Source organism: Chenopodium quinoa, unplaced genomic scaffold, assembly GCF_001683475.1.
Source record: "Chenopodium quinoa cultivar QQ74 unplaced genomic scaffold, ASM168347v1, whole genome shotgun sequence".
NCBI lineage: Eukaryota > Viridiplantae > Streptophyta > Magnoliopsida > Caryophyllales > Amaranthaceae > Chenopodium > Chenopodium quinoa.
In genome coordinates, this window is record NW_018745684.1 from 416,121 (window position 1) to 557,565 (window position 141,445).

At 35.0% G+C, this 141,445-nt stretch overlaps 15 protein-coding genes and 2 pseudogenes across 25 annotated transcripts; 10 read left to right on the forward strand and 7 right to left on the reverse strand.

Moving 5' to 3' along the window:
- Positions 1 to 12,932: 12,932 nt before the first annotated feature.
- On the forward strand, positions 12,933 to 16,291 carry LOC110718123 (heat shock factor protein HSF24-like). Its single transcript, XM_021896922.1, has 2 exons — positions 12,933 to 13,557; positions 15,397 to 16,291. The coding sequence occupies exons 1-2, from the start codon at positions 13,354 to 13,356 to the stop codon at positions 16,003 to 16,005; spliced, it is 813 nt and encodes a 270-aa protein (XP_021752614.1). The 5' UTR covers positions 12,933 to 13,353; the 3' UTR covers positions 16,006 to 16,291.
- A 1,283-nt stretch (positions 16,292 to 17,574) lies between these two features.
- Positions 17,575 to 19,290, forward strand: LOC110718122 (red chlorophyll catabolite reductase-like). Of its 2 annotated transcripts, none has more exons than XM_021896921.1 (2): positions 17,575 to 17,945; positions 18,652 to 19,290. In XM_021896921.1, exons 1-2 carry the CDS (start codon positions 17,612 to 17,614, stop codon positions 19,212 to 19,214), a joined length of 897 nt encoding a protein of 298 aa, XP_021752613.1. In that variant the 5' UTR covers positions 17,575 to 17,611; the 3' UTR covers positions 19,215 to 19,290. The 2 variants fall into 2 exon arrangements, with proteins under 2 accessions (XP_021752613.1, XP_021752612.1); XM_021896920.1 differs by having other exon boundaries at positions 17,576 to 17,962; positions 18,606 to 19,290.
- A 71-nt stretch (positions 19,291 to 19,361) lies between these two features.
- On the reverse strand, positions 19,362 to 25,042 carry LOC110718120 (DNA (cytosine-5)-methyltransferase CMT3-like). Of its 2 annotated transcripts, none has more exons than XM_021896919.1 (22): positions 24,699 to 25,042; positions 24,185 to 24,375; positions 24,065 to 24,096; positions 23,879 to 23,978; positions 23,200 to 23,307; positions 22,982 to 23,101; positions 22,808 to 22,892; positions 22,517 to 22,716; positions 22,358 to 22,423; positions 22,049 to 22,282; positions 21,875 to 21,933; positions 21,635 to 21,701; positions 21,207 to 21,536; positions 20,998 to 21,066; positions 20,827 to 20,913; positions 20,639 to 20,726; positions 20,408 to 20,526; positions 20,232 to 20,336; positions 20,102 to 20,145; positions 19,936 to 20,005; positions 19,756 to 19,859; positions 19,362 to 19,631 (listed from the first exon to the last, which is right to left on the reverse strand). In XM_021896919.1, the coding sequence occupies exons 2-22, from the start codon at positions 24,350 to 24,352 to the stop codon at positions 19,481 to 19,483; spliced, it is 2,406 nt and encodes an 801-aa protein (XP_021752611.1). In that variant the 5' UTR covers positions 24,353 to 24,375; positions 24,699 to 25,042; the 3' UTR covers positions 19,362 to 19,480. The 2 variants fall into 2 exon arrangements, with proteins under 2 accessions (XP_021752611.1, XP_021752610.1); XM_021896918.1 differs by having other exon boundaries at positions 24,185 to 24,393; positions 24,699 to 25,041.
- A 5,601-nt stretch (positions 25,043 to 30,643) lies between these two features.
- Positions 30,644 to 36,669, forward strand: LOC110718184 (abscisic acid 8'-hydroxylase 4-like). The gene is made up of 9 exons (XM_021896993.1): positions 30,644 to 31,333; positions 31,650 to 31,971; positions 32,333 to 32,482; positions 33,019 to 33,264; positions 33,383 to 33,472; positions 33,658 to 33,736; positions 34,814 to 34,920; positions 35,056 to 35,183; positions 36,159 to 36,669. The coding sequence occupies exons 1-9, from the start codon at positions 31,119 to 31,121 to the stop codon at positions 36,271 to 36,273; spliced, it is 1,452 nt and encodes a 483-aa protein (XP_021752685.1). The 5' UTR covers positions 30,644 to 31,118; the 3' UTR covers positions 36,274 to 36,669.
- A 3,696-nt stretch (positions 36,670 to 40,365) lies between these two features.
- LOC110718115 lies at positions 40,366 to 44,418 on the forward strand (annotated as a pseudogene).
- A 1,634-nt stretch (positions 44,419 to 46,052) lies between these two features.
- Positions 46,053 to 47,902, forward strand: LOC110718187 (ethylene-responsive transcription factor ERF109-like). The gene has a single exon (XM_021896997.1). It carries the CDS (start codon positions 46,716 to 46,718, stop codon positions 47,451 to 47,453), a length of 738 nt encoding a protein of 245 aa, XP_021752689.1. The 5' UTR covers positions 46,053 to 46,715; the 3' UTR covers positions 47,454 to 47,902.
- A 2,281-nt stretch (positions 47,903 to 50,183) lies between these two features.
- Positions 50,184 to 51,365, forward strand: LOC110718181 (ethylene-responsive transcription factor RAP2-6-like). The gene has a single exon (XM_021896990.1). The coding sequence runs from the start codon at positions 50,274 to 50,276 to the stop codon at positions 51,009 to 51,011; it is 738 nt and encodes a 245-aa protein (XP_021752682.1). The 5' UTR covers positions 50,184 to 50,273; the 3' UTR covers positions 51,012 to 51,365.
- Positions 51,366 to 52,016: 651 nt separating this feature from the next.
- Positions 52,017 to 61,470, reverse strand: LOC110717802. Of its 3 annotated transcripts, none has more exons than XM_021896579.1 (8): positions 61,213 to 61,470; positions 55,823 to 61,007; positions 55,498 to 55,742; positions 55,269 to 55,413; positions 54,613 to 54,796; positions 54,195 to 54,527; positions 53,368 to 54,074; positions 52,017 to 53,066 (listed from the first exon to the last, which is right to left on the reverse strand). In XM_021896579.1, exons 2-8 carry the CDS (start codon positions 60,827 to 60,829, stop codon positions 52,413 to 52,415), a joined length of 7,275 nt encoding a protein of 2,424 aa, XP_021752271.1. In that variant the 5' UTR covers positions 60,830 to 61,007; positions 61,213 to 61,470; the 3' UTR covers positions 52,017 to 52,412. The 3 variants fall into 3 exon arrangements, with proteins under 3 accessions (XP_021752271.1, XP_021752269.1, XP_021752270.1); XM_021896577.1 differs by having other exon boundaries at positions 54,613 to 54,814; positions 61,213 to 61,469; XM_021896578.1 differs by having other exon boundaries at positions 53,368 to 54,065; positions 54,613 to 54,814; positions 61,213 to 61,467.
- A 3,055-nt stretch (positions 61,471 to 64,525) lies between these two features.
- Positions 64,526 to 74,521, forward strand: LOC110717763 (ATP-dependent RNA helicase eIF4A-like). Of its 4 annotated transcripts, none has more exons than XM_021896531.1 (8): positions 64,526 to 64,659; positions 64,742 to 64,790; positions 64,879 to 65,016; positions 67,605 to 67,820; positions 68,319 to 68,358; positions 68,442 to 68,539; positions 73,728 to 73,884; positions 74,169 to 74,521. In XM_021896531.1, exons 1-7 carry the CDS (start codon positions 64,598 to 64,600, stop codon positions 73,839 to 73,841), a joined length of 717 nt encoding a protein of 238 aa, XP_021752223.1. In that variant the 5' UTR covers positions 64,526 to 64,597; the 3' UTR covers positions 73,842 to 73,884; positions 74,169 to 74,521. The 4 variants fall into 4 exon arrangements, with proteins under 4 accessions (XP_021752223.1, XP_021752221.1, XP_021752220.1 ...); XM_021896529.1 differs by having other exon boundaries at positions 74,172 to 74,521; XM_021896528.1 differs by having other exon boundaries at positions 73,728 to 74,521.
- A 5,370-nt stretch (positions 74,522 to 79,891) lies between these two features.
- Positions 79,892 to 81,943, forward strand: LOC110718192 (protein DETOXIFICATION 49-like). Its single transcript, XM_021897003.1, has 2 exons — positions 79,892 to 80,169; positions 80,262 to 81,943. Exons 1-2 carry the CDS (start codon positions 80,083 to 80,085, stop codon positions 81,723 to 81,725), a joined length of 1,551 nt encoding a protein of 516 aa, XP_021752695.1. The 5' UTR covers positions 79,892 to 80,082; the 3' UTR covers positions 81,726 to 81,943.
- A 2,435-nt stretch (positions 81,944 to 84,378) lies between these two features.
- On the reverse strand, positions 84,379 to 93,237 carry LOC110717611 (protein PLANT CADMIUM RESISTANCE 7-like). 3 transcript variants are annotated; one of them, XR_002510761.1, is made up of 5 exons: positions 92,582 to 93,237; positions 92,269 to 92,481; positions 89,990 to 91,644; positions 89,853 to 89,891; positions 84,379 to 85,658 (listed from the first exon to the last, which is right to left on the reverse strand). XR_002510761.1 is itself a non-coding variant. In XM_021896358.1 (3 exons), exons 1-3 carry the CDS (start codon positions 92,841 to 92,843, stop codon positions 91,568 to 91,570), a joined length of 552 nt encoding a protein of 183 aa, XP_021752050.1. In that variant the 5' UTR covers positions 92,844 to 93,237; the 3' UTR covers positions 89,753 to 91,567. The 3 variants fall into 3 exon arrangements, 1 of the variants encoding a protein (XP_021752050.1); XR_002510760.1 differs by lacking the exon at positions 84,379 to 85,658 and having other exon boundaries at positions 89,753 to 89,891; XM_021896358.1 differs by lacking the exon at positions 84,379 to 85,658 and having other exon boundaries at positions 89,753 to 91,644.
- LOC110717610 lies at positions 87,418 to 89,161 on the reverse strand. The gene is made up of 2 exons (XM_021896357.1): positions 87,595 to 89,161; positions 87,418 to 87,458 (listed from the first exon to the last, which is right to left on the reverse strand). The coding sequence occupies exon 1, from the start codon at positions 88,819 to 88,821 to the stop codon at positions 87,757 to 87,759; it is 1,065 nt and encodes a 354-aa protein (XP_021752049.1). The 5' UTR covers positions 88,822 to 89,161; the 3' UTR covers positions 87,418 to 87,458; positions 87,595 to 87,756.
- A 5,844-nt stretch (positions 93,238 to 99,081) lies between the features above and the next one.
- On the forward strand, positions 99,082 to 100,982 carry LOC110717922. Its single transcript, XM_021896718.1, has 2 exons — positions 99,082 to 100,299; positions 100,453 to 100,982. Exons 1-2 carry the CDS (start codon positions 99,811 to 99,813, stop codon positions 100,504 to 100,506), a joined length of 543 nt encoding a protein of 180 aa, XP_021752410.1. The 5' UTR covers positions 99,082 to 99,810; the 3' UTR covers positions 100,507 to 100,982.
- A 2,993-nt stretch (positions 100,983 to 103,975) lies between these two features.
- LOC110717470 (B3 domain-containing protein Os01g0234100-like) lies at positions 103,976 to 108,184 on the reverse strand. The gene is made up of 6 exons (XM_021896184.1): positions 108,125 to 108,184; positions 107,683 to 107,769; positions 106,417 to 106,448; positions 106,170 to 106,320; positions 105,865 to 106,071; positions 103,976 to 105,144 (listed from the first exon to the last, which is right to left on the reverse strand). The coding sequence occupies exons 1-6, from the start codon at positions 108,182 to 108,184 to the stop codon at positions 104,437 to 104,439; spliced, it is 1,245 nt and encodes a 414-aa protein (XP_021751876.1). The 3' UTR covers positions 103,976 to 104,436.
- A 1,026-nt stretch (positions 108,185 to 109,210) lies between these two features.
- LOC110717471 lies at positions 109,211 to 115,071 on the reverse strand (annotated as a pseudogene).
- A 3,396-nt stretch (positions 115,072 to 118,467) lies between these two features.
- LOC110717744 (uncharacterized membrane protein At3g27390-like) lies at positions 118,468 to 123,130 on the forward strand. Its single transcript, XM_021896505.1, has 9 exons — positions 118,468 to 118,786; positions 118,966 to 119,074; positions 119,191 to 119,386; positions 119,486 to 119,619; positions 119,851 to 120,139; positions 120,241 to 120,347; positions 120,487 to 120,646; positions 121,178 to 121,626; positions 122,768 to 123,130. Exons 1-9 carry the CDS (start codon positions 118,696 to 118,698, stop codon positions 122,922 to 122,924), a joined length of 1,692 nt encoding a protein of 563 aa, XP_021752197.1. The 5' UTR covers positions 118,468 to 118,695; the 3' UTR covers positions 122,925 to 123,130.
- An 8,572-nt stretch (positions 123,131 to 131,702) lies between these two features.
- On the reverse strand, positions 131,703 to 137,831 carry LOC110717339 (cyclin-dependent kinase inhibitor 7-like). 2 transcript variants are annotated; one of them, XR_002510740.1, is made up of 5 exons: positions 137,288 to 137,831; positions 136,928 to 136,992; positions 136,534 to 136,668; positions 136,263 to 136,409; positions 131,703 to 132,004 (listed from the first exon to the last, which is right to left on the reverse strand). XR_002510740.1 is itself a non-coding variant. In XM_021895999.1 (4 exons), the coding sequence occupies exons 1-4, from the start codon at positions 137,702 to 137,704 to the stop codon at positions 136,340 to 136,342; spliced, it is 687 nt and encodes a 228-aa protein (XP_021751691.1). In that variant the 5' UTR covers positions 137,705 to 137,831; the 3' UTR covers positions 135,876 to 136,339. The 2 variants fall into 2 exon arrangements, 1 of the variants encoding a protein (XP_021751691.1); XM_021895999.1 differs by lacking the exon at positions 131,703 to 132,004 and having other exon boundaries at positions 135,876 to 136,409.
- Between the last annotated feature and the right edge of the window lie 3,614 nt (positions 137,832 to 141,445).

Sequence of the window (141,445 nt, forward strand, 5' to 3'; positions counted from 1 at the left end):
GTGGTTTGACCAAGTAAACATGATTGTTACCTAGTCGCCAAGTAACTAAGTAGTAGAGGTATCAAGCGGTGGGTACCGGTTGTTCCCCTTTATTCGCCAATGTTTGTTGGCTTTTAACTCATAAGTTGTTAACCTAGCAGGAGTAGTGGTTGAGAGCCCCTGTTTGCTAAAAACAGGCGGACGACTCATACCTTTTAGGCTCCATACTAAGTTTGAGAGAGTGACTATGAGTTAACTTTGGAGTTACCCAGTCGCCGTCACTCCTGCTTGAGTAGTAAAGGTACCAGGCGGCGGAGGCCGGCTGAACCTTTTGATTCGCCAATGTTTGTTGGCTATTAACTCAAGAGGTACCTCCTGCATTTATCCCAAGTAATACAGGCGGTCATCTGACTCAGATTTCAACTGCTACCACTGGTTTGGTTAGTGATAGAGTTATCCTTGTCTCAAAAACGGCTACGTGGTTGCCCTTGGGGACAGTCGTATAGGTGGCGTGTAATTAGTTTACAGAGCAATGTTCCACCCAAAAGGGAGCTGCTCTCTGCGACGAATTTCATCCGGAGGGATGCCGCCGGACGCCTGCTATAATGTTGGGACAGGTCGTATTAGTTTTGAAGATTTGATCAGTTGGCTTGGCGCCTGTCTGATCATTCGGCCTGTGGCCTTGGTTAGTTCTTGGTGAACGTAGGTGTTAAGTAAAAGGAGGGTAGCCGCCTGTTTAGGCACAGGGTCGGCCAGGCCCTGATCATTTTAAGTTAAAGTATAAGGGGGGTGGCTGTGTGTTTGGAACCAGTCGGCCCTCTTCTATGGAGAGTAGCCGACTATATGTCCAGACGGCATGCCCCTATGGTGATAGAGTAAAATATTCAATGGAAAGTAGCCGACTGTAAAGGTACAGGCGGCATGCCCCTTTGAAGATAGAGTAAAATATTCAATGGAGAGTAGCCGACTGTAAAGGTACAGGCGGCATGCCCCTCTGAAGATAAAGAGTAAAATACTCAATGGAGAGTAGCCGACTGTAAAGGTATAGACGGCATGCCCCTCTGAAGATAGAGTAAAATACTCAATGGAGAATAGCCGACTGTAAAGGTACAAACGGCATGCCCCACTTAAGTAAGCATAAAAATTAAACATGGAGAGTAGCCGACTGTTTGTTAGTAGGCGTGCCCCTCTTAGTACAAAATTGAATATTAAGTATGCAAACTTTTATTAAGTAGCCCTTGACTATTTACATCATTCAAAAGAAATATTTCTTAAGATTATCTACATTCCAAGTTCGAGGCAGCGGTTGTCCGTCTGGTGTTCCCAGACGGTAGGTACCGTCCCTGACCTCTTCACAGATTCGGTAGGGTCCTTCCCAGTTGGGAGTTAGTTTTCCAGACTCATTAGCCCTACCAACTGCTTCCATTTTCCTAAGTACAAAGTCCCCCACTTTGAGTGGACGCCTGTGTACTTTTTTGTTGTATGATCTAGTCATTCTCAGGCGGTAAATTTCATGGCGCAAGACAGCATTGCCCCTCCTTTCAGGAAGTGAGTCTAATGCCAGGCGCATGGCTTCCCAGTTTGCCTTTTCGTCATATAGCATTACTCGAAGAGTCGGCTCGTAGTGTTCTATTGGAAGAACAGCTTCCGCACCATAAGTTAGGAGGAATGGAGTTTCTCCAGTCGCCCCTTTTTCAGTCGTCCTAATGGCCCAGAGAGCATGTGGTAATTCATCTGCCCATAGGCCGCCTGCTCGTTCAATCTTTTTCTTGAGACCGTCTGAGTTGATTTTATTAAAGGCTTCTACCTGGCCGTTTGCTTGTGGACGGCCGACAGAAGCAAAGTAGTGTGCAATTCCTTGGTCACCCAACCAGCTTTTGAGAACAGGCGTCTCAAATTGGGGACCATTATCAAAAACCATAGACATGGGAACCCCGAACCGAGTGATGACATTTTTCCAAATGAATGAAATTACATCCTTCGTCTTGATTCCCTTTACAGCCTCCGCCTCTACCCATTTAGTGAAGTAGTCGACGGCAACAAGTATGTACCTCCTTCCGCCTGTAGCAGGCGTATATGGACCTAGAATATCCATGCCCCACTTAGCAAACGGTAGTGGGCTATGAATGGTAGTGAGGTCAGTAGCCGGACGGTGAATTAGCTTGCCAAACCTTTGGCACTTGTCACATTTTTTCACCATCTCTATTGCATCTGCTTCTAAAGTAGGCCAAAAGTAGCCCTGCCGCCTTGCCCGTTGAGCAAGCGTCCTACCGCCTATATGAGAAGCACAGTAACCAGAGTGAAGATCGTCTAGTATCTCTCGTCCCTTTTCTGGAGTAACACACTTTAAGAAGGGTTGAAGGTACCCCCTTTTGTGAAGTTCTCCCTTTATTATTTCAAAACTGGTTGCTCGTTTTTTCAGTGCTGCCGCCTGTTGATGATCATCCGGCAGGGTACCGTTTGTCAGATATGCCCTGGTTGGATCCATCCAGGTTGAGCTTCTTTCTAGGATTGCAATAGGTTCTTCCTCAATGCTTCTCCTAACCATTACTTCCCAAAAAACAGTTCGAGGAGTATCACAGGAGGCGGATGATGCTAATTTTGAAAGTGCATCCGCCTGGTTGTTTTCTGATCTCGGCACTTGGATCATATGGAAATCCTCAAGGGAGCCGACTGCTAGTCGAACCGCCTGTAAATACTTGATCATGGCCGGATGGGTTGCTTCGTATTCGCCATTGTACTGACTCACTATCAATTGTGAATCGGAACAGGCGTCTATTTTTCTTGCCCCTGCCACCTTGCACATGCGGATTCCGGCTAGTAAAGCTTCATATTCTGCCTCATTATTTGAGGCCTGAAAACTGAAGCGTAGAGCATACTCGTACCTGTCGCCCTCTGGCGACTGACATATGACGCCTGCTCCACAACCATTTGAAGTAGAGCTTCCGTCCACATATACCTTCCAGACTTGGTCTGTAACTTGAGAGTCAGGAGGACGAGTCATCTCAACAATAAAGTCAGCAAAGGCTTGCCCCTTCACTGCTTTTCTAGGCTCGAAAGTAACTTCGAGGCTCTGTATTTCTATGGCCCATTTGATCATTCGGCCTGACGACTCCATGATGGTCAGTGGCCGCTTGATAGGTTGGTCTGTATACACGACGACTGCATGTGCCAAAAAGTAGGGCTTCAATTTTTTAACAGCCATGAAGAGTGCAAGACCAAATTTCTCCACTAAGGGATACCTCAACTCGGCATTTTTCAGTACATGACTGACAAAGTAGACCGGGAGCTGACAGTCGTCTCTTTCAGCAAGGAGAACAGCGCTTAACGCATGATCAGAGACAACCAGGTACATGTAGAGTACTTCCTTGGGCAAAGGGCTGACCAGCCTCGGCAAGGAATGTAAGTGAACTTTCAATTTCTGGAAGGCCGACTCAGCATCCGGCCCCCATTCAAACCTTGCCTTTTTCTTAATTGCCTGGAAAAAGTATAAGCATTTGTCGCCTGATCGGCTTAGAAATCTTCCCAAGGTCGCCAGACAACCTGTTAACTTCTGAACCTCTCGGATGGTACGAGGCGACTGCATGTCAATGACCGCCTGCACCTTCTCAGGGTTCGCCTCTATTCCTCTCTGATTGATAAGGAATCCGAGAAATTTCCCAGACTCAACTCCAAAGACACATTTCTTGGGATTGAGCATGACATGGTGCCGCCTGAGTGTGGCGAAAGTTTCTCGGAGGTCCGACAGATGATATTTTTGAAGTTTAGACTTGACAATCATATCATCAATATATGCCTCGACATTTCTCCCAATTCGATCAAAGAACACAGTGTTTATCATTCGCTGGAAAGTGGCCGGGGCATTCTTAAGACCAAACGGCATGACCGTGTAACAGTATAACCCCTGATCAGTGACGAAGGCCGTCTTCTCCTGATCTTTTTTCCACAAAGGAATTTGATGGAAACCAGAGTAGGCGTCCATAAAGCTCATCAAAGCATGGCCGGCTGTTGAGTCGACCAGGTTATCAATTTTAGGCAGAAGGTAACTGTCTTTGGGGCACGCCTTGTTTAAGTCTGTGTAGTCTACACACATTCGCCAGGTGCCATTCGGCTTTTTAACAAGCACCACATTTGCAACCCAGTCTGGGAAGTAACATTGTCGAATGAACCCTGCATCAAGTAATTTTTTAACTTCGGCGGCTGCCGCCTGACTTCTTTCTTCGCCATGGTTCCGCTTCTTCTGCCGTACCGGCTTCTTTTTCGGATCCACGGTCAGTTTATGTACCGCCAGATCAGGACTAATTCCTGGCATTTCATGGACTTCGAATGCAAAGATGTCCTTGTATTCTTTCAATAGTTTGTGACAGTCGTCACCCAGGACTCTCAGAGCAGTCGTCCCAACCTTGACTGTTCGGTCAGGACGCGGGTCGTCTAAGATCAGGTCCGTATGCTCACCAGCCGGCTGAGAGCGGAATTCATCCGACCGCTCCTCTGCCAATGATTGTTATTTTCTGTCTTTTCTTGCGGCCCCTGTCTGGGATGCCTTTCTCTTCTTGCCGCCTGCTTCTTGAACAGGCGCACTCTCCTTGACATTGTCAAGGTCTATTTTTCCACCTCTCGACCCAGTGGCCATAACAGTGGGCTTGACATCCGAGAGATAGCACTCTCGGGCCATCCTCTGATCTCCCCTTAGGGATCCGACTGTTCCATTATCCCTCTCAAAATTGAGCAACATAAGAGATGGGATTATAACAGCCTTGGAATTATTCAGGGTTGGTCGTCCCAGAATCATGTTGTAGGCCGAGAGTTCTTCTACTACCAGGAACCGGACTACCATGTGTCGTCCTTCCCCTTTTTCGCCCAGGCGGATGGGTAAATCCACTCGTCCCACTGGGTGGACGACTCCTCCTCCAAACCCTACTAAAGGGTGGGATGTCGGATGTATGCAATCAGTCTGATATTTTAGTTTCGACAGACATTTGCTACTGATGAGATCTGAGGAGCTTCCGGTATCTATGAGTATTCGGCCAACTCTCTGGTTGGCCACTTTACATTCAATAACGATAGGGTCGTCATGCGGCCCTCTTACCCCTCCTAGATCTTCTTCAGTGATGACAATCTCAGGAAATGAATATTTGGAGGGCCGTTCTTGGTGAACGGAATTTACATCTAACCGCCTGATATTGTCTTTGTTGCCCCTAATAGTGGGGCCGCCTCCTGAGAAGCCGCCTGCAATGGTGTAGACGACTGCATCATCTGTATCGGAGCTGTCGGCCTGTTGATTCTTTTTGGTCGACTGCTTTTTTGAGGAAGTGTTCCCCGTAGATTTCTTGACATAAGTGTCAAGATCACCTTGCTCAGCCAGGCGGTCCAGATACCGCATGAGACTGATACATTCATTGGTGTGATGACCAATATCTTCATGATAATCACAGAATTTTTCTTGGTTCCGATAGTTTGCAGAACCCTTCATGGGGACCGGTTTCTCAATTGAGATCCGTCCCTTGATTTCCTTTAGGATAAATTGGCTATCCTTGTTAAACGCATACTTTGGGGAGTATGGTTTGAATTCTTTTTTCTTTTTCTGGGCCGGCTGCTTAGAGGAATCAGCCGCCCAGACCTCTTTTCTCTTCTCGTCTTTGTTTGACGACTGTTTCTGTCGTCCTTCTCTTTTGTCGGACCTTTTCCCGTCTGACTAAAAAGATCAGTCGCCTGTATATAGGCTTCCGCTTCAATCAAGGCCTCTTGAAGAGTCGCCACCCTCTTTCGGACCAAATCGAATTTGAAGGCCGACCCGTCCTTGAGACCTCTGAAAAAGTCATTATAGGCTACTTCATCCGGTAACCCTTGAATCTGTATTCTCATCAGGTTAAACCGCCTGATGTAAGAACGAAGCCCCTCCTTCTCGCCCTGCTGAATTGTTCCTAAATCAAGGGTCGTCTTCTTCGCAGGGATGTTCATGGCGAAGTTGGAGGTGAATAAGTAAGCAAGCGTCCTGAAGTTATTTACACAACCAGTCGGCAGGTTGCCGAACCATTGTTGTGCGATTCCTTTGAGAGTCGCTGGGAAACACTTGCACCAAGTGGGATCATCCAACCCTTGAAGGTACATCAGGTTGGTGAATGCCATCAGATGGTCTTCTGGGTTAGTAGTGCCGTCATAGGCGCCTACTAATACATTTTTCACTTTGGCCGGCTGAGCGGCTTCAGTAATTTCCTTGGAGAAGGCCGAAGGCTGTTCACCAAGTCTAAGCAACCGAAGCTGCCAGTCCATAGGTTGGACATTTTTTGCTGCATGACCACCAAACGGAGGTGGCTGTAAAAAAATATTGTTGTTGCGGTACAAACGGTAAGTTTGGTACCGCCTGGTCGCTATGAAAGCCGGACTGACGGGAGGTTCCGCCTGACTGACTCTCACGATACGACTGAGTATGCCTCATTGAGGTATTTCGCAGACTGTCTTGGAAGTTTGAAGTAGAGGCCGACTCTGACAATCGGTCACTCTTCTTCTGCTCTAGCAGTAGCCGAGCGTCTGTGTATGATTTCCTCGACCCGTCCGCCTGAATATGACGAACAGGTTTCCTATTTCCTGGAGTAGGAAAACGGTATTTTGTGAAATCAAGGGCAGGTGGCTCCCGCTTCCTGGATTTAGGATGAGGAGTCGCCTCTCGCCCTTAAACCGGTTTCCTCTTCAGTGAAGTGGAAGGTTTCTTAGCCGACTGCTCCTTGTCCAGAGCAGGCGGCTTCTTGTTGATCAACTCTTGAATTTCTCCCTTGAAGTCCCTCATGAAGGTCATGAGTTCGTTCCTTGTGATGGGAGCAGACCCATCAGTCGGGTGCTGCCGAACAGGCGGTGCGCCTGCTGGCTCACTTTCAGTTTGAAGATGTTCCCGTTCTCTCCTTTTAGGGTCCCGTATGAAGCTGTGTGAGCTTCAACTTCAAATTCATTCTCAGTATCGTGGTCCGACTGAACTTGAGGGTCGTCTAGGGGACGCCTCTCTTCAGGAGTCGGTACAGACTTGGATGCCATCTCAGAAGTACTCTCCCCACAGACGGCGCCAAATGTTTCGGGGTTTTCTGATGTCCTGCGGGAGAGTTACAATTCCGAGACTGGAACCGGACGCCTGTACCTGCAAAACAACGGAGACTCCTTGTGGTGGGAGCTCCGCCTCCAACGATCAAGTTAGTACTTGTTTGAGGAGTAATAAATGCGGAAAGTAAAGGTAGGAGATCTGGTTCCTCTAGGGGAGGAGTGATCAATGTGTTTAGACTTCTCTAGGTGAGAGTGTTTAATTGCTGAATTTTAGCGTGTAATTCATGTAATCTCCCTTAATGAGGATTAAGGGAGGTATTTATAACCTTGGGAAACGTGCCAATCCTAGGTTTAGGTTAACCTAGGGCTGATTGGGCTTCCCTCTGAAGTTGGGCCTGGGTGGCCGGTTTCTCCATTAGGCATGGAGTATGCCGCGTGTCATGACATAATAGGTCCAAGGTGGACGAATAAGCGTGTGCCACGTGGCAAGCCCTGACAGTTCCAACTGGGGGACACTTGGCAGGACCTGATTGGCCCACGTGGCGCATTCCGATTGGTGGGAGCAAAATCCCCTAATCACCTCCCATCACGTCACTGGTGATGATTCATGTTTGATGGATGTCCAATGCATTTCTCCTTGCCCTGTTGGTCTTCCGGATGGTGCTCACGCCATGGCTACGAAGGAAGGGCGAGTGTATTTAGATGACGGAATTATTCTTGAGAACGTTTTATTCGTTCCCAAATTAAATTGCAATTTAATTTCCGTGTCTAAAATGATTGATAATTCTCATTGTACTGTAAAATTCACTAACTCTTTATGTGCTATTCAGGACCAACACTCGGGGAGCCTGATTGGAGGCGGTGAACGAATAGAAGGACTCTACTATTTCCAACGAATTCCTAAAGTATGTGCGGTGACTAATCCGAAGGTATCTGCGTTCGAGTTATGGCATCGGCGTATGGGTCATCCGTCGGATAAAATTGTCAAGTTAGTTCCTGCTATTAGTGCTAGTTCTGGTAGCAAATCTTTGAATAAAGCGTGTGAAATTTGTCCGCATGCTAAACAATCACGGGATAGTTTCCCTAATAGTGACAGTAGGGCTAGTCGTATTCTTGAAATAATACATTGTGATTTATGGGGGTCGTATAAAACTCCTTCTACTTGTGGTGCTCATTATTTTTTGACAATTGTTGATGATTTTTCGAGAGGTGTTTGGGTCTATTTATTGAATGACAAAACTGAAGTTTATTCTTCCTTTTTCTCTTTCTTTGCTATGGTTAAATGTCAATTTGATGCTCATGTAAAATGTGTACGGAGTGATAATGGTACGGAGTTCAAACCTATGCTTCCGTATTTTAATGAAAATGGCATTCTCTTTCAAACGTCTTGTGTTGGCACACCACAGCAAAATGATCGTGTTGAGCGTAAGCACCAACATATTTTAAATGTGAGTCGGGCATTAATGTTTCAAGGCCATTTGCCGATTGATTTTTGGGGTGAGTGTGTCCTTGGAGCAGTTTATTTGATTAATCGTACTCCCTCTCATTTACTAGCTAATAAAACTCCATTTGAAATTCTCTTTGGAAAAGAGCCTAATTTCGATGAACTGCGTGTTTTTGGGTGCCTCTGTTTTGCTCACAACCAAAGGGCGAAGGGTGACAAATTTGCCTCTAGGAGTAGGAAGTGCGTGTTTGTGGGTTATCCTAATGGCAAGAAGGGTTGGAAGTTATATGATCTAGACACCGGTGATATATTTGTCTCCCGTGATGTTAAGTTCTATGAGAATGAATTTCCATATGTGCATACGGGTAATTCCATTGATGCTAATGTGGGTATAGACGACATGTCAACCGACAATGTTGGGGTGGATCATGATTTTCTAAACGACTTAGAGCACATTTTGGAGGTCAGTGAAGACTCTCATATGCCTGTAACTCCAACCAGACCTCCTATTTCGGGTGACGAGCTACTAGCTACTGCTGCTCCTCCTGGCAGCCTACACCAAAGCCCCCCTGTGGCGCCTTCCCCTGCCCACAGCCCCCCTGTGGTGCCCTCTGCAGAGTCCTCTACTTCAGCGCCTCTCACGGACAGCAGCCCCATGGCTGGTCAGGCTACATCATCTCCTCAATCCACTGTTATGAGTCGTGGCCAAAGGGAAAGGCACCCACCTAGTTGGCACCGTGATTACGTCGCACATACTATATCTCTTCCGAGTACATCTATTCCTCCCAGTTCACCGTCTACTCCAAGCTCCTCAGGTACTCCTTATCCTTTAGCACACTTTGTGAATTGTAATTATTTTTCCTTGCGACACCGTGTGTTCATTGCAGCCGTTAATACAATGGTTGAGCCTCGAAACTTCAATGAGGCAATGAAACATGAGGGGTGGCGAGAGGCTATGCAAAAAGAAATAACTGCTCTTGAAAATAATGAGACATGGGTGCTCGAAACTTTACCTCCGGGTAAGAAAGCTCTTGGTTGCCGGTGGGTATACAAGGTCAAGCTTAACTCAGATGGTACACTTGAAAGGTTGAAGGTTCGTCTCGTTATATTTGGAAATCATCAGGTTGAAGGTATCGATTATAACGAGAATTTTGCTCCCGTTGCTAAAATGGTCATTGTTCGTGTTTTTCTCGCTGTTGCTGCTGCAAAAAATTGGGAATTACACCAAATGGACGTTCATAATTCTTTCTTGCACGGTGACCTTGATGAGGAGGTTTATATGAAGCCCCCCCTGGATTCCATGGCTCTCAATCTGGTTTGGTATGTCGTCTTCAGAAGTCCCTATATGGTCTACGACAAGCACCTCGATGTTGGTTCTCAAAATTGGCCAATTCTCTTAAAAGGTACGGCTTTCTGCAATCGTACTCTGACTGTTCGTTATTTACTCTAAATAATGGGGCTATTCATCTGAGTGTTTTGGTGTATGTTGATGATTTAATAATTTCGAGCAATGACTCTTCTGCAATTTCGAAATTTAAATCATATTTGAGTGACTGCTTTCATATGAAAGATTTGGGCGTGTTAAAGTACTTTCTTGGTATTGAAGTTACTCGGAGCCTGGAAGGAATATTTTTATGTCAGCGAAAGTACACTCTTGATATCATTGCAGAGTCTGGTTTATTAGGGGCACGTCCGGCAGGTACTCCTATTGAACAAAATCATATTCTGGCGAAATCTGACACTCCTATTATTGCTGATCCGGAAAGGTATCGCCGTCTTGTGGGTTGTCTGATTTACCTGTCTTTTACTAGACTTGATCTTGCTTACACAGTCCATATCTTATCCCAATTTATGCAACAACCTCGCCAAGAGCATTGGGAGGCCGCTATTCGTACGGTTCGTTACTTAAAAAGGTGTCCAGGTCAAGGAATCTTATTAAGCTCAGATTGCAATTTACATGTGACAGGTTGGTGTGACTCGGATTGGGCTAGTTGTCCTTTGACAAGACGCTCGATTTCTGGTTGGTTGGTGTTCCTTGGTAGTTCTCCAATTTCTTGGAAGACTAAGAAGCAACATACTGTTTCTAAGTCTTTTGCAGAGGCAGAGTATCGTTCGATGTCTACTATAACAGATGAGTTAAAATGGTTGAAGGCACTGCTTGACAGTTTGGGAGTTTCGCATCCCCGTGCGATGAGCTTGTTTTGTGATAGTCAATCAGCGCTATATATTGCAAAGAATCCGGTATTCCACGAACGTACTAAGCATATTGAGGTAGACTGTCATTATGTTAGGGATGCAATTCTGGAAGGGGTTATTAGTCCGTCGTACGTCAAGACGACTGAACAACTCGCAGATATATTCACTAAGGCCTTAGGTAAGAGTCAATTTTTGTATTTACTTGGCAAGTTGGGCATCTGTGACTTACATGCTCCAACTTGAGGGGGGGGGTGTTAAGCCCTATATTAGTGTATAGTTATCGGGCCTGTGTGTGAAGCCCTAATCAGAGTTATATATATACTTGTTTATACTCTAATAAAATACACGACACTATTTTCTCTACTCTCTCTCTCTCTAATCTTAACAGCTAAACATATCACTAGTCCCTTTTCTCTCACCACTCTATTTCGCCAGTCAAATTTTGCACTACATATTTTGAGGGGAAAGTTAGCAGGATATTTATTTCAAATCAAGCTCCGTTAAGATTAAAATTTTGCACTACATATGTTGAATGGAATTCATATTTTCCACTTCTAGTTTCTAGAGAGTAGAGATGTAATATTTCCTCTGTATTTTTTTAAGTGTATCAGCTTGATCACATTGTAAAATTTTAGGCGGGCGACTTGATTGGTTAAAAAGTTGTACTTATTTAGAATAAGAGATGTGAAATTAATATGTAATAAACGATAAATAAGGATGGAGAACATGAAAGGAGCAAGACACAACGCAAAGTAATATATTCCAAAAAAAAAAAAAGAAAGAAAGTGCACTTAATAAATGATCAATTATGGAAAATAATGTGCTATAAAGAAAGTAGTTTTATACAAAATATTGTTTCAATTATATGTTTGTTACATGTTAATTCCATTATCTATTGTTTATTTGATGTTTAGAAATATATAATGATGAATTAATATGAATTCATTTTGATTGTAAAATTGAACTTGAAAATTCTTTATCTACTTTTTGATATGAACTTACTCCCTATTCCACAAAAAGTGAGGATAAGATAAAATAAAACAAAACAAAATATAATTCTTTTTCCATATGCTAACAAATTTTTCTCTTGGTGGGATTATTTATTTCCATTTTTCATTAAAAAAAACCTAACATTGATTTAGTGAATGAAAGCATTCTTCATTTGAAAAACACCAAAAATAAATTAATATTCCAAATCAAGAATTTTGATTATACAACCGATTTTACCTTATTATACCGTGCAAAGTATAATTAAGACTATATTTTTATTCTCATGCACAAAATACAAGCATATGAAAAAAAAATTAAAAAAACTTTAGCTATACCACCCTAGAGATGACATATACAATCATTCGTATTTTGCACTATTAAAAACCCTAATAAGAAAATCTACTCGTACATATATCAATTGGTAATATAATTACCCTAATACTCCCTTCGTTCCTTATTTTTTGCCTCATTGTAAATATATGGGTCAAACTTTAAAATGTTTGACCGTGAATTCTCGTTAATTTATAAGTGATAATATATTCAAGTGGGATCTTGTTAAAACCGTCTCATTATATTTTATTAATATCAAGTTTTAATAATTTTTATGCGTATAGAAATGAAAATATATATTTTTGATATTACGTCTTGAAAATCGTAAAAAGACAAATGTGCAAAAAATAAGGGATAAAGGGGATAGTAGTCAACTATACACCACAATGCAACCATGTACACTTTATTTATCAAGAAAATCCCAGCTTCTAACTATTTGCAAATTGCAAGTTGTATAATTTAAAACAAATGAAAAATTGACCATAGCAATTAAAATAAGACAAAAGCTAACGATCTAACGAACGTCCGGGGGCGTTGGATAAGCTAACTAAAAGTAGAAATTAAAATAACATTAATTACACCAATTTATGCTTAATTTGACATGCATTTCCAAGTTAAAACTACTCTAAAAAATATTTTAAATGCTTATCCAAAGGGAGCGACCGGTAGCAATATCATTAAAATAAATTGTAAAGAATAGTGTCTTCTTCCAAGTTCCTTAAAAACGTCAACATGACACGGCTTTATCTAAGAGTATACTCGTAGTAGTTGTTGCCAACTTCAACTTCCCATTAACAAATTTCAAACCCAACGAAAGTGGAGAACTTAATCACTTTAATTATTAATTTTTTATTTCTTATTTTTAATATTCAAACATGACTTTGGAAAATTAAAGAAGAAAAAAGAGTTTAAGAAGCTTTCTAGAACACCCTGTTTTGTCAAGTCACTTTCTATAAATCTCTTACTTTTGAGTTTTGTCTTCGTCTCTATTTCTATTTTTATAAGGACTCTACGTGAAACATCTGCATATTCGCATTTTCTTTCTCTCTCTTTCTTTTATTATGAAAAAAAAATGATCTTGCAAAATCAAGAACCATTTTCTTCTAATTAGCAGAAAAACAGAGGAGCAAAAAAAATTAAGGCAAAATCAAAAGCAAAATCATGTATTCTGGTTCATTTCTTTCTGGGTTTTATTGTTGGGGATGGGAATTTTTAACTGCCCTTTTGCTTTTTAGTTGTTCTTCTTCTTCCTAAATTATAAATCTTCCATTTGTCTAGATTAATTAGCTATTTTTCTTGAGTACATTTTAGGTGAAAAAACAGGGGAAAACAGGGGATTTTTTTTAAATAAATCATATAGTTTATAGAGTAGTTGAATAAAAATGGGGCAAAGGTCAATTCCTGCGCCATTTTTGACGAAGACATACGAGATGGTAGATGATAAAACTTCAGATGATGTCATTTCATGGGGAGAGAATGGGTCAACTTTTGTTGTTTGGAAAACTGCTGAGTTTGCTAAGGATTTGTTGCCCAAATTCTTCAAGCACAACAATTTCTCAAGTTTCGTTCGCCAGCTTAACACCTATGTAAGTTTCCGAAAATTAATTGTCATGTTGATGGTGTAATTTTTATCAAATATGGTCTGGATCGATATTCGATAGAGTTTGATTTCATTTTTTCAACTATATTTGTTATCATATCCTGAGATTGGCTAAAATTTTATGTCAACGTTTACTTATGTATTTATGATCAACTATCTTCAATTGTTAGGAATTTATATATTTTTATTTACTTGTGTTAAAATGAGAACTTCTATGGGTCAAATCCATAATTTGTTGAAATTGTGATTTATGAGGCCTTTTATTATAAATTTTAATTACCACTAGATGATATATAGATTGACTATTATGACGATTTTTTAATACGAGCACAAGTAATTGGATTATAAAAACTACTGTACTTCATTCGAAAACATAATAGTATAATTTTATTTAAATTTAGATGTGCCTACAGCCTAGATACGATAGTGGTTAAAGAGTGGAGGGAAGATAATATGTGGACTTGTGGAGTTGTATAAATTATAAAATGATTCCCATGAGATATTGTCAAAAGTAAACGTGTTCAAATTAATGCGTGAAATTATCGAAATAGATTTAAAAAAAAAACCTTCTTGTGTTGTTATCACGGGGTAGTTGAATTACTTGGTTTTTTTTTTTTATTATTACTATTAAAAATTAAAATAAAAAGTACAGAGTAGAATATTAGAAATAATTATATAGTGTAGGTAAACAATGCAAAAAGTTTAGAACGCTGAAAAATTGATGAATGCTTAAAATGTTCAATTACATATTACATTACATGCATATAATGACTTGAGAAGTTTGTAGAAGTATTTCACTTGACATATTTTCTATCTCTTAAATTATATATTGGTGCTTGTAAAATTTTACAATTAAAGTTTTGTGAGTTAAATAGAAATTAAGATATGGTGCAATAACTTATCACCGTAAATTTTTCAAGCTAACCCGGGAGGAATTTCGAAGATGTTCACTATTGGCCCATAAAATGCTTCATTCTTAGAAAATGGATGATTTTCATACAACAATACATACACTAACACCCTAGAATGTCCTAAAAAAAAAACCTCAATAAGAACTAGAAATGTGTATACACTTGGATGGGGACATTTTTATAGTATGAGTAATTGCATGATGGCAAAGATAAAGAACATATTTGTTAATTAGTTGATAGCTAGTTACATGAATAGGTTTGATTAGTTAGTTGTATGACTTGCATAAGATGCTTTAACTGACTTTTGAAATTATATATATATTATAAAATAGCTTATTTAACAATTTCTCAAAATGCAGGACTCTTACAAAGAGCTGAATAGACTAATTCCAATAACATTTTTGCAATATCTTTTTTCCAAACCTAAGCAACTGTTTTTGTGGTTAAACACTTAAACCCTCTAATTGCTTTATAAAACAAAAATCTCGTCAGTTATCTCTTTTGCTAAACAAGGCCTAAAACTGCAAAGTGTGTGTATAAGTATAGGGACATCTTTGCTTTTATTTTGTTAAAGATGCCTAAAAACTTGCCATTACATAGAAGGTTTTCATAACTCATCTGTCATCTCTTATGTTGCCGGTCAAATGAAAGTATTGTCAAGTATATACTTCTGGACAACATCTTGCTAAGAATTTTCTCCTGCTTTACTTGTTGGGTTGAATATCTCTTAAGAACTATAATAATCAAAACATTCATTAACTTTATTATTGTATTTTATCATAAGACTAACATGGAATTTATGTTATTTTCATAGTAAATTTTTTCTACGTAACATTAATAGTAGTCCATATTTTTTCCAAAGTTACGGCGCACACTTTTGACAAAATGCACATTTTTATTTAAACAAATTTCAGGGATTCCGCAAAATTGTGCCGGACAAGTGGGAATTCGCCAACGACAGATTCAAGAAAGACCAAAAAGATCTCCTTTCCGGAATCCGCCGCCGGAAAGCAACACTCGCCGGAAAAGCCACCGGCGCCGTCACATCACCGTCAATCTCCGGCGACGATGCGGGGTCCACATCCACGTCATCACCAGGTTCCATCGAAATCGCGGATTTATCGGGTGAAAACGAGAAATTGAGACGAGATAACGAGATGCTAAACTCAGAGCTAGCCCAAACCAAGAAACAATGTGAAGAGTTAATGGGCTTTCTTACGGCCCGTTTAAAAGTGGGCCCAGATGAGATAAACCATATCCTAGGGCAGGGGATGGTGGTAGCGTGTGGGGCCCACAAAGATGGGTTTGTTGGAGAAGATGACTTTGGAGGTGTTGATAATAATGAAGAAGAAGATGATGATGATGAAAAAGAAGGTTTGAAATTGTTTGGTGTTTGGTTGAATGAAGTTGGTGGGGTCAAGAAAAGAGGAAGATGTTATGATGAATTTCAAGGGGACAATAATTCTAATTTGGGCTTTAATGGAGCCCAATGTCGTCGAAAGATCATGAAGATTCGTTCATAAATTAATACTACATATACAATAATACTATTGCATAATTTGATCGATTTTATCGTTTTAGAAATGTCTTATGGTTATGGTACTTATGGATTAGTCAATGTGGTAGTTGAAGTTTGAAGATGTATGATGGATAGATGAAACAACGGCGGATTACAATATGCATTTGTAATTTGTTATAGATGTTTTCGTGTGGTTTGGACTATATATTGCTATATGTATTTATGTATGTATTCATTTCCGAATCTTGGCTTGAAAAAATGAAGAGATAATTTTGGGGTTAATCCTCTAATATCTTGTTAAAGTAAGTAGATTATACACTTTGCTTCTCGTACATATTCTATATGTATAATTTAGACAATATAAATATAATAAAGTCTATCAAGAAAGTTTCAAGTGGAATCATCAAATACTCGGTAGTATAGTTTATCTTTTGAACAAGCTTTTATTATGTGTATGAACTTGGAATCCAACTTGCTTGGCAACAATCTTTTAATAAGACAAGTCTTTTTCTTTTTTGGTATAGAAAGATTCTCAAATAAAAATAATGAGGTTTAAAAAAATTAAAGATACAGTACGTAAGATTTTATACTAGGAATCGGGTATATCTCTAATTTTTTACTAACTCAACTGGTTAGATTGTATATGTATCCCTATCTCATGTTAATACTCCTTTTGAGGCTAACTGGATATGTCCTTATATATATGTCCCATTTATTTATTTTACAATCTCCGCAAAACACATTTACACTAATATCTCTCATATAAACTAATGTGTAATTAATGTTGTAGAAAAAGCATAAAAATAAAATAAAATAAAAAGAAGAAGAAATTATAATCCCACGTGATACTACAAACCTAATAAGATTGATAGATATAGATTTTTCATAGAATAATGGAAACATGTGATCAAAGCTCTAAAACTTTGACCATATAACATATGAATGGAGAGATTAGGTATTACAGACTTTACAATATAAAGCAAATGTATGTATTTTATTCATAGAAACAAAGTGACCGTGCATATGACTATATGAGCAAAATTTATTAATTGAGTTGAACCATTAAAAATGGGTACGGCCCGTGACGTGTAGGCCTATATGCTGTGCTTACGTGTTTAGTGGTCAAACAGGTCGTGTCTTGAACAGGCTAAGAAAAAGTCGTATTGTGCTGGGTTTGTGCCAAACTTTCATAAATGTGGCTCATATATAGCTCAGTCCATGTGTCGTCCTAATAGGCTACTTAATAATTTGTACTGGTATATATTTTGTGTAAATTGGTCAAAAATAAGTGTGACAAAATAGGGTCCACTTGTTGTGCTCGTGCCGAGTTCGTGCTACATTTTGAAAATGAAGCCTATGCACAGCCCACCTACTTGCCTCTCGTGCCGTATTATGCTTATGATGGGCTCGTGTCGGATTAGGCCATTTTTGTGCCAGTTCGGCCATTTCTATCTATAAGAACCATCAAGCCCAAGGCATATTGCCAATTTTGTAGCCCAAAACAAGTGATGGATAGCTTACCCACAAATCCTTAGTAGAACTAGCCCATTTGTATATTTATTTTAAAGTTTTATGAAGCCAAATGAAGGTCTAAGAAAGAACAAATTCGTATGGCTCTAATTTTCTCACACTTTCCCTTTTCTCTCCCCTCAAAAACATCACCATTTTGCCAGACTTCTCTTCTATCATTACCCAATTTCAGATTTCCTACATCAACTCTTACTCGTTGTTGTGTAGGATCGTCATCAATGAACAGTGATGGACGGCCAGGATTCAAGGACTTCCCTTACGCATCACCACCTATCAAAGATCTGATGATTGATTTGATATCAACGGTTGAGAATCGCCTTGATTCATTGCTACTACCATGTACACTTCCACAGGATGTTCAGTACTTAGAAAACCAATGTGGGACCGCCCATGCTTCTCTTCTTCTTCGCTCTGGTGCTCCTTCTTCTTCGGTACTCTCAACTTTACAACATAAATTTGTATGAAATTATTTTATTTTAAAATTATTTTAGTTACAAATTATGTTATTATAGTTTTGCTAGTTAAGTAGTTGTGATCATGGTTTGAAATAGGAAATTATTAATTTCTTAGAAGAATTTGTTGTGAATTTGTGATCAATTGGCTTGACTCCGAATACGTGTTGGCGTGTTACTCCGTTGTTGAGATTCGAACACGTGACCTTTGGTTAAAATCGAATAACTTGTTCTTTGATCGACATAAAAAGTTAAATGTTAACTGATTAATCGCAGATTCGCAGGAAATATAGGGGGGATACACCTGCATTGGCTACATAGAAAGTATATTTGGCAATTCCTCCATCTTGTAGAATTGCTGGTACTTTTGGTAGTAGTATTAGTGTTTGTGTGTGAAGACTGTGAACCAAACGACCATTTTATGTGCTACATTAGGCATAATATTGTGTTCCTTTGTTATAGGTAATAGAGATTAGTGAACTACTACTTCATAAAAATATTATTTTGGAATGTCCGAAAAAAGAAACATGAACTTTAATGAAGAGCAAGAGACATAGTGATTATCATGACTATTTTTGTATTTAGTCACAACACCATTAACATTTTGCTGCAACATTTGCAGATTGACTTCATACTAAGTTCTTGGTTACATTGTGAACTACCAACAGGAGCAGCTTTAAACATCACAAGTTTATCATCTTACATGAACAACTCAACCGATGCACCCCACTTGGTGATTGAGTTCATCCAAAGTAGTCCCACATCTTTGGTTCTAATCCTCGATTTACCTCCTCGAAAGGACCTGATCCTTCACCCTGAATACCTGAAGACATTTTATGAAGATACAGAACTAGAGAAGCAAAGGCAGGTCCTTGACAAAATCTCTGAAGCTCAACCTTATGTCTCCCCGTCCCTTTACATTCGTTCCGTCTTCTCTCCTACTGCAGTTGTGCTTCGTGTAGACACTTCCTCAAGTGGAGGAGACAGGTTGGAGCAGATTCTGAGGGACGATGTTAGTAATGTGGCACAAGAGGTGTTGAACATATGGTTAAGCTTATGCGCATTAGACGAAAAACGAGATGTTGGAGATGATGAGAAGGCTTGTTTGAAGAAGAGGGATAGCTTGTTTAAGAGTAAGGGTATTGAGACTGATATTGGATCTAGCTTGCCTAGGATGTTCGGTCAAGAAAAAGCTGACCGTGTTTTAGAAGTTCTACAAGCTGTTTTGTAGTCACCGTAAATCAAGAAAGGTTTGTTTGTAATCAATTGAGCACAGACATTGTATTGATAACTTTTTTCTAGGATTACATTTTCTCCTTTCTGCATATTATTATTGCAGAGTACATTGAATATTCAGCAAAAAACTGTCAATCCAGAGTTTGAAGTTAATGTTAATCTCAAAATTTCCCCCATATAAATCATAAAAGTTGAATCAATATAAATGTTTCCATCACTTTTACACAATTGCTTCTTTACTAAGATTCTAAAAATAACAGCTCAATTTTGCTCACGAGCAAGACATTGAGGGAATCTGAATGGTAGCGTCATCACAGCATTGCCGTCAACATTTCCTTGACTTGCTATGCCGAAAGCATATCCAAGACCAGTAGCTACAGGCACTGCTACTGCATTCCCGATTTGAATGTACCTATCAAACGTGTTACAAAAAAAAAATTACATTTAATTAAACAGTACATAAACAATTCCTCTAAAAGTAATATTAGTGAAAAACAGTTTTTTGTGATAAATAACTTGATCTTCAGAATTCTAACCTCTCCTTAATAGGGCCATAGAGTCGGTAGCAGTCAAGAAAACCTTGTAGCCTTGCATTTTCCCGTATGCTGAGCACTCTATCCTGCTCAGGATGTAGGACAATCTGAAAAAAGATCAAATCGTTAATATGGCAAGTGCCATAAGTGTTCCAATATGCGTTGCAAGCAATGAGAGTTTACCTGGTTGTGAGGTTCAGCTCGGGTAACAACAGTGGCCACTGTCTCATCCCACCACAATCTACCAAATGGCCTGAAAAAAACATTATAGACCATATCTTAGTAAAAAGGAAAAACTATTACTTCGTATAAAACAAGAGTTTAACACCAAAAAAATAAATGCACATACTTGGAAGAGCTGCCCTTGACATATGAAATTGCATAATCAGGAACCTAATCATAAACATTTTAAGGTTACACCATTACAATAACATATTATATAGACGAAGAAAGCATTTGACTATCTGAGTGATACTCACCAATGGTTTCTTTGAGGGAAGAAGTGATCTTTCCACATTAGGATCCAAGGATACCCTGTTTTTAGCATCTACTAGCACCCCAGGCAAGTCTCTAAAGTTTGCTCCCTATATAAAATACAAGGCATAAGAACAAAATCTTATTGAACTAATGTTGCAAAGAAAACAGAATTGCAAACCTTTTTTTTAGGAATCTCACAAACTCTTAAAAAATCGTCATCATTCAATTTCAAGGGGCGGTGGTCAAAAAGCAAATGACTTAATGCAACTTCAGCTGAACCATTGAATGATACCATTTCTGATAAACAAAATTACACAATCAAATATCATATAAGTTATACGAAAAGGTGAAGAATTTAGCAATAAAATGTGCACAAAATTGAAATAAGCTACAATATCCATAAACCCACCCTCTCTCTGTAGTCTGATATACCGCTGGAATTCTGATTGCGGAGCTCCTCCATAAGGCTTTACATCTTCCTCATCATCATTTTTTACCTGAATAGATAAACATAAAATATTTTATACGTAGTAAAACAAACAAAGATTTTCTGCAACAGCTACATTACACCAATTGAAATATCCAACAAACATGTACCTCAGGTAAATCTGAGATAGCATCCCCTAATAATAGAGCCTTCTCTAACTGAACAGAGCTATTTTTGCCATGTGAGACATTAATATCCTGCATGTATTACACAAAACTGTTACAAACATATAGTGTCGTTAACTTAATAGCTTTATTTTTAATGTGCAAAGAATGCCTTACTGAAAACTCAACGGGAACCCCGCCTCTTGTAACAACATCATGAGTAGGGAGAGGAAATTGAGGTAGTTTCTGTCACAAAAGTCAAATCATGAGTACTGATGGAAGATTTTACTTTACAAGGAGGGGGTAAAAACATTTGCATGACTACCTCACAGGGTCTATATGTAAGGATAAGAACAGTCAACCGCAATGACAACTTAGTAATTTACCTGTGAAGTGTGTGCACCCCATAGAAACACTCTCATGCGAAATTGAGGCAGACCATATGATCCAGCTGCCATGATCCCCATCCGCGTTTGGTAGTTCATACCGATAAGTCTTCCAACAGCATAGCGGCCCAAAAATCCTCCAGCAAATTTCAGTAAATCCACCACGTTCTCCATGAGGACATACTTTGGCTTTAAAAATTCAACTATGTTCATGTAAACCACTAGCTGCTGGTTCTTTGAATCGTTTAAAGGATTCTTTGTATCTCGAAATCGGTTGAATCCACTAACCCCTTGACAAGGAGGTCCCCCACATATGAAATCAGCATCTCCCTATACATTGGCATTATATATAAGCATAAATACTTGTATACTAAAAAGAAAAGACACCAGCCACTAGGTAATGTAATTCAAAAGCACAAATTTCTTACAGGAAGAGGCAGTAGTTTTGATTGGTATCCTTTTGTAACGAATTCCTTAATCCTTTCTTCAGAGCCACTGTAATATATGAAAGCAAAGAATTAGAACAAATAAAAAGCAAGCATAGTAAAACAGAAGAATACCAATGACAAAAAAGTTGTCATAATCTAGCCTCTAGTATGCGAAGACTAGGAGGCCTTATTTTATTGCCAAAAAAAAATAAAAAAAAATAAATAAAAGCTGTCATATACCTCAAATCATCTATGGGCTCCCAAGTATCCTCTTCAGGTCCATACCCCTTCCAGTGTACCTTTAATCAATAATTATAGAATTCAAATGTGTTTTTTCCAAAAAATAGATGTTTAATACTACAATAATATTTCATAGATTTCTCGTGTTACGTAAGCTAGGGAGAAAGAAAATACCTTAAAGTAAAGGCCACGTTTTCTCACATTATTGGGATCCCCATAACATATGTCTAGTAAACTCTCAACCTCAAACTCTCCAGGAGATAGTGGATCGTCATCCTCTTCTTCTTCCTCTACATTTTCGGGATTCGCCATCTCCGTGGGGGGTGCAGGTGACAATACTAAATCATTGCAAAGCTTTTCCCATTCTTTCAATAGGGCAAGGAAATCCTCAGCCATCTCATTTCTCACCTGTAAAAATATTTTGTTATACTCTGCCATTACTTCTCCACTGTTGGTAGGGGTAAGCAAGAGTTAGAAAGTCACCTTAGTTTCTGGATGGTTCTTGCTTAAAGATTCACAAGCATAAGGGTTCAAATCTACCGCCCATCGCTAGAAAACAATTATAAACAGAAAATTTTCAATACATGACTCAGTCACTGTATCCAAAGTAAACAATCATAATAAGTTAACAGTTCAGCTTACATTTACAAGTTTTACTCCCGATAAAGTTGCACCTAGACATAAGCCTGTTGACATGGCTCCGCAACCGGAATATAGATCTAATAATGTCATCTCATTGACTGGTTGAGCATTACTAGAAGCATCATCAATGGCTTCATTTGAACTATGATCACTTGAAATAGTTGATGAAGTATCACTACCACTGCCTTGGTTTTTCTCATCTAGATCATTATGAATGTTAAAAGTTACATCAAGAATGCAAGCCAGCTCTAAATTGAAATAAGTAGAGAATGGTGGACAAGGATAACATACCAAGCACCATATTTTCAAACGTCAAATATGGTAATTTATATCGCATATTACAATATAAATAATCATCAGGCTTCTCCACCCCAACCTATCAAAATTCATAGAATTAGATAACTTTTACAAAATTAACATAGCCAACAAAATACAGACTAATTAATGTACTCAAATGTAACATACATCTGAAGGATTATAGTCGATTTTGACTTTTTTAACAATGCATCCCAATGGATTATCATCTTTGATATCTGAAAAGAATACTCTTTTTTTATCAACAAAATTTGCATGATCTTTAATGACCTGAGAAAATACGAGACAAAAATTTCAGTAAACAGTTCTTCCAATGAACAGTTAGTTGACAAATTTGTTTGTTTCAAAAACATAATTTGGAGACTCACAGAATCATCAGCTCTATAGAACCATTGAGCTGTAATGTATTGCTCCTTATCAACAGTCTCAAAAAATTCCACGATTTTGGCAATGTAATCTCTCTGCCCTTCCTCTCCCTGTAGAAAAAAACTCAGACATTTGCTTGACTCGAACAGGACAGTTGGATTAAAGTTGAAGATGTTGATGCTTTTAATTTTCGACAATCATTACCAAAAATAATTTGGTATTGTTTTTTAATCCATATAAGGAATAATAATAACATGAATATACCTATGCTACTAATATTTATTCTCAATTATCAACCCTACAATGTAGGAAAAAATTCAATATGTTGCCACTACCATATATATAAATTTAAGTTGAGCCTTCTAGAGTCCAAATTGACACAACTCATCAATCGAATCGAACTTATATTCTGCAAAGCATAATTAATGTTCTAATTAAGATGATATCGAAAAAAATAACAATGTAAAATTCAGGATACTTCGAATCTGTATATCTCAATTGACTAAATCCATATCTATATCAGTATCACTACAATAAGAACTCGGCTTGTATTCAACGCCAATCAAGTCTACTCTAAACATTGCACAGAAATCACAAATTGAGCAAGCGACGAAATACTAAGAAAGCCGAAGAATTAAATCCACACATATAATAAATTGTCAAAGTAGAAATTATCCCAACCTGAATGTATACATCATCAAGAAGCTTAATTACAACTCCATCAACAACAGCTTGGGTGTAATGGTTTGAGGCTTGCAAAATTTCCTCACTATGCCATTCTCTGAAAAGTAACACAAATAAAATCAACTAAAAAAATACAACCAAACTGATTAATTAAACCGAATTGTAATTTTCCACAATTCTTACATTGAAAACTTTGCTGCATTTACCACTTTACCCTGTAATTTTATACATGAAAAAATTTCAGTTTACGCAAATTTAACCAACATTCAATTTAGAACAAAATTAGGTTTGACAAAATTTTACCCTAGATAAAAAGCGATGAGGCCATCGTGCCTTCGCTTGTTGAATTGGAACAGGTTTACCAATCAATTTACACTCTTCTTCTTCTGACGAAGTTGTTATCTTCTTCTTTGGTTGTACAGATTCTTCCGCAGAACACCTCTTCAGACTCTGCGGCACGCTCTCCTCCATCGAAAATTATATTGGCAAAAAACCTACAGTAATTGTTCAACCTGCTTATAAAAATTACGAGATTCTAATTACAATTTCCGACTATAACTCATAAAAAAAAAAAAAAAAAATCTAAATTTAATTCAATTGTCAAATACACTAAAAAATTTCAGCTTGTTCATCAAAAAATCAAAATTGCCAGTTTTAAACTACAAATCCAGACTATAATTCGTCAAAAAAAAAAAATTGATTCTATTAACACTAATAAAAAAAAATTCAACAGAAATAAAAGCAGAATAGATGAAAAACAAAAATCAATCATAAACCCTAATTCTGATGAAAAAATTGAAGAAAATTAAGAGTTTACCGTAGGATTGATGGCGATGTTTGTGAGGAGGGAGAGAGAAAGAGAGAGCGCAGTTAATACTGTAGAAGCGGTGTATGAAGAGATGTGGGTGAGGAGAGAGAAAGGACTTAAATTGAGCGTGGGTTAAATTGAGGGAAGGTGGAAGAGGTGAATATGGAAATATTTTTGAATGTTTATTTTTTGAATTATGAGCGGGAAAATCGGAATGCTGTAATTTTGTCAAAAAAAATTTCTGATTGCTTATTTTGTGATCTCTTGGATTAGAGTCAAAAGACTAGTAGCCTACTAGCCAGTACTCAGTAACATCTGCTTTCTTTTTTGATCTTTTTCAGAAGAGTAGCCTACTCTTTGTAGATACAATATGATATAGAGTACTCTATATATTTTTTTCGGAGTACTTATTTAAGTTAATAATATGTAGTTTGAGATAGGTTTAAATAATTTAAAATAGGTTTATGCTGTTATGAGCTATTAATTAATGATAAGTTTCACTCTTAGTCATTTATAGTAATTTGCGCAAAATTAATGAAACGTTTGATTGTTTAAATGAGCTAAGACAAGTTAAATAGGTTTGATCAAAGTAAATTAAAGCGGAACACGGGTATAAGATTTGGCAATGTTATAATCCGTTATATTTTCACTTTATTTATATTGTAATTAAATTTTGTGATTAATAAAAATAGTACAGTACAAATATCAAAACATATTATAAAGATATTATCGTTTTTAAAAAAAATAATAACAAGTGTGCAAATGTGTTTGATTTATTTATTTAGTTGAAAAGGCACCAATCACTATTAGTCTAGGTACATATGTATTCTTTCTTTCTAGATTAAGTGTATATTCAATTCATCTAATCTGATATTATTTGTCTTGGTTTGGTATCGTAATTGGTTGATATAGCAAACATTGATCATATTTGTATTGATAATAATGAAATGAGATGTTATTGGATTTGTATTGATGTAGAATTTCCAAAGAATTTTGTATTTAATTGTTAAAAAATGTTTACAAATAGAACAAAAAAAAGGCCTATTTTAATTTAAGCTAGTATATGGCCATTTAGTATGAAATAGGTTGAACTTGTTGAAGTGTTGAACTTAACCTGAGTTCCTCTTCTTTTTTTTTCTTTTTTTTTTTTGGTGGTGTGTGTGTGAGAGAGAGTTTTAAGGGGAACGCTTGAACACTCACCTTCGGATAACACACATAAAATCCCCTCAAAATAAATATTGTGAAAATTGAATCCTAAACAACCTAAGATTCTAATATACTCAAACGATTACACTCAAATTCCCCATAAATCTAAATAGTTCGCTCAAATTCCCCATAAATCTAAATAGTTCGAAATAACTTTATTATAGATAAATTAATAAAAGTAAATACAAATTATGAATTGATTTTTACGAGCAATTGAGCGCTCGATGGATCCTTTGATATAGAGAAAACAATATCATTGTCTTATACGAGGGAATCATACGTACTTAGTTAGATAAACATCTGATAAATCTTCATCTTCCAATCAATATACGGAGTACTTCATACAATCTAGAACTTTATGATTTGAAGGTTATGACATCAAAAATACAAAGATATTGTTTTTAGGCTTGTCTAGATGTCTCATACAATATACTAAATAAAGTATGCAAAAGATAATTGAAGGTGTTACGACACCATTTGTGAGAAGAAACACGGTCGTGCAAAACTTAATTGTATAGTTGTAATGACGTAGACGTCACTAAATCCTGTAAGTGGTCTAACTCTCTTAGCTTTCTCATCAACAAGTGCAACCTAAATTCATTCAACATATAAGATGTGTTTGACAATAACTTTTAAGTAGCTTAGAGTGATTTGATCTGACTTGACTTTAAATAATTGTATTTTTTGTTATGTAGTGCTGGATTAGTGTTTAGAGGTGAAAATAACTTTTATCATTGTCTTTGTAATTTCGTATATAAAATAAATGCATAGTAAACAAAAATACTGAGTATAAGTAGAATAAAAAATTGTGGTTGATGGATTTGGAAGGACTGATTTTATTTTGGATATGGGCAGCCCACTACAAACGTGGGCCTAAAGTGAGCAAAAATTAACCAGTGTTTCAATTAGATATCAACACCTCCCCCCTTGAAGTTGCGTTTGTGTACCATTTAAAATGGTTGCTCCCTCGAGAGGTGCACGATCCCTTTTCATAGGGAGATTGCAAACGATCAATACTACTGCTTTTGACATCAACCTAACTTGTTTTCATTGTTTATGGACGGTATTAACTTCCATTTGGGTATGTTGGTGTTATTTGGACCACCCTAAAGTCCTAAACCCACTACTCTACTACTAAAGTTCGACTAGCTAAATGATTAAGGCTTATCTAACATAATGCTCAGGTGAGATGATAGTGACCAAATTTGGATTCAATATAATATTTTTAATCATGATTTCATTGAGTTTTTCAATATTTTGAGGGATCTATGTTAAATGGGATTGTTAATTTACTATAGAAAGTAAAGGTGGGGGATTGAAGGTAGGAGTGAAGTAGAGGTTTTAAAGTTTAGGGTATTCTGTGTATATAATGAAAAAATAAAACTATCCATACAAAGTATGTTAGGGGATGTAATTCCCTTACCATTTGGGGAGAGCTAAGGTGGGGTTGCAGGATTGTGAGAGGATTACTTTTATTTATTTTAATACGGAGTATATTGAAATTGGCCAATTTATGAATTTAAATAGATGATATCTATGCTTAGGCTTCATTTATTTCGCCTTATTTTTGCTGAACTGAAATTATTTTTACTGAATTTAATTTAATTTTGCTGAACTTAAGTTATTTTACTGAACTGAAATTATTTTTACTAAACTGAAATTATTTTTACCAATTTCTTATTATATTTCTTCTTTGAAATTACTGATTTTTTACCGAACTAAAATTATTTTTATTGAAGAATTGAAATTATTTTTACTGAACTTAAATTTTTTTTTACTGAATATTACTTCCTTCGTTCTTTTATACTTGACTCGCTTTAACTTTTTACACTATTCACCACCCCACCTTTGACCATCTTTTGTGAATTATATATAAAGCAAAACATGTTCATGTGGGATCTTGTTAGAATAGTCTAAATAAGTACTATCACAATATATAACTTTTAAAAATTTTACTTATAGAGAATTAAAGTTATGGATGGTCAAAGTTGTACATCGACAAACGTGATAAAAGAAATAGGTCAGGTAAAAAAAAACTTTTATCATATATATATTTATGATACATTATCATATATGACATATGTATGATACATTATCATATAATGTATCATAAACAAAAAAATCTAATGAATATTTATGATACATTATCATATATGACATATATAGTAGTAAGATATTGTACAGGAAAAACTTGTTTGGTGGGGGGGGGGGGAATTGGTCCTATGCCCTCCCCAAAATTAAAGGGAAAAAACCAATGAAACTTTGGTTGAAAATAATTTATTAATATTATTAAAAATATATACAACTTGATCCTGTTAACGGGATTGTTACAATATATAAGGTCCCTCTCTTAGTGCATTAACCACATAAATAAATTAAGAAAATGACAATAGAAAATTATGAACCACTATTTCTAATTCCAATTTTTCGTATTAGTTATTTTAAAATAAAAATTGCTACAATAACCAGGATACATGTATTCAATAAATTCAGGACAACACCATTACCGACGACAATGCCGCCCCCTTAAATGATGGCATACGATTGATTAGTGAGAGACAGTTATATGGCACTCCTATTGGCTATTACTCAACATAACTAAAATGAATTATTCTCCATTAAAAATGAGAAGTGACATAGAAGTATAGTGACTAAACCAAGAGTCCAATGTCAATGTGCATGAAAGAGGAGCCCCAATAGTTGAGGAAAGGGGCTAAAATCCACGTCAAATGCCAGTGAAGATACAATAAAGGGACCCACCTTCTCGATAGATCGAACGTGATTAGCACCGCCCAAATTGGGTGATGGATTACCGTTGGATCAGGAAAACTTAAGCTGATCATCATCATAAGAAGGTTTGGGACCAATGGCGAAAGATCTTGTACTACAAATCCCTCTTTTTGTGGTCCGTACTTCACATTATTCTGGAACACATAAATTTTTAATGGTCCCACATACAAAGTTTCGAAGCCGACTCAATACAAACTTGCAAACGAGGTATCTTGTGTGTTTTTCATTTTATTATTTTATTATTGTGGAGTAATGGTATTTATGGTAAATAGAATATTTGTAAATTTAAACTTAGATATATTCTTATTAAATCATGCTCGTAATCTACTAATTTATCTGACGTTCATTTAAATTATTGTTGTATGCTTATAATTTATTGTCTCGTAATCACACAAATCTATTTGGAAATGTTTGTATTATTATTATATGTAATCACACTAATTTGGGAACTTGTGCCATTATTGAGATATTGTTTATTAACCTGTTAATGGTTATTTGATCAAAGTGTGAGATCAAAAGGTTAAGAATTTATTATTTTGTTTTTGGTTTGAGGCTCAGCGCTATATACCTTAGTTCTTGGCATGTCGGTAAGGAGATGATAACGATGAGTTAAGAATGAGGTACAATTTTTACTATTTTTTTTATGGTCCCTTATAGTGGGATTTGACCCATACTGATGGTTTAAGGTGTTTTCTGGTTATTGAGAGTATTCAAGTTTTTATACTTGTTGGTTTATTTATTCGAATTACTCGTGTCCAAGGCTATGTATAAAACAAAGAGTGTGGCACACTTATGGGATAAATGAGTTAATTGAGTAAAGTTCTGTATTATTACTCGAGGTTGAGTTTGACAAAGGTTATTTCCAGAGTGCAATGTGTAATGTGGTTTTAAACTATATTGTTTAAGTGAGTTAATTATGTTAATTATTCTATTGTTCTTTGTATTTTGATCAATGGTGATTACTCATCTTTTTGCTGACGTGTGTATTATTTGTTTGCTTTGCTACTTGTGTTTGCGACCATGTTTTTTTTTCTTATGGTGGCCCTGCAACGATCTATTTTGGAATTTGTCCTTAATCGTGAGCAGTCAAGATTGTAACAGGTTAATCAAGTGATCGTAGCTAAAGGAGCTCAAGTGTTTCGATTAGTATTTTATAACGAGTTTGTAAAGGTTTATTAATAGCTCACTTAGATTATTGAGTTGTAATTGTTGGGATTTTGTAAGCCTTAGCACTTGACAAGTTGTTGAGCGTGGCAGTGATACCTTCGATTTAGGTTTATGCTTCCGCAATTTTATTTGAAGGTTGTTTATTTTTCTTTAATTCTCATTTATTATTAGTTAGTAAATCGGGGGTGTTACAAGGATAATTTTCTGTATTATTTCCAATAAAAAAACATAATTAAAGTATTGTACGGAGTATATTACTTGTACTAGGTTAGAACCGGTGCGATGCACAGTTTATATAAAACCTATTTTTGTAATTTGTATATTTAACAAAAAGAATTGGCTATTATACATGAATATAAATAAGAATTATGTACAAAAATATAATGGTAATTTAAAATTTTTATATTTTCATCAAAATTATAATATTATACCTGTTTAGTAATGTATGTCGCCTAACACATATTTCAATGTAGAAGGTCATTTATTAGTGTGTTATTTAAAATTGTTTCAATTTCCTACGATAAAGTGATAGGTTTTAGTTGTAACTTGTAAGGTAAAAGTTTATAATATCTAAATTTCAAAAATGTGAAATATGATACAAGTGGACAGTGCTGACGATAACATACTCTGTTTTAGTAATAGTTAATAGATTAACTAGTTTGTTACTTATAATACAAGTAATCTTGTCATATAAGCTATAATCTGGTTTGGAAACTACTAGTTCCTAATCAATTCAAGTTATGAGTTTGATTACCTAGAACTTTTGTTCATCCCTAATCATAATCATGATACACATGCAAAAATTAGTGAAACAATATAATCATTATTTAGGTCTTTATCTAGCTGAGTTACACGGAAAAAAAGGGCCCTCTAATTAAAAGTGCAACTTAATTAGTGAAAATAAAAACAAAAAGTGAACAAATCAGGAAATTAAAACGTCAAAGAACGTTAATGGCTCTTCTAATAAGCAAACAGCTGGACAAGGGCCAAACCACTTTTAAATAGTAAAGCTTCATGACTTCAAAGTGGGCCTTCCCACTAGATTGGCCCTCTTCACAATCCTTCCTCCATAAGTTGCTATATATAATCCCAATTTATTTCCATTCTCAACATCCTCAAAGTAACACATACACGCCCAAAGTAGCATAATCGCTCATTCTTAGCTTCCACTCATTTTATGCGTGTGTGTGCGTGTGCGTGCGCGTCTTAACTAGAAAAAAAGAAAGAAAGAAAGAACGAGAGATTGAGAGAGAGCGCGATAGCGCAATGTCATCCATTTTTGTTGGTGTAGTGATTTTAACAGTGGCAAGTTTTGTAATTGGATATGGTTTGTTGTTAGTAAGAAAGTTTATTCAATGGAGACTATCTATCAAATATGGAGCAAAGCTTCCCCCTGGTTCTTTGGGCTGGCCATATATTGGTGAAACTCTTGAGCTTTTCTCACAAAGCCCACACGAGTTTTTTACCACTAGGCAAAAAAGGTTATTGTGAACCCCGATTATCCTCCATGAACATTCTATATTGGTTTAAGTTTTACGAATGTGTAGTCGAGGGATTTGCAGCGTCTGATGTTGTTTGATTGGTTGAATAGATGAATTGAAAATTTAGTTACTTAAGATATAAGAAATAGTAATCGAACACTATAATATTATTTAAAAATTCAACTTTTGATTATAAAAGATTACTTTTTGGGATGGAGAAATATAATTTAAAATATATGATCGTGTCAATCAATAAATTTGTACGTGTACTAATTCAATTCTCACATGGGTGTCTTGTTTTGAATATTTTTTTTAGGTATGGGGACATTTTTAAGACCCACATATTAGGGTGCCCATGCATCATGTTAGCAAGTCTGGAAGCCTTAAAGTTTGTTTTGATGACCAAAGCTAACTTGTTCAAGCCTACGTATCCTAAGAGCAAGGAAAAATTGATTGGTTCAATGGCAATTTTCTTTCAACAAGGCACATACCATGCTCAAATAAGAAAATTGGTTCAAGCTTCTCTTTCATTAGATTCCATTAAATCTCGTATTTCCAAGATTGAAGCCATTGCCAAATCTACTTTGGATTCGTGGGCCGACGGTCGGGAAGTTCACGTCTTCCATGAATTAAAGAAGGTAAGACAATAATGTCCAAACTATGTATCTTTTTCTGGTTTCAAAAGTATTACACTTAAATCTACTTTATCACATTTTCATATAAATAGTAGAAATTAATTTATTTTCTTATAAAGAGAACATTTTTTTAACTTGGTGAAACTACTTTTACGTTCACATTAACAATGTCCTGTTGTAATAATAGTAACTCCGTAATATTTTGGATGTAATTTGTAACCTACTTAGTTTCATTATTATTTTTTTTTTCCGGTGACTAATTAACAATTACAATTCATTTGTCGCATGGTTATTAAATGTATATTCTAGATATGATAATGATTGATGAATGATGTGTTGGCTATTAATTTTGATTGGTGTGCAGTTCACTTTCGACATAGCGGTGCTATCGATATTTGGTGAGCTGGACAATTACTATAACGAAGAATTAAAGGAAAATTACATCACGTTGGATAAGGGTTACAACTCTTTTCCTACAATGATCCCTGGCACTTCTTACTTCAAATCTGTTAAGGTATGTTTCTTGATATTCCTACTCAATCTTATGCATTATCTAACATGCCTATATATTCCATTATGCATATACGTAGTATGACTTGCTTTAGAGTCCTGTCGATATTGAATCAAGTATAATTAAAGACATTTGACTGAGAGAATTTCTTACATTTCCGCCCTTCAAGTGCTAGCTTAGGTTTTAATCACCCAAAACTTTAAGTTGGAGAATAAAATTAAAAACAGTGTTAGGAAACTAATTACACTGTGTATTCGTGTTTAACACTTATACTTTGTTTGGATAAAGGAAATCATGAGAAAAAGGAGAAAAATTACTTGATACTAATTGCTAAGCTTGGAGTAACCATGGTTAGTTCATGTAAAATATTGTCATTTCTTGTTCCCGTTAAGAAATAGCTTAGTAACAGTAAGTTCGGAAATTCTGAACCTTGCGTGCATAAATGAACTTCGATCTATCCAAGAGTCGCACTTTTTTTTTTTTTACAGATGCACCGTATTTTCGTTTTCTAATATTGCTCTTGTTTAAAAAAAATATAGGCAAGAAGGAGGCTGGGACAAATCATAAGAGAGATAATGAACGAAAGGAGAGAAAAAAGATTGGCAACAAATGACCTTCTTGGATGTCTATTGAATTTCAATGAAGATAAAAAACCCTTAAGTGATGATCAAATAATTGACAATGTTATTGGTGTTTTATTTGCTGCTCAAGATACAGCTGCTAGTATGATGACATGGATTCTGAAGTACATTACTGATTACCACAATTTACTTCAGGACATACAGGTGATTTATTAATTATGCACTTTGCTGTTTTTGTTGGAATATAAGATGCATGCTTGACATTTAATTACAATGTTGTTTAAGTTTGCTTAACAAAATTCTTTTTCATTAAACGTTTCAGAGTGAGCAAATGGCAATATACAAAGCTAATGACAATGGAAAGCGACCATTGACATGGACACAAATTAAGGAGATGACGGTTACACATAAGGTACCATGTCCAATAAAAAATAACACGTCTGCTAAAGTAACATGTTATGTTCTTTCAAATAAGTGTTTTTTTTTTTTTTTTTAAGTATAATCATGTCAAGTTCTTAATTATAAAAGAATTAAATAAATATTTTACCTAATAATTTGAAATACAGCTTTAGTTAACTGATTGGTGCATAAATTCAGGTTATGTTGGAGAGCTTAAGGATGGCCAGCATTATATCTTTTACCTATCGAGAAGCAGTTGAAGATGTTGTTTATGATGGTAAATAATGTGCTGCTAGTTGTGTTTTATTTTGATCATATTTATTCAAGTCCTATAACCAGTACAAAAATTTTAAGAAGCTTTTAAAACATAAATACTCCGTATTTGAAAATTCTATGTTAGTCATCCTTAAAATGACTACTATTATACTAATTTTTTATTAACTGATTTTTATTTATTTTTTATGTCAAAATTAATTATAAATGTTTCTTCATATTTTTAAAATTTATTTTTTATATTTTAATAATTAATTAATGATTTTTTTTTTAATTTCAATAATAAAAAAACTGAATTAGGAAAATTATAAAAAAAAATCAAAAATTATTTCAAAATTAATAATGAAATTTTAAAAAATAGATAAATGATTAATAATTAATTTTAATATTTAAAAATAAATCAAAATCAGCCAATAAAAAATTAGTATAATAGTGGTCATTTTTAGGTTGACTATCATAGAATCATCCCCGTATTCAGTAGTTTAGTTTGAAAAGGGTTGAGATGTGACATGGGCGATACTCATACTACATACTTCGAGTATGTATTTAGGAACATGCCTCCATCGCGATAAACCAATAATCTTCATGAAATACGTACTATAAAAGTTACACCATAGCAAAACTCTGGAAACCGAAGAAAATCAAACCATATCTAAGCAATCTAGCTAGGTCGGATTTTTGTCCATCCATATTTCGTCATAATTGCTAGACACCGCCTATTCAAACTAGGTAGTCGGCGAGCTTCAACATTACTTTGATGGAATTAAAAAAATAAGACATAAAGTCAAATGCTACAATTTGATGCAGACATATTATTGTTAGTAAAAAGAAAAAAGAAAGAAACACATTCCATTTAAATCAGTTAATCAGACACTAATCAAGTCATTTTCTGCTTTGCTTATGTCAACCTTCTAGCAGCTAAAATGATATGGAATATTCTGATCATAATTCAATGCTATATATGTACAGTTTTCTACTTTTCTATACATCTCTGGAAGAAAACATAACCCTATTTACTTGGATACATTATTTCCAGAAGTGGAATTTAATTTATTTAATTTGTTGATTTGAATTAATGCAGGGTACTTAATACCAAAAGGGTGGAAAGTATTACCATTATTTCGAAACATCCATCATAATCCGGCGTTTTTTCAAGATCCAGAAACATTTGATGTTTCGAGATTTGAGGTATGTTTTTTTCCGTATAAGAAATAAAAAATTTTCTTGCAATAATTCAAGATCGTCACAAATCAATGCTTAGATTAATTCAAGTACGTACTAATGAGTAATAATATGTTGTATGTTGGTGCCGTATAAGTGCAGGCAGCTACAATGAATAATAAGCCCCACACATTTATGCCGTTTGGTTATGGCGCCCATGCATGTCCTGGAAATGAAGTCGCCAAGTTGTTGATGTTCGTTTTTATCCATCATCTCGTCACCCAATTCAGGTATATTTACATGTACTGTCTTTATTGATATATAATGCATCATGCATCCTAAATACGTAGTAACATGTAGAAGAAAACTAGATCGTATATCATCAATTATATAGTTTGATTTGCTTGGATTATACATATTTTTTTATTTTTTGGTTAGTTCTTCTTCAATCCTTGTAATGAAGCTATAAAACTATAATTTAGCACAATACAAAACAATTTACTTTGCCAGGTATTGATCAATAAATAAATTAAATTAAAGACTTTGAGTAAGATTTGCTCTCTTCACTCTAATCTCATTATTATTTATTACTTATTATACGTATTCCTATTAAAATCAAATTAAATTAGAGTAAAAAATAATTATAAAGATAGTAATTCAATTCAGACGATAAATACGTACTAATTTGACTATATATATCAAGTCTTACAAAATTTGAAACCGCACATTGAATAAGGTGAATAATGCCTAGCACAACTGCAGAAGGGATCAAAGTGATAAAAATCGAGTAACTATTTACCGATCAAAACCACAATTTTTTTTTTGGCTCATATAGTCATTTCTGCATATGAGATTCATGCATTTATTCTCATGTGAAGGCAGCAATTCCTCAAAATACAAGCATGATAAATAATTAAACATGATAATCACATCCTCACTTTATAATTTTATGAGGTCGTATTTTCATGTTGCATGGATGCATGCGTTTGGAGGTAAACAAAACAAAAAAGTTGCAATTTTTAAATTTGGTGAAAAAAACTTGATAGTAACCACATTTTTATGTGTTTTTTAACTCAATGTTTTTATTAGTATTTAATTTGTGCTGAATAGATAACATAACTAACTGATCACATAATTAGCTTAGCAAATTGCCAAATTGTGCAAATATGCATACATCAATTTGTACTATTTAGACAAATGAAAGTGATATAAAGTTTGTAATTAAATAAAATGACAAAAAAAATTCTAATTTCTTTTTTTGGCAGGTGGGAAGTGGTGGGACCCCAGGGTGGTGTTGAATATGGCCCATTTCCAATACCGGAACAAGGACTCCCAACGAAGTTCTGGAAATTATCGCAATCAAACTCAACACAACAATAGCACACATGCATAGCACAGTAGTAATAGTAAAAGAAAATGGTCTTAGATAGCAATAGCAAATTAGCATAGTGTATGTTACAATAATGCTAGCTGACTTGGCAGACGATAGGTACACCAAGTCAGCTAATTATTTAAGCTCTTTAATAACATGAGTTTAATTTGGATTGATTAAACAAGCCAACCTTAGTAGTTTTAAATAGTTTGTCTTTAAATAATTTTTTTAAAAATTTATTTTTATGCAACTGTAATAATAAATAATGCAAAACATCTCAAAGAGATGGACAATTTTTCTTATGGAGTATGGAGTAATTGATTTGGTAACGGCCTTAACTTATTTTATTTTACAATAGCATGTTGTAAATGTAAAAGTACTATAAATTATGAATAGAGTTTTATTATTGGGAGCCAATTATGACTAAAATAGTCATTGTATATATTGTGCTGTTTATCTATATAGATTGACAATAATAAATGTCTTAAGTCTAATACACATTATTCTTTCAAACTTTTCTTTACCGGTAAATATCCTTATTGGTTATTGATGTAATGAAGTGCGTAGTAGCTATTTGCAATATAACAAACACTTTTCACTTGCAAATTGATATAATATAAATAAATATTCAGACTAGCTAGATAGCTATATATTACAATTCGCTAACAACTAACATTTATCTAATGCATGCATTTAGTTAGAATTTACGGAATTAACAACTAATCGCTAAATTACAAACATGATTTAATTGCTTTGCTTGGACTTGCTATTATCCAGTATGTTTAATTTATGTGACGCAAGCATGCAACCAATTACTATCTCCGTTTCATATTAGTTGTAATTTTGAGCTATTATTTGTGAGATATAAAATATTATAAAGTTGCAACTAACATGAAACAGAGGTTGTAATACTTTTTTCACCAATTATACACTTGTATGATCTCTAATTCCTCAGCTCAAAATTTCAACATTTTCTATATCTTTATATCTTTAGAAAATGTGAGGCAGCCAACGTGTTATTTAACAATGATTAATTTAATTTATTTCTTATTAATTCTCTTACATGTAGTAATTAAGAATTTTTAAGACGACACGATGAGATAAGGAATTAAAGTGATAAAGATGGTTTTAAACATGCATACTAACATGAAAAGTCGTATATTATTCAGCTAACATTTGACTTATTCTATCTTTTCAAATTGAAGATGTGAAGGAGAGGAAACAAAATTGATGCTATGTGATTTAATTACCTATGTATTATGCATGCATATATAGCCGACCATTAGTATATGCTAGATTTTAATGTTTTTAGATTAGACATTAACATTCAAAATTCAAGGTTAGAAGTTTGCATCCATCCAAAATAAGGAAAAATTAACTAATGGAACTATTTGTCTCTTTCGCCGAATTTTTTTGTCCAACTTAAAACCTACTATTAGGCTGAATCCAAAGATTTGAATCAACGGTCAAATTTTGTTAAAGTTCATCATTTGCAATTAAGGTGAGGTGTAAGCTGACATAAGGTGAGAATGAATAGCCTAATATAGTAATATGTAATTATATTATGTCAATCATAAATTTGTACACGTGCAATTGTTACACCACCCCATAGATTGAAATAGTGCCAATACATACCGTATGAAGATGATGTATAACAACATTAATGGACATTGTGAATTGATTGAATTGTATTGATTACTGATTGGATACAAGATAGTGCTTATTATCTCTTGGCTCAAAAGGGTGTTAACTGCAGTTGGACGGTACCGGGCATAGCTTGGTAGAGTGGTTTTGCATCTCCTAATCTTGAGCTTGTGGTATTAAACTTTATTAGAGGCATTTTAGGATAGGGATTTTCTCACCCCTCCCCCTACTTTTAAAGTGCCTAGCTCACTAACCCGGATCAGGAGGACTTATAAGAGGTTCCGGCCTGGTAGGAACTTTTTCCTTACCAACCAAAAATAATAAAAAAAAAAAAATATAAGGTTGGACGGTGGCGTTGCTTGATGGTCGAATATTCTATTTTAGTATAGTTATCAGAGTACTCCTTAAATCACTAACTTCTCCTGATTGTAACACTTTAACTTTTGTATTGTTATCGAATACTCCATAATTTTAAAAAATATATAAATCAAGTTATTCTTGTTTGTGCATAAGCAAGTATGACAATTAAAATGGTATCATTATTTTAAACAAATGAAGTATTAACAATATATAATTCCCCTACTTATTCGTGCATTTGGCGCATGCAAGGCCACGAAATATGGTCAGAAATCGGAAGTATCTAGTAATATAGCTAGATTGGATCAACAGAAAGTAGTGTACTTGAAGACCATTGACAAATACCGAATGAAAATTTGACAACAAAACAATTAGGTCGTCAATCGTCATCTGATCTCCAATGAAGGGATCAACTGTGGTCTTAAAAGAAGAACGAAGCTTGTTGAAATTGGAGACCACTATTGTAAGGACGTTGACATTTTGACTACATAACAAATTAACACTGTTTTGACTTCAGTTTCTATTAAAAAATAAATTTGGGTTTTAATTGTCTATAAGTCAAATTGTAAGAAGAAAAAAGTGATCATTATGAAAATTTACATTAAGAACAATTGAACAATATTTTTCCATACAGTATTTTGTTGTATTTAATTATATATTACCTCAAACTGGTTAAAGTTTATTAATAGTACATAGTGTAACAAAGTTGAAATATTTAAAAGTCAAAATATTACGATTAGTAATTACAAAGTGTTTAATAATGAAAAAAAAAACGTAAAATCACATACTCCCTTCGTTGCATAATATAGTTCCTATTGTGTTTTTTTCATGATATTTAAGAAATGAGAGGAGAAGTAAAAGAAGTACATTAAAAGTGGAAAAACCTAAACAAAAGTACAAGCCAAGTGGATAATTTAGGGGGAAAAAAGTGAAAAGTACAATTATAGATAAAAGTTAAAGAGAGAAAGTGAAAAAAATACAATGTGGATAATTTAAGGGTAAATTAAGAAATTTAATGAATAAAGTTAAAAATGAGGATATAACGGTCTTGACATACTATCCAAAAATTGAAACAGAAACAACATTTTAAGTCTCCAAAATAAGAAAACAGTGAGACGGAAGGAGTAGTAAGCTTGAATATTTTAGTGCATTATTGTTATTTACTAGCCAAAATTACCACCCCTAGCATAAATTTTGCCCCTCCCACATTTTATGTACTAATCAATATATAAATGATCTTCCTGTCCTCTTCCATCTTCTTGTCCATCTCTCTCCCCTTCCTCTGGCTCCTCATATCCGCCACAATTAGGGCCGTCTAATAAACGACTAACTTCTTTTACACCTTCCATATAAGATTACATTCGCTAATTTAGCCCTAGATTGTGGAAGACACTTTCGCGTAATGATTTTCAAAAACCAATCTTATTGGTACCATTAAACTATACTTTATATCGATCAAAGTTAAAAGGAAAAAAATATACTCCATCCGCCCGAGGTTATCTGCAACATTTGTTAAAAAGGGGTGCTTTGTATTATTTGCAACAAATTTTTTTCTTTCCTTTTTGGGTAATATTTAACTATTAATTACCCACTATTACCCACTTTTGGTTAGTGGTCCCCCCACCACCTATTACCCACTACCTAAAACACACTACAAATATTTGTGTTCACACTACAAATACCAAATATACCCTTATTTTTCAACATTTAAATGTTTAGTTTATATATATCATCATATGGGTAATTTTGTATTTTTACCTTTCTCTCTCATTAATTAAACCCACCAAAACTCAATTAACACTTCCCTAAAAGTTTTTCCTAGGAGTCCGTATTTATGTCCTTTGTTGCACGTAACTACGGGCGGAGGTAGTAATTCATTTAAAAACAAAAGGTACTCGTACTTTGTAGTGTATGAAAGAGAAGCCCACCAAATACCATCAAATAAAAATAGAAAAAAGCCTATTTCAGTCTTTCAAATTGGCCATTGAACTAAGCCCATTTCAAATTCGGATATTGGACATTTGATTCTCCATAACATTTGACATTCTATTATTCACAAAAATAAAATTGAAGCTGACAATCTGACATACCTACAAATTTAACGGTGGATGCGGATTTATCTGAAATCCAATCTTGTATACATTATTACCTTACCGAAAAATTAAGGGAGCACCTCGGTTAAGAATGTAAGATGATGAAGCTGACATGGTTTTGAAAGCTCTAATCCACTTTCTTCCTTTCTCCAACTTATTTCTTGTCAATTGCAGAAAATTTGCAACTTTATCTTCTTCCCAATGCTTTGTTCGATCAAAAATAAAACTCACCAATAAAATTGAGGACTTAAAACCACTCAAATCACTTATAATAGTCACTGGGTTAGCTCATTATAAACGTGTTATTTCTGAGTTTATTGAACGATGTTTCCTTCTGGGTACCCCTGAACTTGGGTTGTCTGCATTTGATGCATCAGATAATCGCAGCTTACTTTTGCAGAATTTGATTATTAAGCATCTTTGTAACTTGGGTTTATACCAAGATGTAATTTCTGTGTATAAAACATGCAAGTTTTTTGGTACTAAAGATGGTGATTACACATTTCCTTATGTAATTAAGGCGTTTTCTGTTCTATGTCATGAAAAATATGGTAAAGAGATTCATGGTGTTGTTATTAGAACTGGGTATGGTAGGAATGTGGTTGTTCAGACTGCTTTTGTTGATTTTTACTCGAAAATTGGGTGTATGGACATTGCACGGTTGGTGTTCGACAAAATGTCTCAATGGGATGTGGTTTCTTGGAATGCTTTGATTTCAGGTTATTCTTTTAATGGCCTTGATTCTGAAGCACTTAAGGTATTGCAAGAGTTGTGGGTGAATGAAGTGAAGCCTGATGTGATAACTTTGGCTAGCATTGTTCCTGTTTGTACCCGTTTAGGATTCCGGTATTCGGGTTGGTCTTTACATGGTTATGCTTTAAAATGTGGGTTTGATCAAGATGAGTTGTTGACACCAGCTTTGATCTCAATGTATGCTAGCGAAGGCGATATTCGAGTTGCTAGATGCTTGTTTGATCTTTCTCCAATAAAAAATGTGGTCATTTGGAACTCTGTGATCTATGCTCATGCACATAACCAAATGCCTGAAGCAGCCTTCGAATTGTTGCAGCAAATGCTCTCTACCGGTTTTCATCCTAATGTAGCCACTTTTGTGTCTGTGATCCCATGCTGTGAAAAGGCAAATCTTTACGGCCATGGCGAAATCCTTCATGGGTATGCTGTAAAACATGGGATGGATAACCAGATATCTGTGGCAACAGCTCTTATATCTATGTATGAGAAGCTAGGAGATGTTCACTCAGCAGCAGATGTTTTCACTTGGATGCCTCAAAAAAACCTTCTTGTTTGGAATTCAATCATTTCAGCATATGTGCATCATGGCCTCTCACAAACGAGTCTAAATGCTGTCCATGAGATGCAAGTTACAGGAATTGAGGCAGATTCAATATCCATTGTCAATATTCTTTCGGCCTGCTCGGAGCTAGTGGCATTGCTTCTTGGTAAGTCTGCTCATGCCATATCTATAAGAAAGGGTTTTGATTCAAATCATAATGTGTTGAATGCTCTCTTGAAATTTTATTCTAGCTGCTGTCAACTCCACTCTTCTTTTAAGCTTTTTGATTTGATGGTCTCAAAAAATACTGTTTCATGGAACACGATGATATCTGGTTGTGCATATAATGGAGAAACGGGAAAGGCTGCAGCCTTATTTTTGAGAATGCAGCTTCAAGGAGTGCAACCGGATGTTGTTAGCCTAATTAGTATCCTTTCTAGTCTGACCGAGAGTGATGATTTGGCACGAGGGATGGCTCTACATGGGTTTGCTCTCAAGTTATGCTTCACTTTTGATGTTACATTAGCTAATGCTTTGATTAGCATGTATTCTAGTTGCGGGGACCTGGATGCTGCTGCAATGCTTTTTCATTCAATGACTGACAGATGTTTGGTTTCTTGGAATTCATTGATCACTAATTACCGACATCACAATTTACACAAAGAGGTCATAATCTTGTTCAAGAATATGATAAAAGATGGTCAAAATCCAAATTACATTACATTGCTAAATGTATTGCCTGGTTGCTCTACACTTTTACAAGGTAAATCAGTTCACTCTTACGCCACCACAACAGGGGCTATGCTGCAAGCTCCTTTTGTGACATCTTTGATCTGTTTGTATTCAAGGTTTAACGATATAGTTTCGTGCTTCTTACTGTTTGAGGCTGGGGATAAATCGGATATTTCTTTGTGGAATGTGATGTTGTCGGTCTTGTTTGAAGCAAGAGAGGTAGAGAAAGCATTTTCTCTTTTTAGTGAATTGCTTCAAACAGAGGTTAAAGTGGACTATATAACCATTCTGAGCTTGGTTTCAGCTTGTATTCAGATAAACAGCAGCTCTGTCGCTAATTCTATATTGACATCTGCGATTAAGAATGGTTTCCTCCGAGAGACAACAGTTAGTAATGCTTTTATTGATTTGTATGGAAAATTTGGAGATATTCTGATGGCTAAGAAAGTATTTGAGGGTGTACCAGAAAAGGACGTTGTCTCTTGGAGTGTCATGATAAATGGGTATGGATTACATGGGGATGGTGAAAGTGCAATTTCTCTTTTGTCGGAAATGGAAGATTCAGGAATAAAGCCTGATAGCATAACATATCTTAGTATCTTATCAGCCTGCAGCCATGCTGGGTTAGCTAATCAAAGCTATGCAATTTTCCATTCAATGCTAAAAAAATGGGCTTCAACCAACAACTGAACATTGTGGTTGTGTAGTGGACCTTCTTGGTAGAAAAGGTTTGCTACTTGAGGCATATGACATTGTTAAGAGAATGCCGGATGGAGCTTCAGCCAATATACTTGAGTCTTTACTGGGTGCTTGTATGGTTCACGGAAATCTTGAAATTGGGGAAAAAGCTGGGGAGTTTTTTATTAATAGGGACCCTGAAAATGTTGGAGCATATGTGATACTTCATAACATCTATGCAGGTGCTGGAAGATGGCAAGACGCAAACAGAATGAGGAGTATAATTTCAGATAGAGAATTGAGAAAAATTTCTGGGTTTAGCATGCTCGAAGGACAGAAACTATGAGGCCACTGAGGTTTCAGTGTGGTTATTATATGGAATCATTGGCTCATTTCAGGTTTTGGATAAAAAAAATTTGGACTATTGGGACTTGGGATAGTGAAGGGTCCTGCTTCCGATATAATAAACCTAAACACTGCAAGATTGGAAGTATTTGGAAGAAAACAAATTCCCTTTTTCCCTTCCCTCTATTTCTTTTCATTCCCCTGCCCTCTGATGGTTAGCTGGACCATTAAAGTGTTTGGTTTCAATAGCATTTCAAACCATTAGGGTGACATAGGCATTAATGCCTCTTTCCGTCTTCTGGATAACCCTGCAAGAAATGAAGAGATATACACACTGTCTCACTCACGCTGAATATCTCCTATACAACATCCTCTCTCCTTCCCACAATTGTTAGAAACCTCCAAAAACTAGGCTTCCTGACAAAAGATTGTTAATCAATGTTGCAAAATCTACAATTTTCGGCATGGTAGCATATACTCCGTAGCCATATAGTGTATAGCTGTTTGTAAAATGTTCTCAGAAACACAGGTGTTTGAAAGAGAAAACACTAGTAAGTAATTTAGACGGAAGAAATGGCTTGGCAGTTGCTGTACTATTACTTGGTAGTTACCAAACTCACTAAAATTCTAAAATAGCCTTTAAATTCAGCAGCTCAGTCACTTTCAGTGTACAGATTGTAATCTAGTTGGAATTAGAGACTTATTCACCAATTTAGTGCAGATTGTACAGATTGTACAGATTGTAATCTAGTTGGAATTAGCCAACAGGTTGTGAGTTGTGGACCTTAATTTAGACTGTTTTGTTGTTTTAGGAATTTTCAAAGAGTGAGTGAGTGAGTGACAAGCATTCATGCAGTGCTTCCAAGTTCCTTCATGGTGTTTGCTGTTAATTTGTCACATCCCGTCTTTAGTCTTCTAAATTGTCTTTTAGGCTACTCAAAGACCAACAATTCTTTACTACTCTACTTCTTATGTAAGTATTCGTATATCTAAAACTCTAAAAGGTGTTTGATTGAAAAGGACAAGAACTATAATCTCAAAGTCTTTTTTTTTTTTTTTTTTTTTTTTTGAGGAAACTACTTTATAAAACACACTTTTTTTTTTTCTTAACATTACTAATTTAAATGAACTTTTTTTTTTGTTTTTGTCAATAAGAATGATAAAATCACTAATTATTTGAACTTTTTTTGGTTGATAAAATTACCTTGAGATAGAATCTGTCAAAAGTTTAGCTTGTGGGGTAAATACTCATTTTACTCTAAATAAAACCATATTGCACACTTTAATGCCATATTTTTATCAACAAAAAAAAAATTGTTTATATAAGGTAGTTAATTAAAAAAATTAAAAATAAAAAATTATACGCTAATCAATTGCGACATGAGTGTTTTATAAGGTACAACGTAATTTCTTACAAATTTTACTATTTATTTTCATGAGTTTATTTGTGCAATTTGGATAGGGATTTGGCTTTGCAAATATAATATTTATCCTAAATGAAAATGAGAAAAGGAGTATATTAGTAGGGAATCTAGGGATAACTTTATATTTTTCTTATTCTCAAAATATTCCCAACACTAACTTAATTTGTACAATTGATTTATTTTGTAAATAAAACTATACTACAATAAGAATAGTGCTTCGTATGTGGGAAGTGTTTACAAAATTTTATCTTTTACTCGATATAAAATTATAAATAAAATTTTTATGAGTACCACTACAATTTTGTTCGTTAGAGCAACTCTAATGGTTGTACCTACGGATTTGCTTGTAATTTTCAAAATTCCCTAGCTATCAGTTTGACCATTGAAGCTAAAAAATAAAATTAGCTTGTCCCAAGCTAATTTAATTTGCTTGAGAAAATAGTTTCCAAAATTTTAGAGATTATATATTAATATAATTAAATTTTTAAAGCTAATTGAGAATATTAAGCTTATTTAAATACCAAGCCATTAGCTAATCATTGGGGCAGAAATAGCTACAAAGAGAGTTCACAAAGTTCCGTATGTGACTGGCCACACCGTGTGGTCGGGGTTACTTATCTAGGGATAACCTCTGAACAATCGAGTAACTCCTAATCTCTGGCCAAACGAGTAGCTCCTGATTGAATAACCCTTGACTGACTGTATAACCCCTAAATAAATAATCTCTGAACAAGTAACCCATGACCGATCGAATAACCCTTGAATAAGTAAACTCGGCCATACGGTGTGGCTTGCAACACAGAAAAGACGTTGAAGAGAGTTAGCTTAAAATTCTATTTAGCATGGCAAACTTATTTGACTATTAGCTTACCATTAAAAATGCTCTTATAGGCCAGAATTTTTTAATTTTAGAAAGTTAAATTCATTAAAATAATTGAACGGTTAACTCTTAAAATACCAATTAGAATTTAGAAAGAATCAAGGGTCCTTACAAATAGAGTTGTTACCATTATAAATTTGGTCATTTGTTTATACAACTTTCTATTTTTAGAAAGTAAATCCTTTATTTAGTCTATTAAATATTTAAAATAATTGGACGGTACACTTAAAATACCAATTAAAACAAATCAAAGTCTAAACTATACGCCTAAGTCGTCTATACCTTATATACAATACTACTCCGTATAACACAAAAGTCAACCCTTTATATACATAGAAAAGGAAATAAAGTACACCTTTTACAACAGTCAGCGCCCTTATACAAAGAAAATTGTGGTAAAATAAAATAAAGTACACCTTTTTCAACAGTCAACGCCCACTACAAATACCTTGTTATCCTAATTTAGATATTTATGTGAGGAACAAAATGACATCCATTCATGCAAAATCGCAGGAAGCTAAAAAAATTTCAAAATTCAGAAAGAAAATGAAGTTGACATCAATAAAGAGCTAATAACACAACATGACGTGGATGGGTCCTTCGCTCCCACCTGGCCCATTTAGTGTCATCCACCTGGCATCCACACATTTTATATTATTATACTACTCCAACGTGACAAAAAACCTGTCACTTTTTCATTTTTTTTTATAGCAACAAAATAATCTACAATTGTTTTGACCACAAATCCACAGTATTGCTCCCGTTAAAAAATAAAAAAATAAAAAAAAAATAAAAAATTCTTTGCTGTCATTATCATTTTGGGCCTCTTTTGTCGTATTTATAACATATCACGTATGTAACCCGTGTGTCAATTGTGTTGACCATTTTCTCTTTTTTCCATTTCTGCCCCTACAATACATATATAAGCGCAGTCACTTGAAAAAATTAATGAATTCAGCGCAAATTTAACAAAATCAAAATTGCAAAAAAAAGAGAAAAAAAAATGGAAGCTACATCAAATCAATACTATGTGTACAATGATAGACCACGAAGTTGGCAGTTGAGTCCAGAGCAAGAGATGAATGTCATGGTTTCGGCTTTGAGGAACGTCATTGCTGGCGGTCGAGGCGGTAGCGTCGGAGGTAGCGGCAGTCAAAACCCATCTGATGATGGGTCCAGATTAGTGCTTGAAGCACTTCAACAGAATCAAAACACCTCCACGTCATCTCCCTCTGCTTCCGCCACGAGTCTGAATTTCCCGCCAAATTCCGAAAATTCAAATAATGGTAGAAATTCTAGTACCAGTGGCGGCAATGGAGGACCGAAGCGGCGGAGGAAGTACAATAGAAACAGGTTTAGAGGTGTACGGCAGAGGCCGTGGGGAAAGTGGGCAGCAGAAATTCGTGACCCGCACCGGGCGGTTCGAGTCTGGCTAGGAACATTTGAGACTGCTGAGGATGCTGCTAGGGAGTATGATCGTGCTGCCGTTCGATTTCGAGGTCCTCGCGCTAAGCTTAACTTTCCACTCACTGATTACCCCCAAGAGCTTGAAGAACAGCAACAACTTCATAACAATAATCAAGAGGTTAACTATAACAATGGTAATCAACAACAACAAATGGTTGTTGCAAGTCCTACCATTCAAGAACCGGAGACGAGTGGTTTCGTGCAGATTGCCGATGGTATGGAAATTTCCAGTTGGGTGGATGACATGATTGATAATAGTCCTCCGTTTGAATGATCGACTTTTAAAATCTACATTATTTATTCTTTGTGGTAATTAAATTAAAAAAAAAAGGGGGTGCGACAACATTTATCATAGTTTTAAAAGGGTAGTATATTAGGCTATTATTCTTTATTTTTTACTTTTTATGTAGCTCCAAAATTCAGGAGTTTCTCTTGTAAGTTCATGCATATGTAGTTAGGGTTGCATATAAAATATTGTGCTTTCTTAACTTTTAGGGGGTTGGGGGAAATTTTTAATTTTTTTTTTTCACCCAAATCATGTTTAGAACTAGTTAGTCTCTGTTTTTTATGTTAGTAAATTTTAAATACATCGAATGAGTTTATAGGCATGGTTTAAAATTTTAAGGAATTAGTCAATTAAGCCATCGTTTTGTATAGTAGAGCACGGCACTATATATATACATACATATATACATACATATATATGTATATTTTATTTATTTAGCCACCGAGGTCTATTTAACACTAGATAGCTTAGTTTGTTTGAATTAGCTGGCTAAATTTTTGTATGGACAGACTAAACTAAATTTGAGAAGGGGAATTATATAAATACAACGTGTAGTTAATTTTATTAATCAGTCTTTTGCCCCTCACTAATATTTACATTTTGGGTGACACCGATATAAATAATATGAGAAGCCATTATGTGGATAACAACAATAGATAAAGATGAGTAAATGAATAAACAAAACAAAAGGAGCGATATGAAGGAAGAAGAAAAAAAGTAAGGAATTTGGGTTGAGTGATGAAAAATCAGCAGATGATAGAACACATGCTGATTGAAATTACCAACTTATAAAATTTCAATATTTTACAAAATACTACTTACAAAGAAGAAATTCTAATATTTATTGATGAAATTAAAGATTAGAGAATGGGTGAGCTTGGATTTTATTTTAATAGATCACTTTCTTAATTTAAGTAGCTAAATGTGAGATAAAAGTTAATTGTGCAATGTATAAACTATATTAAGATAAGTAAAATTAAGAAAAACTAATAATAAAATAGTAAAACCTAAATAAAATGTAAAGCATATAATGCTCCTAAATTTTCTATCACTATTTATTTAGGATGAGTTTTTCCTATATAAACTGTAATTGATATCATTTTCAATATAAGAGAATATAATAAAAGAAAACATATTCTTCGGTATTATTTCATTTTCAAGAATAAATATAAGTAGGTGCGACAGCTCTACTCGTTTCTCATATAGTTTATAAATATTACTTATTAATCTGATCCAATCACCCATTATACTTCTGCTGTCTCCAACACTAAAAACGTGTAAATGTTGCTCTAAATTTAATTAGCAGAGTAGCTAAAACTGTGTCAATGTTGCTCTAAATTAAATGACGTAAACAATTTAAAAGAAATGCTCCGGAGTACATAAATTAGGTGGAGATGTAAAATTTGAAGTAATGAAAAAGGTTTAATAATATACAGACTCAATTATTTCACAATGGCCCCAATCAAATGTTCTTGTTGGACGGGGGTGTAGAGTAGCAATTTTTTTTTATGAAAATTACTTTTTAAGAGACTAATCATCTTGAATTGATGGAAAGGTAGAAAGTAGAATAATGCATAAATTATTTATGCAAAGTACTTTGAAATTTCATAAATTATTACTTATATATCTAATCTTTCTTAAATAATTGCAACACTTTCTTAAAAAAGAAAATACTTTATTACGAAGTAGTTTTTTTTTTTTTTTTTTACAAATTTGTTATTTCATAATTGTCATAATATACAACAAATATATCAGCCTAAGTAATATATATAATATAGAATATATATTACTACTATTCAAAAAAGAATATTATATATTAAATTATAATAACAGTAAGTCCTTAATGATACAAATATAACACAAATACAAAATATATCAGCCTAAGTATTATGATGTTTTAAAAAATCAAAAAAAAAAAAAAAAAAGCCTAAGTATTATGATTATTCTGAGACAAATATAATACTACACATGATTGAGTAAATAATTAAAACCACTTCTCTTTTTTACCATCAAAGCGAATATTTATGATCATATATTCATATACTTCCTCCGTTTTTTTTTATTGCACCATGAAGGATTTTACGCTTGTTAATACATTATTTTGGCTATTAATATCTTTAATTATACTTTTGTAAAAATTATAAAAATTTGATATTTGAAAAGTAGATTTTGAGATAAATTTAACTAGATTGTACATGACTATATTTTACCTAATGGATAAATTAGAAGAGATGGTCAAAGAAGATTACGTATATAGTGTTAGTGTAAAAGTTTTTATGGTGCAATAAAAGAAAAACGGAGGAAGTATGTAATACATACATTAGAGATTGCATCGCATGGGAAAAAAAAAGAAAAGAAGAAAATAATTTTAAATAATTAGGAGCACGTGTTCTTAGTGCCTAAAAGAATAAATTACTAGTACCACAACGTTAAACTGTATTTTATATATAGAACATTAAACATTATCCTTAATTCCTTATTGGCTTATTCTATAAATTGGAATATTAGATATTACAACTATACCACAAAGAAAAATAAAATAAAAAACAGAAAAGTATTGAAGCAGACAACCAGCTGGACCCAGTTAAAATTTTAATAATTTGGTAATAAAGTCAAAGCGGTTCATACTCTTATTAACCCCGTGTGTGAACTGTGTTGTGACTGTTGACCACTTTTTTCTCTCTGTCCTTAGTCCACTCACTCGCCCTTTATATAACCGCTATTACCTGATTTTCTTTACTTTCCAGTTTCAACTATCTCTGTTTTCCTTACCTTAAAAACACACAATTTCAAAATCAATACTAGTAGATGGATTCAACTCAAAATTATTACTTCTACGATGAGAAACCGGATATCTGGCACTCGGAATCAAACCACGAGATGAACATGATGGTATCGGCTCTGAATCAAGTCATTTCCGGGGGCGGCAGCGGCATCGATCAGCAACCACCATCTGATGGGTCCCATTTAATATTTGAATCATTTCAAGACCAACAAAACTTCGCCACGTGGTCACCAGCATCTTCTACCACGTCACCAGTTCTCCCGCCAAATTCCCAGATTGAAAATGCAGACACTACTACTAGTAGTAGTAGCAGTAACAGTGGAAAACAGAGGACAAGAAAGTACAACAGAAACAAGTACAGGGGTGTACGGCAGAGGCCTTGGGGGAAGTGGGCGTCTGAGATTCGGGACCCACACCGGGCAGTTCGGATGTGGCTCGGAACATTCGAGACGGCCGAGGAGGCTGCTAGAGCTTATGATCGAGCTGCTGTCCGGTTTCGAGGCCCGCGTGCTAAGCTTAATTTCAGTGTCTCTGATTACCTTCCACAGCTTGAAGAGTACAGCAGTAATAATATCTTTTATCAGAATCAAGAGCAGCAGACTAATAACAATAATAATCATGTTAGTCCTACTAATCAAGAGCCAGAGACGAGTGGTTTCGTGCAGATTACTGATGGTGCTGAGCTTGAGCATTGGATGAACGATATGATTGACAATACCCCTCCGTGTTTAATGTATGGGGAGCAGTCATTCGGCATTTAAATTACATCATTGTTTTTTGTGGCTCTATCGGAGGGAAAAAAAAAAAGAGAGAGATGTTTACGGTAGTTGTAAAAGGCCAAAAGGATGGAGTAGTTTAACAGTAAAGATGTTGTAATGTAATTTTGTATAAATATAGCCTAAGTATAGCATAGGAGTACATATTATCATGTACCTAGATCATGTCTAGAACTAATTAGATTGTCTCTGTTTTATTTTTTTACTAGAAATAGATACAATTAGTTTTGATTTATTTGATCATATGTTGAACGATGCTACAAAGAATTGAAGGCGACATCTTCTCAATGGATAATGGACAATCACTTAAATACAAGGGATTATCAAATTTACACGATGAATATTTGGACGCTAAACACAAATTATGATTTATCCAATTATCTTAAGTTGGTTAAAATCTCTTTTAAGAAAAATATGGGAAGAACCAATGTTAATTTCGTGATTAACATAAAAGATTGTATTTAAAAAAGCACGTGGAATATGATTAATTACAATAAGCAATTATGCTTAAAGTATTAACAAACAAATATATTAGAGCACGTTTTATAAATGCTTGAAAATAAAATAACATTTTACGGTCTACTGTTTCCTAAAGTAGTAATGTGGTACAACAATATTCGATGATTTCTATATAAGGAAAAGAAACTTCATGTTGCTGGATTCTATTTCTATAGAATAGAGCTACAACAACCAGCTGGGCCCCCGTGTTATCTGTGGGAAAAAAACAGCAAATTGTCAAAGAGTTTCACACTACATCATCTTCTGTGCTTTTAAAAGTTAAAATCCGCGGTTTTTTAAATGCTTTCCAGGATAGATCCTGCTCACGTGTTTTTTCCGTGGGTTGATTCCTTCAAATTTTCAAAGTCATGACAGTTATACAGGCCCAATATAACAGCTGTCAGCCCAACAAGAAGAAGCCAAAGGCCCAAAACAGCTAAATTTTCTAAAGGACAAGAATAATCAAAGATATAAGAAAATAGGAGTAGAAAGTAAAGAGTTAGAAAGAGTTTTATCAGTAATTCACTAGCCAAAAATGAGTGAGAAGATATCCATATATTGTCACAATAATTAGAGACAATATTAACACATAAAACTCTCATAATCCCTATAAAACAATATTTTTCTCTATAATAATACCGAATCCAAAGCGGCGAAGCCCAATGCCCTTAGTTTACTTCTTCCACTCTCCTCATATAAACTAAATCATTACTTTTACAACCCTTTGTTAAATTAAAAGGGCTTACGAGAGGAACAAAAAGCTAAGTACTTCTAAAATCACCTAATATGAGGGATCTTCAACTTTGTAATTTGCTTTAGTACGATGATTAGCCCGAACCATCTTTGAGGTATTAAGCTGGATATAATGTGTTCTCTTTTTTACGCAGCTTATTGAGCAGTTCCAGTTCCAGTTCCGCTGGTGTTATTTTGCTTGGCAACATAGATCTGCTTAACTTTGGTAGGAGGGAAGCCCCTCTCTCCTCCTGAAGAGTGGTTCCTTCCATGGAACCCCATTTTACGGCTGGACCATTCTGCCCCTGAGCTGTTCTTCTGACCTCCCCCTCTCTGATAATGATTGTACTGCTGTTGCGCAGATGGATTCTTTTGTTTAGACATTTGCGCTTGGGCTTTGTTAGGGGCAGAAGCTCCAACATGTGGGTTCCTTTGGCTTCCAGAGCCTTCGGCACAAGCATCAACCTTTACAGGATCCCCAGACCGGCTATTGCTCCCCATATGAAGAGCCAAAGCTTCAGAACCAATGGAAACTGGTGGATTTACCAAACCAAGTTCATTAGGGAATTGGCTTGCAGCAGCGTTTGTACTCATAGAAAAAGATCGACCATCTTCAAGTGAGGACGATGTTTGGGTCTTAGAGAAGCCGCTTGCATTTAAAGAATGATGATCAGCAGATGCATGACTTGACTGAGATGGCATTACGCCCTCAGCTTGCTGTTGCAATGCCATAGATTGGGGCATTGTGTGAATGGGTGATGATTGAACATGAGACCACCGAGGATGCACAGAGACATCAGGTGAAGAGGACTGCAAAGTGAAAATTAAACAGTTAATTATATGAAAAACAGCGCCATATACCAGATCATAAATCATTCCCCTCTCCAGACAAAATGAATAGCAAAGGCTGCTCAAGAACTCAAGATGGTTTAATCTTTTACGAAAACCTAAGGATGGCTTAAGTGCTCGTATACACTTCACCATCCAAACAGACCCCACACTTGCAACCTCACATCAAAAATAAATCATGACTTTCCATGCCGCAGACAGAAAAGGAGATGGACAAAATCTGCATTAAGTTCATGTAAAGTTGTAAACCATTTCAAGATACCTGAAAGGGTGACACTTCGAACATGGCCAAAGGTGATGCCATTGACAGCAGTGGAGACCCAGGAGCCAAATGTTGAGCCTGAGCTGGTACATTGGGAGCGCTGCGTTGCACAGGGACCAAATTCGTATTGTTCACTTCACCCTCACTGCCAACCAAGGCAGGTGAGGAATTATGCTTCCAATCTGGCTGTTTCCCAGAGGGGATGTAGGTAGTTCCCATGTAACTCAAGCCAACTTGTCCAAATTGCCCTACAGGAGCAAAATGATTATAAACCACCATATGTGGAGGGCCTTGCACCCCGGGGATACTTCCAGGAGGACTGATGAAAGGGGCTGTGAATCCTGCAGGAGGACCATAGAATGAATCTACACCCGTGTGGCAATGTTGCCAAGTTCCTAACGGGCCCGAACTAGATACACTGCTCTTCTGTGGTTGTGGTTGCAGGGCAGCAGACTCCTCATGGGGGCCAAAGGCAAAGACAGGACCCCTCATCATAGGATTCATATCATAATATGGAAAATGAGAAGTTGGACCTCCAGGAAAGGGTGAAAGCATATGACTAGAAGAACTGTGAGGACTAGGTAAAGGTGGCCATATTGAGATTGGTGGTGTCTCTACCGACAGATCTGCAGGGAGGGAAACGCTCAAAGTCTCGTCACTCTTCGATTGACTCACTGCATGCTGATCACCCGACATGCCTATGAAATCTCAAAAAAGAAAAAAAGAAAAAAATAATAATAAAGAAGAAAAAAAAAAGTGAGCATGGATGATACACATGATAGCACTATCCAATTAATCAGCCAAATAGACAAGATAAGTTATAATACCTGTCGTAATCCTGTTTATATCAGCACCACCAAAACTTTTGGGATCTGACATGGTAGTTGAACAGCTACCAATCCCATTCCCGACAACTTCATCATTGCCAATAGCAGCAACAGCAACAGCTGAAGCTGCTGCTTCAGCTTCGGCCTCACAATCCTCTAAAGGTGAACACAACTCATTAGGATGTTTCTCTTTCTCAAAAAGAACATCACAATGATTTTGCGATGCAGGCATACTTTGGGGCCTTTGAACATTCATCGGGAGAGAAGCAGGGGACCTAATGTTATGCGAAACACGTGTACTTGGAGGAAGAATCGTTGGAGATGTGACTGCACCTGGAGAGCAATGAGCAAAATCGATCAGAAGATAGTTATTATTTAACACACAACACGGGTTGCCTTTCATGGCTGCCAGACTTACCAAATTGTATCTTCTCCCCAGCAAGGAGAGAATTAATAGGACTAGTTGCTGAAGAAAATGTGTTATCTTTTGCAAGGACAGATGACGATGGCAAGCCTGAGTCATTGACCGAGCTACCACAATCTCCAATAGATACGACATGTGTATCAAAATGAGCAGGTTTCATAGCCTCCTCGAGTTGGGTCTGTGTCAAGGCCATAACCTACAAATAGTCAATCAAGCAATTCAAAATTCTAACAAGTTTAACTAATAACAAAAGTAATAGTTAATTAATTAATGTTTCCTTTATAAGTAAAGGTAAGGAGACGGCAGCAGCTTATCACTTGGACAATAAAAATAAAAATAAAAATTAAAATTCTAATAATAATACCAAAACCAAATCAGGAAAGCACAAGAGTTTATCTAGTGACTCATTCCATCACTATGTAACACTAATAAAATTAAACATATTTCAACAGCTTTACTATTCTTAACTCTTATCCACCCCCAGAAATACTATAAAACACATCCTCTTTCACTCTTAGAGCTTGAAAGACAAGTAGTCAAGAATTAATGTACACTGTATAAATCCACACTTTTATAATTATGTTTACAGCAGACAAACATGGAAACAATGAAGCAAACATTGAAATTACGACTGATGATATGATGCATACCGGCTGATTAATGCTTGGACTACCCCAGGAGCCAATAGATGACTGAACTCCATCAACAGCCTTTCCTTGAGAATCAAAAGTCAGGTCAGGAGCATCAGATCCAACAGTTTGCACATGGTTTGCATAGGAATTTGTTTGTGGTGGCCTGAAAACATTTAATAATTACCATTTCAGAAAAATGAGAAAATTTGAAGTAGACAAGGAATGTTTCCCTTCAAGTAGTGCTTACTTCACAGTTTGGGATTTGTCTTCAATTTGACAATCAGCACCTACTGGAGGAGTGCCAATTGGAGCCAATGGCTGGGATCCTACATTCTTCAATGTTGCAGACACATCATTGATTAGCAAGCCTCTTTTTGACGCGATAGCTGAGCGAACATTCTTTGTTGCTTGTGCATTTAATGGTGCAGTCGCTCTGCTTGTGCTTCTGGTTGTGGCAGTACCTTGGGCTGCAGGCCGAGATTTTCGCTGAGCCTGAAGTACACAGAGTAAGTTAAAAATTTCAGGAAAACAAATAACATTTTCATCAATCAAATCAATAAAAAGGCTTATACCTTTCTCATGTTGCTAGATTTTGCCTTAAAATCCTTCTCTCTCTGTTCACGCCGATCATTCAGCATTTGCCTCTTTGACCTGACCTCAATAAAGTCATCTTCATCACTAGGGGCTTCGATACCAGATTGCTTGAATACACGCACGATACCACTTTGCAGGGGAGCATCAACATCATCTTCTGAACCAATGTTTCTTTTCAAGCTTCCTTCAGCACGATGTGAAGTGTCTAGCCCACTGGTTGCAGCTGCTTCTTTTAAAGCTGTCTTGTCTTCTTCAATCCCAGAACCAGACACCTGAATCTGATCTGAGCCTGAAATCTCTGAATCAAGAGTTTGTTTTGGTTTATCAGACCGTAGTTCTTTCTTTAACCCACTTTTCGGCTGTGTCTCAGTATTCTTTCCATCAGAATTCAACTTGGCATCCGGTCCAGGGAAACTAGAAGAAGACAATACAGAAGATTGCTTTCCGTCAGCAGGCTGGCGTACACGGAACTCAAATCTCTGTGGACCACGCCATGGCTTCCTCTGAAATCCATGGATATCTGATCGAGATGCCTCGTTTGCAGAAGAAGAAGACCTAGGTCCAGGATGTCTAGCTGTGAACGCAAATCTCCTCCCTCTGCTGCCCGAGAATTGGCCTTGGGCTGATGGCCCACTAGAATCTTTTACATTAACAGCAGAATGAGATGATGAAGGCCCAACTCGACTTTCTGATGCTCTATTATTCAACAAAGGCTTCGGATTTCTCCCAACATTACAAGGACGCCCCAAACTGTCAGCTTGTTGACCCAAGTCAGGCCTAATCTGGCCCATGCTGGAGCTGTTTTCTTTATTCTGACACAACGGAACATTAGTTCCCAAACCTGGTGTAACAAGCAAATTTGACTCTTTGAAATCACTACGCTGATGTGCATTCAACTGATGTGGAAGCTGAACTTGATGGCTTTTCACAGAACTGTGAGAGGAATCTTGAACAGGCTTGGAAGCAGGTGGACCTCCAGGTACTTGACTGGTAGTATAACTTGGTGTAAAATTAGGCTGAACAAAAGACATCGATTGAGGTGCCAAAGGTAAGATTCCCTGAGACATGGGAGTTGGATATCTGAGCTGACCAAATTGAAAGAGGGGAGGCTGCGGAGCATGCATATGAGTTAAGGAAGGACCCATTTGTGGATGAAGTTGGAGAGGCATCTGAATAGAACCAATTTGAATAGCTGGAACAGGAGAGGGAATCAAAGAAGGTCCAGAAAACAACCCAAACTGAAGCTTAACAGGCAAGTCAGCAGGGCCCTTGGTAGCAGCTACACCAGGCAAGGTCTGATTAGATGACAGTGAGTTCGTCATGACAGGAGATGATACTGACTGCTGAGCACTCAAAACAGTACCAGAGGTAGAAACCCCTGTATTCAAAGAATCTAATGACATTGATACATTAGTTGGGTCAAGATTTTTCTCAGACTCTTGAACTATCACACATGAACCATCTATACTCAAAAGTTGCGAGACATCAGCAACTTGTGCGCTTTGTCCATCTCTACTGCCATCAGCAGATTCTTTTTGTTCCAGGATGCTGACAGCCGCTTGAGGTCCTGTATACAAACTTTCATCAGTCTTTGGACTTTTATCATAATCCTCATTTGGTATTCCAACTTCCACACCCTGGTCAAAGCCAAGAACCATGTTGTCCATATGAGGAGAGTCTTTCCCTTCCAGATGCATATCTTCAAACTCATGGTTCAGTTCAACATTCTCATCATCTCCTTCATGTACATCTTCTTCATGGTAACCTACATCTTCATCATACTCTTCTTGCTCTGGTAACTCCTCATTGTTATCTATAGTCCATTCTTCATCATCACCTACTGATACTGAACTCGCACTAGCAATAGTATTACCTTTGACCATTTTAGCTTTTAAGAGTAAATCCTCATTCTCAGAAAGGGAAATATCTTGGCTTTCTGCCCTACAGTGCACTGCCAAAGATTCCCTAGATTCATCCAAATCATCGTGAGACAGATGAGTAGGAGAACTAGGGGGGCTTGAAACAGAAAGTGAAGATTGCGAGTCACGCCCAGGTGTAGTACTTCGATTCAGTTCTTGCTCCCCATTTATTGAACTCTGCTCCGCGACATCCAATATTTCTGAATGCTCTTTATGAGCATCCTGATAGCTTACTCCAGCAGACTCACTTCGCGATGCCTGATTCAATTGAATGTTTCCATCTTCGTATGCTGAGGAATCAGGATGTTCACTTTCCCCTCTGAAGGAAGTCTGATGTACAGAAGGTAGTGAAGGAGGGGGTAAGACCCGAGGCTGTCTAGCAGGATACCTTGACCTCCCATAATTACAAAGGTCATCCAGATCAGAATTCTGATAAAAACGTTCTGGGAAAGGAGAATTTCCACGACCCCTGCCCTGGCCCCACCCCAAATCAAATCTATCAGCAACATTATCAGGGAAGTCAGCTTCTAAGTCCGTGTTCCTGCCATACGGATCACCATCCCCAGAAATGTTCCACCTTTGACCCCTTGGATGAGGAAAATCGTCCATGAGAGGTTCTGGAATTCCCCCTCGGTAGTAACCCCTGGTAGGCATGTAGCCTTGCCCTCCATACAAGTCTTTCCGAGGAAATGACTTTCCTCCCACAGAGAAATCCCGTCTAGGGCTCTGATGACCATTCTCGGGATCTGCAGAAAAGAAAGACGAGCTGTTTCCATTCTCAAGCATATCCCGTCTCCAAGAATTAAAGGGTTTTCCTCTATCTGTAAAAGCAAAAGAAGATTCTCTAGCTGCTACAGCCCGGGACCCCATGTCAAAAGGTCTACTAAGACTGGAATCAGAAGATGCTGAATTTGTGATCCTCTCCACCATCCTTTCTCCATCTTCCCAGCAAGAGAAATCATCAGCCCGGACATCTCTATCTTTGGCAACCACAGGCATCATGTCATCTGGAATAGCAGCAGAACTACTGACCTTTGCTGTTTCAGCCTGTCTCCTTGCAATCCTTTCTTCCAGTTCCAGAAGCTTTTGCTTGGCAGCTTGCTTTCTTCTATCCTCCTCCATCATCATTCTTTGTTTCTCATCTTCTCTAGCTATCCTCTGCTCTTCTGCCCTCCGTATGGATTCTAATCTTTCTTGCTCTGACCTCCAAGCAGCTTCACGTGCTTCTTCTACCAATCGTCTCTGGTGTTCTTCCTGTTCCCTAGCCACCCTCTGTCTCTCCTCTTCTTCTCTGCGAGCCATCTCCAGAGCTCTCTCTTGCTCTTCGATGATACGCTGCCGCTCTTGTTCTTGAATCTGTTGAACCCTCTCAAGTTCAGCCTCAAAGGATTCCCGAACAGGATCATGAAAGTTGAGCGGTTTATTTGCATCCTTCTTCCTCTTTACCGCCCCAAGAACACCAGGAAAAGGATCTTGTCCATCAAATCCAGAGAAAGGGTCTTCGACATAAGGTTTTTCGTTTCTGGAAGTGGAACGCTTGTCCCTGCCAAAATTCTGTATGTGATCACTGACAGACAACCCCTTATTACCGGAAGAAAATGAGGATCTCAATCCCATGTTACTTTGAACCTCAGCTTTATATCGATTAGAATTATTGGCATACGAGTCTCGGGTGTCCCTCTCTGGCTTTCTACCATTATTTAGATCCGACGAGTTATTCCACTGCTGTCTCCCATGATCCCTCCTGCCAGCAGCATAATCCCGATTAGCAGTTTGTCCAACATTATACTCATCCCGGATGCTGCCTCGTTGGGGTGGGAAGTATTTATTGTCTTTATTTGATTCGTGGTTCACACTGGCTGGCCTTGCACCAAAATTGTTTCTGTCATTTAAGCCTTCCTGGGAACCAAACCTATCTCTGGAAACAGGGGTTCTCCATGATTGCCCTTCATGGCCCTCTCTGCTCGGTACCCGAGAATTTTTGTTAAAGGAATCGGCATTGGAGACTTCGTTGGGCAAACCCTTGCCAACATCATTGTCGCGCTGACCCCTTCTATCAAAATGATTCTGAGCTGGTTTATGTGGTGGCAAGCTGCTCCGAGGCAAATCAAAATCCCTATCCCAGTAAGCTTCAGTTCTAGAAAAACCAAGGTCTCTGCTCCTCTCAGTCAATCCATGACTGGTATCACGCTCATCATCTGCCCAATCAGACCTCGGGCTCAGTCGGACCAACAGAAGAGGTCCAGGAAAATAGTCATCCTGCTTTCGGCCTTTTTCTTGAGAGCGGAAATTGGCTGAACTACGATCCTCTCTAATATTAACACCAAGACCATTACCAGCAGAGAGATGGGAAGACTGTACCTGGGGACGCATGTCAACATGGGAATTCAAGTTCAAACCCTCCCTCTGTTCCCCGGTGGACTGTTCACTCATCCCCTGCCTGTGTTTCTGATGAGCTGAATCCTTCTGTTTCTGGGATGGCACATTTGCAGCACTCAAAGTAGCTCTCAGAGAAGGGAAATCTTCACCTTTCAAAACATTTGCTTTTTCCACAGCACTCATCATAGTCACAGAAACATCAGTTCTAGCTGATGGTGGCATATAAGCAGTACTAACCCCACCGCTGTTAACCCCGTCAACATTTTGAACCCCATGATTACCCTCACTAGACAATGGCCGATCACCAGCACCCTCTCTCTCACTTCCACCAATTGCACTCGGCTTGGACCAGCCCATGCCCGATGAGGAAGGTCTCGCCCCACTACCAGCAACACCTCCGCCAGCACTCCCACTACCAGAACCCAATGAATCAAACTTCTCATGTTCCCTCCTCAAAGAAGGCAAATTCAAGGGGGGTGGAACAGATAGCTTCGACCCAACTTTGTGCGAACTCCTTGGACGAGAAAGGACCACCATCCCACCCCCACCTCCTCCACCACCACTGGACCGGTTTCCCCGACCCAGTCCATAATTACTACTGTTTGATTGATTAGAATGCAAGGACTGTCCATATGATTTATTCAGATTCACAGATGTAAATCTGTTGCCTACACCCGGATTGGCCATCGACCTGAAATCCGACAGATCCCTAACCCCAAAAAAAGCATCAAAAATAATTCCCCCCTTTAATCACCTTAAAATTAACACAATACAAATCACTTCAATCAATTTCCCTCCCTTTCACGATCTCAAATTAACCAGCTAGTAGCAATAATCAAATCCTCAAATCACTCGTTTTTCTCACCTGATCATCAAACAAACCCAAAAAAACAAACACACACAGAACACAAATTCAATGACGATAATCACTCAAACCATAAAAAAATGAAGCAATTAAATACGCATACAATAAATGAATCTAGACATGATTGAAATAGAAACTAAATTAGGGTTTCACGAATTAATTAATCAAATCGAAAATTCCGAAAAAAAAAAAGCAAATTAATCACCTGATAATAATAAAGAAAAAGGATTAGTAAGGCGGCCGAGGTAGCGGAGTTCCGTGGAGAATCGTACGACGGAAAATCGCCGGGCAGAAATGCCCTACTACTCCAACGGAAGCAAAAAAAAGAGGCGAGAGAAAAAGAAAAAAAAAAAGAGGAGAGAGGAAGACGAAAGAGGGAAATTAATTAAGATTGGGCCTTTTGTCAATTTAGTTAGGTATATTCACCGTACTTGGTGGTGTGTCTTGTGGCTACTACCTCTTCTCATTACTTGTAACTTGTTACACTACCAACATATGGAGAGAGTGAGTGTTCAAATTTGGAAATTTCATTTGGATCTCTGTGTTTCTATATTCGAATATTTTCTTTGGATTTGTAGTTCATACAATCTATTCATCTATTCTACCAATCTTTTTCCAACGAATGAGGCTATATTAGTTTGAAATGATGTTTTCACAAATGTTGGTATTCAGTTTTGATATCAATAAAGACTAATATAGTACCAAAACGTATTTATAGAGTTACAAGTATCACTTAAAGTTGTTTTGGTTCAAAATAGATCCAAATCGCTTTTAATTTATACTTCCTTCCATGGGTATTGCATGACCAAGTGTGCTACAATATGTTAAAGTCAACTAGTAAATTGTGCAATATTTGATGTAAAATGTAATTAGGAAAAAAAAAAAAGGAAGGCTTCAAAATTGCAATAGTCATGCAGCTTGATGATAAAATATTGCAATAATTTTTTGCGATAACTGATTAATGTCGTATAATCTTCACTTTGAATAAATCACGCTCCTGTCTTTGTAAAAAAAGTGGATTATATGAGAGTTTATACTATGAACAATATAAGGCTCTACTCTTCTCATCTTATAGATGTTCACTTATTTCATGAAAGTTTATATAATAAAATAAAAGAGTTGATAAATTCGGATAAGATAATACTTTGTAGTTCATATAGGTTCAATAAATTAAGATAATAGAAAAAGGGTTGATATAAGTTCCAATAAAATCTAATAACACTTTATGTAAAAAGCCAATAAGATTTAATACACCTTACATAAAGGACAACAATTGATAAAACGAAGTAATGAATTCATATACACTAACTTTTATATGTGGCTAGTCACACGAGATTACTTGGTTAGTGTCATATGGGTTACTCTATTAGGGTTATATGGTTAGTTAGAAATACAAGGGTTATTTTGTCAGTGTTGTAAAGGTTACTTTGTTATCACAATAAATATAATAAGAGGTTACTATGTATGTGTTATAGGGGTTACTAAATCTTTCTACAAGTGGCCACACGGTGTGACCAGACGCATAGAAAACGTGTTAATTCATATAAGATGAATCTAGGACTTATAAGAACTCAAAAGATCAAGGACTTAGGCTCCATTTGCTTTAAAGAAATTATCATATAAAATAATTTTCTCATTTTCCAATGCTTGGTTGGTAAAAGGATGAAAATAATTTTCTCATAGGTGAAAATAGTTTTCCTAAGAGTAGAAAATAGTTTCCTTCTAAAACGAAGATATGCTACATTTTACTTCCTACTCCTTAATACCTTACATCTCTTTTCATCCATCTCTTCCTTCCACTCATAACCCCCCTTCCTATATACTCCATCTGTTCTTATTTTTTTTGTCTCATTTGACCGTGCACGATTTCAAGATGCGTATTAAAACGTCTATATCTTTATTTCCATACATGTAAAAATTATAAAAATGTGATATTAATAAAATATACAATGAGACGAATCTAACAAGATCACTCATGACTAAATTATCTTTTACAGATTAACGGTAATTTATTATCAAAGTTTGACCCCAAAAATGTCAATGGTGCAAAAATAAAGGGACGGAGGGAGTAATTTATTTTGTTAGGAAACAAAGAAAAACTATTTATACAATTGTGTTTTCCCTTGAAACTTATTTATCATGGAGAATCATTTTTCTAAAATGTTATTTTCCGTTAAAACAAATGGAGCCTTAAATTTTACGGAGTAACCCTTTGCTATGTTGAATACTTAGAGTGTTGATGGTTGCGCGATCGCGACCATGAAAGAGCGCCCGCGCAAGTTAAGCACGGTCGCGCAGAGAGCGCGCCTAAACCGCGTACCTCTCTAGAATTTGGAACTTTGGAAGGGTAAGGTTGGCGCGCCCGCACGTTAGGTCGCGCCTAAACCGCACCCCCTTCTGCCTTCCTGTCGAAATTTCGCATTTCTGATAAGGAGCGCCCGCTCCACCTGATGGCGCGCCCGCGCCTCCCTATTTTGCGGTTTTTTCTGACGGTTGAGTCTTTTATTAAAAGGCTTATTTCGTGAAGAAAAGGGACACTGATTTTTCTTCTTCTCCCCAAGCAGTATTCTCTACACTTTTCTCTCAAATTTCTTGCAAACTTTTGTGAGAAAACTCTTTCAATTAATCCAATTTTGTGAATTAGTCATCTTTAATTTGATTCTTAGTGCAAAGAACGATTGGCTGTCTTTTGTATCTCAAATAGTATTTCCGGATTAAACCCAAGCACCGTTGTGGGGTAAATTAAACTCTTTAGGAAAGTGTTCACACGCCTAAGACAGTGAATCAAGGATCGAGACTCAAGTGGTCATTGTATTTCTCATGTTCATGTTCGTTCTTAAAGGCTTGGAGTTGAGGCAAGTGTAATATCTTTCACATTAGTGATTTTCTTAGTATTTTCTGTAATACTTTGATAATTTGGTGTTTGGTTGTAATATTTTGAATAATATTGATTGTTGTATAATCTAGTTGAATTATACTTCATTTTAGGTTTTGTTCCCACATTTATTAGTAATTCTTGTCTTGAATTACTTTAAAAACTAACATGCTAAGAAATCCACTGTAAGCTTGCCCACTATTGACTTTTTGCGTATTGACCCCCACGGACCCACTCAATAATCTGGTCTTGTAAGTTTTCTATGGAGTATAAATTTTTGCAAATCGATCTTGTAAGTTTTAACTAATCAGGCCTTGTTCACTTCACCTTAAAATAATAATATTCGGTAAAAATAATTTCAGTTCAGTAAAAATAAGTTTGGTTCAGTAAAAATAATTTCAATTTAGTAAAAATCAGTAATTTTAAAGAATAATTATAATAGAAAATTAGTAAAAATATTTTCACTTTAGCAAAAATAAATTTCAGTTCAGTAAAAAATAAATTTTAGTTAAGTAAAAATAATTTCAATTTAGTACGAGTAAAAATAATTTCAATCTAGTACGAGTAAAAATAATTTTAGTTCTACAAAAATAAGATAGAGGTCTCTATTCATTCCATAATTGAACTTGAAGACTAAAAACATTTTAGAAGATACGGAGTACAAGTAGATAGATAAAGGCCGTTATTCCGGTTTCCCAGCAACCAAAGTTCGCAAATGGCGACTGACATCGGAGAAACCCCTTCGTCACCGTCGCAACCGCCGTCACACTCAATCGGGTACGTAAATTCACCATCCTCTCAAAATTTTCCAATTTATTTTCGCTTCTACTCTAAAGGAAACCCGCAACTCTCCTTGCAGGCAATCTCGCCACTTCTACCTCGCCGTCGATCGCCTCCCTTTCAAAATGGTCGCTTTCTCTACCCTAATTTTGATATTTTTGTTCTTAATCTCTTAAATTCTGGAATTTGAGGTTGATTTATACTCGTAATATGCAGGAGACATTGGTTGATTTGCTTGGAGTAGTAGGAAGAAGATCTGGGCTTCCTATTGTTGTGTGTTGTAGTTCTCGTGACGAGCTTGATGCTGTTTGTTCAACTGTCTCATCCCTTCCTTACATTTCTCTCTCCTCACTGGTACCACTTCAAATCCTTTCTACTCGTATTTTGTTTATAATTTAACTTTCTAGAATTTTCTTATTTAACTTGATTATGTTTCTTTTTATTGATATCAAGATTATTTTTTATACAATTATGATAAAATTTAGGATTAGGTTTTGATTGCTGGATTTTTATGCGATGGCATGTCCTATTAAATTCCACTTTAATCACATTGCCTCTCTTTAACTCTAAAGCTTATGCACTTTACTCGCCGCCTACGGCCTACTCCATTCCTTACCACTAAGCAGTAATCAGCGAAGCTAGGAGTTGAAGAGGGACTTGAACCCTTCCTTTAAGCTATTTCAGCCAGCTATGGTAGTGGCGAAGGACTACTTAGCAATTGCTGTATCACTTGATACAGATGACTTTTGTATTCCGCTAGACCACATTCTTGACCTTTGGTCGAGCTTAGAGCATGAGTAGGTAGGCTGGGGGGGGGGCAGAAAGGGGGTTTGTTTCCTTCGCGCTGGATAGGATGATCATTAGTAGGAAAATTAGCAGTACTTTCCCTGTTAAAAAATTGTAGTTGCATGTAGATGACACCTTGTTTTCTTCATTTATTCCACTTAATTTTGGTGATGGGGAGAGGTGGGGATGACATGACTATCACAAATGATATTTTGGTAAGGTACTGTTTTTTCCCTCTGAAAAATCAAAGGGTGATATATAATTTGTGATTCTGGAATGTATGAAGAATGCCTAATGATCCTTGGAATGATAAGCTATTTAGTGGCAATGTTGATGTTGTACAATCATTTTTAATTACCGGTAACTACATGTCAGCTCATGGCATTCCAGATTTCCAGCCAATAGCGACTTGCTGAGCAAAATGAATTTCTTAATAATGCGCACTTGTAGTAAATAGTATAAGAAGAAGCTTCTCAATTTAGATATGCGACAGTTGCTGCTCCTCATCTCGTGCTTCTGGTGTCAATTTATCAACTTAGTTAGCCTTAGGACCACTTTTGCAATTCCTAGATGGCAGGTTTTAAGCTTCTGCGAACCTGACCTTGTAACAAAACATTTGAAGGCTCGTAGCTGTCACTTTACTGGCTTCTCTAGTGTATCACTTATCTCTCTCCCTCTCGCTCACTTGCTTGCTCATTATGTTTAGTTTTGAAAGAAACTCAAAGAAAGACAAATGGCATACCTTATTGGAAATGTATTTATTGTTGAGAATTTGAGGTCATGGGTTCAAGTATTGTACAAATTATGTTTCTAATTTGTGAAACTCACTGAATTTAGGTGAGTGCCATGCTTCCATATAGCATATGAACTTGCTTAGAAATGTTTTTAAATGTTTTAGTATAGACTGGACAAGTTTCCTCATATATTTCTGCTTTCTTATGTATTGTGGATCTGTGGGTGGATTGTTGGGCTGCATATGAACTTGCTTAGAAATGTTTTAAAATGCTTTAGTATAGATTGGACAAGTTCCCTCATACATTTCTGCTTTCTTATGTATTGTGGATTTGTGGGCTGCATTGTTGGGCCAATCTTCCTAGGAAAGGGAACTATGTGCTGTGCTGAGGTATGCCTTAATTTTTTTTTTTATTTAATTTTTTGATTTGTTATCTCCTTTCAAATGTGGCTAATTGGGATTGCCAATTTGCCATGTATCAATCAAGGATTGGGGAATCCGTCACATGTTTTTTATAGCATTCTTGTGGCATTTTGTGGCCTTGGCCATATGAATTCCCGTCTTATATTTCCAATTGCTCTGTAAATCTAACCCCTAGTGTACCTACTACCAAGTAAAGTTTGTGTCGTGATTATATATATGCTTTCTAAATTTTCTTCGTATTTAATTTTATTATTTTATCCCATTAATGTTGTATGAACTGTATTGTTTTCCTTTGCTAAAGTTTTCTCAAACCTTTATGGTTTTTACTCTAACGCTTTAACCACTCATTTAAAACTTTCTTGAATTTTATTCTTAGTTCTCTTTTAAAACTTCCTTAATTTTTCTTGAATGCTTTTTTCGTTTTCTCACTTTATTAATCTTTTTTCAAACTCTTTCAAATAATTATCTTGTTACGTCCCTTTTTTTATATATTGTACGGTTCCTTATGAAGATTCATGTTAGGCGACCCCAAATCATTTGGGACTAAGGCTTAGTTGTTGTTGTTGTTGTTGTATTACTCTGCCAATTTCACCAAGAGCTGGCGGACTAAAAGTTAGGAAGACCAAGTTAGAAGGGTAGAACAAAGCTTATCATTCCAGGGATCATTAGACATTCCTCATTCGTTCTGGAATTACAAATCATACATTACTCCACCTTGTCATGAACAAAGGTGTAACCTTTTAAGAGCCTCGTGCATTTTCACCAAGTTAGTAATACATTTGCCCTATGACGGTTATCTATTGTAACTCTGCATCTCAGTTTTAAAAACTGTGCCACTAGTCGTGAGGATTGAAGAGGCATCTCATTTAGCTTAGACACTTGTCACTATATTATTGGCATTTTTCTATTCAGTTTCATAGCATTTTTTTGGGGGCATGTGGAGAAGATTTCAGATTTTCAGTGCAACCACTTATGGATTTTAGTTTATAACTATTGGCAGTATAGTGATCTTGCTGAATCAGATCGTGCACAAATACTTGAGAATTTCCGTCATGCAGTCGTCAAGTGGAACCAAAGTGCTGTTGGGGGTGAAGATGAGGAAGAAGGGCTCAAGTCTCATATGGTAGTTGTGACTGATGCTTGTCTTCCTATTGTTTCTAGTGAATATCCTCTTCCTGCTCGTATTCTCATAAATTATGAGTTGCCAGCAAAAAAGGTGATATGTTGCTTTTTTGAAATTTGATGCAGTCTGCATTGTTTTGTGCTTATGCTTTAAGCTTGAAAAAGCGTTTTTATCCCTAGTGTGATTATATCTTGAGTATTAGTGACATTTATACATTAGTGAATAACATTCTTTAATTTCTTTTGCTTAGTATTTTAATACTGTTTAACTTATTTCACTTGTTGAATGGTCATAGCTTAGGTTCTTTATGCCCTAATCCCCTGTAACCAACTCCCTTGGCAGTTAATGAACTTATACATGGATTTCGCTGGCCCCATTATCACATCATCTTTTCTATAATCTGCATCTGTTTTTCTCTGAAATAGAAGTGTATATTGAGTTATGGCTCTAGTATTCTTGTTAGCCTGTGTATTTATTATGTTTTGATCTTGTGAAAAAAAAACTGCCTTAACAGTAATTGGGGAGTATATATGCCTGCCTTATTTTCATTATTTTGGCGAATAATTATGCTGGCTTAATTCTTGATTGCAGGAAATATATATGAGGCGGATGACAGCTTGTTTAGCTTCAGGTGCTTTATACTTACTTTTACGTGATTATCATGTTATATTGTTATTAAACACCATGCTTTATGTACTGTGTAAGTGGCTGCAGATGGGATTGTGATTAACATGGTTGTCGGGGGTGAAGTAGTGACTCTTAAGAGCATTGAAGAAGCCAGTAATCTTATCATTGCTGAGATGCCCATACAGGTTAGTTCATTTTCCCCTCTTTCTATAGAGAAAAACGCAAATCAGTGTGATGTAAAAATTGGATGATGATTATTTTCCTAATGCTGTATTAATTTTCATAAGATTTACTGATTCTGTTATGGGTTTTTAATTCACTTTTATCTCAATCTTTTTCTTATGGATGCTATAATTTTTCAATTTTTCCTGCTCAGGTATCTGAGATATTGTGACAATAAGTCAGCTTTTGTTCCTAAATTATATGGAGTATGTTTAGGCTGCTAGTTCTTAGTACATTCTTCTAGTCAGGTTAGGCTGCTGCTTAAGTATATGAAAAAGCTACTAGTTCTTAGTACATTCTTCAAAATGGTATTCAGCTTTTGTTCCTAAATTATATGGAGTATGTTTAAGGGTGTGGTTGGCTGATTCCTTGGGGTCATTTATTTGTTCATCCATAGCTACTTACAAGATGCAAAATGCTCCAAATTCATAATCTTCACCAAAAGGGGAACGCTTTTGCTTGGGTCATAAATCTGGAGAATTTAGTATTTGTGAATGCTGTGATATTTTGCTAGTTCAGAGATTCAAAGAGTCTTTAATCTCCTAATGTGTGCACGGTTTTTCTTGCTAGTAAGGAGACAAAACATTTGTTTTTGGAATTGTCATGTGGCGATTTTTTGGTAGCAGAGACTGTTCAGCTTGTTTTAGTGTTTAATGTTCATTGAGCTGTCCTATTTACTATTCTGGGTTATTTACATATGAATTTTGGAAGGCTCAAGGGAAAAAAACCGTGGTAGGTTGCTTTCTTTGCTATTATGGGAGTTCAGTGAGGACTGTAGTGATTAGACTCATCTTTCTTTGGCATCTTTATTGAATTGAGAGGTGCATTTAGTGTCACTTTAGGCTCATGGGGTGGTTCCCAGCTTGCCCCTTTTTAATGTATTGTGAGATTGGAGTTTTTCCCCCCTTCTTAAATTTTGGTGGACTTTGGGTTCATTTTTTTTTCAATTTAAATTTTTTTAATGAGATTTATCTTCTTACCTAATACTACTGGATCTTCCATCCAGGATAATCAGTTGTGTGCTTTAGCAATATACATGTTAGGAGTTGATTTAAAATCGACGAACTTCAGGATTTAAGGGTAGGATTAAGTTATTACATTAAATTAAATAAATAATGCAGAATGTCTCTAATGTGGCAAATCAGCTAAATCAAGTGAATGTAGGTGGATTCAATAGGTTCCATTTACAACTAATGATTGAAGATTCTTTAAGGCTGGATTATACAATGTTTAGCTGTTTGTGTGCAGTCCCCAAAGTTGTTTTTCTTCTTCTTGTTATTGTTTTAGGCAAGTAGAATTCCTAGGACATCCCAATATGGAGTGATAGACTACAAATGACTGATGATTTAGTGGGAGTTTTGGGTGAAAAGGCAAGGGAATACTATTAAGGGAAAAAAATATTTTCGTATTTCTGGGGATTTTTATTCTGCTTAATTACCTCATGTTAAGGAGAAAAATTTAAAAATTCTTGTAGTCTAAAGGTTTATGGTTCTTAACTCACTTGAAGCTTATTCATCTGCACTCAACTATGGCCAAATTATGTCTAAATTTCTGCACATCCTACTTGGGGTACGAGTTCAGCAATTCTGAGTTTGCTCCGTTAATAAGATCTCCTGTAACATAAGCCTCTTTACTGACTGAATAGTGGCTATATCAGTCCTCCATGTTGATGAGCATGTTGACCTGACTCGTGCTTTATTAAATAAATATATGGTTGTGTCTGCCATCTCGAAAACAATTTAACTTGAGAAAATATTTATACCCCTTCACTGACCAAACAAGGGAAGTTGGGTGAATTGATTTTTCTGGAAAATGATTTCTGCCCAACCTCATTTTACGTGGCAATACGGCAACTATCTGACATGAATAAGGGGATTGGTGTTGAAGTTTTTGAATCCATTTAGTTAAACACTTAAACATGTCTACGTGATTGACATTTATAATTCAATACTCCGTATAATGTTAGTGTTCAGTTAGGCCTTGTTTAGCCCACCTTATTGCAAATTTGCAAGAACTTATTGCTTATTCAAATTAGATAAAATAAAATAAGATAAGGTTATATCATATTGGAACTTTGAAACATATCCGTCACACACAAAATACACTCCCTCAGTCCCTCTGTTTCTTGATGATAGTCCCGTATGATGTTTTGTACATATTCCTAAATTTCCAATACAATATAAAATATCTTTATATACACAATATATAATATATATATAGAAATTTCTAAAAGTTATATACTTTGTACACAATTTTGTTGACATAAACAATATAAAAGAAATTTATGTTCGCCTTTTCTCTTTTAACGAGGGTAAAAATAGTTATACTAGCAAACGCTAGTATGCTACTATACTAGTACTCAATTAGAATTTCAATTTGTCTTGCTGAAATTTGTAACAAATCAATTGTTAAAATATTTGAGGGTGCTAATAGAATTTTCTCTATTTTTATTTTGATTTATACTCGAATCATAGAGATAACTTTGAAGCAATTTTGGGATAAATGACATTGAATATTTATAACTTATAAAAAAAAAAGAGGGAGAATTAAGGTAAACTATATAGGGCCCAAACATGTTTATGGCATATTTGTATGTTCCATATTTGGCAAAACCTGATGTAACTTTTGTAAATTTTGATGAATTAACTAGTCAATAAGTTGGCATAATATTAAACTATTTCGACATATTAGATTCTGACCTGTTAAAGTGAGTTACTATAGGTTTATGTTTTTTTTTTGACCAAGAGTTACTATAGTAAAATGGGTTGGATTAGTGTGAAGGGTTATGGCTCATGTTAACAAAATGATTTGAATTAACTCCAACCTCCGATTTAGGTAGCTAAAGATTATGTACTCCCTCCGTCCCAATATATAGTTTCTATTTGTGTTTATGGTATTTAAGAAATGAGAGGAGAAAGTGGATGAAGTACATAAAAAAGGTGAAAAGTACAATTATAGACAAAGGGTAGAGAGGAGAAAGTGAATAAAGCACATAAAAAAGGTGAAAAGTACAATTATAGACCAAAGTTAGAGAGAGAAAGTGGAAAAAAAGTATAAGGCAAGTGGAAAATTCAAGGGTAATTCAGGAAGTACAATGAATAAAGTTAAAAAAAATGAGGGTATAATGGTCTTTACATACTATCCAAAAATAAAAACAGGAACAACATTTTGGGTCTCCAAAATAGGAAAACAGGAATTATAATATGGGACGGAGGGAGTATTACATTTGTTGTGGAATAGGTTTGGTCACTCAACATGCTAACAAGAAAGGGATTACTGTATTAGTAATGCTGAATTGCTGATGCTATTTATGATGTGGCAGTAGTGCTTTGTCATGAACATGTAAATCTGTTACCGTAAAAGTTGTTTAAGGTTTGAAAACATGAAAAGGCTGAAAGCACTCCTTTGTGTTTAAATTTGGAGCATGTCTTCTGCTGAGTGGTACCATTTTCCTAATCATAGTGCAAGGATATTGAGTATAAAATCAATATATGACCTAGCCCATAGTCTTTCTAGGTTCTTATTAGGCTGCTAGCATATAGTTCTACAGCTATATAGTAGCTTGAAGTAACTGCTTAAGCGGACGTGCATGCTATTTATGTTTTGTAGTGAGTTGGCGTAAACATCTCTTATATTTTTAGCTCAGTGGAGCACACATACAATTTTACCTTTAATTATGTTACTAAGTCTATCCCTCTGCTATCGTGGATCACATATTTGCAACCTTTGACTTTTACCTAGCCAAAGGATAGGGGAAAAATAAAAAGAAAAGAAGATAGGAGCATTTGACTCCGTTAAGCTTTGAGCCTTCGACAAATTGGCTTCGTTGACATTTGTGCCTGTATTTTATACTCAATGCTTGTAATGCCGTTGTGATTTATTCCATCCTAGGAATTAAAAATGCCGAATCTACATGTTTCATTGTACGTTTATATAATTAGGCTGACTTAGAATAAAACATAAATATTAAATGAGTGCTCCTGAATATTAAGTATTTGACGAAGTTTAAAATATACTACCAGGCAAACTAATAATTTATGGGGATAATACTATAGTGAAGCTTCTATTATTTTTATTTATCAATCTGTACATTATGTTTTTGGATGAGAGCGTGCTGCTAGGATCAACCTAGACACATCCACAACAGGAATAATTATTTTTATTGTTATTAACTTTTTGATTCCGACAACAAATATAATATTTGTGTTTATTAGAAAAGGGGGCGAGTTTCAATTGGTCTACTTTGTATACTTTGTACTTATCTAATTTGAAGGAGATGATATTTGTCCATGCAAGCAACGTTCTCTAGTAGAACGAATCTTGCTGTCTTTCTCTTTCTTGACAGGGTATTTGATGTAACTAAATAGTCAGCAAGAAGACATTTAAAAATTAGGGTTTTTTTTTTTTTTTTTCCTACCCTCAGGTGTGTTTTCTGTATTATCAATCATGCTCTATCAACTGATGTTTTTTACTTTTTTGTATTATCAATACTAAAATGTATTCATTGTGTGAACTTGAAATTTACATTTCTCTTGTTAGTTTTGATTCAAATTTTTTCTAATAGTTAGTTTGTAAATTGGAAGGTGTATAATAGTTAAGTTGCAAATTTAAGCTAATTGGTGACAATTCAAATTATATCCTTTTAGAGGCTTGGGTTGGTATGGAGGATGGTGTATTACTGGGAGTGCTTATATGTTTGGTTGAGAATTTGAGATAGTGTATGCTATTATGGACTTTGTGGCAATGGACTTTGCATGCTTAAATATTTGTCTTTTCTTTATGAAAAGATTTTGAAAGCTGCATTTGCAATTTAATTTGATTGTAGTATAATATATATACAATTTTTGTTGATGTAATATGATAGAAAAATTGAAGTCAAAGTTAGTTAGATCTCGAAAAACAAAAAAAACATCGAATGTTTAGAAACAAATGGGGTATGAATTAAGATATTGTTTATATAATTTTTATTGTGCTAGTAATGTTTGCATTTTTGTGTACCTAATTGGTAGGGGTAACATGTGACTGGTTTCCTTATATACATTTTGCCTGTGTATATGTTAATTTGATGATTGACAGATTGTCTGGTTTGCCCCTTAAAGTGAGATGAGTTTTCTTTTAAGCTTACTGAACTAATTATAATTTCTTTTGCAGGTGGATTTTGTGATCCCTAGCAGAAAGCAAGGAGCAGATCAAATTTGCATGTATAGGGGCAAAATAGCTGTTGTTTCAGCTGTAACTGTGCATATACTTGAATGTCTGATTTGACTAAGCTCTTTCGTGATGCTATTATAATTGTTCAGCCAAACAGGTCAGCAGCTAATTTAATAAGTTTTTGAGTAAACATGCTAGATATATCTCCCTAATCCAACGTGTAGCACACACTCATTTGAGGAGAGAGAGAAAGAAAGAGACACAGAAGAAAATAGAAAGGAGAGGGGGAGAGAGGGGGGGGGGTGGGGGAAGAGCTTTAGGATAAAGTATTTAGTATGTGTTACGGAGTAGTATAGTTGCATTATCTAGAAACACGTTTAGAAGAGTAGAATATGCAATATGGCGGCTGGTCAGACTCATGTCTAGTTTCCTGTAATCTAGCAGGATTCAGGAACCTTCAGAAAAAGAACTGCTCCAGATAATTGTTGAGAATCCACAATTAAATAAGTATCAGATCGATGTCATGGGTGACGATATTTTCTGAATATTTATGTTTTGTTGGCTATCCACGATTGATGTTTTGTTCATCACTTTAGCATGCATGCTGACAGTATCCTAGACTCCTAGTATATTTGCTATTTTTGGATGCCATTTGATAAGATTTCTATGTCTTTTTTTGTGCACATTAAGAAATAATTTTTTTTTTACCAAAGTGAAAAAAAATAATTTTTTTTTTCTCCGATGTACTGAAGTCTGAAAGTGAAAGGATTTTTTACAGTAGCTTATAAGTTTCCTCATTCATGTTTTTATAATTTTGACAAATTTTCCCTTTATATTTTATCTCTTGTCTTGGACTTCAAAGCTTATGTTTTTGAACGGATTAATTATGGGGTTGATTTGTTTAAGTAGAAAATATAGGTGGTTCACAGGGCTTCACAGTTCACACTATATTTTTGTATCCTAACAAATTTATAGTGTGAACCACCTATATTTTCTACTTAAACTTCAGTCATTTTAGTTAACGTGGGAGCTTCATTATTATTCGGATGTAGGCATGTACAGTAGCTAATACTATAGCACTCCGTAATCACTTGATATGATCATTACTTTTTGTAATTTATCTAAACTTATTGGCATTCCACCTAAGAAGTAAGAACTAGGTTCCAATGTTTTTATCCTGTAATTGAGTGGACATTACTTTGCTTATTACTGTATGGATTGAGGAGGCAGATAGATCTATTTCTAGGCTACGATGAAAAAGCTGTATATGTTTAGTCTACCTCTACTTCTTTAAACGCATAACTTTTCTTTTAACTTATGCATACGATTATCTTTTGCACTAGGCAATTTTTAGAAGTAACGACTTTCTAGTATGATTTATGAATGTATGATATATTGATTTGAATACTTAAATGCCTGATTGTTAATAGAAATAAGGAGATGGGTTCTAGTTTAACATCAACATTGTGGAAAGCTTCAAAATTCAATTGTATTTTTTGTACCTAATAATACTAAAATAGTAAGTTTTTGATAACTAAACTACAGTACGGCAATACAGGTATGTTGGACAAAAATAAACGACAGTAGTTGAACTAATTCTGCTGTCTAATATGCCTCTTAACGTATGTTAATAGTAATACCACTAATACCAAAGAGTTGGACCAGGTTTCTTTGCAGTATGTAGTGGTAAAATGTTAAATTCTGGGGGGGATATATGATTACGGCCTGAATTATTTGTGAGAAAGAGCCACAAGGGTAGATGATATGGACGGAATTTGATTCAAACCAAATAAATTAATTGGCATCAAAGGTTGTGGTTTATTTATTTGTTGAATCACCATTGTATAATTTGTGGATAAATTGTTCACTTAGCATCATGCAAGCTGTCACACCCAGCACACTGTACATTTAAACGAATAAACATTAATAAATTGTTGATGAAAAAAAATACTTCGTATTACAAGTAAATAATATAAATGAAAAAAGTCAAATAGTAATGTTTACGTGTTTGTTATAACTAGACTAATCCACCCTTATTATAATAATAATATATATACGCTGACTTGTATATGTGCAATTGTGCATGCTGTAATGCACGTCGTTAATAATCTTGGCATGAAATGTCTCCTTATTGGTGGTTCTGACAATTTATCTTTAATACTCCGTAATAGTTTATCATTGATTTAGCTATAATCTAATTTAATTTTGTTTCTTAAGGTTTTATAATTAATGAAGTGTAGTTGATAAGTTGTTTTTTAAGGCTTTGAAAGTTCAAATATGCAACCGTGTAGTACTGACTTAGCAATCAGATAATTCTCCTGGCATGCACGTAGCGAAAGGGAATTTTGTACGTACACATCAATCTTTCTTATGGGCTGCTAGACCTGGTAATACACGTACCTAGATGAAAACCGCCACGTTATTAATGATCCTGATTAATCATAAACTATTAATAATTTTAGAAAAATGATTAGTGTACTAATCTAATACCAAGTATGGAGTATGTGTTCTTAAAAAAAAAAAAAAGTTATGTGTTTAGCTTGTTCTTTTCTCCAGGTTTAACAAATTGTTCTCTGTCCTAAGTTAATGTGCCCACTTATCAGGACGCATAGTTTTTATTTTTGAGAGAGAGAAGAGGGGGGGGGGGGGGTTGGCAGTCTTGGCACCCTAAATAGAGCTAACTAATATGTGACAGACAGAGCTAGGATCACGGTGGGGGGGGGGGGGGGGTGTGGTTGGATGGGTTGGCAGTCTTGGCACCCTAAATAGAGCTAACTTAATATGTGACGGACAGAGCTAGGATCACGGCATGGATCGGTGGCGGTTGCTTCCATCTGTACTTTGGTTTTCTAGGGATTAATTTTTGAATAGGGTTGTACGGGTAGGTTTTTACTAGGGCTTGAGTATCAAATATGGAGTATTATAGTACTCTCTTTGGCCTTTTTTGGTTGGGAGGAAAAGAAAAGAAAGGAAAGGAAAGGAAAGAAAAATTATAGCTTCCTATGTTTGGTTCTAAAAATTAAACGAAATTTGATAGGAAATGAAGGAAAATGGAAAGAAATAAAGCTTCCTTCACAAAATCTTCCCTTTTCTTCTCAAATTTTGAGAGGAAAGAAAGAAATTAAATCTATCAAGCTTAAAATTAAGTTTCCTTTCCCTTTCCTTCCTTTACTAATGTCATACCAAACAATAGGTTTCTCTTTTTTCCCTTCCTTTACTAATATCAAACCAAACATAAGATGATATAATTTCTTAACTTTCCCTTCTCTTCCTTTCATTTCCCTTCTTTTCCTTTCCCTTTTCTTCCTTTACTAATATTGAACCAAACAAAGCCTTCGTCACTATTTAATTTTATTGATGTGTGAGAAATTACAAAGTCAAAGTAAGAAGAATACATAAATACAAGAGGCAGTTTACATTAGCAGAATTTATATTTCGGATAATCAGGCACATGTTGATTGTAACTCGATCAAGTCCCACACGTCAGAATGGTTAGTGGAAATGGAATAATACTACCAATTTGTGTTTATTATATTACTTTAAATTACGTCAATCGAATAACTTAGGAAGTATGATCAAACTACTATATTTTGACAACGATGGAATGCTTCTTCATGCATGTTCCTTGCAATTATAGTACCCTTGCTCTCAAATTCAATATAGAAAAAGGGGCATGAAGAGAGTTATTATTTTTTCACGAGACACAAGTCTTGATGAGTCTGAGGAATTATGTGTTGGTAAATACACGATACGTCGAAACCTTTATCTGTAAATGACATGTATGTATGAATTATAAGTTAAGTTCACCAACTTAGGAAATTTTTTAGTAGATACGTTCTTCAAGTTCGTCTTACACGATTTGCGTAGAAATTATGCGTAGGCATTAATTTGCATTAATTTACACTAATAATAGGGAGTTGTCTTGCCTAGTGGCACAACTATTTTGCACGAATGAATGAGAAGCCTGCTAAGTTTTAGAACTTATTAGGAGACAATAAAACTCCAATCTTCGACGCTCCATATGGTTGGATAGACCGCAATTGCTCTTAGTATTCGGTTTTTAGCCTTTAGGGCCCTGATTTATAAAAGATTAAGACCAAATCAATTAATCATAAATCTATTGTATTATTAGTTCTATGTAGACTAGTTCACAAACATATGTTGCTCTATTAGACGATTACACTAAAAGAACCTAAGAAATAATAAGAAGACAATTTTCTCTATGTTAGTTGGCCTATTACTCATTTTACTGATTATAGAAGCAAAACCAAAATTAGCTAAATTTATTTTAATTCGGCAAACTTTCTTTTACATTATTGCTTGCTTATTATGAAGTTAATGGTTGTCCATAACTTTGAGTATTTCAACAAATAGCTCCAAATTTCCAATTAAAGTTGTTTGATGTGAGCTGTATGTATAGACAGTGGTTGTGAAATTACTGTATGTAATGGAAATGGATAGCTGAGTTTGGCATAACCTCAGACACTTAAACTTGCCAAAAACTAGCACAACAAACAAATGCGATTGCTTTTGTAACACCAACAAGATTTCGTCGTGAATGGTACATTTTTGTACGAATGGAGTATAAGATATCGAAATTTAGGGAACATGTAAAACATTATGGAAACAAGAGAAAATTAGAAGAGGAGATAAAACAAATATAATCCTTCCACAATCAATGTAACCATGGAGACATGCTAATGTTTCTGAAACCTGCCATTTTACGCCTCAGCTCGTTGTCACCTAAACTATATAACTCCTTTCGTTATCTCTTCAATCGCTATGTGTTAGTGTTACATCCTACATTGATGTACACAGTTTCGACTCCCTTGATGATATGCAGGAACGCGATTAGAACATTACCCTTTAGTCCATACTGTAATAGTTACATCTCACTTTCAGTGAAATGAAAACGACTAGCCATATAATTTTGTGCAATACATAACACTAACAAATTTGAGTGGACTAATTATTTAACATGGAGAATCGAGTAGAAACCTACAATACATTGTCCAAAATTAGCTACTCAACTTGATCGATTTGCAACACTAATTTCTGCTACTCAACTTGATCATCAAATTTGACAGTAAAATAACTATTGCACCTAAATATCACGTTGCCAACTAATACTCTAACATGAGTTTCAACCCAGCTAATGCCTGCCTATATATCTTTAATTAGTCTTTAGTATTGAGTAATAATTAACTAAATTCCTAATCATTTTCAAACATCGAATTCATTTCATTATCAAGTCCTTAGTATTGTGCAATTAGTTGTTTAAAAAAATTGTTCATCGATCATACATTAAGGAACCAGATAAGCCTTAACACGCCCTATTAGAAAAGTTGTTCAATAAATTAGAACTCGATTGAGAATAAACATGGGTTGGGTCAAAAAACTTAAATCATATCATGTAAACACTCTCCCCATGTAACTATTAAAGACTCTTCCAATCTCTTAATAATTTCATTTAATTAATCAATTAATTACAAAGAGCATTTCAAACACTGAGAAGTTTAAATTGAAATAATTAAAATTTCAGGAGAAAAATGTTTTAGGGGAGGACCTTTCAAAATTGTCCCTTTCTTGTGAAAAGGCAGCCACTAGTCCACCAGCTAGCACTATATATAGTGACAAGAAAATGAGAAATTGTAGGGTGTGTAGTGTCTCAATTTTGCAATTGCCACTTCTCTCCTCTTTTAAGTATCCCTTCACTCGTCCTTTTTTTCCCCTTTCCTCTCTACGACATATAACAACTAGCTCTTCTTATACTACTTCACTCTACTCATCTCTATCACAAAATCAACTAGAGATCCCTAAGTAGAAGGTGGAAATATTTGTATCAAGGGTCGGTGTGTGTAAGAGAGCGCGAGGGGGGAACTAAAGACCACGAGATATATATATATATATATATTTATATATAAGAAAATATACGTAATATATATACTGGGAATTCAACTTTTTTTATATATATATATCTTTCTCAGGATGCGATAGGAAAGATTGATTGGCTAATTCTGTTAATTAAGGTGTAAGAACAGAATCACATACATTATTATTATTATTATTATTATTATTATTATTATTATTATTATTATTATTATTATTATTATTATCATCATCATAACGTATTAACAATCACGTTATAATTTTGAAACTCTAATTTTTTAAGGGAAGAATTAGCTCGTTCTTATCAACCGAAGCTAGTTCGCTTTCTTTATTACTAGTCCTTAAGGCACCAACGTAACATCAACACATATATTTTATATTAGTGCATATTTCAAACTAGTATTTGTTCGTCTTTAAGCAAGCACTTGGCACCCTGGAAACTATCACTCCTAACCATAGCCAACCTATGGAAAGCCACAAGCAAAACGCCTCTCAAGCTTCTCTTCTTCCCTACCACCACTCGCCGCAATCTTCCCGGCTCAAAATCTCCGAGGTTAGTACTATGTCATAATGTTGCAAACATATGTATATTATTTGTTACAAAAATTGTATGATCTCACTGTTATATTATTATTGTATAAACAGGTGGTAATTGAGGTGAGACAACTCTACAACATAGCCTTCCCATTAATGTTAAGCAGTCTACTAACCTACGGCAAGTCAGCCATTTCAATGGCCTTCATGGGGCATCTAGGCAAGGAGGCTTTAGCCGGTGGTGCGCTCGCTATCGGCTTTGCAAACATCACCGGCTACTCGATCCTCTCCGGGTTAGCCATGGGCATGGACGCCATCTCCTCCCAAGCCTACGGTGCCAAACAATGGACTCTAATGGGTCATACTCTTCAACGTACAATTGTGATCTTATGCCTTTGTTGCCTTCCAATCTCATTTCTTTGGCTCAATCTTAAGCCTATCCTCGTCTTACTCGGTCAAGACCCGGCTATCAGCTCTGTCGCCGCCACCTACCTCGCTTACTGCCTCCCTGACTTGTTCTTCATGGCTTTGATCAACCCTATAAAAATCTATCTTCGTTCACAAAAGGTGACACGTCCTCTTGTGGTTAGCGCGGGAATAGCTTTGTCATTTCACTTTCCTGTGAACTATGTCATGGTTAGCTACCTAGGCCTCGGAATTCGAGGGGTGGCCATTTCCACGGCAATCATGGACCTCAACATACTATTAGTCATGGTGGTTTATATCATGATTAGTGGGACCCACAAGAAGACTTGGCAAGGTTGGTCTTTTGAATGTTTCTATGGTTGGTCTACTATTCTTTCTTTAGCTATTCCAAATTGTATTTCGGTATGTTTGGAATGGTGGTGGTACGAACTCATGATTGTTATGTCCGGTTTACTGCCTAATGCCGCGGATGCTGTTGCCACCATGGGGCTACTAATCCAAGCCACGTCGCTTATCTACATTTTCCCGTCTTCTCTTAGCCTCGCGGTGTCTACTAGGGTTGGTAACGAGCTTGGTGCTGGCCAACCAAATAAGGCAAGGACCTCATCTAATATATCATTATGTTGTGCAATTTTTACTAGTGTACTTGCCTTGGCCTTTTCTGTGACAATGAGGAACTTTTGGGGAAGGGCATTTACGTCCGACGAGGCGGTCATTGCTCTCACCGCGGCCGCCATGCCGATCTTGGGGTTGTGTGAGCTTGGAAACTGCCCACAAACAACCATGTGTGGGGTGCTCCGGGGTAGTGCTAGGCCTAAGCTTGGAGCTAATATCAATTTAGGGTCATTTTATGGAGTTGGGCTTCCTGTTGCTATTGCATTGAGCTTTTTCATGAAGATGGGCCTATTGGGCCTTTGGGTAGGCCTGCTTGCAGCCCAGGTAGCCTGCTCACTTTTCATGGCGATCATGTTGGTAAGAACTGATTGGGCCTGTGAAGCCCAACGGGCCAAAGAACTCACTGGTGGTTCCAATTTTGAAGAATCAAACGAAAAAGAAGAAAATGATGATCTTGAATCACAATTCTTGAAGAAAGAAAATGATGAAGATGTTCAAGCGCCATTGATGATTAAAAATGAAACTATCCAATAATATTTTTGGTTTTCCTTTTTTTTTTTTTTTTTTTTTTTTGGGGTACATAATTTAGTAGTAGTTAAAGAGAAAAAGGTTTTTGTGAGCTGGATAATTTGGCCTTGTGCCTAGTTTCGGCATTTTTGGATTCTTTGAGTTTTATTATTTTTGGGAGGGGGTACCAAAAAAGATATATGTACATATTGATTAATGGAGATACCATCTTTCTATATTGTCAAGTTTTTCTATGTTTATGCACACTCTCCTTACTTGCTAGGCAAAGAAGATAAAATGGAAAAGTGATCATATAATAGTGCAACAATGTGATGCATAATTATCATTATTTCACCAACTATTATAGGCTTATATGTATTACTCATAAATGAGGTGATGGATGTACTTCACCCAACCTTTATTTGTTCTATAATAAAACGGACAAATTTTTGTGATTTAAAAAAGGCATGTTTCCTATCTTCTAAACACTTTGAATTTTAGCTGTCTAATTCTTTAAGGGTTATTAACGCAGTCTCTTGTGTAGTTAATTATCAAGCCTGTAATAGACAAGACAATATATCATTTCAAACTATGTTATATAACGTGGTTTCCTAATTGAAACATAAAGAATAAACACATAATGATCGAATAGATGGATTAACATGTGCATCTAGTGTATGTATTGAAGTATTGTGTGATGTCAAATTTCTCAAACTTAGTGAGGTTGGTATTTAAACATTTCAAAATGTATATCTTAATTTCTGTTTTACATAATATACAAGATACTTTAAAAAACTTTTTATTAATGTCTATGTTTCATCTATGATTCTATGCTCTATAGTTTGTACCACCGTACCCCTTTAATTTTGCACATAGAATTTTAAGTGATGATCAACTATTCTCCATATTAAAAATATTTATAATGGACATATGCACACCAATATTATTTGTAGTACTAAAGGAAATTTTATAATTTGAGTTGGTTGAGAAATCGATGAGAACTTGGCAAAATGTTCTTATCTTTACATTGCAAGTTGATGGGTCAAGCCTTTTTTAGCCTCTAATTTATTGTATACTTTTTCGAATTGTTAGGAGCAATATATTGACTTTAATGAGCTCCGTTTAACAACTAAACTTTTTTCTTTTAACTTATTTACTTCTTTTTTTGAAGGGGGTAACTAGTTATTTTCCAATCTTTCCAAATTTTAAGCTAGTTGAAGTGTGAAATAATTTTGAGCTAGTTGAGTACTGAACGCATTCCTGATTAGACAAACCCGATCGATCAATCAATAATATGTTACTTTACATTAAAATGTACTCAATAAGAGTTCTTGATTTATTTGGACAAGTTATCTATTTGCTTTAAATAAGCTAAGCTAAATATAATGTGTACTGGTTTTGTCAACATTCTCAGGCATCTACGACTTATTACGCGCTTTGCCTTTTTAGATTCTAATTTTAGTGGCAGAAATTTGATAACCCACAGAAAAGTTACACACCTCACATTCTGCGTAAACTTTCATATTACTCCGTACTACTACTATATTCGATCTCGGATCCAAGACTCCCCCAATGTACACTATCATCCTTCGCACTTACTATATATAATTGTACTTTCTTATTATCGAATTCTATGTTGATTGGTTCTCTATCAATAAGTTAGCTACGACATTTCACTCATTTGATGCCTCTTTTCAATCTAGTTATCATTAACATACTAATTCTTATAACACCATTTATATGGCATTATTGATCTTGCACGGAAGAGGTTTCGTCATATGTGAAATATGTTATGCTTACATTATTAGAGTTTGAAGTTATCATTTTGCTAAACATCAATTGTTTAGTTCAACTAGTAAATACTATGTATTGTCGCCAAACCACTTATTTTAGAAAGTATTCTTACGGATAGCTTTTAAAATTTTGACCTACTTAGTGCTCATATTCTCTTCCTTAGCTTTTCTTAGTTGAATGCAAATTGATTGAATAGGAAACTACCTAATATTCTGTGCTTTTCTAATTTGAATGCAGAATGATTGAACAAGAAGCTTCCTTAGCTTAAAATTCCATATTTACAAAGAATTAAAAGATAAGCATAACTTTTAGTTTATGCTGGCATCCATTACTCGTAGTGCCCCAAAATCCAATATGTTCATACAATCATACCAATGTATGTTATGTAACTATCAAGAATTGTGTATATATATATAGCCGGGAACTAGGCTCGGGTAACCATAATCACATAAAAATATACACGTTACACGAATTAGTAGTCACATACACACGTATAATCCAGAAACAAGAAAAAAAAAAAAAAAGAGCCATGTCAAAAATGATTTTTCTCAATACATATGGTATCAACCTCTCAAGAAAATCCTCTCTTACAAGAAAAACTAGCCAAATAAGCAACTCTAAGTTTGCTACACAAAAATCCAACGTCGTCAACAAGTCCAAAACCTATCAAGCTAACATGCAAGAAATGAAACGAGTTTTCGAAACGTATGATAGCAACAAAGATGGAAAGATCTCCAAGGAGGAATTCAAGGCCATGTTAAGGGCCATCAACGGCAAGGGAATCACAGTCAATTCAGACGTGGAGGCCGCCAAAGCGTTCCAAGTGGCTGATAAGGATGGAGATGGGTTCATCGACTTCAAAGAGTTCATGGAGTTGCATAATAATAAGGTGAATTCTCACTACTAGAAAACACCTTAATTGCGACGGAAAAATTTCGTCGTAAACTATGTAAATTCCGTCGTAAAGTTGGTTTACGACGGAATTCCGTCGTAAATGGTTGTCGGAAAACCCTTTGTAGGAAAATGGCCATTTTACGACGGAAATTCCGTCGTAAACCAACTTTACGACGGAATTTACGACGGAAATAATATCGTCGGACTTGGAATTGGCCTTTGATGAAGTTCCGTCGCAAATTTGCGATGGAAAGAGTTCCCTCGCAAAATATAATTTGCGACGAAATATTTCGTCGTAATTTACATATTTGCGACGGAATTTTCCCTCGCAAATTATAATTTGCGACGGAATTTTCCCTTGCAAAATATGATTTGCGACGGAATTTTCCCTCGCAAATTATAATTTACGACGGAATTTTCCGTCGCAATGTATATTTGTACGATGAATAATTCCGTCATAAATCATATTTTGCAAGGGAAAATTCCGTCGCAAATTATAATTTGCGAGGGAAAATTCCGTCGCAAATATGTAAATTACGACGAAATATTCCGTCGCAAATATGTAAATTACGACGAAATATTCCGTCGCAAATTGTATTTCCAGCCCAAAACAAATTTTTGTATTTTTCTGCATTTTCAAACCTGAATTTTTTTAATGGTAAATCGACAAAAAAATAAATAAATATTGAGTCCTAAAATTGTTGTTTTTAAAAAATTAATTACCGACCTACGAAATTAGGGTTATGTACATATATATATAATAATTATGTCCTAGTACAAAAGATAGTCCACATTTTGGTATCTATACCAAACAAAAGCTAGGTTAGAGTGATTCTATGCTAGACTAAAGCTAAGCTACGCAATCGCCTGGAAACCCTGGCCTGCTCCACCACCACCCGGGTCGTTCCTAGGGTCTCGATGCTGAGGATGAATGGTGGAACATGAGTCGTTGTTGTTGAGACGACTCATCATCTCATCGAAACTCTCCTTGTATCTCCTCTCCATTTCATCCATTCGGGCTTCCATTTGAGTTTGAAGAGTTTGCACCCTGTGTTCCATCTGGTCTTGCATTTGAGAAATGACAGACGGCGTGTATTGCTGTGAAGAACGGGAACCTCGACCCTGTTTGCCATAGTAGAACTCTGCACTTTGGCCAAGTCCCTTCACACGCCCCTTCTTATTGCGCCCACCCACCGACTCCCAGTACAACTCATTGAGACTCTTCTGAATCCCCTGACTCATTGTTTCTTCGAGCTTCTTCTGGTAGGTGTCCTACAAAATATTGAAGATAAAATAAAATATTGTTAAAAAAACAACCAACAATATGGAGTTATATCGCATACTTTTAGGTGCCTAAGGATAGAAATTAAGAAAATTAAGCACATATGTCAATTTTCAACCCTCACTCATCCAAAATCATCCAAATTTGGCCTATATGGCTAAAACCATGCTTATTTTCTAAGTTTTCAAGCAAATGTAAGGTTTCTTTCTTCTAACATTCCAATATCAATTTCTTTTAAGTGCCTAAGGATAGAGATTAAGAGAAATAAGCACATATGTCAATTTTCAAACCCTCACTCCTCCAAAATCATCTAAATTTGGCCTATATGGCTAAAACCATGCCTATTTTCTAAGTTTTCAAGAAAATGGACTCGTTCTTTCTTCTAACATTCCAATATCAATTGCTTTTAAGTGCCTAAGGATAGAAATTGAGAGAAATAAGCACATATGTCAATTTTCAACCCTCACTCCTCCAAAATCATCCAAATTTGGCCTATATGGCTAAAACCATGCCTATTTTCTAAGTTTTCAAGCAAATGGACTCGTTCTTTCTTCTAACATTCCAATATCAATTTCTTTTAAGTTCCTAAGGATAGAAATTAAGAGAAATAAGCACAATTGTCAATTTTCAACCCTCACTCCTCCAAAATCATCCAAATTTGGCCTATATGGCTAAAACCATGCCTATTTTCTAAGTTTTCAAGCAAATGGACTCGTTCTTTCTTCTAACATTCCAATATCAATTGATTTTAAGTGCCTAAGGATAGAAATTAAGAGAAATAAGCACATATGTCAATTTTCAACCCTCACTCCTCCAAAATCATCCAAATTTGGCCTATATGGCTAAAACCATGCCTATTTTCTAAGTTTTCAAACAAATGGACTCGTTCTTTCTTCTAACATTCCAATATCAATTTCTTTTAAGTGCCTAAGGATAGAAATTAAGAGAAATAAGCACATATGTCAATGTTCGACCCTAACTCATCCAAAATAAGCATATATTGAGTTCTACTTTGCTAATTTGCCATATTTCAACTCATATAATAAGTGTTTACCGCAATCCTTTTTGCTTTGTTGTTGGCAGCCACTTGGCCTTTACCAGGCACTTCCTTGAAGTGTGTCTTCAAGAATAGATCATGGGCATTTGGTAATTGGCCTTGGTTTTTTGCAACCTTTATATGTACATGCAGAAAATCAATGAAAACATGTTAGCCCACCAAAATTCATTAATAGATAAATGACATAATTGTTACTGGACATATTGTAGTAACCTTACCATCTTTTTAGCATGTTGTACAGATGACATTGAACCTTGAAAGTGGGTCGGTTCAACGACATTTTCCATGGATCCGCCTCTTCGGTTCTTCTTGTTTTGTTCCGACCGCTTCTGATATTTTGGATCGGTGGCAACAATTTTCATCATGCCTTCGTGGACATCCTTATTAAGCCATATTGGTTTGCGACCATTTAGTCTGTGTGTGATGTTGTAGAACGTGTCACGTAGGCGATTTGCAAACTTTTCTTCGAAAGTGTCCTTCACTTGGTTGTTTAACTCAGGTGCCCACTTGAATTTTTTCTGCAAATCAAGAAAATGTCTTTATTACAAAATTCAACTCCATCAATATAATTTATAAAACATGTATTATGTTAGGTTAAAGTTATCATACGTTGAACAAGTTCCAAAAGTGCTCTCTCGAATCTTCATCAACCTCTCCATAATTCCTCCAAGGCTGAACATAGTAGCCGATTAGCGAGTCGGAGAGAACATTCTTCACCGGCCTATCATCAAACCTATAATAAAGGATAGACATTCATGTAAGTAGATAATCAACAAAAAGTGAACAAAACATGGTTAAAGTAATACAAATTCACTTTATCAAAGTAAATACGAATTTAAGGATATTTCATTATACAAAGACATATGCACCAAAGTGTGGAAGGGTCCAACTCTAGCAAGTCATTAGGATGCGGGTCCTGTAGCTCTTGTTCCTGAAGCTGTTGTTGCTCCTGTTGCCCTTGTACATTTCTGACGATTTCTTGAGAGGCCCCCAAATCATGTGCCTCCGCTTCCTCCATTGACTCATCCTCGTCAACACGTACAACATGAATACAGTCCCCCAAACTGACCATGTGGAGCAAATCCATCCGTACATAGGCCAAGTCGAACATTACGAGGTTCAGAGGCAAACTCAGGAAAGCAACTATCTAGGTGTTTCCACGCTTCACTATCGCTAGGGTGTGCCATTGTGCCTTGAACTCGAGGATTTTTAGCATGCCATGTCATTTCCTCAGAAATGTTTTTAGTTGCAAAAAGCCTTTGCAACCTAGGTCTGATAGGGAAATAAAATAGAACATTCAAAGGCACTAAGCTACCTTTAGAAGTCTTCTTGTATCGGTCGCTGCCACACACCCTACATGTAGATAATTGAGCATCATCTTTCCAAAACAACATACATCCTTTCGGGCATGCATGAATCTTTTCATGGGGCATCTCTAACCCCTTAACAATTTTCTTGACCTCATAGAATGTCTCGGCCATGTGGTTGTTGTTAGGAATCGCTTCATTAACCAAAGAAGCAAATCCATCAACACATCTGTGCGGCAAATTATACTCACACTTTAGGCTAGTGATTCTAGAAGCCATCTCTAACACAGACAACGAACTCCCTTCGTACAACGGTTGTTCAGAAGCCCTTAACAAATCAAAAAATGGCTTGGCTTGTGCATTAGGCTCCTCCTCTAATGAAACAGGTGGCTCTTCGGAATGGCCTTGATCTTGAGACTGACCAAAGGCATCCAAAACCATTTCACGATATTCATTTGACTCCCTTCTACGAGTTCCTGGAAACCCTTCCCCATGACACATCCACTCGTAGTAATTAGGTAAAAAACCGCTGCGATACAAATGAAGTTTGACCGTATCTGGATCCCAGAGACGTTTGTTTTTGCATTTAAAACATGGACACCTAACTTCATTCGGGTTGCTACTCTCGGGATGATCTTCCACATATTTAAGGAATTCATCTACCCCCTTCAAGAACTCAGGATTAATAGAATTCCCAACCTTCCTTTCGTACATCCAGCTACGTTCTTTTCGTTTCATGATTACATGTTCTACACAACTAACACATATGCCATTAATCACATTAGTCATAAAGCACAATATATATTCATTGTAGATCAAACTGTTATGGAAATGCAAATGAGAAGAGAAATGATTTCCAAGGGTCCTTATCACTCCAACCTAACCCATCCTTGTACGTTCAATCTCACTAGTGAATGTATGCCAGAATTTCAATTCTATGGAAAATCCGGCAGCATCTCCCTACAGTTCCCCAAGTACACAATATAGGCGATTAGAAACACCTATATATGTACCTAGAGAACATTGTAGAGAAATGACAAGCAAGGATCTTCCTTAGAATTAAAACAAAGGAATACATTCACCACCTAAGTGAGAATAAACGTACAAGGACAGTCCCAACCGGGGACTATTCAAGACATACTCCTAATATGTATGCCTTGAACGAGTATCTAGGCATATGATTATGCAAATGATTTTTAAAAAAAATATATATACTTAACTAACATACAAAAAATTATACAAATATATCATAATTAAACTTAACATAAACAAACATATCATAAAACCTTAACATTAATATAAACAAATCAAACCAAACAAAACCAAACTAAACTAACATATCATAATATTAAATATAGTAACATGCATTATAAAAAAATTATACTTAAGTAAGAAACATTATATTAAACTAAACAAAACTAAACTAGATTATAATGAACTAAAGTAATCTAACATACATCATATTAAACAAAACAAACAAAACGTACCTAAAGTTTCATAATATTAAACTAATCTAATATACTTTAGTAAAACTAAACTAAATTAAACCACATTATATTAAAATAAACTAAACTAAAGTTTCATAATATTAAACTAATCTAATATACTTTAGTAAAACTAAACTAAATTAAACCACATTATATTAAAATAAACTAAACTAAAGTTTCATAATATTAAACTAATCTAATATACTTTAGTAAAACTAAACTAAATTAAACCACATTAAAAAGTAAACTAAACTAAACTAACATACGTACACAAAAAAAAAGTAACTAAACTAAACTAAAACACATTATATTAGGGTTTGTAATGTGACTAACCTTTAGATCTGCACTTGTTTTTGACAAATTGTACAAATCCTACATACAAAATATTTTTAAAAAATAATTAAATTAAATAAATAAGGGTTTATTATTAAAAAAAAATTAAAAAAAAAAATAGGGAAAGGACAACTTACCAACTGCTTCAGCCACGGCGAGGGAAGGGAGGAGGCCGGAGGCTGCGGTGGTCAAGAGAGGCTGCGGTTGTGGTGTCAAGGAAGGCTGCAGATTTGAATGTGTTGTAAAAAAAACCGAATAAAAAAAAACAACAAAAAACAAAAACAACTTAACTAGACGCGGCGCCGGCAACAACCAGAAGCGTCAACGGAGGGTCGCCGGAAAACGGAGGCTCGACCTCTTTCTCTTTCTCCTTTTCGTCCTGTTTCGCTTTCTCCTTTTCGTCCTCTTTCTCCTTTTCGTCCTCCTTTCGTTTTGGTCTTCGTCGGCGGCAGATTGGTGAAGACCGGCGCCGAAATCGGGACGGCCGGCGACAGATGCCCCTTTTTCTCTTTCCCTCTCTCTTTCTCTCTCCTTCTCTTTCTTCTGTTTCCAATTCGATTTTTTAGGTTTAGTCCAATTTGGGTATTTTTTAAAAAACGTATAATCTTACGACGAAATTTTTTTCCCTAGTAATTTTCATTTTACGACGGAATATTCCGTCGCAAACATATTTTCGACGAAATATTCCGTCGTAAAAAGAAAATTACGAGGGAAAAAAATTCCGTCGCAAGATTACTACGGAATTTTCGTCGTAGATAAAATCCGTCGTAATTTTTGAATTTTGCGACGGAAAAACCGTCCGTCGGAAGTAAACCGTCACTATTTTGCCTATTTCTAGTAGTGTCTAAGGATATAGAGAGCGCGTTTCGGATTTTCGATTCTGATGGTGATGGCAAGATAAGTGCTAAGGAGTTGATGGAAGTGTTAAGGAGGATGGGGCAAATGTATAGCTTAGAGTCTTGTAAGAAAATGATTAAGGAGGTTGATAATGATGGTGATGGCTTCATTAATTTAGCTGAATTTACCACCATGATGACTACCACTTTGAAGTTTAGTACTTGGTTTTCTTAACGTACTACTACATGATAATAAGTTAAGCCGGTATGTTATTTTCAAGTTTTTTTGATATAGTAGTTTTTTTGTTACGTACTACTTTATGATAATAAGTTGTAAAATTTCAATGGTGAATTTTTTCTTTAAATTATGGTGGATATATATAAATAATGTTCTGTACATAATATTACCATGTTATTTATTAATATTACAGATGTTCTTCAAATATACGAAAAAAACATAAAGCTGGATATTCTTTACAAAACAGTTGTATGTCCTTTACAAAACAACTACATGTTCTTTCCACGTTTTTTTACTGTACCAACCATTATAAAGACGCTTGTACCGTAAAAATTTCAAAACGATATACGTACTAAAAAGGATCGGGAGTCATCACTATAATTTTTAAAAATACTTAAACACGAGGTATATACGGAGTATATTTTGTTCCATTGAATATATTCTAGATGCACATACTTTGAATAAATATAAAATATAAAATGTTATTCATCTAGCATATGAACTATATTTGATGGTGAATTACAACAAAATTAAAAGTGACACATACTAATATTAAGGATCGGATTAAGTTGAACAAGGCTATTTTCACAGGATAATTCAGCCAAAATCTTAACTAATTGCAACATGTGGCTGCTAATCGATTAGCGCATCATAATGCCGACAGGAGGAGCCACTGTAACCACTGTTGCCCTCTTCCTCTCCATGTTAGCCTCCCAACCTGCAGAAGTTCCAACAATATAAGATATAACAGTCATTCAATTAGAATTGTTAGGATATGGAATCCGAAACCTCATTAGAATTACTAATGTAATAAAATGAAAATGGAGTATACAATTACTCGGTATGTATAGAGTATACTACTACAATATAGTACTATGTGCAAAAAAAATAAAAATAAAAAAATACAGTAAATAATAAAGAACGCTCGTTCATAGAAAAACCCTTTGTCTCACCTAACTTCAATTTCCTTTTTCTTAACAATTGTTACCAATTCAAAGTAAATTGAACTAGGTAACACTTTTTTTTTCTTTTTCTTTTATCCTAAATAAAAGTTATTTGAACTTTTTTCTCTTGAAAATTGTGATGTGTGCACTTCATTGCACTTTATATTTCCTAAATTTAACTTATTTAACACAACATAACCTTAATTGCATTGTTTTTGGCTAGTTTCTACTTTACTTGGCTATTAATTATATGTTGAACTTAACTATTTGAGGATAACATAGCAGAGTCATTAATGTTCAAACTGAGCTTCATTGAACGGAGAATGCACCAAGAGGGGATGGGGCTTGCTAATAAACACTTTCGAGTAGCATCGATAGATTTCAAATAAATTTGTTACCTATGCCCATGTCAAAACCACGGTTCTTGAGTTCGCGGTACTCTTGGCAAAGTGCACAAGGTTCACAACAGAAGTGAACCAAACAATCAGCAGAAGGTGACTCATCCAACCCATATTGCCCTCTTAACCTTGACCGATAGAAGCATGAATATAAGCATGCTAAACCCGAGAATCCCATTAGCAACGCGTATATTGTTCCACTTCCTGCACAACCTGCATTCACCAATCCTTGAAAGATTAAAACGCGAAGAATGGAAAAAGGCTAATCAATTAAGCACTTAAGCAGTACATGCAGTACTGCTATACTACTTACCAGGGTCACCCTGATTAACAAGCTCGGCAATTTGGCCAAAGGTGATGCAAGGACAAAAGGCCGTAACCAAGCAGTTGGCAGGGTCATCACAGCAGTGGCATAGTCCGGTAGACCATGGACCCGTCCCATGGACGACGACAGACGAAGCATTATAATGCGATGAATATGGCTGCCCTGCTGCAATATTGTTCATCGGTGCTGCAGGGTATGGTAGTCCTTGTGTTTGTTTTGCAGTACTAGTATTATACGATGATGCATACATTTTTTTTTTTTTTTTTGATTTTGAGCATTATATATGAATTTATACCATGATATATATATATAGATAAATATGATAATTCTATAGTATACCTCTGTAGTTCCTTAGTATAATACTATAATATAGTACTCCGTACTCCATATGAATATTGTTTATCAAGGTAAATTGAGCTGGAAACTGCCTAGAAGTTAGAATTTGTGCCTTTTCATTGCATTTTGCAAGATTTTGTGTGCTCGCAAACGTGTGTGCGCTTAAATTAAGGCTTTGAAATTAGTGTACTTCAAGTTTTGATCTTCCAAGTCTTAACTGTTAAGCTTAAAGGTTACAACTTAAAAATACTTGCATTTTTTGGTGTTGCTGCAATCTTGATCAGTTCACACTCTGTCATCCTATTATATTACTCATAGTTTGTACTCCGTATCTTTTTTTTAAAAACAAGTAAATGATTATATATATCTACGAAAATCTCATTACTTCTTGGTGTAATATACTAATATTGATACAAGGAGAAGGTGTGAAGAAAACAAGGAATATACTGCATATAGAAAGATTATAAGAGAAGCTAAATTTGGTGACAAATTCAATAAAACATATGTAGATTAATATTGTTAATTCAGCTAGTTTATACAAATAATACAATAATACAATCACGGAATCACCCTTTAAAGTACATAAACTACTAAACAATTGATAAAGCTAATGCCTTTATTTAAGGACATTATTTTCTACCTTGAATAGAAATAAGTTATTTTTGACATGTTACAATTAGATTAAACAGTAAGTCCCCAGACCATACATGTTAATACAATAATACAGGCATACGAATTTAAGACATATTTTAACATATTTCATTTCTTCAAATAATTTGAAAATTGGAGAATGCTCGTTCAAGGCTTGGAGCTTCAGAACACTTGTTATAACATCAAATGAGATACATGACATTACTATTGGGATTTCATGAAGATTGAAGAACAATTGTTTTGGGGCCTTTTACCGAAAGTCAAACCATATATGAGCCCATTAATCCAAAATGGGCAGTAGTCCTTTGGACTTGAAATTAGCGCATATAAAATGCAGGCCCATTAACTATGGATCCCGATGGATGAATGAGAAGCACTCATCTGGACACAGCGGCCCATTAAGTTTGACAAACCCATACATGGAGACAAATGAACTGTTTGAGGGTTTGACCAAGTAGTGCTATCTAGGGGTGAGCATAGGTCGGGTACCCGTATCGTTAACACTATCGGTTTGGGTACCCAATAACCAATAACACTAAATATGATATTCATTAATCGAACCGATAAGTTCGGATACCCTAATTTTCGGAACGGTTATCGGGTATCCAATATGCTATCCAATAATGAAAATTTAGACTTTATAATCTCGTTAATATGATATCATTCAACACTAATTAGCAATAATACCACATGATCATGACCAAATTACTTATAATATTGCTAACCATTTAAATTATGAAGTGATTATGAAGTAAAGTAAGAGTTTATATTTTGGATAAATAGATTTAAGTAGGGAAAAAATGAAAAAAATGCTTATCGGATCGGATCGGATAACCGTTAATTTTAAAATGATACCGAATAACCGTACCCGATAACAAATTATCGGATCGGGTACCCGAACCGTTATGTTTATCGGAACGAGTACCCTAAATTTTCGGTTTGGTTACGGTTCGGGTTTTCGGGTTTTCAGGTTTTTGGATAATTATGCTCAGCCCTAGTGTTATCTCGGGATGAGCATGGGACGGGTACCCCTGTTGTTAGTACTAACGGTTCGGGTAACCGATAACCAATATCACTAAAAGTGATATCCATAAACTGAACCGATAAGTTCGGGTACCTGAATTTCGGGTACCCGGATTTTTGGATCAGTTATCGGGTATCCAATAAGATATCTAATAATGATAATTATACTTAATAATGTAGTTATTATGATATCATTTAATACTAACTAATGACAATACCACATGATCTTGACTAAATTATTAATAATATTACTAATCATTGATATTATAAAAGTGATTATGAAGTAAAGTAAGAGTTTAGATTTTGGAAAAATAGATTTAAGTAGGAAAAAGAAAAACAAAAAATTACTTATCGGATCGGATCGGGTAACCGTTAATATTAAATTGATACCCAATAAGCATACTCGATAACAAATTATCGGAACGGGTACCCGAACCGTTATGATTATCTGATCAGATACCCTAATTTTCGGAACAGTTACGAATTGAATTTTCAGGTTTTCGGTTTTTCGGAAAGCTTTATTCAAACCTAGTGCTACCACGGTTCCACGTACCATATATTATAGTAGACACATTTATTTTAGGTTTCTTTTTTTTATTATTTATTTTAATTTTTGAATAGAGTATTTTTTTTTTTACTTATAACTATCAACATATAATTTCTACCATCAATATATCTAAAAATTAATTATAAATAATTAAAAATATTATAATTTTATATTTTAAAAATATTCATTAAAATGATTATATCAAAATCCAAGAAAATTATTTTCTTCCATAATCACTAAAGACGGTCAAACCCAATTATGTGAATAGTACAAAGGTAAAATATGAGCCAATTAACAAAATGGAGGAAATCGTGATGAGTGTGATCACACACTATCAATCTTATCACGATGTACACAAACCATTACTCTAGCCTTTTGGTCTTAACCTCTGGGTGTTAAATAGTAGATGGTAATAAAAGTGCACCCTCTATTAATGCTCTTAAACTCACTCCACCTATTTCTAAATTTACAAATTTCAGTTTTTCATGTTAACCTAATCCATATTCGATACACTATGAAATTGACCAAGAACTCATTTCTTTGTAAGGAAGACAACTTTATCATAGTGGAAGTGTAAAAATCCAAATACTCTGTAGTGAAACAATTATACGAACATAAGAAGATATAGACATGAATTTTGAACATTTACATTTAAGAATTAAAGCAAGCCTAGCTTCTCGTATAACAAAATAATTAGCCTATATTCGTTTCTTCTTATTCAAACTGATGAGGGCTAAGGTTCTATAATACAAAATAATAGTTCTAATCATAAGGTGTGTTTTTTTCACCTTAATTCCAAACTAACAAAGTAATTAGTACTACTCCCTATGTCCCTTATTGTTTGCCCCATTTGACTTTTTACAATCTCTAACATGTGTCTTCAAACGAATACATATTTATTTTTATACGCGTCAAAATTATAAAAACTTAATATTAATAAAATATATTATAAGACGATTTTAACAAGATCTTACATGAATATATTATCACTTATAGATTAATGAGAATTCATGGTCAAAGTTATAAAAGTTTAACCCATATATTTGGTATGGGACAAAAAATAAGAGATGGAGGGATTACGTGTGATTGAAATTGCCTAGGGGTGGGGGGTTGGGGTTTCTTCCATTGGGCTGTGGATTAAGCCAAAGGCCAAATAAGAGAACAGACATGTGAAGTTTCCAGCATCGAGTAAGCCGTTGGACTGTTACACAAGCAAAAAAAATAACACAAATTCCAAGCTTTTATATTCTCACACTAGAATATTACTTAATGATCCAATTACCCACGGTTTTGGTGGGTTTTAATGTGATTGGTTACATGCACTTGGTAAGAACCTTCCTATTTATCTTACCCTCTGATTTTTTTTCAGATTTCACATTGATTTACGAGATCTACATTTATATATTTAGACTTGTTAATTCTCTAATTATCAATCAATCTAAATTCTAAATTAATGAAGTTTAAGAATATGATTTATACTTCACCAATAATTAAAAAATAAGTAGACTGTTATATACAGTTCAAAAAGGAAGAAAAAGAAGTACTCGTAGTGTTAATCAATAGTATACAGAAAACACCAAAATTTGCTTCAAATTTGGGGGACCAAAAAGATGGACAGCAGCCTTAAGCCAAGCCTAAAATACAACTTTCAGGTTTATAATGCCTTTGACTAGTCATCCATCTTAATCCTTTTTTAATTAAGGGGAATCCAGCACGTGGCATTTCCCTATTCGAGTTTCTTAATCCAACTAATGCTTAATCATGTGATTACTCATTTTACTTTACTAACATTATATCCTTTCGGCCGCTACCCTATAGAGTGATCTAATTCAACAATTTAATTCACTACATTACAAAAAGTACTTTAGTTTTAAAGTGTATTCCTATGATGTTTACTTTATTATTGATTTTAAGATAATGGACTGCCTATTTAGCATTGTTTTTAGAATTGGTTAATTATACACTCTTGAGTCTTGACAATCATAATGTGTTCTCAATAATTAATTTTTTAACAAACAATATTCATATTCTTTTAGACTAATCTCATTTTTCTTTGCACTTCATATAAGTTAATATTATAAAATCATTCCAGCCCTTTTTACTATATGCATATATAAATTTGCTCTATTTACTTATTCAAAAGAAAAAATTAAAAATAAAAATAAAAATTGCTCTATTTACCTCACTTTGTAATATAAAGCTCATTCTCCCTTCCAATAGAATACAAAAATGGTTCATTCTCCCTTCCAATTTATATTACAAACCCCTAAATTATGTGCAACACATAAAATTACAAATTATATAAAAGAAAGGGAGTACGAAATTAATTTTAAGTTATGCATCATTCTTTCATTAATTACAACAAAAAGTTGTCACTTATCGAGGTTTACAATAGCACTCTTTGAATATTGTCCTCAATGCCAAGACTATTGCTGGTAAATATTGTAGATGAAGAGCATGACACAATTCTCCACTAGAAGGATAGGCATTAATATCAATATTGGCTTTCCTAATTAGTCTTGGTATGCAAAATAATGCAATATTTATAATCCGTACAAAACAAAACATAAATAAAAAAACTAGGGAGTACAAAAAAATGGATCAAATACAGTAAAATAAAAATAAAATAAAGATGGAAAATTCCAATGAAGAATGGAAGGGGTACAGTAGCAAAAAAAAAAAAAGGACCAATGGGTTAATCACGTGGTGAGTTTGATGAGTCAGTATCGCCAGCTCATATTCTGATTACTTACAAGTCAAAGTTTGGTCAACTCTGCCACTACACAATACAATATGCCAACCCAACTCCTCTTGGGTTAACTGTTACCAGAATACAAAGAAAGAAATCCCAATCAAAATCATAACATCCCTTCTCTTTTTCTCTCTCCTATATTTCCCAGCTAATCACATTTACACCCTTTTTCCTCTTTTGCAACAACAATCCAATTTCCTTTCATAAATGCCCTGATTTCTTTTAATACACTCCTGTTCCTTTCATTTACCCCATTTTTCTTGTTCAAACTCTTACCATTTGACAGCTATACCTTTTAAACCTCGCTTACTCTAATCGACTTTACACATTGGACTATTAACAATCACACATTCAAAATTAGTACGAGTATTCGCCTAGTCAATATAAGAATAGGCAATGATCCACGTACGACTAATACACACCTAATGTTTCAAATGATGGGGTTAGAAGGCATTATGGTCCAATCATGGTTATTAACCTATGATTGTTCTCCTACCCATAAACTCAGGAATTAATACATTGATATTTCTGTACTTGAAAAACCATATGAAAGGGGCCTACAATAGTATTGCAGTACTTGGTGTGCATATAATCACATGTACTAATGTCTCAAACATACTGCCTCTCTATGAATTATGTCATGTTCATCTTTTGGTTTCTTGGTTAATCTATAATAAAAATAATGAATGAAATTCAATTTGAATTCTTGGTATGCTGTGGACCAATTGTTTGGATTCTTGTATGTTGTGGACTGAATACATCCACATAAATTCCCAATCATTTATTTCTCATTTGTAATAATTCAACATTTATCAGTAACACCAATTTCTTTTTTTCTTTTTTTTTTTTTGGGTGGGGGGGGGGGGGGGGCTTCAGATTCAGAAATATGAAAAACTTTGATATAAAAAGAGAACCATTGATGAGAAGAAAAATTTATCCTAAAAGGCTGAGCATCCGGACAAGAAGCAAAGGAGGAACATAGCATCTTCTCTATGAGTCATGAATTCAAGCATGAAACTAGCCATTCAATGCAAAACTTTTATGTCTTACCAAAACATCACATCATGCATGAAGTACATTAACAGTTTTAAAACAACTACCACCATCCGAGTGCGTCGAATGTAAATATATGTTCATTTCACTGTGAACTTATCATGGGGTACTTTTTTTTAAATTCCGTAGAATTTGATCAAAAGAAACTAGTTCAAACCATATGGTCAAAGTTCAATCAAATTAGGAGACTAAACCAAATTAGATCAAAACTCAATAGAATTTAGATCACACCATCTTATTTTAGGAGAAGAGAACATGTCATAAGTTTGTAAAATACGTGGGAGTATTCTTAACTAGTTAGATTCAATTTGAATGATAAAATACGAAGTAACTATACTTTTTAACCCCCTCAAAGCTAGAACCATCCTTGAATCCCTACTCAAGTCCCGTTATTGAACGTTAATACCAACTTCCAAACTCAATAAAACCGCGTGGCACTAGACAAGTCATCCAATTCAAAAGGTGTGTTATCGTTATTTTATCTCTATTAAATTTAGCTTTTACATAATCCTAAGGGCTATATTACACTATTATATCCTTATAGAAAACCTAAATTGAAAATAAAGAAAAGCATTCAAACTTCAAAGGCTCCTACTCTGTCCAGCCTTAAAGCCTGTGATATAAAATACTGAAACCCAAAGAGAGAGAAAGAAAGAGAAGTGGGGTTAAAGGAAGAGGATAAAAACAGAGGGCAATACACTAATATTGGGTCCATCAAAAATATTAATTAACATAGGAAAAAAAAACTAAGTCCTTTTTGTTTGGTTATGCTGTGATGATACTAATAATAACAGGCCCTTATTTTGCTCTCTTGTTTCAGTGCACCAATTCTCTCTCTCTTTCTTTCACTCTCTCATGGCATGTTTAGAGATGTACAACAACTCTCATCCTCCTCATTCTCAGCCTCCTCTTCCTCCAATGAGCCCTAGAATATCTTTCTCTAATGACTTTGTTGAATCTCACAATCACAATCTCAATCACCATCATTTTACAAGATCAGAATTAGCACCACCTGCTTCTTCTGATTTTGAATTCTCTGTTACTAATTCTAATACCCTCACTACTACTGCTGATGAACTCTTCTCTAAAGGCAGGCTCTTGCCCTTCAAAGACAATGGAAACGGTCAGAGGACCTTAAGAGATGAGCTTCTTGTTAATGATGATGATGTTGGCTTCTCTCCTAAGCCTCCTAAGGGTTCTTCTTCTAATAGATGGAAGGGTTTCTTGGGTCTTAGAAAGTCCCACATTGGGTCTAAAAAGCCTGAGAAAATGGATGTTTCTTTTGATTCTGGAAAAAGGTTTTCTTTCTCCCTTGAAGATCCAAATCCTGCCAAATCTCCTCAGGTTTTAACCTTTTACTCTCACTTTTCAGCTTAATTATGTACCTTATCTTATCAAACATAGAAACACTCCCTCTGTCCGGAATTAATAATCACGTTCCGATCCTTTCCTAGCTAGATTTACAGAATTCTGAATGTCTATTTGTTGAAATTTCAGGAAATGGTGAGCAATGAAGTTTCAAGTAGCAGTGATATGGAGATGGGAATTTAATTACAGAGATCAGTTTGGTGTACTGTTCATAGAGGGAAGGTGCAACTTTGACTGTTTTTATCTTTTTTTTTTTTTTTTTTTTTTTTTTTTTTTTTCTATTTACCTTCAATTTTTCAGAGGAGGTTATTATGGAATCTAGAGGATGCTAATATGTGGGTTAGTGGGTTGATTAATCACCTTTTTTGGGGGACTTTCTAGTGTTTTCTGTCCTAGAAACTTGTCCTTTTAGGTGTTTTCATGTACAAAAGGGGAAAAAAAATTGTATGCAGGTTTTTCTCTCTCTCTCTTTCCTTTCTTCCTATTGGTTCGGAACTTCGGATGATTAGATCTGTTCTGCTTGTAGTTGGGTCTTGTAATGTACCTTCATTTCAATCTAATGTACTTGGGTATGTAATCAACAACTAGTTTACCTTTGATTTTCAAACACTACCCCTTCCCCCCTTTGGTGTAATAAACAGACCTTTTGCGGATCGTCATAATAGTCCTAATCACATTGATCATCATTGTTTCGATACTATTGAGTTCGTTTGTGTGCGTTTGTGAATATCTCACTGTGTGTAAAATGATAGTTTTATTTGAATTTCGAGGAAAGAGAGTTAAAAGGGAAATTGATGCAAACGAGATTATGTTTGGTATAAAGGCTAATTAAAGAAGATGGAATTCATAAGACATGGTGACACATGAGGTTGTAAGATATGGATGTCGATGGGTTTGGAAATTTTGATGGCTAATTGATGCAAACGGTTGCTTTTAGGCAGGGAGGTAAATGGGGTTTTGAAAATTAGATGTTGATGGATTAGGCAATTGATGATATACGTAGTAAGTTTGTTTTAGGAATGGATGTAGATGGACAAGATGGGTACAAATAACTGCTAACTAATTGACGTAAAAGGTATTTTGTTTTGGTACGGATGCAAATATATATTTCAGGTATGAATGTAGACGGGTTTCAAACCTAAACTCATTTGCAATAAACCCAGACTTTATACAACCTATTATGAAATGATTAACTAATTTAGTCAAAATTGGTGAATTAACAAGTACACTATTTTGATAAGCCAAAAAAACAAACAGGAAAATAAATGATGAAAAGAGAGGAAATATACTTGGACCCATCACCCTCATTACACAAATTGCACTTGTGATGTAAAATAACGGAAAAATTTCAGTGACATTATTGAGTCTTGTGAAAATGAGTTAAAAGCAAAATCTTGGTTTCGGACAAATTAAAAAGATTTCAATTGACCAGGTGATGGGAATTCAAAAAGAAAGGTTCCAAAAAATCGACATCAAGTCAAAAAATAAAATAAAACCATCAAATCAGAAAAATAACCAAATAATATCAGAGTACATCTTTGCGGAATAACAGAAAAAATAACCAACCCCATATTAATGCAGCCAAAATAAAGTAAATAATGGACCCCAAATTCACTATTTCAACACTCATTTGATTGCTGCCATTTTAAATTGTTGGATCTTTGATCTCAATTTTACAACGTTTAATAATGTATGATTTAGACTTAACGCACATGCACCTTTTAGATTGTGAATTGAGTTTGAAGGAGTACTCTTATCTTCATAAGGCAGATTTACATATACAGTAGTAATATAATAACTGTATGCACTACAGTCTGAGGTGTATAAGACATCTAAAACCCGAGTATGATGGTAACAACTCGTATTTCTATGTTCACCCAAGTGTATAAGTTATTGCTTACTTGCTTATTGACTTGCTCAAACAAGGTGTAGATTACCAATCTTAAAGCTAAATACTGTAGGAGAAGATGCTAATAATAATGATTAAAAAAGGAAACTACCACAGCAAATGTCCCAAAATATAAGCTAACCAAATTCTTCAACTCGAGTTTATAGCACATAAGTCTAATTTAGAAAGATTGATCAAGTTTGTCATATTTAGATTTTGGGTCTAGATCAAATTTGAAAATTCAGTTTTGAGTATAATAGGGGTCAATATTACTAGATCTACATTCAGCAAAGCTGATGGATTTAGTCTAGAAATTTTTATAATTAGTTTAGTCAAATAATACTCAGAAGCATGTTACCCTCATGGTCTCTTGACTTCTTAAGTTTGCTGTCTAAACTGTGCTTGAATGAGATCACACTACTAATATAGGATAAATTTTCTTAGTATACAGCCAAAGGGCAGTTGTTTAACCTCAAATATGTTCGACAAAATACTATATTACACATCTCAGATCAACCAGAAGAGTTTTACAGGTTCACATAAAGAAATTCCCCCAAAAGCTAACCAGATGCTAAGCCACCGCAAATATGAAGGTTCCTTACGACAAAGCAACCAATTTCAGCTACTCCGTAGTTGTATTGCAATATTACTATCAAATCACTTATAAACCGCTAGTTCTAATTTGTTTTCATACAATTAGCTAAATAGCCAATATCTTGGCATGTACTTCGTATATCCTGGAGACCCTACTTACAGAAAGCTTACTTGGTAAACCAAGCCACTGACGTTACCAAAATGCAAAATTGCCTTGGCTATACATATGCAAGACATACTAAAGGAGAGCCCACCGCAGTCACGGCCAGCCGCAGTCCCACCGCACGCAAACCATACCTCACTTCGATCTGAATCGTTACGATGGATCTTGAATCAGAGGGTAGTCTTTCAAGATTATCAGATTCGATTTTTTTATTTTTGTTCTGATAATCTTCAATCTGAGTTTTTGTTGATTCGTTCTTTGATCGACGATTACTCTTTCGTTGCAATGGATATATGTATTGTAGTATTTTTAGTTATTGTTAAGTTTCAGATGAGGGTACGGTATTTATATGAAATTCATTCCAAATTTCTTTAATAAGACAAATGTGTGTTAAATTTTATTTTATTTTTGAAGAAAAGATAGCTTGGGTCTTTTTTGTCGAGATAAATTAATATACCACGCGGAAACACGGAGAAAAGAACTCTAATTATACTCCGTATTAAAATTAATTTCTCATATAAAATTTACACACCTACTAACAAATTTAACTCAATTGCATAATTCGGCACAAGTCAATATGAGGGAGTACCTTAGGTGAAAATAAGTAATTCACTACCCAGTATATCACTAATGAGATACGACTTGTTACACGCACCAATATCGTCGTATTAACGATGATGGACTAGTGGCATCGCTCCCACCTCGTATCCCTGAAGTATAGGGATCAAACCTCATAGGACTCATTTGAGATATTTCCCTTATTCTCCCCCCTCAAATTAACCCCTTTTTCTTACCCCCCCCTCCCCCCCTCCAAAAAAAAAAAAAAAAAAAGAAAGAAAAAACGTCGTAAGAAAATGGGATTTTGCATCTCACTACAATACGCTATAATTGGGATGTGAGTCATGTGACTCCAAGCCTATGATTCAGCACATGGGCTGGATCGACATGGGCCTTAGCCAATTTGATACCCAGCCCACCTTAGTTTCCTACCTTGAGGTTCATTGTTTATGTTTATTGATCTTGCTGGAACACCGTTACACCACACAATAAAGAATCCAAATGTCTAATTGTTAGAGTGATTTTCTGCATAATCAATTAATTAATAGGATTTGCTAATTCTCCTGAAAGTTAAAACATCCAAAAAACAAAAAAAGAGCATTTCTCTAATCAGCTATTATATATTATATCAGAGCAAAAGCTACACAAAATTACAAATTACACAACAATTTGAAACAAGTAAACATCTACTACCATTTTCAAAAATGCACAGCTATCTTCCTTGCAACTTGCGGCGAAAGGAGCTACGACAAATCTCATACACTTGGATTGGACCGGGCAATTTTTTGATATTTTGAACGAGACTGGCCTGGGGTTTCCCTTCTAATTAGGGGTGGTTTTGAAAAAAAATAAAGAACTGGGATTGGACAGGATTTGTCTAACGTTTCTCGTAGTGAGGGTTATTACCAATTCACCAGGGGGCATGTACCTGTTCCTGAAACTTGAGTTCATGATTGTTAATCTTCGACTTCAGATTATCGATATCAGCAGCACGTTTCTTATGGACCTTCTTCAATTCAGCAAGTCTAGCCGTAAGACTCCTGATCTCATCTTCTGCACGAGAATTCTCAGAACATAGCTCCAAACATCTTTGTTTGAAGGTGGCTACTTCCGGATCATGCACAATTCTTTGTAGATGGTGCAAATGGGAACGCAGAAAACCGTTGTTCATCCCAAGAAGCTCAAGCGCGCTTAAAGTCTTATCCCATATGGCAAATTCTTCCTTGGAAGTTGAAAGATCACACTGTCTTAAAGCATCAGCGATGGTAACAGTCTCAATTATGACTCCACCTATCAAAATATGGTTCATCCAATGCGGAAGATTGGCATGAAGCAAACTGTCCTGACTGCAACACAGTTTATAGTAGCTCCACTTAATATGTCGAGGGAGCTCATAGTCTTTAAGCAAGTCGTTGATTACAATGCTAAAGTTGTCAAATGTAGAAACAGCACTAGGACTTAAAGCTGCTTCTTCACATATCGGGAAACCATCAGCAACTCTTGATCTAAAAGAATTTTCAGTACTGTTGCTTTCTGAGTATTCAGGTGGCTGCATACTTCTCTGATCAACTTGAGGCGAGTCTATACACTTTCTAGCTCCTCTGGTGAAGTTGTCAGACTGAAATAATCAGTAAGGTTGAGACTTCAGGATATACTCCCTCCATCCCAGCTCAATGAATGGAGATTGGAGGAAGATAATAAAGAGAAATAATGTAGTGGATGAGTGTGGATCCTAACTTCGAGCTGGGAAAACAATTTTTTACTGGTAACGATAACTCCAAGCTGGGACAGAGGGGATATAAGTATATTAAAAGTTGAGACAAACCTCCCAGGATCACTTTGTTTTTCGGGAGTATCCAATTTTAGCAGGAAGAGAGCTCCATCTACCTCAGTCACTTTATATTCTTTTAATTATGTAGACCTACGAAGGATTTTATATAACTAATATAAGATCAAAGTACAATAAAAACTATGCTCACCAGCTGCTAGTTTTGTAATAATGTTGTGCTTGAAACAAGTGTAATCAAAATCGAGATCTTTATTTCGAAATTTGTTCATCCTCCTTATTTTTTTGGGGCAGATGAATTAATTAAATAAATAGGACACCAAATCTTCTTCCTGAAAGACTTGCAAATGTTACAATATATTACGAAGGATAAGGTTTGTTATCTCCCCACCAAACTCACAAATTTTGCTCATTCCGGTTTTTATAATAGGCTTAACACTCATCATATTCCTACCATTCTATCAAAGTTCTCTAGGTCGGAATTAGCCAGCACAACCTTTGCAGAAATTTAACGTGCAAAGAAACAGAAAGATATGCCTAAGACAAGCTTACCTTGAATTTGGCGTCTGCTATTAGCTGAAATACAAGAACATCTCCTACTAACAATCTTTCAGAAATAGCAAATCCTTTCCACCCGCCACTTAAACCTGTCTTTCTTACAAGATATTTTGTCTTATATAGCTTCTTATGTTGAGTTTCCAATGTTATGATGGTATCTTTCGATGGTAAATGCTTCTGGCAGAATGGCGCAGGAAGTCCCTGTACCCAGAAAAGTCGAACATATTAAATGAATAGGTACTACAAATTTCAGCAATAGCCAAATCTAGCACATATTATGATATTAGTCTAATGCTTACCATCCTAAAGCCACCAGTAACATGTGACTTCACCAAAGATTTAGCAAAGCTTGGATATCTCGGATCCAATTTGGATCGAAGTTCTTCAGCTTGAGTAGCAACAAAGGACTTAGATTTCACATTGAGATTTTTCTCAACATTTAGCTTACATCTTCAAGTAAACAGCCAGCAATTATGTCAGAAATAACAGATCATAGAGACAATGGATGATTAAATGTAACTATATTCTTCAGACAATTTGAATAACCTTTTGGGCTTTCTGTGCTGATGCCATAACCCCTGCAAAGGACATATTCACCAGTCTGTTGTCAGAACTTTGAAATAAACTATTTGACTCAATTAAATAAGAATAAGAGGCACGCAAGAATATGTTAATAGGATTTGCCAATAATATGAACAACAATGAAGGTAACATTCTCTAAAAAGTCGTATTAAGGACTAATTACGTGACCCCAGCCCCTGTCGCGTCCCTACCCACTTAGCTTCGCTTACTTTATGTAGTGGAGTATAACCTTCGCCGACATTATTTTCTCAAATCTCAATGATTTGCAAGGAAGGATATTCTATCTAGTGCACTAAAATGTCCTTATTCTAACATCAATCAGAGCATATTAGAATGCAATTTCATCATTTCATGTAAGATTAGAGTACCAGCATACTATACTACATAGCAGCACCAAATAATGTACCCTAGTAGATTTTTTTGACAGGAATGTACTTACTATACTATACATAGCAGCACAATTAAATGTATGCCGGTACAAAATGACACCAAATATTATGTTAAGAGTGTTCAGTTTGTTTGTAAAATTCTCCCTTAACACTATTGTAATGGAGAAGGGGTTAACTTTCTTAAGTCAAAAGCACAAAAAATTACTATAACCTGAAGGTTGATTGCAATCTAGAAAAATTTACAACCAGTCGCAAAAAGGGCATCCAAACATTATACTAGTTGTATACTCGTATAGAGTATAGAACTATAGACCATGTTTTATTAAAGCCTCCGTTCCATAAAAATTGCAAACTACTTGTCACACGGGTCTCTATCTTTCTCTCTCTACGTCTAAACATCTTAAAATCCATGCATCCCTACATATTGTGATACTCTGGCACATGCACAGACATAAAAAGGGACGGGTCAATCCAATTATTTTCTCATATTATCCGAAAATAGAAAGCAATGTCATTCAATTAGGGACTAGTAAATAGTTCAATCAGCTAAAATTTTGGCAAGCAAATCAGCCATCAATTAACCCCAGCAACCATAATCATCATAACAGCTCATACTAATAAAAATATATAACAAATGCATGTTCTTTAAACCTTTTAGATCTTTCACTATTACTGTAACCAACTTATTTAAAGTGTTAAACAGAAACCAGCATTATATAACATTCGATTAAAAGACGGGAAATTTTGACCATGGTTATTCATCGATATACATTACGGAGTACTTCATACAAAAAAGGAACGGAGAGAGTAATAATTAATCATAGAATGAAGAAAAACTTACAGAAATATCAGAAGAAGAAAGGGAACAACGAGACCAAGTCCTCTTGACGTACTTCCTCTTACTCTTCCGCTCCTTACTAGTCTCTTCCTACAAATCAAAATCAATTTAAATGCTACTACTAAATTTTAAAAAATTCCTAAATTGGGTGTTTTGACTGTAATTTAAGGAGAGAGAAAAACTTGGAAAGGGATAGGGATAATAGGTACAGTCATTATTATTTTAGCATTCAGATGATATAATAATTAAAGCAAAGTAGAAGAAGAAGAAGGCAAATGAAGTAGCTGATGTGCAATTGCTACCACTTGAAATTGACACCCCATTTAATACTTGATTCCTTTTTTCGACATCTTGCTCAATCACATGGACCCGGTTTTTCGTTCGTATTTTGAAGAGGGTATCTAAACTATGTAGACATATTTTTATTTTTTTTTAGGATGTCTACCTGGTTGAGATTCTGAATACGGTGAAACTTGAACAACACAAGACCTCTTTTAAGGGACATTAAATTACTTACCATTTGAGCCAACAACACTTATTGGTAACTATCTACACATATAAACCTTTTACAGTTTCACCTTGCTCCAGATTTTTTTAATTAAGGCCTCACCTTTATGAAATTGAGTTTAACTCATGGTTGGATGGATTTGATGAGAGAGATAAAATAGTAAAGTAATGAGTATGGAGTTATAAACTAGGTAGAGACCCCCGCCCCCCAAAAAAAAAAAAAAAAAAAATATTGATGAATGTGGTACAAGGTTAATTACGGGTCGGGTTGAGTTCAAATCAGATTAAACTGGTGTCAATTTGGGTTTAAGCTGAGTCAAATTACCATCATGTTGAATTCACGTTGGGTCAAATTGGGTTAAGGTTTATTCCAGATCGAGTCAAATTCAAATTCGAGTTGAATTCGGATTAGATACAGATTGAGTTTGGGTCCAAAATTTCTCGGAATCTAATAAGATCAATCACAGTCCGAGTCATATCAGATTGGTTTTGACACCTCTAGCTTCGGCCTTAGGGGACAACATTGCTCTTTCAAAAATAGTCAATTAGGCACTCAAGTGGCAAGACTGGCAACTAGTAGCAACCAAACAAAAAAATAAAGATATTTTTAGACAGCCAAAAAAAACGTTTAGACAGCCAAAAACGTTGATTGATTCTCTCATGAAACACCAATGTTAGCCAATTTTAGTCAGTTAGTGTCACATAAAAACATGTCGATCCAATTTCCAGTACAGTATTAATAACAGCATGCTTTGTTAGTAAAAACATTTAACTTCTGTCTTAGATATTATATGATCCAGCATACCACTGAACCAGAATCCGTTGAAGAACAACCTTAATTTTGGATGTCACTTTCTTAATGAAGATTGTAGGAGACTAGGAACAATGAACACAAGTGTGTTTTACAGTATCAGCATCTCAGGCAAGCCTCTAGCTCGGTTACACGGCCACGCAACTAAAGGAAGCAGATCATAACAATGTCTGAATTTTAGAGACTTTAGATTACTCAAAAATGATAATATTTAGTACTGTATAGTGTATATTTAGTTATTTACCAAGAAAACAGAGTTCGTAAATTACTACTGTATTACAGAACCTTTTACTCGCAGTAGAAGGTTTACAGACATAATTAACCAAATATGAAATCAATATATTTTCTTCAATGTTATGTTGTATTCAGTATGTGTTCACCAAATAGGACAGTGCAACCATGCTGCACTAACTTCTTCCTGAAACTTCACTTCATGAGCCTTGGCCTTTAACTTTAATGTCTCAATGTGAGCATCATATTGAGAAAAAAACTCACCTAATTCCGCAATCAAACCTTCGAGGTTACTTATCTCGGCTTTAACATCCTCAAGCCAGGAATTTCCTTCTCTATGTTTATCCTTGAAAGGGTTGGACTTTAATGCTTGTAACTTAGCAAGTATAAGTTCGAGTTTCCTTACTTCACCTTTTGCACGTCCACGTTCATGACATGCTACTTCATATCGACTTCTGTCTGCTGCGTCTTCTGAACTGACAGCAAGGTTCTTGAGGTGGTGCAGACGAGCACGGAGGAAGCTGACATTCTTTCCTAGAGCGTCAAAGGTCTTTAAGGCCTTGTCCCATAATTCATACTTATGGAGGAAGGTGGAGAATTTGCAAGTACTGAAGGCATTGGCTTTTCTAATGGCCCTAACTATGATCTGATTATATACTCTTGTATTTATTCCTCTGAATAAATCAGCATGAAGAAATGCATTCTGACTGCAGCAGAGTTCGTAATATTCCTGAAGGGCGTAGTAAGGCAGCTCGTGGTTTTGAATCAACTCGTGTATGGCAGCTTTGAACTCTTCAAAGCTTTTGATGTTACTGAAAAGTATCTTCTCACGAAGTAACATAGAACCTTCAGCATTTCTGGATTTGAGTCTCGCTCTCTTGCAACTGTAGTTTTCTGCTATCTGATTTTCTTTCCGTCTCCTATACACAATTAGGTGCTTGCTATCTGCTTTAGGTGAAACACTTCGCTCTGAAGAGGCAGACGGACTTCATTAGCATTCTTTCTTATGATGTATACCTACAAAAGAGTTGAGTTGATTGTTTAAAAATTAAAGGTCACACTTGACTGTTATGACCATATTTGAAATCTACTAATCTAGAGCATAAGTATGACAAGAAGATTGCTAGGATTAAGTTGCCAACAACAGTCATGTCAAAGTCTGCAACTTACTGTATGCATATATAAGTGCATAATTATCACTGATAATTCTATATCTACTTAATATTAGATAGTTGTACCTTAACCAAGTGAATACCTCTGTTGGTAAGCCTCAAAACCCGATTTTTACAGATAACATTATCAAGGATATTGGAAGCAAAGGACATGCTTCCCAAGGTTGAAATTCCCACTTTGGTGCTGAAGACTGATCTTGGTAGTATGAGCAGGACAAATAAGAAAAGCAAACATCACAAAATATAGTCACTAATTATAGTGTATAACGAACAACTACCTTAAATTTGGTAGCTTCAACTAAGTGGAAAACAATAGCATCCCCTGCTTCCAATTTCATATCCATGGAAAACTTTCTCCAGCCACCACTGAGTCTCAAATGTTGCGCCAGATACTTAATTTCGTACTGCACTCCAATTTCTGTCTCGAGTATCACAATAGCATCTTCAAGTGGTAAGAGAGCCCTACAAAATGGCGTAGGAAGTGGCTGTGACTCCACCAAAAGAACCAAGTAAGAAAACACCTCAAGATGAAATTATACTCCGTATAAATAGCAGCTTGTCACATTTGCTTGATGAAGTGGCTTATTAACATGATTTGAAATACTAACCAATAAACCACCAGAAATGTATGATTTCACCAACCATTTCACAGTAACCGAATGTTCAACAATCAGCTTTGAATGAATACCTTGAATTAAATGGGATTTCCTTAATACCTGTTCGAGTTAAAAACAAAGTTCATGAGATCAAGGAATTATTATTATAGTTATCTCATCACAAAAAAAAGCAGATGAAAAGATGTTTACAGTGTACATATCACTTCTTAAAATACAGCCAAAGAATATCACAAAATGACAACAGAATAATTTCAACATTTAGCAAAATTTCATTGGCAAAAAATTGTTGGCTATAATAAGGTACTACTTAAAGGGTTCAATAAGCACTCATACCCACCTGAGATACACGCATATCATTTCCTCGTATCTTGTCAGCCTTGAACTCTCTTTGCTTCCCCTGCAAATATTCTTGTACTTCTCCTCTCCTATAGATGCATAGCTGATTGCGATCTGCTTTACTAGAAACACTTCTCTTTACACGACTGACTAGATTAAAGACATGTACAGGTAGATTGACTTCATTTGCAGAATTTACCCTTATGATGTATGCCTGTAGAAGGATACAGTTTAAGTAAGATACATGCTAGGTTAGAACAATTCTATCTGAATCTAATGAGACATGCTAGGTTAGATTTGTGAGGAAGAGGTCATTATTAATTTATGAAGACAAGAAGCTAGCTACTATAAGGTAAAGAATGTATTCAGAAGTGTCACACGTGTATACAAGAGTCATATATACTAAGATCAGGAAAGAATTCTAGAAGATAACAGAGAATTTTTACATACTGCGAAGGTTATTATGTCCTACTATCATATATATGTTTTATCATTATACATAGCAAAGAGAGATAGTTGTGTCCTCAAGCTGTTATCTAGGTTGTAAATGAAGGCATGCATAATCCATTACTCTCGAAATCTCCTAAAACACTCTTTACTTACAGTTGCTACTGTTACAGAACATCAGTAAATGTAACTCGTAAGACTATATCTCAATTTTTGTAGAGGTCTTGACAACACTAATCATAAACTGTGACATACTCAAAGCATGTTCATCACTACATGAGTTCAATATTATAATATACACTGCATAGATTTTCCCAACTTTCACTAATACAACCTCAGCTTGTAAACCATAAGTTTTCGTTTATAATGAAAGTAGATGACCTTATCTAGAATCTGAGTTGGAAATTATGTCATCTACTTTCATCAGAGTTGGAAATTATGCCATCTATTTTCATCATAAAAGCGATTTGGAAATTATGTCATCTACTTTCATCATAAAAGTGTTTAATAATAATTTCCAAATCAGTAAATCACTAAATACATTACCTCAATTACACTCACGTATGTGAAGATCTAGAACATGGTATTAAGAAATATTGATTATTGACCAATGTAGGGAAGCTAGGAGCAACAAACTTATAAAACTAAACCACAAAACAAATCACGGCTCATAAGTTACTTGGCCTCAATCTGCACTACTATTGATGATCTAAATTTCATGTCAAATAATCCAGAAATGAACCATTTCTAAGATGAACTAGCTTCAATGTACAGGACAAATAAGGAATGCAAATTACACATAGCAGAATTTTATCAATTAATACCTTGAATTTGGTAGCTTCAACTAAGTGTAAAACAATAGCATCTCCTTCTTCCAATTTCATACTCATGGAAAACCTTCTCCACCCAGCACTTAATTTACAAGATCGTGATAGATACTTGATTTCGTATTGTTCTCTGGTCTCTGTCTCGAGTACCATAGTAGTATCTACCACCGGTAAATGCACCTTACAAAAGGACTTAGAAAGTCTCTATGACACCATCAATATTAGGAATCAAGTCAGAAAACACCTCAAGTAACAACAGCACATATACTTGGTGCCTAATGATCCAAAAAAGCCTAGAACATGTTTGAAATACTAACCAAACTGCAACCCCTACAAACATTCCAATTCTTCAACCATTGTATGATAACCTGATGTTTAACTATCTTCTTTGATTGAATTCTTTTAGCTTCAACCAAATGACATCTCCTTAATAACTGTCCAAGCTATTAACTTTCATGAGATCAAGGATTACTGTAAAAACTTAATTATTTAACCAAATTAATGACTTGTTTTAGCTTAAATTCCAAACAAAGAACATACAATATGACAATAATTACTAATTTACTATTAACCCACAAATTTTGAAATAACACACCTGAGGTAAACGAATATATTTCCTTCTAGTCTTATTAGCCCACAATTTTTTTTTGTTTCCCTGCGAAAAAAATCAACAACCCAGTACTCCAGTAGTATAAACCAGTAATTTCCTTCATCAAGTAATTTTGAAGGGTAGTACATTGTTCATATAAAAATAGAAGACTAAATTTATACACACACTTACATAATTCTTGTGGAAATCTTCAAAAGTTATCTTCTTTTTTTTGCCCTGCACGTAAAAAGCACCCACATTTCACATTTATAACAATCAACAACTTAAAATGCTAACTAATTAATGGGCATAATAATAAGAACAAGAAGAAGGACGAACTGGGTTTCTCATGGGTGGAATTTGAAAAAATTTCAGGTGACCAAAATGTTGTTTTTTTGCTAATAAGAGGTTGTTTAAGTTGACATAAAATTTGTGTTTTTTTAGGATGTGAAATCCGAGTTTGATTCTTTGTATGGACACACTTCTAACCTTTGCAGACTGTGGTGTGGGGTTTATACGGAGTACTAGTAGTAGTATGTCAAATCAATACAGTATCATATTAACATAAGCAAGCTTCGTGTCAACGAGGTGATGGACTAGGTACTAGATGATGTTGGAGATTGTACGAGTACGTGATTATCAAGAAAAATAAGATACTCCATCCATCCGTGTTTTAATAAATATTATACTTTTTAAACGTGGCCATGTTTTAATAAGTGTTACACTTTTTTTTTTAATATTAAAAAAAAACATTTTAATATTATTCTCTCATGGTCCCCGTCCAAACCCACTATTACTTTTTTATTATTTCTTTTCTCTCACATTTATTACTTTTTAATAAATTATTAACCTCACCATCTTTCTTTTAGTATAATTTTTTAATACTCCAACTTCCCCACTTACCTCTTATTTTATTTAAGTCAATTAAATTGTCTAAAAATATGTGCCGGTCAAAGTGCAACACTTATTAAAACACATAGGGAGTAATAGATTACAATAATTAGATGTCACGTATAACTAGTATTAAGTCAATGTTGGAAACCGGAAACATTTGTTCTGGGATAAGGTATATATTTTGGTAAATAGAAATAGTTGCGTTGGAAGTATGTACCTTCTCTGTTTTTTTAATGCATCACATTTGATTTTAAATGCAATATGAAAGAGAATTTATTGGTTAAAAAGAAAAGTGATGCATCTAAATTGAAACTTTCAATTTAAATTCACAAATATTCTAAACTTTTAGGCTCTAATCTCCTTGACTTATTAAAATTTGGGGTAACCCTCGGTTTCTTTTTTGTGGTCATAATTATATTTTAAACGTTTCTTTTTTCTTTATCTAGTTATGCTATAACTCTATAAGTTATTCTATTGTCAACTTTGTCTTCATAACTCACAAGGGTATACTGGCATACTCCGTAATACGAGAGTAAATAAAACTGAGGGTTTCCAATTCCAAATGGCAATACAAATATACCATCCAAAACTAGAAGTCAAAGTCAAAAGTATTGCTTATGAATTTATGATGACTTTTTCTGGTCACTAATAAAAATAAAATCAGAATAAAAAATGATTTTGACTTTTCCTATTGGTGTTAAAAATACCACAATAATACAAAATTAGGAGGCGGTATTGGGGTTGTAACATCCATTCAGAGAAGAAAAGGATTTGTTCTTGATTTTCTTTAAGTTTTGGCATTTTTCTGTTATGTTTTAAGTAAGCTGATCAAGGAATTTGCTTCAAATTTGAAATTTAGTTTCTGGGTGCTTTAGTGCAATTGTTGCTCTCAGATCGATCATAGGAAAAGTTGCAGTTTTTTTCTGTACATGTTGCTTACTTGCGTCAGTTGCTTTGACATTTTTACACCATTATTCCTTAATGCCAAATTTTCAAAATTTGATCATATACTCCATATTATAACAAGCTAGTCAAACTAGTGAGTACGAATTACTTACTCAAATAAGCTTATTTATACTTAATGTGGTCTTTTCTTCATATTCACTTGCCCTTGAACTTGGTTGAAGATGATACGAAGTAATAATTATTCGTTATTTTTTCAAATGATGATGATATGCACATTTAGACTACGAGTTGGTAAAAAAAATTATAATGGTAAAGTCGTAAGGTAATCAGTAATTTTGATTTTCATTCACTGGTTGATTTTTTTTGGAAATTGTATTGTGAGGGGGGGTGTTGAAGTATAAACTCTCAAAGAACACATATAAATATCCTACATTGAGAAAAGAAGAGAGAGTTAAACACTTTTTAAGACTAAGGGGTTACTTCTCCTATTGCCATATGATTTAGGGATGAAACCTCCTTTGGTCTTATGAAGTGGACTCTCTCTCTTGGTTGCGGGTATAGTCAAGACCCGTATTTAACATGGTATCAGAGCTAGGCCCACGATTGGGACCTTTAACAGCTTGAGCAATGATTACACTGGGCCAAGTTGAGGAGGTCCATGTGAGGGCACTGCTAGAAATAGGCCAATTTTCGACGGACACGTTTTTCCGTCGAAAAATTCAAATTCTGACGGATTTTTATTTTGTCAGAGATTTCCGACGAACTCAAACAATCTGACGGAATATAAATCCGTCGGAATAATAGTATTTTCCAACGGAATAATCCGTCGGAAATTTAAATTTCCGACGGAATTTGAAAATTCCGTTAAAAAAAAACGAAACCCTACCCTCTAACCTAAACCGACAACCCTTCCCTTATTTCATCTTTTCTCTCTCTCTCCTCCTCCTACATCTTTCTCTTTCTCTCTCATCTTCTCTCTCTTCTCTGCCCTTTTTCCCTCTCTTTTGTTTCTCGTTCTTCTTCTTTTCTCATCCCTCCTCTTTCCTCTTCTATTCTAGGAAATTTTCTCTTTCTCCGTCTCCCTCCTCGATCTTTCTCGTCTTCTTCCTCTTCTCTCTCTCCGTCCTCCTTTTCTCTCTCCGTCCACCACCGTCAACAACAACATCAAGCACCGTCAACCACCACAAACATCAACCGCAACAACAACAGGCGCAACACCAACAACAACGGCGCAACACCGTCAACCACTCTGAAGGTCTTTATTTTGTAGATCTTGTTTTAATTTAGGTTAGATTGTAAATCTAGTTAATTTCTTATATAATTGTAATGTTAGTTTTTAAATTTTATTAGATAATTGTATATTTATATAATTAATTTAATTTTTGTTGGTTGATTATTGTTTTTTTTATAATTTTTTTAATGAAATTCTGATTAAATATGTAGATCTACTGGCTTTGTTTGTTTTTTGTGTGTGCTATTTTTCAATTTTGTTGAGTTAATTTTCGTATTTTTGGGCTAATTTTCGTTTTTTAGGGTTAATTTTTGGTTTTTTGGGGCTTTTCGTTTTTTTGGGGTTGATTTTCGTTTTTTGTGGTTAATTTTTGGTGTGTGGTGGTGTCGATGTTAGTGTGTGGTGGTGTTGGTGGGATAGAGGCTGGTGTGGGTGGTGGTGGGTGAGTTGGTGGTTGGGGTCGGTGTGCAGTGGGGTCTGGTTGGGTGGGCTGGTGGTTCTAGGGTGGGGCCTGGTGGTGTGGGCGGTGGCGGTGTAATTTTTTTTTGTTTTTTTAATAGGATTTTTCGATGGAATTTCCGTCGGATTTTTCCGGCGGAAAAATATTCCATTGGAAATTTTCAACGGACTTTACCAGGCCGGAAAATCTCTTCCCACAGAAAAATTCCGTCGGAAAACTAGTTTTGACGGAATTTCTGTTAGAAAAGGTCATTGTCTCTACAAAATCTTTTTCGACAACCGCTTCTGACGGAAAACGGGGCATTTTCGACGGAATTTTTCCATCGAAAATCACCTGTTTTCTAGTTGTGGGGGGAGTGAAAAAAAAATGCGCTCTTACCCAACAAATGTCACTTGAGACAAAATTTAAGGGATCTTACATATGAGGGGAAGTGTTGAAATTTAAACTCTCAAAGAACACATGTAAGTATCATACATTGAAAAAAGAAGAGAGAGTTAAACACTTTAAAAGGTTAAGGGGTTACTCCTCCTATTGCCATGTGGTTTGGGGATGGAACCTCCTTTGGTCTTATGAAGTGGACTCTCTTTCTTAGTTGCAGGTATGGTAGAGACCCGTATTTAACATGTATAACTCCATATGAAAAAAAAAAAAAATGTTAGTAGTAATGGAGATTTTTGAAGGGAAAAAACATTAGGGTGTGGACTTATTACCATGGACATAATAATAACAAATTAGGCTCTTCTAACAAAATGGCACCATAATTATTGGTCAATAGACACTATCGATTAAGAAGAATGTCTTAGTCTAACAAACACATGCTTAAGTTTATTGCCACAAATCGCTTTAGTACATGTAAATAATAAAATGATAAGGGAGTAATTTAAAATGGTTGTAAGACCGTATATTCTGCCTTAGAAGTAAGAGTAGAGCGGAAAAAAAAAATTACCAAAATAGATATTATTTACAACCAAATTAAGACCTCTTGAGTTGAAAAAAAAAATAAAAAAAATTGGGTCCATTATTAATGAAATGAGAAGTGTATAAACTCAGAGATAATTCCCTGACTTCAAAATTTTAAATGATGATGATTATCTCTCAAAAATTCTATCCTAAAACATAAATATATATATAAAAAATAATAAATAAAAAATTATAGACAAAGAGAGTCCGTAAATTAAAAAAACAAAATCAAATGAAATGAATGTTTGTTGTTTTAGGAAAACTCAAGAATTCCTAATTGTAATGTATTCCTAATTGTAATGTAAAACTAGTTTTTAGGCCCAGGCAATGTCCTGAGTTAGTGCATCACTTCTATTATAAAAATCATCATAATTTTTATTAGATGACATGTAATATGGTAATAGCTCATTAGCTAACACGTTAGAGTTTAAACTTGAGGTCTGACTTTAAATATTGTAAGAACTAAATAGAAATGAAAGAAAAAAAAAAAGTCAAGTCAAAGTAATTAAGCGTTGGACTTTTTCAGTTTTTCCTGTGGAATGATTCCATCTGAATTCTGAACCCCACCTCTCTACAAGAAACTACAACAGCATTAGCAGCAAATTAATCATTTCATGTGATTTCAACCAAAAAACAGGTACTCTATATATTTCTATTACTCCTTAATTATCATAGCAACTCATCAATTTCGTGTATTATATATCTACCAAATCTTTTAGGATATAATATTCTTATACGGGTACTATATTACTCCAAATTTATTAGCAGATTTATTTGACTAATATATTAAATTGCCAATCTGAGTCTATTTTGTGTTCTAATTTTGTATATCTGTTATATTTTTATTACCTTCTTGGATGTCACGTCTAACGTCATCGTCTTCTTCTTTCTCAAGTTTGAGTATTCAACAATTTTTGTCTTCTTAAATTTCCAGTTTTTCTGGGTATATATATTTCCATTTCTGGGCAACTTTGTATTTTTAGATGTTTTTAATTTAATTTTGGTAAGTGAGTGTGCAAAATACAAGTATGTCAAACAACAATAACTGGGGAGGCTTTTTGAAGATCATTTATGTGGTTTTTGCTTTCTGTGCTGCCCTTTTTCTAGGCGCTCTTAAAGGTTTTTAATTTCATCTTTTTCTGGTATATTTTTTCATTTTCTGACTTAAAATTCCAAATTTGATCTGGGTTTTTTAGCCTTTAAATTTTTATTTATAAATATGCTAATTTAAGTAAGTTGATCAAGAAATTATAAATTTATGATACCCAGTTGATTTAATTTTTGATTTTTGGATGTAGGTTTGCTGGTGGGTCCAATTGCTGGACTGATATTGATTGTAGGAAATGTTGCAGTAATTCTGGGTTTATTCCCTGTACATGTAGCTTGGACATTTTACACCATTGTAAAGTGAGTAATTATTTGCACTGCCGTAATTACTTTATTACTTTATGTTAAGTTGGGTAAAGAGGCATAATTTGATTAGTGTTTTTGGTGTTTGTTATGTGTAATTTGCTTAATTACAGCACAAACAGATTCGATATTCCGCTTAAGATAGCAATTTTGTTGGGTTTGCCAGCTCTAGCTGCTATTTGGTTGGCATTGAGTATTGCAGGAAGTGTAATTGTGGGGGTAGGATATGGATTTTTCACTCCTTGGGTTTCAGCTTTTGAGGCCTTCAGACAAGAGACTGAATCCAATAAATTTTTGCACTGCATTGTGGTAATTATTCTGAAACTGGCCTGTTTTGTGATATGGGATTAAGTCAATTTTACTGCCTTTCTGAGTTGATCATGTAACTGTTTTTTTGTCAAAAATTAGGATGGAACATGGGATACTGTCAAAGGAAGCTGTACTGTTGTCCGTGATTTTGCTGATATTTGCATTCATTCGTATCCAGTTTACTTGAAGGAGGTTCGTGAATTGACAAACTCAGATGAGCTTCAGACTCTTAGGTAGGTGATGATGATTGATCAGAATCCAATCTGATTCATATTATAATATTCTAAACATGAAACTTTTTTTGAAATTTGTATTTAAGCCTTGTTCTCTTTCACCTTATTTGATTTTTAGCCCATACAAGTCATGGATTGTGCACCATAATTGGCCAGGTGTCCTAGAATATGAATAAATTATCTTTGTTTTGGCTAAATTGTTGTTGCTAATGTAAACTGGTTATCTTGCAGGTTTATTCATGTACCGGCAATCATTATTGTTGGTTTGATGGGTCTAATCATTGATGTTCCCTCTTACACTGCTATTGCCATAATAAAGAGTCCTTTAATGTTGCTTAAGGGATGGCAGCGCCTAACACATGACCTTATTAGCCGTCAGGGGCCTTTCCTTGAAACAGCTTGTATCCCTGTTGCTGGTTTGACAATTCTCTTGTGGCCTTTGTTTGTTATTGGAAGCATTGTTTTGGCTATCTTCTCAAGTGTATTTGTGGGATTGTATGGTTCAATTGTTGTATATCAGGTATTTCAAACTTTTTGGTCTTAATTGCATTTCAACTTTTTCCACTTTGGCCCCGAGATATACGGAGTACAAAATAACCTTTAATCTTGGTATGACTATAGGAAAGATCTTTCCGGAGAGGCCTTGCTTATGTAGTTGCAATGGTTGCTGAATTTGATGAGTACACTAATGATTGGCTTTACCTGAGGGAAGGAACTATACTACCAAAGTAATTGCTCTGCCAATCATCTGTGATTTGCTAATTGACTTTACCATATGTCAATATGAGTCTTTAAATGTTACTATTCTTGCTGCCTGTGTTTTATATCCGGATGTCTATTGATCATTCCAAAAAATTTGACAGCCAGGCCCCGATACAGAAAGAAGCAGGCTACAAACTCATCAGAATTTACTGTTCGTGGTGACCGGTTCAACTCAGCTTCCATGGAACCACCTACAATGCTTATGCCTAGCTTGGGACCTTCTAGATCAGTCAGGGAAACAATACATGAAGTGAAGATGGTCCAAGTATACTTTTCTGTCTCTGTACTATTTTATCTCCTGTCTTTTTTCCAGTTGGTTGAAAATATTGCCTTTTCTTCTTTTATAATTGGCATTAAGAAATATTTTGCTAAATGTTTCTCTGCCTTGCTACAACTTTGTTGGTTCAAATTCTGTTTGTGCATTGGAGCTTTAAAATGTAGAGTACAAATTTGCTCACACTTGATGCCTTATTCGATCTGAGAAATCCATTCAAAAAATTAGTAGTGCCAGAGCAATTTATGCAGGCTCTCTAAATTCCGACTGGCTATGAACTTTTTTTACTTGCAAACTACTGTAACAACATGAACAGCAAACTTTGTTATGTCTGCCTATCTGCATGTTTGAAGTGTTCGAGACTTTAGCTTGTGAAGTTTCTTATGTCACTGCAAGTAGAGTAGATGGATGAAATTTTGCAGTCTGAAAAATTTTAACCATCTATTCTGATGTTTTGCACCAACTTAATTTAAATACTTGAAATTCTATTTTCTTATTACTCGTATAAACTTTGTGCTTCAGGTGTGGGGAAACATGATGCGTACATGTGAAATAAAAGGCAGAGAGCTTCTCGATGCTAATGTTTTAACCCGGACTGACCTCTATGAATGGTTAAAGGCAAAGAACAGCCATGAAGCACCCATTGTTGGAGTCGGTCTTCCTAGTTATTCAGCTTTGGATACTCTCTTGCGCTCCATCCAGGCCGGGGCAGATGGTATACTGCTGCTTGATGAAGTGATTGTGAACCAAGAGAATAGACCCCATGATAGACTATTAGACTGGTTTTTCAACCCTCTAATGGTGTTAAAGGAGCAGATCAAGACTTTGAAATTGGGTGATGGTGAAATGCAATACCTGGAGAGAGTGCTTCTTTTCGGCAGCCATCCCCAGAGGATGGAGGCCTGGGAAAACGGCTGTGTGATTCCTCAAGACCCCCTCAGAGCTGCTCAAATCCAAGGCATTAGCAGAAGGTATTGCTACACATTTTATCATCCTTACTCTTATATAGTGATGTAGTCAAACTTATTGCCATAAGAATACCGTTCCAGAATACAGACTATTTCCCTAGTGATTGCTTAGTTATTCCACCCATTCATCCACCCACCTAGGACCCCGTGACCCCGTCTCACTTCCGATCTCATGATACAAGTATTTTTTATCTGCAGTAACATGTGTATACTTGAATATACCTGTGAAGAAGTTAAGTTGGTGCCTGAATCTAGAGATCCTCAGTGTACTTTACTTTGCACTAAGTTACCCATGTGTAGGTAACTCAGTCGGACATGAGTAAGTCCAAGTATCAGACCATTAAAGTGTCAGGGTTCATACCCATGTCGAAGTGTTTAACTGTTAAGGATCCGACCCATGAGTACTTGAGGTGAAATGTAGAGTCTGAGGAAGTGAGGAACATATTTAATCCACATATTTGGGACTGAATTGTGGTCAAGTTGCTGCTTCTTTGACCTTTAATTTTTGGCCATTAATTTGAACTGGTCAAACTGCATTGATTTGAACAACAGATTTATAACTCACTTGATTAAGACTGCAATCCTTGTTTATTTACCCGACTCTTAAGCTGAAGTTGTCAAGTTCTTTAGAACTTGTTTTCTTTGAAAGTTGAATTCAACTGTCCTGCACTTCCCATGAATTTCTTGTTTGAGCATCTCTTGTAGTGGGCTACCCAATTCTTTCTCTTTAATAACGGGAAAAAAAAAATAAAAAATAAAATAAATAAATAATAAATAAAACAAGAATTGTATCTCTTCAACTAGACTGTGATGGTGACTTATGTGTTTGTTTTGATCCCTCTCTTGTGGATTGCTATAGAAGCTATGATGTTTTCACCTGAAAAGCCCTTATCTTAATTAACTAGTTAGTCCAATTATGAAAATTTGGCCCTTATTTGAAGCTAACTTTCCTTATTTGAATTTACTCTCTTTACCATTACTTTTCTGCAACTATTTGCCCAACAGGTTTTTATTTTTATTTTTTTTAACTTCGAGGTGATAAAAATTTAGCCACAGTATCTTTGCAGTTAAACAACTTTCATGTTTAAGGAGTGTGGCATGAAAGTAATTCCAATATTAACAATATGATGTTGCACTGTGGCAGGATGGCTGGAATGGCGAGAAGCATGTCAAAGCTTCCCACATACAGGAGGAAATACCGCCAACTTGTCAAAGATTTACTTGCTTATCAATCAGAAAAGGAAGGCGTCTCAATCAAGTATGAGTCTGTTAGATCCATCGCTTCAGTGGAACTCGTGTAGGATTCACTGTTATTTTTCCCAATTGTATATATTCTGCAAGTAGATAGGCATTCTTTGTTTATGATTTGGTGGTTGATAGTTCTTGTACACACAGCTCTCCAGAGTGCATATATCTCAGAAATTCTTGCCCATGGCATAGTTAGATGTTTATAATGTATGAACTGGTTGCTTGAAAATATTATGAAACTTCACTCTTTTTTACTCTTTTTGGGATGTTATTGAAACAGTAAACCCAATTTATGGTTCCTGTCCTTTGCAGCCATATCAAATACTTGGCTAATTATGTGTTTTAGACTATATCATATGCATCAGTAGACGGGTATACCAAAATTTGTGCTCTCGTAATGGTACTTCTAGAATCATCATGCAAAGTGCTCCCGAATACATGTAACAATCTATTCCTCCAAGAACGGATACTTTTGGTTAGATATTGCTACATCATGTGGTGGACTAAATGCTTCAGGAGTTAGCCAGGCCATTGTACAAAATGTTGTACATCCTACCATTAATTTTTGTCTGCCTTAAATTGCTCTTCATATGTGGTTTATTTATACAGAGTACTTTAAAAGTTTAAAGTAATGAAATTCCCTTTCTTACCCCTGACACCAAAATTGCGGACCTCACTCCCATCTATTAATCACCTAACAACTACTAAAATTGTACTACTATAAAGTTAAAGAAAGAGATAGTTTGTGTATGCTTCTTGTTAAGTTTCTTGTTGGATTTTGATTTTACTAATTTCAAAAACAATTTTTACATTAATAATTAGGACCACGAGTGAATTAAACGGTAAAAAAAAAAATTTAAATTTTACAAAGGGTATTAAGAATGAAAAACAAGGTGCTAACATCATGGTTGATCAACACTTTTTGTCATTATTTAGTAAAGATACAAAACTTAGTTCTCATCAAAAGAAGCCGAGTGATGCACGCAGGTAAATAATACCTGTAATGAAAATTACTGCTCCTCAATCAATTAATTATTTTGTTTGCATGGACCATTTAATTATTATGTTATCATCAAATGGATTGTACAAGTATAATGCAAGAAGTGAGCAGGGGGGGAAGCTTCAGTCTATCAAGGAAGAAATTGCAACTCCAATCAGAATATTTGGTTGAAAGAAAAAAAAAAGTGTATCCCTAAAATTTTCGAGGATGTCTATATTAAGATGTATTGTGTACATGATTCGTATAATGAACGATATCTATAAGGATCACCATATGGGAAAAAATAAGTGTGAATGTACTGTGTATATAAAAAATTAGAAAATGGGGTGGATAAATTCTATAATAACTAGTTTGTTATGGGAGAGAAACCCGATCTATTGATAACATTTTTGCTCGTAGGGCTGAGCTAAAACCTATGCTAAAACATGTGTAAAACGGAGTAACATGAACGAACACTACCACAAAAAGTGAAATAAGCAACACAAGATACATAAATGTCAAGTTGAATAGGCGATCTCTAGAATTATACAGAGCGCCTATATAAGATAAGCGTCTTGTATGTTGAAAGTTATAGAACTACTGTCAAAGATAACAGTTCTATTTGATAAATTCAAATTGTACACTAGACAATAAAGATCGCTTTTCTAAGTTGACCGTTCTAAAAGAACTATGTAATTAAAAAAATAAAAAAATAATTCAGATAGCCCAATTGAAGCCCATATACTTGTACATTGTATTTAATACCCTCCTAAACCTAAAACATGACAAAGGGGTTTCCCTATCTTCTTCTCTTTCATTCTCTTTACTCCGTAGATCATATGTTTCTCTTTCTCTCTCCTCAACATCCCACCGTCGAGCCAGCTTCTCACGCCCACCACCAAGCAACCTTCTCAAGCCACTCGATCCACCTTCTCTCGCCACCAGTGAGTCACATTCCAGCCACCACCGAGCCACGAGATGTCGAGCGTCCAACAACGAGCCACCACGGAAGCCCACCGCTGTCGCAAGCTAAAATGCAATTTACTTTAGGTTAGAATATAAATCTAGTTTCTTGTTTTTGTTTTTGATTCAAATTTCTAATTAATTGTAATTTTAGGTTATATTTTATGATTCAAATTGACATAACTCTATAATTGCGAATTTTTGGATGTTATTGTGTATAATTTTAGTTTTTAAGTTTTTTGGACATTTTTTATTGTATACTTTTTGCTGTTGTTGTTATTACTTAGATCTGATTTTACTTATGTTATTTTTTAGCTAATTGTTTATGTTAATTTTTGCTGTCTTTTGGGTGCTGTTGTTGTGGCGGTGTGTCATGTTGGTGGTGTGGGTTAGGTGGTGGGGGCAGTGGGGGAGGGTTTGAGTCGTATGTGTGTGTGTGTGTGGGGGGGGGGGGGGAGTGGATTTGGTGGGTTAGCAGTTTAGCAAATTGATAATTGTTTTCCGTAATTAGCTGTATAGATAACTTGTAATGTACGAAGTTTTTTTTATTCAGTAAAAAAAAACGATTTGCCAAATTGGCATTAATTAATAAAGAAATTACTAAAATAGTGTTCACTTGAAAATATTTCTCAAAGTAGGTTCGAAAATTACAAAGATAGGAGTATATTTTTTCTCTAAGGGATTGAAATACTTATTATTAGGGTTGGGATCCGGTGAAAAGTACCTTTTTATCGTGAGAATACATCAATACTTTATTATTAATACATCAAGTAAACAGACAATAAAGTAATAATTAAGATCCAAAATTAATTATCACCATCAAAATTTACCAGAATTACCGTCATAGACTCACGAAATCATTAGAGAGGACTTCAAATTCTTTCAAACGAGCCATTGAGTCCCTACATCAATATTACGAAACGAAAAGTTCCCAAAATTTGTCATTCGAGTGACAAGGTATGTAACTTATTCTTGAGAAATCTTGGACCATTAATATTACCGTACCACTTATTCTAGAGAAATTACCCAAAAATCTTAGAAATGCATCTGAACATGACGACATCATTTGTAGGAGATGAAGCTGAGAAGCCGAGATAGAAATAGAAAAGCCAGAGAATTGCACAGCTGATAAAGAATGCTTAAAACATACCCATATTTACCAATATGCCATTAATGAGGTGCAAATATTAGGGTCTTCAGATTTAATCAATCCAACAGTGTGTAATGCTTCTCACACTTCTCACATAAACTACCCCTCTCACACGAGCCTTCATATTATTATTATTATCGGTATTAAATAATAATAATAATAATAATAATAATAATAATAATAATAATAATAATAATAATAATCTATGATAGGCGTTCTCTTTCAGCATAGTTATAGAGCGTCTATCTTAAAATGACAGCTCTCTTTACATTGTTTTTTATTTAATTTGTACCTAGAATATGAAGCGTTCGGTATTGCGCGAGATATAGAACGCTACCAAGAGGCGCTCTGTAGACTTTACAAGGCACCCTACTAGAAGAGCGCCTTGGAGGCGATCTATATTTTTAGGCGATCTATATTCCCCTTTTTGTAGTAGTGGAAGTAAAAAAATGAATGTTAAACATAGGAGCAGAACAGAAGGTGGTCACTGGTCAGGCTTGTGTTGTTCAGATCAAGGAATGAAAGATGTCATCTTTGGCTGAAATTAAGCTACTCTACTCCACTTGAGAAAGAGAATGCTGCAACCCTGACAGTATTGTACTATCTTGCGCTTGATCCAAGAATAAAGACACTGGGATACTAATTGCTTCCTCAGTCCTAGTCAAATTGAGGTGGTTAAAATCACGATTTGCACGATTGTTCACCAGTACTAACAAGGTAACTTGTACTCTCGCGACATCACTCTTTAATAAGTGTTCATGAACACTCGTCGGATATGAACACTCGTCAGAATCATCGTGTACTCTGTATAAGATATGACTTTGAATAAATAATGGATCAAAAGGAGAGTTGATACACTTACAACTATTGTATATTGTCCCTATACACAACACCATTAGAAATTTGACACATTATCAAAAGAGGAGAGAAAATTAGGAATCAAATATAAATTGAATTTTTATGGAACTTGGGCCCATTATTCAAGCCAATAAAAATATGATAAATTAAAATTGTATGTAGGGGTTATATACAACAATTGTATGTGTAGCCTTTACCGGATCAAAAGTATTATTACTTTAATTTTTGGACTCCCTTTGTTCACCCACAAATTAATTAGACATTATAAATACTACTCCGTATTAATTATATGAGTCAGAATAATGTATCAATTGAATTGGAAATTACCCCATAAGCTGAATGGAAGGTTGAACAGAGTAAATTAGAACAAAATGGTTTTGGGATCTCCTGGATTCGTTCTTTAGTTGTCACCTTGGAAGCACAGTACACTGACAAGGTCCAGTAGAGTACAGTAGCAAGCTGCGCAGTACGTACTACGGAGTATATAATATTACTAATATACATCCAACACATAAGTTACATACGAAGTAACATAATTTTGGACTGGTGGGAAAAATATTACAGAAAGTACTATAAAAAAAAAAATAAAAAAAAAAAAAAAAAAAAACCTAACAAACAAAAGCCATGGTCCATGGATTTTAATGATGTTTACAACTTAGAAAGCATAACATTGGCAAGCACCTAACTAAGAGAATGACAAAATATAATGATGATTCTGCGAAATTTATTACGGAGTACATATGTTTTATTGTGCAATGAAATTCACATGAACAATTGCCAAGCACCTTCTCATTGATCCATATGTGCAGCCTAAATTCGTTTGACAATTGTTGATTTTAAATTGGTATTATAGTTATATTTGTTAGCCTCACTTGATGCTATAAACCACTATATACGAATAATGCTTGGAAGTGGTGTATATATAGAAGTGTTGTAAATTACATGATCGAGTGATAAAATTAGTGAAATTTATTAACACCGGGTATGTTTGATGATTAGTTAAGTTTTATAAAGAATAATACTATCATATTTAAAACATATAAATTGTGAGATTATTTAATAGTACGGTGATATTATTGAGATGATATAATAAAGAACTCCTTATAAAGTTACATTAAAAAGTAATTCCTTTATTTTACTACGTTACCATGTATCACTTATTCACGTAGCTATCGACAATAGGCTATAAGTTCTTAGTATGATACATTTTACCAGTTTGTATAGTAGCATACTAGCATATCATTATTTAATAGGCTCCATTGTATTACCATTATTCATCCATGTTGATGGACCCCGAAGCTAGACTTGGTTGGTATATAAGGTCAATTGTATTTATATATGTTGGATTTATAGAGCAAAATAGAAAAAGATGATCTTGGTTTGTCCACGTCGACAATACGAACCAGTGACTTTGAATGTGGGGCAACATTTAAATTCTAATTGGACAAATTTTCTTCAAAATAAAAAGAATGATAAATTTTATGTTTGTTATAATTTAGGGGTTTCAATTTTACATAATTTTTAGCCAAATTAATCAAACCCACCAAATCAGAAGTTGCTATTGACTCAGTTTCAACGTCAAACTCCTAATTAATAACAACTTCGATCCACAGAATCTCTGACATTATCCTTTCTAAGTACTACGACAAGTATTTTTCATTTGGGATACCCTTAAGTGCTGCAAGGCATTAGATTTTTGTAAAGAATCAAACCATAAGATTCCACTCTTCCAAAAATTCAGACACACATTTTTAGTATACATATGTATTAGAATCTTATTGAGTGTCCAAAATTTTAATAATATAATGTTTTTAGGTTCAAATGTGCATAACTTATGGTATGAGTATAGCTAATTAGCTACTACCTTGTTAAGTTCAGTGTGATTACATACTACGGAGTACATTTGTAGTCACCATTTTACAAACTTTATAATTAAAAAAATGATGTGATTTTACATTTAAGCACTTTTATGCAATGATTTTACATCTGAAGTAATTACCATTTTATTTTTATTTTTTTTTATAAATTTTCCCAACAAAAAATAAATTAAAAATTGGCCAATGAAAATTAAGTATAATGATAGTCATTTTAAGGATAACTACTGTAGAATTTTAAAATTTATAAGGTTGCAAATTATAAAGACAACAATGGATCAACTATAACAAAGCTGGAGGAAGTAGTAGTGCATATCAATTGCTAATTTAGACCCCAAAAAATCCATAATAGTGTAATTTGAAGTATTTGTTTAAGATACTCTTATCAAATATTCCCGGATCCGAGAATATATAAACCAATGAATTTTCTTGCTAAGGAATCTGTAATCCTAGTACTACTATTCAACTAGCCCTAAATTAAGAGTATATACTAATGTGAATTAATGAACAAATTAAAGTTAAAATAGACCGAGTAGTATCCACTTGTTTAATCAATGCAAAAAACATAGATTAAATTAGGTCAACTTCTCCAATTTATCGGGTAAAATCTGCTGAATCAAACATATTAATTAACCCACAGATAGATGACTTAATTATATATAGATTACAAGTTGATTAATACTGTAATTAATTAATTGAAGTTATGCAGATTTTGGACGATGTCTCTTGGAAGTGCATGTATGTAGTAGCCGCTATTTTGTTGGTTTATGTTGATGATGTATACTTGTATATGCTTTATAGGGCATGTTTCTATCTCCTTGTTTTTGGATCTTTCTAACTCCCTTTGATTTTTAGTTTTTGGAATTTTATTTTTGTTTTTTTATTCTTTGACATTTGAAGTTGATAACTCGTAAACAAACTGATCAAAGGTTAGGTTGTAAGTTAATTAAAATTTTATGTTTATGGAATGTGATAACATCTAAAGAACTATTGAGGTAATAGTGTAATACTCATTTTAAATATTATTTATTTATTTACATGGTAAGGTCAACAAGGCTCCTATTACAAGAGCCCTAGTTGGCAATGCCCTAGAAGGGTAGGGGTGGGATTTGTTGTTAATGAGGATTGAACCTCGCACCTCGAGGATGTGAGGCGACCTCTTGTGCCACTGCACCAATAGATCTCCCTCATACTAATTGTAAATATGCACATGACCTTACTATTACTATTTATAAGTACTCGTGTACAAAATACCTTTTTCGTTTTCAAAGTAACTTCTCACTAATCACGTACTATTCAATGAAAATTGTAACACAATTAGTGATAAGAAAAAACAATACTAATAAGAAGGATGGATACTACTATAGCACCGGAAGTGTCACAAATATTTGTAAATGTATGATCATATAGCTAGGTAGTAGTGTAGTACTATAAATTTATTTGAAAGATACTTGTAATTCGATACCATCATAACATAACAACAATAAGGATAATAAAGGTAGAATGCACAAACATAGAAACACAGTTTGTATTGTAGTTACATTTGGGTAAAGTCTAGTATGAAAAATAAATGTTAGATGTGACTAATCCATTTTAATGGCAACTACTCGTACTTATTATCTGAGAGTTGATGTAAGTTTTAATGTGATCTCATAGTTAGTTAGAGTGAGATAGAGTACCTAAATAATGTTCTACAATTGACATATTACTACAAGTGTGTTGCATTATCCACTTAATTTTCATTTCACTACTCTAATGTTATTTAAACTTTTCTTTCCTATACTAGAAAATCTATACTTTGCTAAATTTAAACTTGTATAGTTGTATTAAACTTGTATAATAGATTAATAGAGCCTTAGTTTACATCATATAGAGTATTAAAGAACGTAACATCTAGCATATGTCAAATACAGTTCTATAATAAATATCATTATTAGGATATATTTATATCTTTATATTAAATCCAATTAGAAGGAGAAGATATTTATTACTACTCCCTCCTAGACCTGGCAATCCTGACCCAGACCCGATGACCCGACCCATGACCTGAAAATGGCCCAAATATAACTACCCGAAAATGACCCGAATCCCGAAATTGACCCGTCTCGAAAATAGAGTTGACCTGATCCTAACCCGACACCCGAATTGACTCGACCCGAATTGTTTGACCCGAACAAACCCGATACTCAAAATTGACCCGAACAGACCCAATACTCGAAATGTCCCGAACTAAAATTACCTTATAATTGAACTAAAAATGTCTGGTGCCAAAAATAATTTAAATTGTTCATCTTCAACTGTAGCCACACTCATAAACCAAATTGATAGTTCTTATTATAACAATAATAAAATATAAAATTATTGATTTGAACTAGATCCACAAATTAAATGAAACAACCCGAACATGACCCGACCTGATTTTGACCCGAACCGAATATGACCCGAACATACTTAACTCGAAAATGACCCGACCCGAACTCGACCCGATACCTGACCAGAGGCATACCCGAAACCCGAAATGACCCGACCCGACCCATACGGGACCCGAATGTTAATTGACCTGAAATGACCCGACCCGAAATTGACCTGACCCATACCCGACCCAAACGACCCATTTTCCAGGTCTACTCCCTCCGTCCCATTTTATAGTTTTTGTTTTCCTATTTTGGATACCTAAAATGTTGTTCTTTAATCTATTTTTGAATAGTATGTAAAGGTCATTATACCCTCATTTTTTAATTTATTCATTAAACTTTCTAATTTACCCTTTAATTATCCACTTGTCTTGTACAATACTTTTTTCCACTTTTTCTCTCTATACTTTTGTCTATAAATTATCCACTTGTCTAGTACTTTTGTCTAATTTTTATATAATTTTTTTCACTTTTAATGTATTCCATCTACTTTTTCCTTCCATTTCTTAAATACCGTAAAAAAGCACATCAAAAACTATATAACGGGACGAATGAAGTATCATTTTTCTATGATAAAGTAATGGGAATAATTGAGGCGAAGGAGATATTCACCCATAATTACAAAAAACAACAAAGAGTTGATAATTAGAAAAACAAAAGAGCTTAACAGTGCCAAAAAGGGAGAAAGTGTTGCCTGCAGGGAAGAAAAAGTAGCAACCCACATCCACATGCATCATCATTATGAACAAACTTCATTCGCTGAGACTCAACATAATTTTATATTAAAATTGGAATAAATTAAAACAGTTTTTCTTAAACAATTTCTAAATCAAGCCACCTTTTCTGTAGTATCGAATTCCACTCCCCTGCCAAGACCAATCCTTTGCGCATATTCCTTGTAAAAGAAAATCGTCATTGTCATAAATCATCATCATTTTCTTTTCTTGAAAACATTTAAATAAATAACTAAAGTGCTTTTCCAAATTTCTTTATTAATTCTCCTACATCTTATATTCAAATTTCTTCAATTTGAAATATATACTTGTACATGTTAGATCAAGCTTAGCTAAATCCTTTAAAAAATAAGTCAATATAATTAGCCTATAAAAACGCAAGAAAGCGAGCAATTGATCTAATAGTTTGTATAAGGTGTGAGTTCAAATGCTTTTGTGGCATTTAACACGATTGTATTAAAAATAAATTATTTGTGCTAAACATGTATGGAGTACATCTTAACAAATATTTGAAAGAAAATCCACCTAAATGAAATAATAATACATGCATGTTCATATACAATTTCTAATTGTAAAATCGAAAAATACACATAAAATTTGAAATCCTAATCATAACTATATATCCCTTATTTCGAACCTAAATATAGTGGAAACCCAAGATATGTGGTAATAATATGTTGTTTTAGTGTTTATTCAGAAAAGAAAAAATAGTTGTTTTAGTGTCAATTAATTTGTTAATCCCAAGAGACAAAGTTAGAGAATCTGAGGCATGTGCCTCATTCCTGAATTGTCCAAGTATGAAGATGAAATGCAATGATAACTATGTTGCTGCCAATTTACACACCCTACCCTTGCTCTTTCTAACCCCCAAAAGTGGGCTCCACCCACCCTTTCCCTTTCTCTTTCTCTTTATTTCCTCAATTCTTTGATCTTGCATAATTAATTTCTTTTAGTTTTAGGACCACTTTCATGTCTATATGAGCTCTAACCACCTTCCAAAGTGTTACTATTACTACACCATTCATCACTGGAGATCCCATATCTATAACAAAAAAACAGTTTATGGTTAGAGTGGGAAAAAAGGAAACAGAGTGTATGAGAATGACTGTTCACTTAAAAGAAAAGTCATCCAAAAAAATTTCGTTACCATACACATTGAAATTAGGGTTATGAATAAGTTTATAATTCTTCGGCAATAGTCATTGTTTCTCAATATGGAGTTGTGTTAAGTACGGGTCTGGGCCACACCCGCAACCAAAAGAGAGAGTCCACTTCACAAGACCAAAGGAGGTTCCATCCCAAAACCATATGGCAATAGGAGGAGTAGCCCCTTAGCCTTATAATTGATTAACTCTCTCTTCTTCAATCAACGTGGGACACTTACATGTGGTAATACTTGGAAGGTCTATTCTTCAACAAGTTGTTAAGTGACACTAGTAATATTTAGGAGTAGTAATGTATCAATGTTTCCTGTAACAAATGGATGTATTACCCTTGTACATTAGCTCTGCATATAAGAATTTCTACGCAAAAATTTAACGCAAAGGCTTAATAATCACTGCATTTATAAGCTCATACTAAATGGATGAGCAGTCAAAGTCGTCCTCTGTAGCTACTTAAATTATGATACCTTTGTAACATTCATACCATTGTGGATGAGGATTTTGTTCGACTCACATTGCTTCACATACCCTTCTCATTCATAGATGATGATGAATTTTCATCAACGTGTCACTCAAATTCGTTTTTTTCATATCAAACCTTTTAACAAATGTATACTACCTTTGTTTTACTACGCTATATCTCCATTAATTGTAGCAACAATAAAAGTGAACTATTAAGGGACAATCCGTCAATTGAAGTTATTTTACTTTGAAAAGAAAAGCGAAAATAAAAAAATTGTCATAAAAGTAATAAAGTTAATTTGAGCAAAATTTACTAATACAAAATGAAATGAAAAACGATTAGAATTCAAATAAACGTAAGTAGGAATACAAAATTGTACTAGTTCATACAAAAAAGAATTAAAAGAAAAAATAAAGAATGAAGGTCCAAAAATTGAAATAAAAAGAATCAAAGTCATCTTTTACAACTTTGATCCATGAAGACCATGAATGTTTGCACACACACACGGAAATGGTGACATAAAGGAAGAGAAAATATACAGGAGAAAAAAGGCAACTTTTATAGTCTAATTGAAATTGATTCTCACACTTAACTCTTTTTTTTTTTTTTTTTTTTTTTTTTATCTATTATTGGTAAACTGGCACATCCTTTTCACATATTCACCACACTTTCCGTGTGATGCTTGGACCTCAATCATCTGCCCCTCCTCTGATTCAGAATCACAATTTTTCACACTTTTTTACCCCCCCCCCCTTTTTTTTTTCTGTACATAAATTCAAAGCCCCTTTTTTCATCTTGTATAATAAAATATATAATGAATCAATCATCATACAAAATATTCCAAAACAATTTTGTCGTCGCCAGCTCCTCAATAATACATTTCGAATAATAATAATAATATACTTGTACGTATATTCACATAATCGCATACATTATTTTGTTTAATCAACCATGGCAATGGAAGTCTCTGAATCACATGCGACTCGATCGTATAATTTAGATTAGATTCCTAATCTTGTCAACGTGTCCTTAACTTACACGCCAAGACGACCCATCAATTACACTTAATTATACAAACTTCTACTGTTCTACAGTACACACTTAGACCCCAATTTCTCATAATTTTATTTTCTTAATTATGAAAATTAATAAAAAAAAAAATAAAAAAATTGATTCTAATTATCCCACCTTTAATCAGTTCGCTATTAATAATCCCACCTTTATAGGGGATTTTCTTCTATTGGTCCCTAACTTGTTGGTAACCGATTTTAATAGGTTAAAATGTCATGTGTTATTTTATAATTGGTTGAAAAATAAAAAAAATGAAAAAAAAATCCACCAGCCACCCCTCCACCCACCGTGAAACCCTAACCCTTACCCTAGCCCCAATGAACACCGGCCGGCCTCCACCATGAACCCCCGAAAAATGGCCGGCCGGAATCAACAACCACCCACCGATCAAATCCACCACTGAAACCAACCCTTGACCCAAACCCACACTCGAAACCACCACAACCACCATAGCCAAATTTCCCCGGAACTCCGCCGAAAACCGCCATTGACTCCCGATACTCCGCTGAAAACCACCTTAAACCCCCGAAACTCCCCTAAAAACACCTGTACACCCCCCGAAACTCCACCGAAAACCCCCTCTAACCGCTCTTGAAGGTTTTTTTTTTATTATTTTACTTTTTTTTTATTGAAAATCAGGGTGTATTTAGGGGAGAGTTGGGTCGGTTTTTGTTAGGAGGGGGTGGAAATGGGTGTTCTGGCGATAGATTGGGGGTTCCGACGGTGGGGATGGGGGTTCCAGCGGTGGGGATGGGGAGGAGCCGAGGAGGGGTTGCAGGAGGTTGGGGGGTTAGGTGGTCGTTTGACTTGTTGTGGAATTTTTTTTTAGTTTTTTTTTACCAATTATTTAGTGCCACGTGTCACTTAATTATTAAAAAAATATGTTTAATCAATGTATAGGTTACCGGTCATAAGGGATTAATAGATGAAAATTTCCTGTAAAGGTGCGATTATTAAAGAATCATCTAAAGGTAGGATTAATAACAGCGAACCGACTAAAGATGGAATTATTAGAATTAATTTTTTTTTTTAAAAAAAATAAAGAGTACAATAATAAAATAGAATAGCCAAGAAAAGGACGGGGGTAAAGAAAACAACAAAAAAACCGCATATTCCCAAAATAAATTCTCTCTGCAAATATGCGAGGAAGTTGAGGGGAAGAAAAAAAAAAAAAAAAAAAAAAAAAGAAAGATAATCAATGAATGCAAGCATCCATCAGCATTCAGCACTGACTGCATTTGATCGTACAAATTTTAACAGAAAATCAATCAGACATAAGACACCCCCCAATTTTGGAGGCCGGAAAATTACAAATAATTTTCACAACCACAAAAATTTAAATAAATTAAAATTTAATTTTTTTATACTGTAATTTATTAGACTGAAAAAGTGGCAAGGGAGGTTCTTTTTTTTGTACTTGAAATCAACTGACTTCTCTGAAAGAGTAATAGATACTACTATTACTGAAGATACAAAAGGAGAGACAGAATGTACAACCCCACTAGTACTACCCACTACTTCTTCTTCTTCTTCTAGCGAATGTATTCTTCTTCAATTTCCCAACAATAAAAAATAATTCTACTACTAAAAATTAATTTTAAAGAGAAAACTAACTGCTAATAATTAACAGTAGAATTACTAATTTTCTTTTTTTTTGGTTGGGTTGAGAAATTAGATCAATTTCTGCTAAAAAGAAAGAAAAAGCTAAAATTAAAGATTTACTTTGCAATTTTCAGCGGCTAATTGTGGAAGAATTCAGTCATTCATTCATCATCATCACTATTCACCAGTTTCTTTGTTCATGGCTTTATTTGAACCCAATCGTAACGACCTTTTAATGGAAGGTCCTTTGCTATGTCGAAATTGTACCTGAAAAAACGACGCGTTTTGTTCAGATTTCAGATTTTTAATAGTATTATTTTTTTTGAAAAATAAGGAAAATGCTTGGGTCCAAATTATTGACTTAAAGGAAATAAAGGATGCTCTGGCTTACTTATCGCTGAAGCGTTTCTGGATATCTTTCTCAGCAGCAGCAAAGAATTCTTCGATTTCTGAATCAGACGGCATCCTGATCTGAGCCGTTGATTTCGTTGCCTGAGAATCTTGGCCGTCTGATGTTGTAGCTTCTCTGAGAGTTGACATGGCGAGTTAGGAGAGAGAAAAAAGAAGAAAAATAACAAAAAGAGGAGAGAGGGAGAATATAAAGGCAAGACGTTTTAAAATTAAAAGATCACTCGTTTTGAATTTCAAATTTCCGGTACATTGTATATAAAACGTATGATGAACTTATATCACATGAAATTTAATTTAATTTTGAAAAAAACTTAATTAATTTGAATGAAATAACAGTTTTATTGTAAGAGAATCTTTTACAGAATTTCTCTCACCTAAGTTCTGTTCTATGGTACTCTTCTTCCTTTTGCTTTGACGACGTCTCAGCAGCACTCTGAATCTGTTTATCATCAAATTTGCAATTAATTATTAAAATTTTCAAAAGAATTTCCACCGACTTATTTGAAAAAAATTAGAAAGATAAAAAAAAAAAAAAAAAAAAAAAAAAAACGACAAGCATTTATTCAGAATACAGAGACAGCAATAAAAACCAGAATTGAAGAATTAATTGTTTGCTGCTGCTGCTATAATAATTTTGGAAGTTGAAAAAATTCTCAACATCCTTGCACAAATTCAGAGAAATAATGATAATAATAATATCGAATAAATTAATTTCTGATAATAAATTAAATTACCTCTGGATCTGCTGTACTATTTCCCAAACAATCATCATCTTTAACAACTTCTTCTGCTTCGCTTGAACTCAATTGATCATAATTGCTTGAGCAACAAGACAGCGGAAAATCCGACCTAGCCGTCGTAATCACCTCACTACTCGAGCAATTCGCAACCTCTTCTTCTACAACAACCGCCGCAACTTCCGACGACGTCGTTTCTTTCTCCGGCGCCGACAAATTCTTCCGCCGATTCCTTAGTTGAGGAATATTATACGACGATTTCGAAACCTTCTTGATCTTCTTCGCCGGAGACGAAGTAGTAGTAGTATTAGCTGCTGCCGCCGCCATAGCTAGGGCAGCTCGAGCTCTGGTTCGAACTCCGACGACCGCAATTTCGCCGACAACACCTTTACATTTCCCCAAATATCTCCCCATAATTTTTCTCTGAACCAAATTCTCTCTCTCTCCTGTTTGTTATCCTTTCGTGAAATTGTGAAAGAGAGAGATGGGAAGAAATTGTTTGGTTTTTTAGAGAGAGAAAGAGCAAGGGATTCCATATCAACGGTTCAGATTTTGGGGTTATAAAAATGAAAGTGGTCCAAAACGCCGTTACGGTAACGGGGGAGAAGTGACGGCGCCGTTATGAAAATGGGATTAGGCCAAATGTGGGTTTAGCTAATCAGATTATGCCACGTACGGTTGTTGAAATGACCGGTGATAGTCGGTTAAAAAGTGTGGTAATAAACAAAGGAAAACGGGGAAAACCTTTCCGTTACAATCGTGTGGTTAAGATCACTTCCTAATTTTGTTTTGTTTGGTAAAGAATTGGTCTTAAGCGTAATTTCTGTGGAATTTTTATTTCGGTTGCTTTGACATTTTTGCCCTTAAAGAATTTCTTGAAATTTATCTCCTTTATTTGTTTTTGTTTGACGAGATTTAAATTTCAGCCCGTCTTGTGTGCGGCTGATTACACCGTATAATCACTTATAAAAGAACAAAGTAACTCCTATAGCATTGACGAAGTAACCCTTATAATACTGACCGAGTAACCCCTATAACACTAACCGAGTAATTCTATAAATTGATGAGGTAACCTCTTTAACACTGACCAAGTAACCTCTATTACGCTAACGAAGTAACCCTTATGTGTTGCCAGCCACGTATAAGAATTTATGTTTAAATTTTGCACTATTTATACAATATATTTTGGTCTTGTTCATGACATATACAATTTTTTTAACTCTTTGAACTTATACATAATGGGGAAAAAAATAGTCATAGTAGAATCTTGTTACATTCGTCATGATCTGATATACGGAGTATTAATCTAATTATTTAATTTTTTTTGACAAGTTTTTTTTTTTTAACTAATAATTAAGATATTTATACTGTATATTAAAAGGCGTCTAAAATTGTCTATGTGCATACAAAGAGATTTAAACACCAAACCTCATTGAATGAAAACCACATGTATCACCATCTTAGCTAGAAATAAATCATGCTCTATTAATCCACATTTATACATAAATACATCAAGTATTATAAGGTAGAATAAAAAAATAAAAAATAATAATTAAAAAAAAAATCCAAAAAAAAATTATTGTTGTCATTGCATTTTAATTTACTCACAATAAAAAAATTAACAAGCTTATCAAAGTGTTTAATATAATATTAAAAAAAAAGAAAGAAATTATTCAAAGTATCATACGGAGTAAAGCAAAGTCCGGGTCACACACTAATAATAATTAAATTAAACTTAAATATTTAATGAAAAGCTGTGATATGAAGTACAAGGAACAGGTCGAGTAAAAAATATAATATGTAACTCCATGATTAATTGTTAGGTTAACAATTAAATAAAAAAAGTAACTTGTTTGCGAGAGCGAAAGAAAACGGTCCAAGCATATAAAAACAAGCTAGGTTATTGTGATAAAATGAGAATTCTTCAAAAAAAAAAAAAAGGGCTATTTGATAAAAATTAATTCTAAAGAAAGAGAGACAAAAATATAGTAAATGGTATAGAAGAAAAAAGCTACATTAATTAAAAGGCGTAATTCTAAAGAAGGTATAACTACAGATTGCATGTCCGTCAAGTTACAAGTGGTTTTGCTACTACACTTTTCCACTACATACAGTAATCGGTTGGTAGTTATCATCAATGTAATAGTATTATTTCGATAGGTATCATTAATGTATTGTTAGTTAACATTATCTACATGAAAAGTACTGTATCATATAGATTTAAGAAAAGTATTTCTTGTGATGGTAAAATAATTGCGCTACGACTGTATAATTTAACAATCAATGCCTCATGTTAGCTAGCTTGAAAAATTGACAATGGTGATCGCGAATTCTCGAATCAAATTTATAGAGGTAAAAATCTGAATTTAATATATGTACAAAGTGTTTGGTCATGTAACCATTATACAATTTCATTCAACTTTCTTTTTTGACATACATTCAAGTTTCAACCATATAAGTGCGTAATATATAAAGTATATGCACTTCGTCACCATTGAATTCAAATTAAGATAATAATATAATAATTATATGTGCGTAACATTGTGAATAATTTGTCTCGAAACCTATAAGCAAGCGAATAGTAGAGATAATAATACCCCCTTATAAATCATAATAGGATTGAAATTAGTTTCAAACATACCACTCTTGATTCACTACTACAAAAATGGCCAAGAGATCTCTAATAAAAGACCTGTTAGTTAATACAACAGGTCTCTTAGATATAAGAGACCAGTTATTTAACTTAACAGGTCTCTTATGTATGTAAGGGCCCACCACAATGGTTGAGAGAGAGGAATAAGAGACCCGTTGTTAGCTTAACTGGTCTCTTATGTAAGTAAGGCCCCACAAAATTTTGGTGAAATTTTAGTGAAATTAGGATTGCCTTTTCACTTCTCCTTCCCCTCATACTCCCATGCCACCCGTTTCTCTTTCACTCTCCCTATTCTCTTTGTCTCTTGAGATTATTTTTTTTATGATCTTCTGTTTGAACAGTTCCCCTCTCCCTCTCCTCAAGATGCTCAAATATGGCCAATACCTCAGCTCGTCGTCCTATCATACTCACCCACACTGGCGTACTCTTATGCATTGATCCCTCCTCTTTCTTCCTTGTCATTTGATTTCATCAACACCAATAAAATCTCAAGTTTGACGAAGATCAAATTTAACCATGAATTTCTAGATCTAGGTTTTTATGGTCAAGTCTAAGCAAATAAAGCCACAATTGAAATGTTGAAAAAGGTATGTTTCCATTTCTATTTCTTTCAGTATTTTAAATGGTTTTTAGGTGGATGAGAAGGAGTTTTTTTTCATCGTGGCTTTGAATATAGGCCGATAGTTTTGTGGTTTCTTGGGTGGCTGGGGTTTTTTACGGGGTTGGGTCTAGTTTTCGGTTTTTTACAGGGTTGGAAAGGGTTTTCAATGTGTGGGTCGAGGGTGGTGTATACGAGCGCTGGAGTAGTTTTATTCGAGGGTGGGGTGGTGTAGTGGTGTTGGCCGAGACGAGCAGTGGTTTTTTTTGTTGGTTGCGGAGTGTGAGAATGTCGGTGGTGTTGATTAATTGTTGTTGTTATTGTTGTTGCATTTTCCACTTTCGCTGTTAAACACTCAAACCCAATCAACATCATCAACCTTCAATATTTTTTTTTTTAATTTCTTATTCGTTTACAAAATTTTTTATAAAAAAAAAATACAACAATTATGTAATACTAATTTGTGATTATTCACTGTTCATGAATTGTCCCTTTATATTGGAACCGACGAACAATTTTCTATCTTCCTGGGAATATGGGTAATTTATACTTTTTTATTATTATTTTGGTTTGTTACAAAAGCTGTTAAATTTTAATCTAAGTTTTGATTCTTAATAGCCCATTCAATTGAAAGATATGATTTTTAATTTAGATGGGATTTTTATGATGTATTCTTGATCCGCTATGATCAGGAGTGCATCAAAGAGTGTGAACTTGATGATAGTTTTTTTAACTTGAATTAAGCCTTGGAGCTTTTTTTTTTAAAAAAAATTGATTCTCTTAATGGTGTACAGGAGGATGAGCAATTCAAGAAACTCGCTTAGCTGATGTATGGAGGGTTAAAGAAATTACCAAGGATGTGTTGCATTCACTTGCCGTATAAAATGATGGAATTGTTGTTAGT

Bases quoted from the DNA above. Each gene is read 5' to 3' on its own strand.
- LOC110718192 (XM_021897003.1), top strand. From the start codon at position 80,083: ATGGAAAGCCACAAGCAAAACGCCTCTCAAGCTTCTCTTCTTCCCTAC. The intron at 80,170-80,261 runs GTTAGTACTATG...TTGTATAAACAG, and splicing joins CCCGGCTCAAAATCTCCGAG to GTGGTAATTGAGGTGAGACA.
- LOC110717610 (XM_021896357.1), bottom strand. From the start codon at position 88,821: ATGACTAATGTGATTAATGGCATATGTGTTAGTTGTGTAGAACATGTA.
- LOC110718187 (XM_021896997.1), top strand. From the start codon at position 46,716: ATGGAAGCTACATCAAATCAATACTATGTGTACAATGATAGACCACGA.
- LOC110717922 (XM_021896718.1), top strand. From the start codon at position 99,811: ATGGCATGTTTAGAGATGTACAACAACTCTCATCCTCCTCATTCTCAG. The intron at 100,300-100,452 runs GTTTTAACCTTT...TTGAAATTTCAG, and splicing joins ATCCTGCCAAATCTCCTCAG to GAAATGGTGAGCAATGAAGT.
- LOC110717763 (XM_021896528.1), top strand. From the start codon at position 64,598: ATGGCGACTGACATCGGAGAAACCCCTTCGTCACCGTCGCAACCGCCG. The intron at 64,791-64,878 runs GTCGCTTTCTCT...CGTAATATGCAG, and splicing joins ATCGCCTCCCTTTCAAAATG to GAGACATTGGTTGATTTGCT. The intron at 67,821-68,318 runs GTGATATGTTGC...TCTTGATTGCAG, and splicing joins ATGAGTTGCCAGCAAAAAAG to GAAATATATATGAGGCGGAT.
- LOC110717470 (XM_021896184.1), bottom strand. From the start codon at position 108,184: ATGTCCCTTAAAAGAGGTCTTGTGTTGTTCAAGTTTCACCGTATTCAG. The intron at 106,449-107,682 runs GTAAGTTTTTCT...TGTCCTTTGCAG, and splicing joins TTTCTTCTTCTGATATTTCT to GGGTTATGGCATCAGCACAG. The intron at 106,072-106,169 runs GTAAGCATTAGA...TTCTGGGTACAG, and splicing joins TTACTGGTGGCTTTAGGATG to GGACTTCCTGCGCCATTCTG.
- LOC110718184 (XM_021896993.1), top strand. From the start codon at position 31,119: ATGTCATCCATTTTTGTTGGTGTAGTGATTTTAACAGTGGCAAGTTTT. The intron at 31,334-31,649 runs GTTATTGTGAAC...TATTTTTTTTAG, and splicing joins TTTACCACTAGGCAAAAAAG to GTATGGGGACATTTTTAAGA. The intron at 32,483-33,018 runs GTATGTTTCTTG...AAAAAAATATAG, and splicing joins CTTACTTCAAATCTGTTAAG to GCAAGAAGGAGGCTGGGACA.
- LOC110717802 (XM_021896577.1), bottom strand. From the start codon at position 60,829: ATGGCCAATCCGGGTGTAGGCAACAGATTTACATCTGTGAATCTGAAT. The intron at 54,528-54,612 runs GTAAGTCTGGCA...ATTGCTCTCCAG, and splicing joins TGGGGAGAAGATACAATTTG to GTGCAGTCACATCTCCAACG. The intron at 54,075-54,194 runs GTATTATAACTT...TTCTTTTTTGAG, and splicing joins TATAAACAGGATTACGACAG to ATTTCATAGGCATGTCGGGT.
- LOC110717339 (XM_021895999.1), bottom strand. From the start codon at position 137,704: ATGGGGAGATATTTGGGGAAATGTAAAGGTGTTGTCGGCGAAATTGCG. The intron at 136,993-137,287 runs GTAATTTAATTT...GATGATAAACAG, and splicing joins ATAGTACAGCAGATCCAGAG to ATTCAGAGTGCTGCTGAGAC. The intron at 136,410-136,533 runs GTAAGCCAGAGC...TCGTTTTTTCAG, and splicing joins CAGAAACGCTTCAGCGATAA to GTACAATTTCGACATAGCAA.
- LOC110717744 (XM_021896505.1), top strand. From the start codon at position 118,696: ATGTCAAACAACAATAACTGGGGAGGCTTTTTGAAGATCATTTATGTG. The intron at 119,075-119,190 runs GTGAGTAATTAT...GCTTAATTACAG, and splicing joins ACATTTTACACCATTGTAAA to CACAAACAGATTCGATATTC. The intron at 119,620-119,850 runs GTAGGTGATGAT...GTTATCTTGCAG, and splicing joins GATGAGCTTCAGACTCTTAG to GTTTATTCATGTACCGGCAA.
- LOC110718123 (XM_021896922.1), top strand. From the start codon at position 13,354: ATGGGGCAAAGGTCAATTCCTGCGCCATTTTTGACGAAGACATACGAG. The intron at 13,558-15,396 runs GTAAGTTTCCGA...AACAAATTTCAG, and splicing joins TTCGCCAGCTTAACACCTAT to GGATTCCGCAAAATTGTGCC.
- LOC110717611 (XM_021896358.1), bottom strand. From the start codon at position 92,843: ATGTATGCATCATCGTATAATACTAGTACTGCAAAACAAACACAAGGA. The intron at 92,482-92,581 runs GTAAGTAGTATA...TGGTGAATGCAG, and splicing joins TGTTAATCAGGGTGACCCTG to GTTGTGCAGGAAGTGGAACA. The intron at 91,645-92,268 runs GTAACAAATTTA...GAACTTCTGCAG, and splicing joins TGGTTTTGACATGGGCATAG to GTTGGGAGGCTAACATGGAG.
- LOC110718122 (XM_021896920.1), top strand. From the start codon at position 17,612: ATGGCTCTAATTTTCTCACACTTTCCCTTTTCTCTCCCCTCAAAAACA. The intron at 17,963-18,605 runs GTACTCTCAACT...CAACATTTGCAG, and splicing joins CTGGTGCTCCTTCTTCTTCG to ATTGACTTCATACTAAGTTC.
- LOC110718120 (XM_021896919.1), bottom strand. From the start codon at position 24,352: ATGGAGGAGAGCGTGCCGCAGAGTCTGAAGAGGTGTTCTGCGGAAGAA. The intron at 22,424-22,516 runs GTAAGCTGAACT...ATTGTTTTCTAG, and splicing joins CGGGAGTAAAACTTGTAAAT to CGATGGGCGGTAGATTTGAA. The intron at 22,283-22,357 runs GTGACTTTCTAA...ATATTTTTACAG, and splicing joins AGAACCATCCAGAAACTAAG to GTGAGAAATGAGATGGCTGA.
- LOC110718181 (XM_021896990.1), top strand. From the start codon at position 50,274: ATGGATTCAACTCAAAATTATTACTTCTACGATGAGAAACCGGATATC.